Source organism: Rhododendron vialii, chromosome 7a, assembly GCF_030253575.1.
Source record: "Rhododendron vialii isolate Sample 1 chromosome 7a, ASM3025357v1".
NCBI lineage: Eukaryota > Viridiplantae > Streptophyta > Magnoliopsida > Ericales > Ericaceae > Rhododendron > Rhododendron vialii.
The window spans coordinates 19,683,605-19,816,975 of NC_080563.1; the positions used below are offsets into that span (position 1 = coordinate 19,683,605).

General features: G+C 39.0%; 6 protein-coding genes and 2 long non-coding RNA genes across 14 annotated transcripts; all 8 read left to right on the forward strand.

Moving 5' to 3' along the window:
• Positions 1–3,280: 3,280 nt before the first annotated feature.
• Positions 3,281–51,363, forward strand: LOC131332122 (ATP-dependent zinc metalloprotease FTSH 4, mitochondrial). 5 transcript variants are annotated; one of them, XM_058366196.1, is made up of 8 exons: positions 3,281–3,295; positions 44,553–44,630; positions 45,193–45,256; positions 47,526–47,789; positions 47,903–48,148; positions 48,259–48,383; positions 48,792–49,268; positions 50,116–51,363. In XM_058366196.1, exons 2-8 carry the CDS (start codon positions 44,604–44,606, stop codon positions 51,040–51,042), a joined length of 2,130 nt encoding a protein of 709 aa, XP_058222179.1. In that variant the 5' UTR covers positions 3,281–3,295; positions 44,553–44,603; the 3' UTR covers positions 51,043–51,363. The 5 variants fall into 5 exon arrangements, with proteins under 5 accessions (XP_058222179.1, XP_058222178.1, XP_058222181.1 ...); XM_058366195.1 differs by lacking the exon at positions 3,281–3,295 and having other exon boundaries at positions 44,403–44,630; XM_058366198.1 differs by lacking the exon at positions 3,281–3,295 and having other exon boundaries at positions 44,430–44,630; positions 47,526–47,762.
• Positions 10,884–11,761, forward strand: LOC131332124 (glutaredoxin-C6). Its single transcript, XM_058366200.1, has one exon. It carries the CDS (start codon positions 11,022–11,024, stop codon positions 11,400–11,402), a length of 381 nt encoding a protein of 126 aa, XP_058222183.1. The 5' UTR covers positions 10,884–11,021; the 3' UTR covers positions 11,403–11,761.
• Positions 51,364–57,624: 6,261 nt separating the features above from the next.
• Positions 57,625–63,215, forward strand: LOC131333867 (putative uncharacterized protein YDL057W). 2 transcript variants are annotated; one of them, XM_058368654.1, is made up of 7 exons: positions 57,625–57,802; positions 59,514–59,632; positions 60,810–60,892; positions 60,979–61,100; positions 62,003–62,181; positions 62,417–62,505; positions 62,683–63,215. In XM_058368654.1, exons 1-7 carry the CDS (start codon positions 57,775–57,777, stop codon positions 62,927–62,929), a joined length of 867 nt encoding a protein of 288 aa, XP_058224637.1. In that variant the 5' UTR covers positions 57,625–57,774; the 3' UTR covers positions 62,930–63,215. The 2 variants fall into 2 exon arrangements, with proteins under 2 accessions (XP_058224637.1, XP_058224638.1); XM_058368655.1 differs by having other exon boundaries at positions 62,003–62,167; positions 62,412–62,505.
• An 8,124-nt stretch (positions 63,216–71,339) lies between these two features.
• On the forward strand, positions 71,340–72,431 carry LOC131332767 (protein ASYMMETRIC LEAVES 2-like). Its single transcript, XM_058367063.1, has one exon. It carries the CDS (start codon positions 71,658–71,660, stop codon positions 72,429–72,431), a length of 774 nt encoding a protein of 257 aa, XP_058223046.1. The 5' UTR covers positions 71,340–71,657.
• Positions 72,432–73,448: 1,017 nt separating this feature from the next.
• Positions 73,449–75,809, forward strand: LOC131333586 (uncharacterized). Its single transcript, XR_009201842.1, has 2 exons — positions 73,449–73,569; positions 75,242–75,809. It is a non-coding gene; the product is annotated as an uncharacterized LOC131333586 (long non-coding RNA).
• Positions 75,810–81,045: 5,236 nt separating this feature from the next.
• LOC131333462 (zinc transporter 4, chloroplastic-like) lies at positions 81,046–86,411 on the forward strand. 2 transcript variants are annotated; one of them, XM_058367991.1, is made up of 4 exons: positions 81,046–81,477; positions 81,576–81,633; positions 83,069–83,808; positions 85,636–86,411. In XM_058367991.1, the coding sequence occupies exons 1-4, from the start codon at positions 81,463–81,465 to the stop codon at positions 86,089–86,091; spliced, it is 1,269 nt and encodes a 422-aa protein (XP_058223974.1). In that variant the 5' UTR covers positions 81,046–81,462; the 3' UTR covers positions 86,092–86,411. The 2 variants fall into 2 exon arrangements, with proteins under 2 accessions (XP_058223974.1, XP_058223975.1); XM_058367992.1 differs by having other exon boundaries at positions 83,083–83,808.
• Positions 86,412–110,168: 23,757 nt separating this feature from the next.
• LOC131333505 (uncharacterized) lies at positions 110,169–111,810 on the forward strand. Its single transcript, XR_009201826.1, has 3 exons — positions 110,169–110,547; positions 111,126–111,183; positions 111,444–111,810. It is a non-coding gene; the product is annotated as an uncharacterized LOC131333505 (long non-coding RNA).
• A 9,422-nt stretch (positions 111,811–121,232) lies between these two features.
• Positions 121,233–131,857, forward strand: LOC131334905 (glycine dehydrogenase (decarboxylating), mitochondrial). The gene is made up of 15 exons (XM_058370212.1): positions 121,233–123,926; positions 124,197–124,442; positions 124,527–124,604; positions 125,126–125,226; positions 125,304–125,499; positions 125,626–125,751; positions 127,327–127,512; positions 127,588–127,701; positions 128,821–128,973; positions 129,480–129,668; positions 129,952–130,029; positions 130,107–130,232; positions 130,317–130,415; positions 130,721–130,838; positions 131,539–131,857. The coding sequence occupies exons 1-15, from the start codon at positions 122,667–122,669 to the stop codon at positions 131,634–131,636; spliced, it is 3,168 nt and encodes a 1,055-aa protein (XP_058226195.1). The 5' UTR covers positions 121,233–122,666; the 3' UTR covers positions 131,637–131,857.
• Positions 131,858–133,371: the final 1,514 nt, after the last annotated feature.

Consider the following 133,371-nt stretch of genomic DNA (forward strand, 5'->3'; position numbering starts at 1 on the left):
TCAAATTCATCTAGACTTGAAAAGGAGAAAAGAAATTGCCAATACATGGAAAGGGCCACCTAAAATGACTATTCCGCCCTCAAGTTTTTGTGAAATTGCCCATACATGAAAAGGAGAAAACAAAATTTCCCATACATGAAACGGAGAAAAAGAAATTCCCCATACATGGAGTCGGTTTGTAGGTGAATCTGGATTTGGATCTAAGTTGCCCATTCTATGGATCTAAGTAGTCCCTTCTATGAACCTAAGTTGCACCTTGTATGAAATCATGAGTCGGTTTGTAATTAAATCTGGGTTTGGACCTAAATTGCCTCTTCTATGGACCTAAGAGATCCTATAGTCCACAAGAGCTTTCTTTTTTTCTGAAGCAAAAGGCGCCGTTTTACTTCATAAAAATCTAACGTCTCATTCCTTCTTCCGTTTTCTTCTTTCTCTGTTACGTCTCTTCTTCTGTTTTATTTCTTTACCAGTTTTCTTCTTACCTCAAACTTGAACATTATCAAACTTAAGGTCCTAGTTTGGATAAATAACTCAATTACCTCTTTTTTTTCTGTTAAAAAAAATAACTTAATTTTTTTTCTTTATTCAAACTTTTTCCGTATTTGTTAGTTTCGTGTCAAATGTTTGTGGATTGTCTCGACGAGGGATAAAAAAATGTAAAGAATCACGGTGGAACTCAATTTTTTAATTAAGATGAAAAAACTCAAAAGATTAGTTGTCCTTTTGATTTATAATCGTCCTTATTAAAAAAAATCATGTTTCGAACATAATTTTTTACTTGTTCGATTATTCTTGTCGAGATGAATATTTTTTTGGGACTTTTTTTTTTTTTTTTGGTGAACTCAAATATTATAAAGCAAATCAACTGCTTCTTGTCAATTTCAACCGGGACCTCAAATATTACATCTGTTGGTCCAAAAAAAAAACAGACAAAGAAGAAACAGAAGGAGGAAACATTGGTATAAAAATAAAAGTAAAAACAGAAGAAGAATCGTAACAAAGAAAGAAGAAAACGGAAGAAGGAAACGTTAGATTTTTATGCAGTAAAACGGCGCTTTTTGCTTCAGAAAAAGAAACGAAAAAGAAAGCTCTTGTGGACCATTGGATCTCTTTATTGGTGTGTTGTCAAGCTCAGAACAAAATCCTCACAAGATCGTCAAAGAGGGATCATCATAGAGGATCCGGATCCGTAGATTTTGCTTCAATGAAATTCTATTGCACTTTATATGAAGCGTATTGCCCCCAGTAAAATTTAAAGTTAAGGGTATTTTTATTTGAGTAAATTATTTGGATTAACCCAGAAAGAAAAATAGGTTTCTCTTTCTAGGATGGAAAAAAAATGGTCCATATTTTATGTACTCATTCAGAAAAAATTAATATTGCTCTTTTAATCACATAATATTACACCTTTAATTAAATTATATTGTTCTTTCAATCATATAATATTACTCCTTAAGTGTGTTATAATAGAGAGAGATATTTTTGTCTTCAACACTGTATCATAAAATTATTTTTTCCTTCACATAATTGGACAATTCTGAAAAAGTGTCCCATGTATTGAGACTTATTTGCCCACTTTCTACTGTACTGCAATCCCCCATTTGTTTTAAAAAGGTAAATTGCTTTTCCCACCCCCTGACACCACACCCCTCCCGGTCCCACACCCTTTTCCCGCTTTTACCCTCCCTCAGCCCTTTTAATTACCTTCCTCCGCCATTTTAATTGGCCCTGGGCTCTGCTGCGTACAGTAGCCCCTAAACGGCAACGTTTGGATTAAAAAAAATCCTCACCATCAATTTGCAGTCCTATAGAGCAGAAACGTAATTATGAGAGTCTTAGAGACAAAATTTGATTATGTCTCTTTAGAATAATATGATCAAAATAAAAAGATCTTCACACCCGTTCAAACGCATTAAAAATTGAAGTACTTAATTTTTTAACCATATTTTTAATATATAAACGGTCTAAAAAAATTAAGTGCTCAAATTTTCACTCCGTTTGAATCGGTGCAAAGATCTTATTATTCTGATTATATTGACAAAATCTTTGCACCGATTCAAACGGAGTGAAAATTTAAGTACTTAATTTTTTTAGATCGTTTATATATATTAACAAATATGGTTAAAAAATTAAGTGCTTCAATTTTGTAATGCGTTTGAACGGGTGTGAAGATTTTTTTATTCTGATCATATTATTTTAATTTGTTTCTTTATTTAATTACTCATATCTTTTTAAGGCCTTTCAACAAAATATCCTAAGAATTATTATTTAGTTCCAAGACTCTCTTAGGATGTCCATTGAAAGGCATTGGAGCCAAAAATTTATTACGACCATTTAAGATGAAATGATCAGAAAAATAACAACTTTGCACCGGTTCAAGCGGATTGAAAATTGGAACCCTTATTTTTGTAACTATATTTTTTAATCTATAAAGGAGAAAAAAATAGTCGGATAAATATGATCAATTGAAACACTTTTTTTTCTCTCTCAATTACTTTACAAAATCTAGAATTAGACTTGAACCTATTGTGTAAGAAAGAAAGAACAAATTTTTTAAATGTAAGAAATAATAGTTTGATTAGTAACATGGATTGAAAATTGAAACACTTATTTTTTACACCGTTTATATATTAAAAAATAGTTAAAAAATGAGTGTATTAAAAAATTTACTACGACCATTTAGGATGAAATGTTTGGAAAAATAATATTTTTGTACCGGTTCAAACGGATTGAAAATTGAAATATTTATTTTTTAAACTATATTTTTAAATATATATACATATATATATATATATATATATATATAAGAAAGAAAGGAAAAAAAACAGTCGGAAGGAAAGAACGGGAGGGGGTAATAGAGAAAAAAAAAGGGAAAAAAAAAAAGAAGAATAAAAATTGGAAAGAAGAAGTTTGGGGGGTAAAACGGGAAAGGAGTGGTGGGGTCGCGGGGGGTGGGTGGGTGGCGGTGCTGTGTCAGAGGGGGGGAAAAGCAGCTCTCTTAAAAAGCCCACCATCTCCGTGTCCGAGGGAGAAGCCCGAAATGCATCCACGTGTTAATCATCGAATGGTCACGACTAAAGAAAAGTGTAAAAAGTAGGGGTAGGACTCCAGCATCAAAGCTCCGATCATTACGTCCAGTTGTGAAATTGGGGCCCATAGGCATTTGGTACACGTCATCTCTCTCGCCCTTTAGGTCTTGTTCGGTTGTGGGTTTGAAAATTTTTGGGGTAATGAGTGAAGAGAGAAAATAAGGTAATAATTGGAGATAGAGATAATGAGTAGAGAGAGACAGAGAGAAATAAAATTAATAATTGGATATAGGGATAATGAGTGAAGAGATAAATGAAAGTAATGATTAAAAATATAGGTAATGGATGAATTTGGGTTTGAAAAAAGAAGTGCTAGGGACAAAAAAAATTGGCAAAGAAAATACCTTTAAAGTGTACATGAACGGCTCAAATTTACTGTGCGATGCATCTGAGCCGTTCATATACACTTTAAGAGTATTTTCTTTGTCCATTTTATTTGCACCTAATATTTCTCTTAAAAAAAAATTTTCAAACCCGCAAATGAATTAATGGAGTATCTCTCTCCCTTCTCTCTATAGTTCATTGGTTTGATTACGTCACATTTTTGGCCCCAATAGTCTACGGTCCCCACTGAAATATTTTCCACCGTCCACGTCAAAGTCATTGATGACGTCATTTTCTTTAAATGAATCACCACTCCACGTGATCCACCCATGCCACTTTTATCCCTCCGTGAAAACTTCCCATACGCGCGCTGTGTGACAGTCCGACCCTCCGTTTAGTTGAGGCTCCGTTTGTTTGATATATTCCCGTCGGCCCAATTTAATTGTCCTATTTCAGAGTTTGTATATTTTTTTAATTGATTATATTTTATAAATTATAATATTTTATGTGATTTTCGAGAATATTGTACTATAGAAGTAATCAATATCTATCAAACAAGATCTGTATTCGATATGAAATTCATTATGAATTCCAAAATATAACTAATTTTTTAACCGGTTAGAATAGAACGAGAGACAATTAAATTAAGACGGATGGAGCAAAATATTAGTATTATTTTTTTAGAAAATGAATTTTAAATTTTTATTTTTTGGTATTTGGTTAACACATGAAAAATATTTTTCAACATAATGATAGATTGTAAGTTCTGAAATATTTTAATCACGTAATCTCTCTCTCTCTCTCTCTCTCTCTCTCTCTCTCTCTCATATTGGATCTAATATGATTTGAGAGAAGAAAGGAATATAATACGCAGTTTTTAGAAAATGTTGGACAATCAAGAGTGCAATGCAAAAATGACTTACGGTCAAAATTAGAGGAAAATATTTGCACCTTGTTGGTATAAAATCTTTTACCTTGAAAAGATTTTTTTCCCCCTTCTTTTTCTAGCCAAACAACAAAAGATGAATAAAACATTTTACGTCCAAACAAATGGAGCTTGAATGCAAAATATTTTACAATTGGATGATAATTTTTCTTGTAAAAGATTTTACATAAAAATGTTTTTTCTAAATTATTTTCATGTGTTTGGTTAAAGTCCAATTTTAGTTTTTCCAAACCAATAACTCATCCAACTACTTGGCCTTAGTTTAAATCTTGGAAACAAGAGAAATTCTAGGAGAGGGATGAAAGAAATTTTGCTTGGCCTTGCTTTTAATTGAGAGAGAGAGAGAGAGAGCACGCACTCTCCTCTGCATGTGTTCACGTGGCAGTGGCACCGTTGGATTGAGACGAAATTCTTCCAACTAATCCGACTGAGGTGATCGTGGAATGGGCAACCGGATGGGTATGCATTGGAAAATAACTTAGCCTCCGTTCCGCAGCGCAAAAAAAAAAAACTATCATTTTTTAAGAAGGTAATTTCAAGCAAAAAAATTATGGACTTATTGAAATCTAAAAATATGCAATATGGATCTTCTTTGAAAGATCTCGTCGAGATCTTTTATACGATGCAAAAAAAAAATTTAAAAAATTAATTGTCATTTACATTATTTTTGAGTTTGAAGATGTGAAATAAGCTGTTTATTTTTTAAGAAGGTTTCTGAAATGGGGAGGTAAATCATTTAAAGAGGTAAAAGATTTTTCCAAGAAATCATTTTCAGGGCTTTTCAACAATCAAACATCGAAAATCATGTAAAATATTTTGGTAAGAATATTTTACGGGCAAACAAATAGAGCCATAATGCGTGTACGGGTGCGATGCAAAAACGCAAGTGTTCGCGCTTTGTTTGGTATCTTTAAGAAAGCTAAACTAAACTAAACTAAGTATCTTTAAGAAAGCTCCCAACCAATTACGATTTGGAAAAATATCATATGAGCACTTGACCTTTTACACAAGTCACACATAGACACCTGATCTGACCTTAACGAAATACTGTATCACATAAACACCAATGGTGCTATTGGTACAGACAAAAAATCTGTACCAATGAGTACATACCCATTTTTGGGCCCATTTTGGGTCTCAAAAAAATGATTATTGTCTAGAGCAAAGTTTGGATGTCTCGTAAATACTCTTATCGATACCGGATTAAGCTTATTTTTTGTAGGAATCATACGCAAAGTATTTTAAACAAAATGAGCGACTCCAATCATTTTTTTGAGACCCAAAATGGGCCCAAAAAGGGGTTTGTACCCACTGGTACAAACAAAAAATCTGTACCAGTAGTCTTTCTGCATAAACACCTTACGTATTAAAGAACTCATTAATTAAACCACTACCGTCAATCTCCGTCCAAAAACAAACAGAAAACATGTGTTCTCTCTTCAATTTTGCTACCCGCACAGACCTTTTTTTCACAGATTTTGCACATTTTTTTTGTGGGGCCCATTTTTGGGTCCCCCACATATTATCCGATCCATTGATTATGTCAAGAATATATTTTTGAGAACCTTTGCAAAAAATCAACTCCATCAGATAAATATAAGTGTATGATCCAATCGTACAACTTTTTATTCAGAATTTCGGATTAAAATTTTGCATGATAAGTTGTAATATTTGATCTAACACTTACATTTACCCCGTGGAGCTGATTTTTTTTAGGGTCATGCCAAAAAAAATAAAATTAATAAGCAGATCGGTTCACTTTTGGGTCTCCACAAAAAAAAATTGTAATACAAATCTTTTCTTCTGCGTTATTATTTTCCTTTTTTGTTTACCGCATATCGCTTAGTTGTTTTTTTTTTTAATTTATTTTTCGCCAGAGCAACTAACTATCCAGTGTAACCACACAAATTAGTATTACATAGATTTTTCCTGGGGCCCGCTTTTGGATCCCTAAAAATGACCTGATTATTTCATTAATTTTAAAATATTTTTTGCGTGACCTTGTAAAAAAAAATCAACTCAACAGGGTAAATGTAAGTGTTTGATCCAATCTTACAACTTTTTATTCAAAAATTTAATCCAAAATTATGAATGAAAAGTTGTACAGTTGGATCATACACATACATTTATTTTATGGAGTTGATTTTTTGTAAGATTGCTTGAAAAAATATTTTAGAATTAGTGAACAGATCGAATAATTTGTGTGGGACCCAAAAATTGACCCCACAAAAAATTTGTGTAAAATATGTGGAAAAAAAAAGTCAATGTGGGTAGCAAAATTGGAGAGAGAAACATGTTTTCCATCAGTTTTGGATGGAGGTTAACGGAAGGGGTTTAATTGATGAATTTTTTAATACGTCAGGTGTTTATGTGATGTTTTGTTAAGGTCAGGTGTCCATGTGTAATTTCAGTGAAAGGTTATGTGCTAATATGAAATTTTCCCTTAGGATTTTTGTGAATGCAAGTATTGAGAGCGCGAGCACAGAGCAAATATTGAGAGCCAAGATCATTTTTTGGTTTTATCTTGGATATTTTCAAAGCTATTTGGGTAGTTGTCATAATTTTTTGCTTTTTCAATTCTTCTTGACGAGACGACTCAATAATGCATAAAAGTTAGGGGCAAAACTAACAAATGAAAAAAAAATTGAATACGAACAAAATAAAAAAACGCTCAAAAATTTTAGTGAAACTTAGCCTAATGAACAGCATGTTGCCTTTCTATAAACTATTTCTGAAATACCCATTTATTGCCGTAACGGCCTGTTTGGATGGAGGATTTGATTTTGGGTGGATATAGAAGGGAGGTGGATTTGAAGGTGGATATAGAATAAGGGGTGATATGTAAGAAGGGAGGGCCCACTTCATAAGAAGGGTGGATTTGTAATCCAGTGTTTGGATGATTTTTGGAGAAGGGGGATTTAGAGGGTGGATATAATGGGATAAGATGTCAAATGACTTAATTGCCCCTAATTTTTTAATTTAATGAATAATATAGGTTAATTTAATTATAATTAAAATAAATACATATTTATCATGAATTATAGGATAAAATAGTTTTTTTTTTTTTTGTGTTATTAATGTTTTTTTTATCCGAATCTTATTAATGTTTAAACCTAATTTTTAAAGTGAATTTTCTTAATAAAAAATCTATACACTTGTTAACAATTCTTTTTTCCTGACCATAAAACTATATTTTTAAAATTACATTTTTTACTTCAACGTGCCTCCAGAGTCCAGCCCATACGTTTTCCTTTTTCCTAATAAAATACTCTACACCTCACGGTCCTCACCCAACCATATATTACTTCACTGGAGCCTAGGGCTGCAAACGAGCCGAGCCGAGTTTTAGAGTGTTCGAGCTCGGCTCGGCAAAAATTTAGTTGGCTCGAGCTCGTGACGAGCTGTAGGACTCGAGCTCGAGCTCGGCTCGATAGGTATTTACGGAGCTCGAGCTCGGCTCGTTCGGCTCGTTTATGAAACAAATATATATAAATATATATATATATATATATATATATATAAATATATTATATAATCGAGCTCGCGAGCCAATTCGAGCCGAGTTTCGACTAGCTCGAGCTCGGCTCATTTATGAAACGAGCCCAGGACTCAAGCTCGAGCTCGGCTCGTTTTTGTCTTGAACCGAGCCGAGCCGAGCCGTTATCGAGCCGAGCTCCGAGCCGCTCGCGAGCGGCTCGGATTGTTTGCAGCCCTACTGGAGCCCATACCAGTCCACGACCACCTTCAGCTTCTACCACCGCCTCCTGCGGCCCTGCCTCGCCCCTCCACCACCGCCTCCTTTTCTCCCCCAACCCCCTCCTCCAGCCTCCACTCGCCAAAACCCTAATCCGCCAGGTTCGCACCATCCTCGCCCACTCTCGATTTGATTACTCCGACACCGATGATCGGCGACCTCCTTCTTCTCCGATGCCGACGATCTGTGCGCGGTACCACTCCTCCTCCTCCTCCTTCTCCTCCTCCTCCTCCTCCTCCTCTCTCTCTCTCTCTCTCTCTCTCTCTTCGTAATACGTTTTTTATTCGCCCCTAATTCCTCCAATTGTTTGGATGGAAGGGAGGGCAAAACAGTCATTCATTGACCCCATATCATCCCGCATATCCAACGACAGGGGTAACCCTGTCGTTACAAATCCACCCCGTGGGTGGATTACAAATCCGAAATTGCCAAATCCGGGGCCAAATTCGGGTAGGTTTTTTGGCTCCCAAAGACCAGAGAAGAGGAGGGGAGGGAGATGTAGTCCGGCCGCGTAACAAATCCGGGGCCAAATCCGGCATCCAAACAGGCTATAAAGGGCATAGCATTTGGTGTATATCAAATACACAATGCATTGTGTGAGATTTATCTTGAGATTTCATACAAATGATCGAAGATGCTCAATTTGTTTATAACATCTTTTTAAGTATTCTTGTAAAAAAATTAGTTCAGTTGGATATTTGTAAAGACTTGATTAATTTTTCGCTCAATTTTTTGCTAGTGAAGAAACCAAGCCCTTTTTTACCATACCAAAAAAAAAAAAAAAAAAGGCAAGCCCTTATCGATGTTAAACCGAGCTCATTTTACAAGAATACTTCAAAAAATATTTTAAACAAATTAAACATCCATTTATACGAAATCTCAAGATAAATCCCACACAAAGCATTGTGGATTTGATTTACCCATGTCCGACTCCCATTTTATGTTTGTTCTATGAGCTCAAACTCATGCTCAGACACACAACGTGACTTATGCCCTCACTACTAAGGGTCATCATCAGGCCGGGCCAGCCCAGCCCGTCAACTCACTATTCAAGCTGGCCCACGGGCTGGGTCGATCGAGCTTATTCTTTTTGACGGGCCAGGCTACGTACTTTAAATTGAAGCCCAAGCCCGCCCACGGGCTAGCCCAATCGATGGGCTAGCGGGCCAAAACACGGGTGGGCTTGTGGACGCCCTGCCAGACAGGCTAATGTCATTGCAGTAGTTGGGCTTTCATCTCATTACAATTATGGGAAAATGACGGCCCATGACGTGTTTTGATAATTAATACCCGCCAAGGACAAGCTAAAAACATTTGTTAATGCTGAAAATGTCCTTGGTGGGTATTAATTATCAAAACACGTCATTGACCGTCATTTTCCCTACAATTACAGTAGTTGGGCTAGAATTTTGATCTCATAACGAGATTCTCATTACAGTAGTTTTTTTTTTTTTTTCCTGCAGAAATCATTATAAACTTTATAAAACATAAACAAAAAGAACCCAACTAATCTATTGCTATTCTCGAATCCAACTGCGTGAGAGTTGAACCCAACTGAATTGAATAAAATCTATGGACACTTCACTTTTTGAAGAGGCAGAAAGGTGGAGGAGGTTGTCGGACAGGGCGGCGGAGCCACGGAGGAGAGATCGGCGATATCGGAGAGATGGTCGCTCTTGTCTCGTCGAGCTCATCGGATTGTGGTTGTCTAGTTGAGATCAAAGAGATGAGAGATGATCGTTGTTCGTTGTTTGCATGTGAGAGAATGGGAGGAAGAGGAAAGGATTGTGGAGAGATTGGGAGGTGAGAGAGAGTAGATGGGTTTTGGATTTGATCTCAGCAGAAAAATAGTATTTATATCTAGGGTTGGAGAAAGGATTTGATCCTTTGTGGTTGCAACCCAAGTTCATCTGTGTGTTGGTTAGATATGAGTCTTTGATCTCTAATAAATAGTCGTCGTAAATTACAGTGGGTTTGTAGGCAGATCTAGAAACGTAAACCAAGGGAAAAACTTTTATGGGATTTTGGGCTATTGGGCAGGTACCACGAGCGGGCTCACGAGCCGGGCCTAGGACGGGTTGAGTAAAAATTCATTGGCCCAAGCCCACCCATTACAAATTACGGGCTGAGCTAGCCCGCCCATTTCACAGGCTCGGGCCGGATAAAAGCCTGCTCTCGTCTCGTCGAGCTCATCAGACTGTGGTTAAGATCAGACTGTGGTTGTCTAATTGAGATCGGAGAGAATAGATATGATCTTTGTTCGTTGTCTGCGTCTTAGAGAATGGGAGGAAGAGGAGAGGATTGGATTGTGGAGAGATTGGGAGGTGAGAGAGAGCAGATGGGTTTTGGATCTGATTTCAGCAGAAAAAGAGTATTTATATCTAGAGTTAGAGAAATGATTTGATCCTGTGTGGTTGTAGCCTAAGTTCATCTGTGTGTTGGTTAGATATGAGCCTTTGATCTCTAATAAATAGCTGTTGTAAATTACAATGGGCTTGTTGGCAGATCTAGAAACGTAAACCAAGGGAAAAAAATTTGTGGGATTTCGAACTAATGGAGGGTATCACGAGTGGGTTCACGGGCCGGGCCTATGGCTGGGCTTAATAAAAATTTATAGGTCCAAGCCCGCCCATTACAAACTACAGGCTGGACTAACCCATCCGTTTAATGGGCTAAGCCGGATTAAAACCCGATCGGCTGAGCGGGCTTTGGGCGGGTCACTGGCCTCCGGGCTAAATAACTCACTACTGCAGTCGTCACCACTTTCAAATAAACAACAAAAAATTAAACAATCACACAGCCTAAAAATCCCCCAGAAACGCCCCACACCCACTTGCATCACCTTCACCCCGTTGACGTAGAAACACCTCTCTCTCTCTCTCTCTCCCTCTCCAATTCAGCACCGGCGATGCAGGGGCTCCGAGACGGCGGCGTGCGGCTGGAGCTAACGCCAACTACCAATTCCCCGCTGGCCATCGACGTGTCGGAGACGGCGGAGACTCGGATCCGGCGGCTGATAGCGGAGAACCCCGTCGTGGTCTTCAGCCGATCCTCCTGCTGCATGTGCCACGTCATGAAGAGCCTCCTCTCCGCCATCGGCGTCCACCCCACCGCCATCGAATTGGACGAGGACGAGATCCCCGCCCTCCCGCCCTCTGCCGACGGATCCGCAGGCGGCGCTCCAGCGGTGTTCATCGGCGGGACTCGCGTCGGCGGCCTGGAGAGCCTGGTTGCGCTCCACCTCGGCGGTCACCTCGTGCCCAAGCTCGCGGAAGTCGGTGCCTTTTAATGGTACTGTAATTTAGTGTGGATTTTCAAGTGTATATGTGTACAACACGTATGTAATTGTGATTGCAAAATAACAAAGCAAAAAAACTAGGCAAAATAACATAAGAATATGGCATGTCTGCGTTGGACTGGTGGGCAGTCCAAGTGATTGCAACCATTTCAAAGTATTTTTAATGGTCTAGATAGATTTGTTAATAGTAGTAATATCTTGCCAATAAGATACTTTAAAACAAGTTTGAACTGTTTATATGGCCGAAATTCAACTTCGGAGGACGGCCTGATCCCCCCTCAATTCCTGTTGTATATTTGTATGTTGTTGGTTGGTATAGTAATAATTATGGATTGTGTGCATGTTATTAATTGTGAACGGCGTGGAGGACGAATTGAAATAGTTGAGGCGCTATTAACTTTTTTGGTCCTGATCAGTTCTGTCTTTAGATTTAATTAACCTCAACGAAATCGATCTTTTAAAATAAAATAGTATTTGAGATGTTCGTAAACTAAGCAAACACTTAAGTCATAATAAATAAATAAATAAATAAAAAGTATATGGAGGCCATATAGCTATGAATGGCCTTGATTTCTGGATACTGCATATAGCTGCGAGGTTACCAATACAATGAGAATCTGAGTGCATCAATGAATTGTCTAAAAATATGTGTTAAATTAAGGTAGAGTCCAATTGAATTTATAACAGGTCTACTAGACAAAAGTACGCAAAAGTACAAGTGAAAATCCGTCTTTGGGGAGTACGTGCCTTTTTTTTTTTTTTTTGAACTGTTGTACCTTTTGGTCTAGTATATATAGCATTTAAATGAACCACTTGTGTTTGGTTCTTAGTAGTAAATTTTTTTGGAGTAGCCTATGGTACAATTGGCTGCACCATAAATGTAATTGCCAATCCAAGCCCCTTGTACAATTGAAATTCGATCCTGATCGAGTATTTTAAGAGAGACGAGGGGGAACGAGACGGGTTGTGGAGCCGTGGCCGCACATTTTATATCGAAAGAAAAAGGTAAGAAAAGAGAGGATTGATCAATTAAGGAAATAACAGAGGCATTTTTTTTTTTTGCCGAGTCGAATGACTTGTGTGACAGCAAGTAAAGGGCTTGTTCCCCAGAAGATCGCAAGATCGAGTTTCACGAAAGTCAAATGTTCGAAACTTTGGGGCAACTAGAAATTTGCTCGATCGTTAAGGTCTCTGAATTTAGCCAGGGTGCACGAAAGTTGACCCCGACAACCAGTTAGAAAAAGAACAGAGGTATAGATCGGATTACCAATACTTGGTTCCGTGCGTCAACCAATCTACCGTAATGTGGAAATTCATTGTCGGAGATTCGGAACAGATGGGGTTCATAATCCGGTATTTGCTTGTCAAACCAAACAAATTGGGTCCATGCAACTCCGAGGGATAGTGCAGTTGGTGATCGGCCAGGACGGAGGGATTTATCATCTCGAGATCCCAAGTTCGACTCTCTTATACAGTTATATTGCAAAAAAACCCTTGGGACCACTCATGCGTAAAAACTTTTGGGCTTGCAAAGGCTGGTTGGAGTTGTAAAAATTTAGTCCTATGGTGCGCGCAAGCTGATCCGGGGACACTCTGCGTTATCGAAACAAAAACAAAAAACAAAAAATTGGGTCCATACGACTTACTAATCTAATCCAATCCCATGGGAGAGGTTTACCAAATACGGTACGGCTTCTTGTATACTCCACTACATGCCAATCCAAAGTCACCAAACCCACTTTTTACCGATCTTCCCCATTAGTGGAGAAGGATACAAGCCATTATGTGGCGAGTGATTATTTGGTGCTCTTGGAACTTGCTTCGGCGAAGTTACCAAGGGGATAGCCATGTCATGCTAGTGACCCGTCAAACCCATGGTCTTAAGGGTTGGACGGACCGGCGGTACATAGTGCTTGTTGTACCTCCGCTGGACCCGTCCCACCGGGCCGAGCTCATCCGGCACAGGTGAGAACTAGGGACCAGGGCGTGAGTTAGCCGTTCTCGGTTATATCTTTCTGTTCGACTACGTCCCGTTGGACCAATCGGTAACTCAAAAGAAGCCCAAACATAGCCAGGCTATATCGATCGGCAGAGCTGTCAACCATCGAGCCACCCCTGCCCCTGACTTGGAGAGGAAGTCAAGTAGAGTAGGGTAGGTGGGGCAGGTGGCTTGACAATGGGGAACCAACAAGTGGTTGGAAGATAGAGTGACGTCGTTCCTCCTATTGAACGAACGGAGTACAAAGCTCATGACTATAGGCCTGACTTAGTGAATCAAGTAGGCACCAATCACCGAGCACATGGTGTATACGCGTGGGTTGGACTCCAAGTTATCTTTGCCTATAAAATGAGTGCTCCACCTTCAGAATAAGGTAATGCATTCTCTCTCCAAAACCCTAAATACACTTCAAAAGCTTCCCTTCCCTCTTTTTGACTTGACCGTCGGAGTGCCTATCCCGGACTCCCCACGATCCGGGTTTGGCACTAATGCGGGTGCTCAGTGTGCAGGTCCTCACCACACTCAGGAATCACCAACCTAGCCACCATCCGAGAATACTCAACCGGAGAAAGCACTATACCACTGAACTTCTTCACCACATACCGATGATTAAAGAAAAGAGCTCGATGTGATGGGAAGCGGTTGACCCCACGGTCTAAAGAGAAAAGGATGAGCAAGATTGAACAAGTGTAGCGACCCCTTGATTAACTGGAGAACCAGCCGAAATGCAAGGTAAATTGGAACCCCTTCTCCCAATCATCTGATCCCAAGGAGAACAACAATAACCACCTCTGGAGCATTCATGCTACCTCAATAAAAAAAAAAATTCGACATAATACTTAGAAAGTCATTTTTCTACTTTAACCAATTAACCAATCAGTCTTTGAAATTCATATTGCACTAGACTTTCTACTTTAATTATATATTCTCTAAAAATATTCTTTCTCTAGTCTTTGTTTTCTATTTAAACAATTTTCCAAATGTCATTTCATATTTAAACGGCCATACCCTAACTCTCCCCCGTAGTTTCTAACAAAAGCAAAAGCGTCTACCGAGATCTTTAAAATTAATATGATTGTTCTTCGTTACATTATTGAACTACTAATCGTATTTTACCAATTTCATTGATGGAGTTCCCACATTTTACGAATTACTGTGTTGTAGGGGTTGATCCATCTATAAATAACAAAATATCTTATTTTCTTATCTCATATCCCGATGAGCCGAATCCAAGTTAACTTACCATTACCAATATTCGATTATGCTGAATTTTTGTAAGGTCTCCAAAAATAAAAAAATGTTGCTTGCACCATCGTTTGTCCAGATGTATTTGGATAGTTTAGATTTTATAAAAACTTTTTCAAGGAAAAGTTTAACTTTTATGAGGAAGAATTTGAACGAATTTTGGCCATTTATTACAGCAATGGACGGCTAGAGATTGGTTGTGTATTGTGTTTTACATAACCGTTGTGTGTGTAGCACTTTTGCCAAAAATATTAGTCTAGACAAATGAAAATTTTAGTCATCATAATTGAACTAGAATGATCCCCGGTCCATTACCACACTAACTGTGCATTGCCTTTATTGACGTCATACGTGTCTCCCATGTCCCATCCAATATTTTGATGAAAACTTTCTATATATGCCCCACATAGAATCTATGATGTAGCCAACCATTAAGAATCCACAAATGAATCTATCAAAAAGGCACTTAACAGAAGCAAATTCTGACCTTAATTACGAAGTGGGTAGTGACTTGCATACTTATTATTATATGGTTTCTTTTTATTAGAGAGAGAGAGAGAGAGAGAGAGAGAGAGAGAGAGGGATTGGGCAAAACATGTATGATGTGACCCAATTTAGGTTCCTTAATGGTATGTAATTTGGTTTACTCTTTGTCACATAGTCGAAAGTTCCCCCAAAAGCCATTTTAAGTAATTTGTCTTTATTCTTTTAATTTATTTTATTTTTAGAGGTGAGGTCATGCATGTTTCCTTACGGCTTCTTCACGAGGGTTTTACTTTAAATTATGATGACAAATGATATAATCCCATATATATTTTTTATGCAAAATATACTCAACTACTGATGAATAATAAAACTTCATTATTATTTTTAAATAATAGGCATTGTGGCGTGTCCTTTTTTAAGCCAATTGTCATAAAGCAGGTTGAAATCATCACGAGTTAACAATGGCAGATAAATAAAAATGAAGCTCACACCAATGTGCAGTGTGCAGTGACCGGATAACTTCAAAATCATGATATCATATCGTTCTGTGGTATCAAGATTTATAACATTTCCCTTCCCATATACCTTTCACTCTATTCATCTCCTCTCTTGGCAACCTCCTCCGCTCTCCCCATCCATGTTTGAAAACTAGAAATGTATAGCACAAGCTGCACAATGCGTCTTTTCAATGTATTTTAGCCTCTTATATGTTCTACTAACAAATAGCACGTTAGGGAATGGGTTCGGGGATTAGCATCACACCAAAGTGTCACTTTTTTGAACCCGGGGATCCTGCTAGGGAATAACATTGATGTTGGTCCCATCTGGGCTGTCCATACTCGGCAATAGACGATTCGGATTTTACCTCGGCTGGACAGCTGAGATCTGTTTAGCTGAGATAAAATCTGAGCTGTCCATTGTCGAATATGGATAGGCCAGATGGAGCCGACATCCATGTTGTCTCCTAACTGGGTCCCCCATTTCCGCTTTTTCAGGCAATAAGCAAATTCTCCGGCCCGATTCTATAAATCCCCGTTTGGCCAACTGTACGTATGTGAGAGTGCTCAGTGTTTTCGAACAAAAAGGGATGATAAAAAAAGAAGTAGTAGTAGTTTAGCTATGCCAGTTCAAAAATATAATAGTAATTTAGCTGGGTTTCATCTCCACTGAACAAATTTATCCACCCAGATTATAATTTGGATCTAATGATCTCAAATAAACCTTAAAGATTGCGATCCTCAGAAGCTGATAAGCACACAATATTATATATTATTGTGCTTAATATATCTCATTTTCCATATAATTATATTTATTGTTGAATATTTTAGATGATATTGCGCGTAAAATATGTTTCTCCTGATTTCAGGTAATTTAAGATAAAATGTTGTTGTTGACATCCAATTTGGCCCACCCACTCAAGCGCACAAAAATGACGCCAATATCGTCACCATGAAGTCCAAATAAAAATAAAAAATTTAACTGTATTCGGAGCCCAATCGAACACAAAACGGAGCACTGTAGAGCAGAGTCAGTAGAGATAATCTGAACGAACGAAAAATTGGACTAATGAGCGTGCCTTGAATTTGCTGTAGATAAATAATGCAATTGTCGGCATGCCAAAGTCCATGGGATAGTGACATTGAGATAACGACACTAGCAAAATTATTCAACGTGGTTGCCTATTAGCCGTCGCATAGCACTGGATTATTTTTTCAGCCCACTTTCAGTCACTGTGGGAGCACAGTAATTATACATTGATCACACAGTGTAAGATAAATATAACCATAGTGTGGAAGCGGATGATTTGGATTACCTTGTAAACTTTAACCGAACCGGACTTTGGTGTGAATGGATTACGAACTCTCGATCACGTACCAAATCAGCGACAAATTTCTGTGATGGAGTGATACTACAAGGATCGAGTATCACCCTCTATTCCACAGTACAAAAGCTCGGATTGCTTTTTAATGGTAGAGAGAGAACTATCGAAGAGAGATAGAGTTTTCCAGAACTCTATTTCATTTTTGTATATCTCATGTGTATATTATTGTGTCAGTCTCTATGAACATCTTGCAGGAATTAAATATAGAGAGAGAGAGAGAGAGAGAGAGAGAGAGAGAGCATCCTAGATGATTTAGAAATCTTCTAATCCTAAGAGATTAGAATGACTTCAACTTCTCCTATCTTATCTCCAAGATGAGGTAGGAATCTCTAATATATGGGTCACCGGGTCATGCCCACATGGGCGACCCGATTTGGCCCCGGATCGGCCCCAAATTCCAACATCTCCTACTCACCCATGCATGGGCATGACAAGTTGTATCAATCTCTCTTCCATCTACCTGACTAAGAAGCAAATTCATACATGCTAATGAACCGTGTGATCGCTAGAGCGCCTGCAAATGGGAGCTCTACACTAAAAACTCCTTAAGAGCCCACATAGAGACATCAACCCATAAGAGTGTCTAATGTGTATCCTGAATCCATTTAGTTACACCGGACCAAACATCTTTAATTCTTCCGAAAAGCATGTCTTACCCCCCAACATCATGCACTCTATATTCACACCCAATCTGCGTCCCAATAGAGTGAGCTGAGTTGTCGACAGTTGTGGGCACACGCCCCTGAAAATTCGGGGGTGCCCTTTTGGAAAAGCGTGGCGAAACGCTACAATTCAAAGTCACCACTTGGGTTTTGCAGTAAACCACCCAGGAACCGAACATGAAACGTTTGCTACGTTTTGATTAGAAAAGGTTTTATAGACTGGACCTTCGTGACCTTCGATATCTGAGGTTCGGGAGCCAGGTTACAAGAAGGGAAGGGTTTTATGGCACCCTCTCGCCCAATTCAGAGATCGGTCTCTACTCGGACATTTTATATAATATTTGCATTTTTCTCTCATTAATTATTTTTAGCCAATTAGGACAGGAGAACAGTTAAAGGGGATTAAAACCGTAATAAGTTGCCAGGATGTGACAAAATGGTATGTTTGCTTGATTGAAACAAATAATAAAGATTGAAAACAGACTTCTGTAAACATTTTAAATAGACTAGAACACACTGATCCAAGGGGATATTCCCAGGAAGACGGCCAGCATGCACTGACCAAGTCACTGTTTGCAGACCTGACCTGCGCACGCCACACATGAATTGGCGTACTCCAGTAAGCTTAAACTCACAGCTCTTACTTTCAATCCTCTAGGCTTTAGAAAGAACCAGTGCACACCCAGAACAAATCATGTAGTTTATATATAGTTACAGACACTTAAAATGACTTTAGAGCCATAAAATAAATAGAATACCCCATAAACAGTATGAGGGGAGTAAATAGAGGCCAAGGCCTAATTGCCATGCAATGGCCAGCCACTAGGCTAAATCTAACTGCCGTACGCCAGTATGTAGATACTATACGCCAGTTACACCCTTTTGTCCAATGCTTAGCTTTGCACTTTCTGGGCTCTAGAACATGACCAGAAGGATCCCAGAGGCATTCCAAAGTAACATAAATAATATTATAAAAGTAAAACTAGCAACTTTAACTATGGAAAGCAGTAAACTGGTTATTAGGCATGCTCACAATGATGAATAGACAAGAAATAAAGCATAAAACAAAGATCCTGACCCCAGTTCACAACTAGAGTACGCGAGTTCCGAAGGTTTCCGAACTGGAGTACGCGAGTTCTGAACTGGCATACGCAGGCTCGTCCCAAACAGACCCAAGATAGGTCCCAGTCCCCAAGCCAGTTCTGCATGTACTGCTAAGGACAAGCGTACGCGTGCTTATGACCGGCGCACGTTGGGTCTTGCCATTGACGGTTTTTAAAACCTTGCCAGCTTTAGGGTCAGGACTGATATTGATTACCAGCCTTGACCCTGCCAGCTCCCCCTCAGAGATCAGAACAGAAAGCAGTACAAAGATGTTATACCTTTGGTTTTTGAGTTTGAAAGAGTGATTGAGCTTTGAATGGATGGGTTGGTTGGATGATACTTGGAGGATGGTTGTGTATGGTAGATGAGAATGAGTGTTGTAGCTTGCTTATTAGTACCCTTGCAAGAGAAAGATAAACAAGGGATAGCCAAATGTGGGACTTGGTAACCCTTACAACCTTGTAACTTAGAGAACCAACCTTTTGCTAGGATGACCAAAGGGGGTATATATAGGGAGAGAGGGAGAGAGCGGGGTTAAGGCCAATCAAAGGGGCTAGTGCCTTAGCCCCAAAGGCTTCTTTCTCATCCATTGGATGAGAGGGAAAACGTGATGGGATGGGTGTAATTGATGTCCCCTGGCGAAGATTGGTTTTTCGATGGATTGAAAGATTCCCATGTGTTGTAGACCCCTGCCCATGTCTTTTGCATGCTGAAAAACACAAGTTTGACCAAAGGTTTGACTAGCGTACACAGGTAGTTGACCTGCGTGCTCCGGTTCAAACTGCAGCTTGACCGATGACTGACACGTGGCAAAGGATCGGCGTATGCCAGTGTGGGACTAGAGTGTGCCAGTAGGGGTTTTGCTGTGGCTTTTTGGTTCTGGTTTAGAGAGTTTGAAAGGGATCTGAAAGGGTTTTAGAATGCTCAAAGCTCAAACATACTAACATTTTCGGGGTCTTCTTAATCCGTTTCATCATCGGAGAATCAAATACCGTAAGTAAACTAATATGGAAAGTTCAAAATAGGGTGTCTACAGTAGCCCCACTTTGATGACACTTGGAGCACCATTGTCTTGGTACAAGTAACGTCAAAGGTTTCTATGCACCACATAAGGCTATCCAGAACAAAACATGCTAGTAAAGCAGACACATAAACTTAAGGAACCCGACTAATGGATTGAATTTGAATGGGAAGGCCGTTGCTAGAGATGAAAATAGAATTGGACGAGAAAATCGGCGCTTGTTGGTCGAATTGGAAAGAACAGGTTGTCGCTGCAGAGTTGGATGGGACAAGCCATCGTTTTTGGGGATCAAAACTATCCTCAGAACACACAATTTCTAACAATCACGGGTAGATCATGTCAGGTAGGTTAAATTCCATCCGTTGGGAATTAGAGCCAATTTCGTCATCAAAGACCATCCGAGACAGAGCAATAAGGCTGCTGGAAGATGCGCTTGAAGCTAGACTAAAGTAGAGGTATCCATTCGGAGCAGGCCGAGGCGGACATTCTTGGGGAACAATTAGTTGCGGACGGGTGGACCGTCGAACGATATTTTGATCGTCGTTGATGGATTGAGCTGGACAATATTCTAATCGCCGTTGAGGGAGTGAACGCAGACGATATTCTGATAACCGTTGTCGGATTGAACGCAGACGATATTCTGATCACCGTTGAGTTGGACTGAACCGGCGGATCATAATTTAGGATGAACGTGTCATTTATGGATTGGACAGGACCGGCTGTTGTTGAAGAGAACGGGCGGATCATCATTGAGATGGATGGGACTGACCGTCGTTGAATTGAATGGATGGGCGGACTGTCATTGAGTTGGACGGTAGGTAATCATTAAGGATGACACGAACCATCGTAGAAGTGGACGAAACAGGTCGTCATTGAGTTGAATGGACGGGTCATCATTGAGGATGACACGAAGACCATCGTTGAGCTAGGATAGTGAGTCATCATTGAGGATGATGCGGAGACCATCGTTGAATTGGACGGTGGGTCATCATTGAGGATGACGCGAAGACCATCGTTGAGTCGGATGGTGGATCATCATTGAGGATGATTCAGACCATCGTTGAGTCGGGACGGTGGATCATCATTGAGGATGATTCCGACCATCGTTGAGTCGGGACGGTGAATCATCATTGAGGATGATTCGGACCATCGTTGAATTGGACGGTGGATTATCATTGAGGATGATTCGGACCATCGTTGATCGAGACCGTGGATCATTATTGAGGATGATTCGTACCATCTTTGATCGGGACCATGGATCATCATTGAGGATGATTTGGACCATCGTTGAATCAGGATGGTGGATCATCATCGAGGATGATTCGGACCATCGTTGAGTTGGGACGGTAGATCATCATTGAGGATGATTCGGACCATCGTTAAGTCAGGACGGTGGATCATCATGGAGGATGATTCAAACAATCGTTGAGTGGACGGTGGATCATCATTGAGGATGATTCAGACCATCGTTGAATCGGATAGTGGATCATCATTGAGGATGATTCGGACCATCGTTGAATTGGATGATATTCTGATCTCCAAAGTTTACTCCCGGTGCCAGCAGAGTGGAACAGTGAGGTCGTGCGCTTGATGGTTGCCATGGAGAACGAGATAAGGAAAGCGGTGTGTGGCATTTCCCCACATTTGCATTATCCTAAAGAAGCAATTCCGGCTCCAGTTCCAATAGACCTGAGGTATGGACCCCAAAATCCTATTTACTTGTTGCTTCTGATATTGGATAGGATTGCTTTGGCACTTGATAGACCTTTCTTGCTTTCAACATTTGATATAGAATATGCAATGATATGCATACTAAATTGAATGCACAAATTGAAAATGTAATGGCAGACTAGGGCGGCTTCTAGAGGATGATGACCTAGAATGACCACAGCAACAAAAGTTACACAAATCAATACTGTCACCTTAGCCCCAGCTCAGAGATACAAGAGCACTAGATAACCAGCGGTTGAAGGTGTGCAGTTGAAAGAGAGGCCCATAGAAAGGGTGGCTCGCGCCAAAGAGTTTTCAGAGGTTCAGAAAGAGAGAGTCTGAGAGAGAGAGTCTGTCAGCGAAAGCATCCTCAGAAGAGGAGGATGGGAGAGAAGCCCCAGGTACTTCAAGGAGATCAAGAGTGACGACAAAGAAGAGAACGAGCCCAAGCTCTACCAATGAGGACTACCACTGAGCCTCTTTACTTTACTGTCCTTTGCTTTTGAGATTTGGGCCTACGTGGCCACGTAGATAGACGCTGAGTGGGCTGGCGTGCCCCATGTTAATATTAGACCTTAAATAGGAATAGCATTGGGACTGCGTGCCCTTTGATTTCTGGGCAGATATGCTTTTGCTTGGGCCGTTGAGCCTTGACAAGCATGATATTCCACCGTTGTTTCATGGATATTGTTAGTAGCAAATAAAAGTTGCATTTTCTGGTTTTATTGGTTCTCCTGGGGAAAACTGATAACAAAAAGCCTAAAACCAACCGCTAATATCTAACTTGCATTGACGAATGACCTTAGTTGACAAATAGATGCGCGTATATGTACAAACTTGCCTAGCTCAAATGAAAATGAACGAAGAGACCCAGAATAACGCGTAAGCTCTTTGACACATGGAAATGAAAATTTGGGCATTAATGAGCCAAAACTCAAATATCCCCTAGACAGGTGAAACAGATACTTGCGTAAGGTCAAATAGATGTACAATGACCTATACAAACTGATAAAACAAAGAATAGTATCCCGCAATGACAACGGATTGAAAAAAATTGGAAAAATGTCACAAAAACGGACAAAAGATGCCAAAGATGACTCAAATAAATCTCGGACTGAAACTAACACCCCTGCACTGTCATGTTAAGCCCATATGACGTGTACGGTATGACAAAATTTGGCAAAAACCCATTGAACGATATTCAAGGTGCTTTGGATTTGAAATGGAAAATGATAAGCTGGAGGCAGTAGCTGACTGTTATTATCTGCTGCTGGAAGCAATAGCGCGTGCAGGATTGGGACCAACGTGCATCACTTTCAACTAGCATGCATGAATCTCAAACTAGCTCTACAAGTCTACTACAACTGCTCACACCGGACTTCGCTGAACTTAGAATAAACTTTGAGCCGTTAGGCCTCGCAAGTATTTTGTTCTATTTTTCATGCTTCAAATGTTTTAAGGCTTTTATGCTCAGCTTGTGTAATAGAAGTAGCAGTTTGCATTAAACATGAAAGACGAAAGGTTTCCCCCTTCTAATTCCTCCAATGAAGCTTGACTTGTTCTCGACGTTTGATGTGGACCATGGATCAAGTTGATAGAATATGACCGAATCTCAAAGAGAGATTGCCTACGTATCCCTTTTCAAGGAATCAGGTCAAAGTGTAGTTCGGGTGAAGGTTCACTTGTGTGTTTTACCTTACCTTTTATGCTCTAACTTTTGCCTAGAACCACCTTCTTAGGTTTTCAGTCTAGTGAGCTTTTGACTGTTGCCTATTCATTTTTACCTAAACTTCCTTCATAGGTTTTCTGGTCTAGCAAGCTACTCTAACTTTTGCTTTGAACTGCCCACCCTTAGGGTTTTCAGCCCAAAGAGCTTCTCTCAGAAAAAAGTAGCTTTTGAATTGCTCCAGGTTGACCAAGGTATCGAATTTGTTGCCGTCGAGGGCGATAACGTTTGGCTACACCCCCAGATAGAGTGGTTTTGATAATGCAAGGTCCAGAGTGCTTCGGTTGGAAATGAGCCATTTATTTTTACACTTTCTAATTTGTGCCTGATGGAACGCTGTTGCTGCTATCTTGAATATGGTATAGAGCCCTGAGCTTTTTGAGCTTTTGCTTTACATGATTTTGGCATCCGGTAACAAAGGGAGTTCGATGCTTCTTTGTCTCAAGATTAACGCCAGGTGTATCTTTGTAAAGCCATGCCGAAACGTTGATGAATTTTCTGAGCATGTCAACGCCATGTGTGTCTTTGTGAAACCATGCCAAGATGCTGATGAATTCTTCGAGCATGTCTGACCGAGCACAATGCTCTTCTGGAGACTGCGTTGAACCAATTTGAATTCGAGGGTCTACTTCATCTTTCAAGTTTATTGAAATTACTTCTTCTTTTAGTAGGCTGAGCATGCCTTTCGTCTTCCCTTTCGGCGAGGGAACACATTTCCTTGGGGATGCTCTTATCAAAATCTATCCCTTTGTCGTCGAGGTCAACACGGTTTATTCAAAAGCCAGCGAAGTACTTAAAAGCAGGATAATGCATATCATAAAATCCCTCGAGATTGCCAAGTATAGCAGACTCAGATTTGAAACAAAAGCTACGATGTGGAGGGCCAAGAGGCTCAAATTCCGACTCAGAGCTAGACTTTAGACAAACTCAAAAGACTCCGCATCAGACTCAGATGTGTCGTAAATGCAGTTTACACGCAGTTTGAAAATGCAATTTTTAAAAGCTACCTTTAACTTGCACAATGAGAGGGGTAAGGTCCTCGAAAGTGTCGGGTCCAAGCATCAACACTTCAACCTCCTCAGCATCTTTGACCAAACCCACTTGGGAGAACAACAACTCCAAAGGCCCTTGAGTGAAGGACCTCTGCCAGTCAGTCTTCTCTCTTGATTGAATAAGCTTTCTCTTGAATTTTTCCTTTGAGGACTCATCACTGTCAGTCCAAGTGTCAGTAGATAAGGTCTCAATTGCACCACCTATGGCCGCCAAGTTAACCAGGTTCGGATGGGATGGATAGGATTGGTTTGGGTTGATTTGCTAGGATAATATAGAGAGTTTGGTTGAATATGGTGGAGGCAGGGTTGTTTTGAGTGGAGCTTGGGTTGACTTGAGTGGAACTTAAGGATATTTGACCAACTTGTGGGCTGGAGTTGTGTTGAGGCATGGAATCGAAAATGACATAAGGCTTTGATGGAGGGGGAGCTTCAACAGTGCCATTGTCGATGAGATCTTGAATGGCATGTCGAAGGCAGTAGCAAACATTGGTGAGATGGCCAGGCATTTGGTGGTAGGTATAGAAAAGGTTAGGATTGTGGGATGCCGGGAATGTTCGAGGTGAAGGAGTTAGAAGGATCGACTTGATGAAACCAGCTTCGAGAAGCTTCTCATGAACTGAGGACAAAGGTGCGGGGAAGTGGGAGAAGATCCTTGGTTGGGTTCTGCAATTGAGATGAGGATTAGCAAAACTTTTACTCACTCCACCGCTGTTTAGCATTGCGCTATCAATGGAACACACTCTTTTGGGATTGGGCCGGACCTCGTCAATGTGTGCGTCTTTCCTTTCAACACCGACTTCAGACAAGGAACTGGCATCCTTCTTTGGGTGAGTTCTGGCCACATGGAATTCAGCGAGGTCTTTGAACATATCTTTTGAGCACAGCTTGATTCCAATTGCAGGAGTGTGGCAGGCTTGAGGGGATTCTCGGTTTAGGGCGTGATTAGTATTTAGTCCCAGATCCAGCTTTGACATGGCGGAGGTAAAAAGGTCAACCAAGGGTCAACCAACCCTTGGACCATAATCATTTATTTGTCCATTTTCTGGCTCATTTCTTGTAGAACCTTTTTCAGCTCAGACAATTCTGTTTGCCCTGCCATTCGAAGTGATCAAATAAAGAGGTATGGCCTTGGAAGTAACAGTGAACCCGCTGGTGATGCCGCTGTATTTGATTGAGTGGCAATCCTTTGCTAAAGCCCCGGTAGACGCTCCCAAGTAGGTTTGGTTCTTCCCTTCAGCGAAATGACCTAGAGCTTTGGACAGCAAAGTAAAGGAGAACTCAGTGAGGTTCCTGTAGTAGTTAGAATGCAATACACATGTCGACATCGTCGGTGTCCTCGTAGACTCTAGAACTAGAAACAAGTCTGCCTCATGATATTCAGACACCGCTAGAATCCTCGGAATTCTTTTTGAGGGTGTATCCTTTGTTTGAATCGACTAACACTAAGAGATGTCAAAATAGTCTAAGCTTTTGACTATTCGGCTCTCGAGGTTTCAACCTTGGAGGTCGGAACCACTCGGCGTAGATGACGTGATACCAAAACCGAGGTGGCATAGGTGGCAACACTCCACTTAGCCAAAATAGTGTAAGTGTTTAGCACTTAACCTGTGTGGTGTAAGTATCACGGCATTCGCTCTATTGTTCCTAGTTTTCTGTTTGAAACCTCGATCGGATTTAGGCAAGGACTTAGAAAGTCTTGATTTCTCAAAGTCTCGTTGACTCAAGGAATTTGAAAATTAATAAGGTGCACCATCAAGATGCATGACTCTTCATCGGGCCAAGCAGCGTCCTAATAAGCATAAGACGGACTCGAAAAAGAGACAACCTAAAAGCCGCCCTATCATGCTCCTATGCAAAACGGTATGTATGTACAGTGCATGCGATAGGAAAAGCGATAACACATAGATAGTATATAAGGGTTAGATGCAAATAATCTTACCTTGCGGGTACATATCCTAATTTGGAGAGTTCTAGTGCTTTGTACATGTAGAAGCCGGTTTTGGTTTAAGGGGGGTTCTTCAGACTAGAGCCATGATATACCTCCCGCTGCAGTGCGTATTGCAGAGCAACGGTTGAACGGTAGTACGACTCATCGTCGTCCAAGGTTGTTGGGTGTTCGAGGACTCCAGGCTCCAGTAAACTGTGCCGGTTACCTAAAATACGTCAACGGGGTTTACCAACATCGATGCAAATGAAGAATGCCAAAGAATGATTGAATGAGAAAGAAATGCAATGTTTTGACAAATGCCTTTTTAAGCTTGGCTCACTTTTATTAATCGATACTTGGAGAAAACTACACAAGCCAACAATCGGAAAAGTTCCAGATTGGATTGGTCGATTACGAGAATCATGTTAAGACACCATTCCGTTCTTCAACAGTTCGAAGCGTACTGTTTTGATAGACTTTTGAAAGATTGTTCTAAGTATATTAATTTCCAAATAAAGACTAATGCAATAAGTCCCTAGCAAAGTCGCCACTGTGGGCACACGGCTCTGAAATTTCGGGTGTGCCCTTTTGGAAAAGCGCGGTGAAACGCTATAATTCAGAGTTGCCACTCGGGTTTTGCGGTAAACCACCAAAGGAACCAAATTTGAAACGTTTGCTACGTTTTGATTGGAAAAGGATTTGTAGACTGGACCGTTGTCACCTTCGATATCTGAAGTTCGGGAGTCAAGTTACAAGAGGGGAAGGGTTTTATGGCACCCCTCTCACCCAATCCAGAGATCGGTCTCTACTTGGACATTTTATAAAATGTTTGCATTTTTCTCTCATTAATCATTTTTAGCGAATTAAGGCGGGGGAACAGTTAAAGGGGATTAAAACCGTAACAAGTTGGCAGGATGTGACAAAATGGTATGTTTGCTTTATTGAAATAAGTAATAAAGATTGAAAATAGACTTCTGTGAGCATTTTAAATAGAGTGGAACACACTAATCTAAGGGGATATGCGCAGGAAGAAAGCCAGTATACACTGACCAAGTTACTGCATGCAGACCTGACCTGCGCACGCCACACATAAACTGGCGTACTCCAGTAAGCTTAAACTCACAGCTCTTACTTTCAACCCCCTAGGCTCTGAAAAGGACCAGTGCACACCCAAGACAAACCATGTAGTTTATATCACAGTTTATATATGGTTATAGACATTTAAAATGGCTTTATAGCCATAAAATAAATAGAATACCCCATAAACAGTGTGGGGGGAGTAAACAGAGGCCAAGGCCTAGTTGCCATGCAATGGCCAGCCACTGGGCTAGATCTAACTGCCATACGCCGATATGTAGATACTGTACGCCAGTTACACCCTTTTGTCCAATGCTTGGCTTTGCACTTTTTGGGCTCTGGAACATGACCAGAAGGATCCCAAAGGCATTCCAAAGCAACAAAAATAATATTAAGAAAGTAAAACTAGCAACTTTAACTATGGAAAGCAGTAAACTGGTTATTAGGCATGCTCACAGTGATGAATAGACAAGAAATAAAGCATAAAACAAAGATCCTGATCCCAGTTCACAACTGGAGTATGCAGGTTCCGAACTGGTGTACGCGGTTCGTCCCAGACAGACCCCAAACAAGTCCTAGTCCCCACTCTAGTTCTACACGTACTGCTAAGGATGGGCGTACGCGTGACCAGCGCATGCCGGCTCTTGCCATTGACGGTTTTTGAAATCTTGCCAGCTTTTTGGGTTTGAAAGAGTGATTGAGCTTTGAATGGATGGGTTGGTTGGATGATACTTGGAGGATGGTTATGTATGGTAGATGAGAATGAGTGTTGTTGCGTGCTTGTTAGTACCATTGCAGGAGAAAGATAAACAAGGGATAGCCAAATGTGGGACTTGGTAACGCTTACAACCTTGTAACTTGGAGAACCAACCCTTTGCTAGGATGACCAAATGGGGTATATATAGGGGGAAATGGAGAGAGAGGGGTTAAGGCCAGTCAAAGGGGCTGGTGCCTTAGTCCCAAAGGCTTCCGTCTCATTGGATGAGAGGGAAAAGGTGATGGGATGGGTGTAAGAGATGTCCTCTGGCGAAGACTGCTTTTTCAACGGATTGGAAGGTTTCCATGTGTTGTACACCCCTACCCTTGGCTTCTGTATGCTGAAAAACACATGTTTGACCAAAGGTTTGACTAGCGTACTGTAACAAGCTAACCCTTAGTAGCATAATAAACGTACGTCTAATCTTGCTCTTATGTTTGATACTATAGGTTATTACTTGATTGTGCTAGAAAATCTTAAAGGTGCGTCCAACCACTTGATTAATATAGTCGGGACCCCGCTGAGACTTTTGAAACATTCTCTGTATTTTTTAGAGATCGTTTAGTGAACCCACTTTGATTTTGAACCCGATTATTCCTTCCGAACCATGCCAATTTGGTTGGTGACTTGATAATGCACATTTAAACCTAGGATTGGCACGTGGCTATTATGACTCAGCCTATTGTAAGTATATAGCAACAAAACCCACCTCATTGGGAAAAAAAAAAGAATTAGAAAGGATAGAAGGCATTAGAGGAGAAAAAAGAGGTCACCGGTTGGAAGAAAGAGGAAACCATCGACTGCCGCTTCGATCGCCGACTGCCACCATCACTTCCGATCATCACTCTCACCTCCAAACCTCTTCTCTACAAGTATATCTCTCATATCTCTTTCAGTTTCTCGATTTAATTTTTGTATACAACAACATATCAGTTATCTGTCATTCTTGGGACAGCTTTTGGGGTCACCGTTGTTGGGCGATTTCTTACTGTTAAACTAAGAATTGGGTTTCAACTTCTTCTTGAGATTTAAAGTACATTGGTAGCTTGTTCTTCTACGGTTGAAATCGTTCAAAAACGTTGAGAATTCAATTCACAATGAATTTTCAAAATCTGCTCTCCATTTTGAAAATCTGCTGTTGAACCAATTCGTACAGCTTTGCTATCTGTCTGTATCTTCGTCATTATACTTCGAATTTGATTCAAGTTCCTTCATGAGATATAAACTAGACTCAAAGATTGATCTTTGAGAGTTGGAATCACTCAAAAATATTGAAGATTCAATTTATAACGAATATTCGAAAGCTGCTTTGCATTCTGATAGTCTGTTGTTTGACAGATTCGTATAGCCTTGGAATTCATTTAGTTTTTCATTCTTAAAGTTCGAATTTGATTTCAGTTCCTTCATGACATTCGAACTTCATTCTGTTGCGCAACTTTTGACACCAAAATCACTCGAAAATATTAAGAGCTCGATCTATGGTGATTTTTGGAAGTCGGGCTGTTTTGTGTTGTTCCTGTCTGAAAATCAGTCACTTGTTTGACTTCCCATGATGAATCTACTTAGAGATTCGGTCTCCAACTATTTTCTGGAAATTTTATTGTCAGTTATCTATCATTGTGCGCTAGTTTAATCCTTTTTGGATCTCGAATGAATTAGTTATGATTTTTATATCAAGAGGTATCGGTTTGGGACATTGATTAATCTTGGTACCAAATCTCATGCTATTGTAACAATTTCCTCATCAATTGATGAACTTATGGATGTTTGGTGGCTTGACCAATACCTGTTTTCACCATACATCAATTGACCGAATGTTCCTTGATCGAAAGAGCCTTGTTTTCAAAATCTTGACTTGTAAGTGGGCAGTCGGGTTCGATAGCTACAATTAGGTCATAGTTAGAGCTTATCAATACTAGTATGGCTTGTTAATGATTGTTCATATCTTGGTAAATTAATACGGGTTGAATTGGAGCCGTGAAGCTACCCGCTTGCTAGCCATCACTCGTCTATACTCTAGTAACCACTGTGAGTATATAAATGCCCTAATTACCTTATTCTCGTAAACTGTCATCTTCTGATAGTTTTAAAAGTATAATAAAAGCTTGAATTAATGTTGTTTAATATTGGCTAATCCATGGAAAAACGGTATCTTTTGACACTATTACTATCGAAATGGTATATGGATACGACGTCCGGTCCTCAACGGACGATAAAGAAATTGTGGGTATTAGGAGATATAAGGTGATGTTAGAACGTGCACCAGGTGTTCATTTGGGTACCATGTGCCCATGATTTGATATCATTTCACTGCCACCAGCTGGCATTCGAGGTCGCTCCCTGATAATTACTGGTTGATCCGCAAGTATCGTTTCGAATATTATGAAAATCTGATTTGTTGAACCTCTACCGTTCCTATCTTTTTATGGATAGACCTCTTACGGTCATTGTTACATGGTTGTCAATGCGCTAATTACCTTGTTTTTAATACATGAGTTTGAACCTTTGCGAATCTTATTAAGCTAAGTTTATTCTATGGAAATAATGTAATTTTGGTACTTTATATATTCATACGAGCTTATCGCTTATGAAATTTTAAATCCATTTTTACAGGCGACACGAAGTAAATAAGTGAAGGACTTTAGTTATTCTTTGAAGTTTTGCTTGGCCACTTGCGATGTTTCTAGGAGAAAGTTTTGTGGACTACCATACGCTTGGCTAAGAATTGTACATATTTCTTTACTTTCGAACTTTGTAAAAATTGTGGATTTAGGGCTTTGGAGCCTTTCTGCCTCTAGTTGTTATAAACATGTGTAATTTGGAATGCTCCGGTATGTTGTGCTACAATGGGACAAATAATTATATACTATAGTTTTGAAAATCATAATTTGGTTTATTAAGAGGCCGTAGGAGGATGTTAATCTTCTGGCCGGTCACGTGATATAACCCTCTCTGGGTTGGGTCGTGACACGTACACAGGTAGTTGACCAGTGTACTCAAGTTCAAACTGCAGCTTTGACCGATGACTGACACGTGGCAAAGGACCGGCGTATGCCGGTGTGGGACCAGCATGTGCCAGTAGGGGTTTTGCTGTGACTTTTTGGTTCTGGTTTAGAGAGTTTGAAAGGGATCTTAAAGGGTTTTGGAATGCTCAAAGCTCAAACATACTAACATTTCCGGTGTGTTCTTGATTCGTTTCATCATCGGGGAATCAAATACCGTAAGTAAACTAATTTGGAAAGTCCAAAATAGGGTGTCTACAACAGTGAATATATTACAAGGGTGTACTACTAAATGATCATCTTTTCGTCCTCATGTCACTTCATTTTAACCTTGCTCCTTTCACAGACATACTCCATGGGACCCTGACATTTTGTGGTCTTTGGTAGTCAAGCTATAGTAGCAACACAAAGTATCTACTATATGACATAGTCAAAAATGAAAAAGCACATTTAATATATATATAGACACCTTATCTAAATGACTGCTTAGACTTACATAGTGAGGAAACAAGGATCCATTCACTCACCTCTAAAATAAATGATCGCCAAGCACATTTAGTATGAATACATGGTACGGTGGAGTTACTTATCTAAAAAGCGACGTCATACTCCCAAACACCGTACAGACCTTAGTCTAATCGCTACCTAGCGCCCAACCTGAGTTCTAAGATAGCAAGCCCACATGTCGCTATACGAGTCCTCACATTTGGCTAACAAAGATAGGTTAATCTCAAGATATGGGGAACTATCCGAAATTGGTCTCTTGCTAATAGACCTTATCTTGGTTCCAACCAGGCGACATATGGTGGGTATATATGATTCTTCTTATCAGACTATATCACAAGTCCAACTTGTATATCTAACTACCCATCCGTCTCATCTTCGCTCGCTATCTCATACACCAAAGGTGATTGCTCGTGTCAGTGAGGCAATCTAACCTACGAACATCGATCTTTCAATTCTGTATGTGTTGTTTAATAAACAATTGTCCAAATTGCAACAATAATAAGTTGATATTAAGTGCAGAAATGGCAAAAATATCCCAAAAATCTGAAAGAAATGATTAATGAAATTAATAAATAAAACACATCTATCATCATCTACGCTGTTCTAAAGCCTAATCATGAGTCTCAAAAGTCCTCTTAGCAATGGGCTTAGACAAAGGGCATACAACTATACGACTCGTAGCTATGTGTTTTATAATCACTTCCTTTTGCGCAACAATATCTTTGACCCGACTAGGCATAGATTCACACTCTGGAAGCAAGGCATATAATCAGCAGTCCCTTAGAGATATGTTGATATCCTCTAGACTGCTTGTCAATGATCACGACTAAGATTGGACCAATAACTACTTATAAGTTACCAATGGTACTTAAATAGGGCACGTGGGCCATCAGTTCCAATTCTTTATGAGTTTTAGGTTCCATGTTAAGCCCTTAAGTCTTGCCTTTAACAATAGAAGTGTCGATGAGTTTGCAGCTTTGTCTCCGGAATCGTTCTAAAAACATTCTTAAAGAAAGAATCTTCCTAGAAAGATCCCTTAAGATCTCAACTCTGAGCACATAGCTTGCTTTGCCCATTTTTTTCATCTCATCAGTGAAGGATAACCACAACTTTGTGGTGACATCATCTCCTAGTTGTTCCAGCCAACAAAAAATGTCGTCAACATAGAATGACAATATCAAGACACTATCTTTGGACTGTCTCATATGCACGCAATGGGCTTCATTGATCATCGTAAACCCAAATGGCTCGATGAAATCTTAGGTACCACTGCCTGGATGATTGTTTTAGGCCATAGATTGACTGTTAGAGCTTGCAAACTCTACGCTCCTAGCTTATTGCCTTAACGTCCATCTAAAATAGTTCTGAGGCTAGAATAACTTCGCCACTAGACGAGTCTTATTGCTCAGTACAGGACCATCTGCTTCGCATTTGATCTTAAGAACCCATTTGTTCACAATGATCTTTCGCTGCCCAAGCGAAAGATCAACCAAGTCCCAGACAAGGTTTATCTTTATAAACTTCATTTCATCTTACATTGCAGTTATCCATTCCTTACTAATAGGCGATAAAGAAGTTTCTCCCACTGTTTTGGGCTCTCTTTCATCTTCAGGAGCAATCAAGACAAACTCCCCCTCAATCTCAAATGGATGACGAGGGATTATTCAATGTTTGCTTCTATGCCTAAAAGGATCTTGAGAATCCATATCCATTAAATCTAATCCATGATTAAGCAAGTCGTTCCCACTATCCCTAGGAGGTAGGAGAATTTCTTCCCCATTCTCAACTGGACAATTTGGTGCGTCTCTCGTTGGATTCTCTATCTCATATAGTTCTACATCTCTACTAACCTTTCATCTGCTAAGAAAATCTTCCTCGAGGAATCCACATCTTGTTATTCAATTTCATTCACACTTCCATCAGGTTACTTACCAATAAACACATAGCCCTTAGAGTGATCACTGTAATGCATAAAATGCATTACTCACCTCTAATGTTAATTTCCCACACTTAAGGAGAAGTATTATGTGTTTGAGCAACCAACCCCAATGGTCACAAAATTACCTTAATAAGGTTTTCTGCCGGTCCATATCTCATATGGGATGGAGGGTACTGATATGGAACGCACACGGTTATGGATGTAGGCCGCAGTTTAACAATGCATCTCCTCAATACAAAATTGGAAGATTACGATGCGTCATCATCAACTTAACCATATCTAGCAACATATGATTCCTTTTCTCCACCACACTATTTTGTTGCGAAGTATAAGAAATTGTTAATTGCCCTTACATCATTAAGCCACAAATGTCTGAATGGATAGGCCGTAAGGGAACAAATGCCCTTATGGTTTTCTGAATAATTTTCTAATTGCTTTTCTTATTGGACAATGGCCACAAATGGGTAGGTTGACTAACAAATCCCCTTCTTGCCCAATGTGGCCTAATCTCGAATGCCATTTAACATAATCAACATTAATAGAAGATGTAACAAAGTAAATAGAATCACTAGCATTATTATTAAAATTAAAATTAATAACATCTAGTATCATCAGACCATCTAAAACCATAACAAATTGTATCCAAATCAATTTGCACTAAGCTACTCTCAAACAGAAATAAAAACCTAGACCCCTCATGCTAGTGACTAATAACAAGTTTCGTCAAATTTCTAAAGCATAAAGTACTTAATGAAAAATCAAAGTGCGCCCATGTCATATGTCCAGCTTGCCAATGCCCAACACCAACACATTAAACTTGTTCCTCATGAAAAAATTCTTTGACCACCAACTAGAATTCGGCGATGCTCCACAAACCTATCTTGTTTCCTTACTAAGTGGTTGGTTGCTCCTGAGTCTACAACCCACGAATGAGGAGAATAAGCAACTAAACCTTGACATGTTCCAAAACAATCAAACACGAGGAACAAAATGTTGAGTGCCTTCTTACGCTTAGTGCACCCACGAGCAAAATGTCCCAACTTGTCACAGTAAAAGCACGCCTTTTTGGCCTTGTTTTTGTTACCACTCTTCTTTTTGCCTCTATTGCGCTTAAAAGAACCAGCGCCAATAGGGTTAAGGCCGATAGCAGCTCATTTCTTAAAGGCGCGTTTAGCCTTCCTTCGCTGGTATCCAGACCTGCGAGAGAAAGTCTCAAGTATGATGCATGAACCATTTGGCTCAGCAGCCTCTTGGCTCTTAGCCTTCATGGTCTCGAATTTATGTTCATCATCACATTTTAAGTTTGAGACCATCTTAGTCAAGAAGTCAATATCATATTTCTATTTGATAGCTTCCCACAACTTAAGAGTAGTCTCATAGTACTCAAACTCACATATTAAATCATTGTGCACGCTGTGTACCATAATAAGTCGCGCACACTGATCTTTCTTGTACCATTTTTCAAAGGCCTCAAGATCACAAAGATATTATGGTGTGTCACATCCTCAATTTTTAACATAATTACAAATGATTTTCATAAATAAGACCTCAGAATTATTTCGTACGATACCCAAAAGAGTCCAGTATTTCCTTTTCCATAATTGCATTTCAAAGTCCAATACTTCCCAAAATATTACATCATTGGCTCAACAGCCCAAATTAACTTAAGTATCAAGTGTCAAGAGAGTTAAAAGTTAATAAATATTCCTTAATCAAAAGAATCACAACTTAAGTTACAAATACATCTTTCAAAATAAATTTTCAAAGATGACTAGGTAACTCTGTCGAGTAGCTTTCAAAAAGGGGTATGGAGTAGCTTTCAAAAAGGGGTATGTCCACACTTCAAGCGTTCCAGTCATGCAAGCTACTGATCCGGATTAGCACCTGAAAATAATATAAGGTCTGAGCTACACTAGCCCAGTAGAAAAGTCTACGCAAACTCTATATGCAAGTGAGATGAAAGATGCCGATGAAACATAGACTTTCGGATAACAAAGGAGCATGGATAAGACACAAGCACTATATTAGAAATTCAAGACGTAAACGAACACTTCACTCTTGTCAATTAACCTATCTTTGTCCTTTGAATTCCTTTTTACTCATCTTTCGATCTTCACACATCCACCTCATATGGTTACATTCCAACCACTTAGTATCTCATAAGTTCCCTATGGATCCTTGATGGGCACACAAGAAATCCTTCACATCGTCATATCACGATATCAATCAAAAGACATTCCGGGCATTAGGACCCCGTATACCCAATTTACATTCCGGGTGACCATGACCCTGTACATCCAATTCTCATTTCGGGTTCTAGGGACCCCGTATATCCGATTCTCATTCCGAGTTCTTAAGACCCCGTATATCCGATCCGTGTTCCGGGTGCTCGGGACCCCGTATTTCCAAATCACACATTTGGTTCCCAGCTTCAAGTTCAACAGAAATCAACCCTTACATTACATGTTTCTCGTTTCATTGAATAGCTACCCTTTACGTCATCTTATCCTTCACCTGTTCTGAAACCGTCATTAATTTCCCTTTTGGCATTCTACTAACCTTTCACTTCAAGTTAAACCTATATCCCACGCATCAACTACTCACTGCGGTTTTCAGTTCATTTTAGGCGGTAACATATCACATTTTATCCGTAATCCATTAACGTCAATCCGTTGATCCTAGTTTCCGTGATAGTTAACCCAATAAGTTCATTCAAGTCCAACGGACACGATTTTATGTATGAAATAGGTATTATTCTCCAAACACTAGAAAGAATGCGCAAACGAACCCAATAGAGTCGAAGAAAGGCTCCAAAAAGTGGTTTGGAATAACGTATGAAAAGCTGCTGAAAGACACTGTAGCAACTCAACCACTTACCGGTAGGTGCTTGAATCCTACCGATAGAAGAGAAGAATTCGGCATTTGACTACCGGTAGGTAAAGAAGTCCTACCGGTAGAAACTGCAAACAGAAGAGCCAACATTTTGAACGAAACGACTTTGTACTTGGCCTACCGGTAGAAGAGAAGAATTCGACACTTGACTACCGGTAGGTAAAGAAGTCCTACCGGTAGAAACTGCAAACAGAAGAGCCAACATTTTGAACGAAACGACTTTGTACTTGGCCTACCGGTAGGCAAACAAGTTCTATCGGTAGGTGGATGAATACGTTGAGCAGCTTGATCTACCGGTACCGATATAACTTGTTTGCCTACCGGTAGGTCAAGCTGCTCAAGCTGCTCAATGTAAACAAGTTCTATCGGTAGGTGGATGAATACGTTGAGCAGCTTGACCTACCGGTAGGCAAACAAGTTCCTAACGGTAGGAAGTTGTTACGTTGAGCAGTACGTTTGAGCTGCTGCAGTACGTTTGAGCTGCTGCAGTACGTTTGAGCTGGTTGAGGGAAAAAGTTTTTACTTGTCCTACCGGTAGGCAAGAAGTTCCTACGGAAGGGAGAGTGTTTTCCAGACGATTTTTGACAGAATTTTCAGATTTCGATCCAATCTCAATAACCACAACACAAGCACAAAAATGATACAAGAACACTCAAATAACATATAAAGAGAGGTAGAATTCCCTACCTCGAGTATCCAAGCCGAAACCAAAGAGATTGAGCAAGCCCTAGCTTCCAAAATCCCAATCGAGCTAAATACACCGAACCGAGCTTTATTCAATGCAATACGAGCCCGAATACGCAAGTAGAAGATGGAGTTGAGGTTGATTGTTGTGGGTTTTGAGTTCGGAGGATAGTTTTTGGGTGAGAGGGTGAGAGAGATGAAGAGAGCCGAGAGAGAGTCGGGAGAGGGGGAAAGACCGAGAGATGGAGAGGGGAAATAAATCCCCTGCCACACACACACACATATATACACCAAATTACACCAACACCCACATCTCCCACATTCTTGTACATTCACCCACAACCACCATTTTCACATTAAACCATCACTTATCCCTTTATAAAACATTAAAATTTAATAAAGAAATTTACGGGTCTCTACATGGTGAGTCATTAAAGTTTTAGCTCAACCATCTCATGGTCGAGGGTCTCCAAGACCTCTAGCTCATTGAGGAGAAATTGGATCTCATAGCGCCAAACATCATAATTGTCACTTTTCAATTTCTCAACCTGGGTCAAATTGGCTACAACTTTCTTAGCTTCCATTTCAACTCTATCAAAGAAATGTGCATGGGATTATTAATAACAACACGACACATAATTATTTTGCAATAAGAATCCAAATTAGAAAATAATAATACCATATATGTCTCAAGATCGAAAACACGCAAAGCTTATAATCATCTCCTGCACCTCTAAGTATTTTATTATTACAATTTAATTTAATTTATGCGCAAAATTTCAGTTTTCGAAAAAAAAATATAAAAATATTTTCTCTACCGAACAACCTCCCAATAAATATGGCTCACAAGCATGAAACAAATTTATTATATTGCATAACACAATTTATGCATTAAAAAGTATTTTTCATGCTATTAAAATGAATAATTTTAAACATTGAACAATGCCAAAAATTATCCAAACATGCCATATACAACATGTAAAATCATCCAAAATATTAACCATGTTGTTTTCAATATTTTGTACATTTTCAGTTGCTCACATGCAATTATTGTCAAATTTCAGGATTTATTCTAATTCTCTAAGAATAAATAACAAGTAGAAAATGTCAAATACGATCAACATGTACTGGAAAAATACACAACCTACACCAATGAAGAGGTACTGAATCTAGGAGGTTGAATCCAACAATTCATAATTTTTTAGATTTTTATTCTAATTTTTCCAAATTATCAACAGATAGAAAATACATAATAAAAACAACACATACTGAAAAATTACACCAACCACTCCTATAAATTGGTTCTGATTCCAGGAGGTTAAATGTGAAAAATTTATAATTTTTCAAAATTTTATTCTAATTTTCCTAAATAAACAACGAACAAAAAATACAGAATAAAAAACCACACTCACTGGAATATTACACCTCTGACCCCAAACATAGGTAACAGTAGCTAAATATGCCACAAAAAATTTGGTGCCCAGCGGAGGAGGCACGCATCCCTACTCTCTCATAAACCGAGTCCAATTTTCTTTTTCTTGTATTTAAATTTCAGAAAAAATAATTTCATTTCAAAAAAATAAAATAAGTACACAGAAATGTAAGAAATTCAATTTTGAGTTCAACGGTACTTTTTTATTTTTTATATGGCGTCGGTACAATGAGGGGTGAATCTCACTCTCTCTCGGTTGAGAGTGAGAGTTTGCAGAATCTACACTTCATCTTCTCTAATTAGGATTAGAGTTCTCTAAAACATGCCCAAACTAGGGTTTGCCATAACTTTTGACCCGTAACTCAAATCAACCTTATAATATACCGTTGAAAAGCCAGAAACAAGAGCTATGCAATGATACAATTCCCACATGTTAAATCAAAACACAGAAAAAAACACTGTCCAGTTATGTTTCGAAAAAACCAACTAGGGTTTGATTTTTCTCACAAACGGTCAATCCAATAACCACGAAACTTTCCAGATATGATCTACATGTTATGGATTACGTTCTATAAAAATTTGAAGCAATTTTGAGAACTTTTGAAAAATCATGTTTTTTGGACCCATATCAGACATACACAAAAATCAGTCAATATGTACGCCAAAAACATGATACATATGGCTATTCAAGTACAAGAGAGCACGAAAACATCCAACTAAGGCTCTGATACCAATGTAAGATGAATATAACCATAGTGCGGAAGTGGGTGGTTCAGGTTACCTTGCGAACTTTAACCGAATCAGACCTTGGTGTTGATGGACTACGAACTCTCGATCACGTACCAAATCAGCGACAAATTCCTGCGATGGAGTGAAATACGAGGATCGAGTATCACCCTCTATTCCTAGAGAGAGAACTATCGAAGAGAGAGAAAGAGTTTCCTAGAACTCTATTTCATTTTTGTATATCTCATGTGTATATTATTGTGTAAGTCTCTATGAACATCTTGCAAGAATTATATATATATATATATATATATATATATATATATATAGAGAGAGAGAGAGAGAGAGAGAGAGAGAGAGAGAGAGAGAGCATCCTAGATGATTTAGAAGTCTTCTAATCCTAAGAGATTAGAATTACTTCAACTTCTCCTATCCTATCTCCAGGACGAGATAGGACTCTCTAATATATGGGTCACCGGGTCATGCCCACATGGGCGACCCGATTTGGCCCCGAACCGGCCCCAAATTCCAACACACAGCCTTTCAAATCAGTAAGATGGAATTCAACCCCATCCCACGTGTTGGCTCCCAGAGCATCCGATCGTACTTCGGCATTGATCTAAACCGTTGATCTATATCTCTCAATTCAATGTGCACACCACACTAGATTTCTATCACTCTCTCAACTTTGTATATATATGGGCATCCAGCCAAAAAAGGAAAAAGTTAGTTAGAGGCTGGGTAGCATCCAAAAGAAATCAATAGAATAAAAACCTTTCTATCTCTCTTTCTGTCTTTCCTTTTTCATTTCCCAGCCAATTTGTGTGACCCACTTCCCTCTAGAATAATTTCCTTTACCAACATATTTCTCTTTCAAGGCTTGGCCCTTGTAATTCGCTTGTAATGAATTTGTAGTTTTCAAATTCCTTATTTCAATTTTGTTTACATATTTCTAATCTGTTAAATAAATTCCATTAATAAGTAAAGATTGAGGTTTAGTTGTGGAAATTCGCAAACTATTTGGTTGTTTCTCACACCAAACTTAAATCTAAGGTTGATATTAGTGCAGTTCCCTGAAAGGTTGAGAACGGAACTCCTTTGGCTTACCTCTATTGTAAACATCTTTTTTTGTGCACACTAGTACCGATATTTCATAATCGCAATAATAATAATTAATTATGTTTTTAGTTGTTTCTAACCTTTTCTTGGCAAGTCCTTTGTTAATGGAGGGGTAGTTGTATAGGTACAGTCGCGGGGTGATTAGCACACCGTGGCCAGTCGAAATAATAACGAAAAGGCAATTTTAGGTTAGTAAAGAACTTTCATTAGACGAACCCGAGCATTGTCGCAGCCCATGAGTGACGGGGAACGGGGACCAAAACTTGTCCTCGCTGGACATGGGTGGACGACGATCACAAAGGTTTGCATCTTTCGAGGTAGCTTTTCTCTCTAAAGTCAAACGTTTTTAAGAACACATAAATTGAGCAGATAAGTCCAGGACTGGTTGCGAGTGCTATGAACCTTACGTCCGTACCTCCTTTTTAATTATTTAAAGAAAAACCAAACAATTTTCTAGGTTTAGTTAGAGCCTGTTCCAGAACACCTTCTTAAAAAATAAGTAGTTATTTCACATTTTCAAATGCAAGATAATGTAAACGAAAAATAAAGTTTTACTCCCTCCGTCCTTTTTTTTGTATCCAGTATTCTATTTTGGGCTGTCCCTTAATAAGTGTCCATTTTGTAAAGTTAGGGGGATAAAAGTTGGTGTATTGTCTATTTTGTCCCTAAAAGTAGATTTTATTTTGAAAAGTTAGTGGGTAAAAGTGTAATGATAATGGGTAAGTAGGAAAAGTGGAGGAAAAAGTTGATGTGAAAGGTGTAATGATGATGTCTTTTTAATAAGTTGGAGTTACGAAGCAGGACACTTAAAAAGGGACGAAGGGAGTAATTTTTTTTTGCACCGTATTAAAAATCTCATTGAGATCTCTTAAACAAGATCCATATTGCATATTGCATATTTCAATAAGCCCATTATTTTTGAGCTTGAAATTGCCTTCTTAAAAAATAAGTACTTATTCGGCTTTCTGGAACGAGGCCTTAATCTTTTTATCAAACGACAATGGGTGGCCACCTAAAAGCTAGTTTGAATAGTAGTAACCCAAGTTTTTGGTTCAGCACACATTACTGTCTCTGTGGATTCGACTTTCATCTTACCGGATATTGTGTTATGTCGGTTCCAGCCCTACACCTGGGGCAACCGATTATTTTAGGTCTAGGAATCCGTCAAAGCAGAAGCTTAGTCACATAATCCTTCAAAATACCCCCAGCTCCCATTCTCAATCTTTGCATGGCGCTTGCTCTCTCGATTCTCACTCTCGCAAATTTTAGTAGATTGAGATGTGATTGAAAAACACTTTTACACTCACATACCCGCACGCGACTTATGTGACTTAGGTGGGAAGTATGTGAAAAATAGTATGCCTAATGCAACCTCAAAAAATCAAACCCAATAACGTCCTCAATCTAACAGAAAGCAGATCAATATGGCACAGGCCCAGGGCAATAAATCACAGGCCCAAAATTGACATCGAGGCCTAACGTAACCCTTTCAAAATACATGGGCATTGGACTCAGTGCGCGGGGTACCGGGCCTAGTTACATAATTTATTTTGGGTAAATTTGATGGCGCCCCATTTTTGGCAATTGTACTTGCGGCTAAAATGGGGGCGGATATAACGTATTAAAACATGTGTTTGATGTTGACTTTTTCTAATATATGTAGCATATTTATTACTTTTTGCATTACAAATTTCAATATGCTACTTTATCTGTTCAATAAATGTTCGGATCGCAACTCTAAGTATCTAAAAAGATGTAATTTTTTCGTTGAAAAATTCAATTTTTTTCCACAAATCAAGCGTACCCACTTCGAAAGCAAGCTAAGCATGATGCAGCAGAATTTGCATAAGAAGGCGCATGCATTTGGTTGAATTAAGTTGGTAAACTAGTATGTTCGAAGAGAAATGCTCACGTGCAAAGAAAATGGGCAAATAATTGACCTTTAAAGTGTACATGAACGGTTCAGATGCACTGCACAGTGAATCTGAGCCGTTCATGTATACTTTAAGGGTTAATTCTTTGTCTATTTTCTTTGTCTCTAGCACTCCTCATGTTCGAAATGAATTTCCTCAAATAAGAAGGATCTTCTTTTAGAAATGTCGGGAGATGCGGATATCGGGAACATAAGAAAATATGTATTCATGGTTAGAAATTTACAAGTATTCAGTAATATATTCCGAGGAATGTATATATAAAGTTCTAAACCATGAATTTTTGGGACAAAGGTTCAAGGAATGATGTATGATTAGTGAATCACAGAAATCAAATTAGATTTTCATTTTACCCTTTAGGTTCGTTTCAGTCGCTTCAAGCTTCATCACATGCATATGGGATATGGCCCTATACCGTCTAATTCTTGGCGTCCCATAAGTCTTGCTCCCTCGATGGATGCACTTGGGTGCTTTCCTTAGATAATAATCGAAGGATCACTTCTTGTTGGGGCCATTTATGTGTAAGTACAGAAAATTCAAAATAATTTTCACCGGATAAGGCCCAAATCATTAAACAAAACCTTAAAGTAAGTCAAAATTTTATACTAAAAGTACTCCGCCACCACTATTGATGACTGTTGAGAACGTTCTCATACATTCTGAGCTTTGAGAACATTCTCAGCACACGCCTAGACTTAATGGTAATATCGACAGCTCTAGATATTTCAAAGCTGAGAACGTTTTCAGAGCATTCTTAGCTCTGAGAAAATTTTCAGCACACACCTATATCTCAACACAAGTCTATTCTCAGTTTTGAATATTTCAGAGCTGAAAACATTCTTAGTTCTGAGAACATTCTCAGTACACGCCTAAACTTAGTGGTAATTCATTCTCAGTTCTAAGACCATTCTCATCTTAGCATTGAGAACATTCTCAGTATTGAGGACATTCTCATCTCAATACTCAGAACATTCTCAGCACACGCCTAGATTTAGAGGTAATTCATTATCAGACGTTCTCAGTGCGGAGGGAGAACATTTTCAGATGTCCTCCGCACTGAGAACATTCTCAACACAACCCTAAACTTAATGGTAATTCGTTTCTTTGACATTCTCAGCACATGTTTAGGCTTAGTGGTAATTAAAAAGAATGTTACACCTTAATGATGATTAAGGTGCAATTTTTTTGTACCTGGTGGTACTAAAATGCCATAACTTTGTTGTCCAAAATTATTAGTGGAAACATGGCCTCAGTTCTGGGGTTTCAAAACATTATTTGGTCGGATAAAAAATAAAAACATTGTTTGGTCTGAAAGACAAAAAAAACCCACATTGCAAGTTTGCGACACGAGAAAACAACAAAAAATTTGTTCACACAGACAAAACATGCACAAATTGATCACAAATTTTGTTGTGAAGCCCACCATAGGTTCCACATTAACAATTCGAGCCATTAATTAAATGTAAAATATTTTTTCGAGGGTCTCCATGAAAAAAAGGCTCAACTCGAAACCTATAAGTGCTCAATCCAATTCATCAAACTTTTCATTATCTTGAAATCTGGATGAAAAGTTAGATAATTGGATCGAATACTTATAGGCATTGAATGAAGTCGAATTTTTGCGAAGATCCTGAAAAAATATTTTACATTTAATGAACGGTTCGGATCATCTATGTGAGACCCGTGATGGATTTCATAACAAAATCTATACACAATTTGTGACTGTGTGGATAGCAGTGCTCAGAAAACAAGGGGTAATAATGGTATTTCAGCTTTAACATCTTTGACATTAGATTCCATAAACAGATAAACCTGAGGTGCGCATTTACACACGGTGCGCATCTTAATATTAACCCCCGCTTCACGAAAATTCCCAATTCACAACCCTTTATGGGGAGTGCAATTTTGTTCACCCTCCTTAAAAAAGGGTGAACATTACCCTCTTTCTTATTGGTTGAAATGGTGTGGACCCCACCACAAAGTGATGTCATGCTTATTATGCAATACACTTTTTGGTAAGCATGACATCACTTTGTGATGGGGACCACACCATTTTAACCAATAAGGAGAAGGGTAATGTTCACCCTCTTAAGTGGAGGGTGAACAAAACTCAACTCCTTTATGGGGGGACGAACTGACGAATACCTATTCCTGAAACAAAACCCATCTCTCTCCATTTTTTATGACTACTATTACACCAACATAGTAGTTATATATACTTCTTTACATATCCATTTATAGATAGTTCCAGAGAGAGTCAGGGGGGGCAGAGTGAGAAAGATCGGACTTTTGCCAGCCCTTGGGAGGAATAGATGGCTTTGAGGCGCCTTTTCACGCAGGTCAGTTTAATCTTCATTTGCAAATCGCAAATCATAGATTATATAGAGACTGTATTATTGATTTTTGTAGATTCTGTATGATTGTCCCTAGAAAACCCTAATCTTATCGTTCTCTAGGGTTTTCAGACAATAACCCACGAGTTGATTGAGATGTCTTCGGCTATTTGCGCACGTTTCCCCCCCCCTATTCTTTTAAAGCTGGAGTTTTTACCATAAATCTGGAATTTTTTTGAGGGCGGAAATATTGCACTTGTGGTGTAGATGATTGGATATGGTGGCGTGTTTCTAGTGCGAATCTGAGGGTTTTTGTTAAAAAGATTGCTTTTTTATGGAACTAATCAGCTTTCGTAGCTCTCTCACGGTTGTTTTTGCTCTATTTTCAGATTTTGGAGTTATGAGGTCTAGGGTTGTTGAGTTTGACTGCAGGAAATTTATTTCTCAGTTGTTTGGATGCTTTTATCTAATGCTTCCACTGAAGGGCACAAGTCTCTAGTTCAGAAGTTTTATTTTTGTTCACTTCTTCCGTTATTTTTTGTTAATCTCTATGTTGACGTTGGCACAGGTTGCAAAGCAGCCATTTAACAGTCTGCTTGCAAGATCTTATCTCATTTCCCAGAGGTTTGGAGGTGTGTATGATTTGTTGGCTTCCTCGATTCTTGTTTCACTGTTCATTTCTCTATTTATGATGGCACATAAATGGATGTATTCAGTTCACTAAGCCAGATATATTTGATGTTGTTGACTAATGATGTGTAATTGATTTCTCTAAGTATTGAGATTGAAACTAGAATTATGGTGTTTAATGCATATCGCAGGTTCTTGTCCTTTCTTACCATTTAGACTACATAGATTGACAAGCTTGTTGCTATTCATTAGTTTCAACCATTTAGCCTTCTTTTGCTACTATGATCTTCAAATTGTCACTATTCACTACTGAGAGAGGTAATGGTAACCATTCAAGCTGGATACTGTGAATGCTGAAAATAGTTATAAACTTATAATCAAACTATCATCAGAGAAGCAGACATGGGAGACGGCATGGATACGGACTCAACACAGAACAGAACGGTGTAGGATGTAGCGAGAAACATAAGCAACAAGGATGCTATAAAAGATATTATTTACTCTCAATGGTTTTGGACAATAATATAACTACACAAATTAGAAAAGTTATTACTTAATCAACAGGAAAACAACCCTTTGATGCTTAATTTTAAAGATCATTCAATGCAGACTAGAGGCTAAAGCAACCATTGAGTGAGTAATGCAACGAAGAAGCACAACACACAAACTCACTGGCCTCACCATCCTATTACTTAGTTTAGAACGCAATGCAAATATACGAGTAGCATTGTTGTAATAAGTCCTTAGAACTCGGGAGTCAGGACATGCACTTCTGAACCGTGTCCCTATGCATCCAATAGATGATATTAATTAGAAACCATATTATATGCAAATCCTATGTGTCGCACCTGCTGCACACTGTGAACTGGAAATAGCCTGCAAACAAGAATTTCCGCTTGTCTTGGAATACTCCTTGTCTAGAGCAGTGTCTTGTCATTTTTACTCCCCCTCCTTTCTGTTAATATGACCTTAGAATGGTAACTATGTTTTTGTTCAGACTTTATGCTTAAAATGGCTTATAAACTCCATACTAAGGTTGATCTGTTGCTTGGTCATCTTTAAGGTCAGGGCTAAACATTTATTTCGGGTCAAATTTCTGTTCTATTCACGGGTCTTCAGTTTGCATGGTCTCTGTGTGTGGCGGGGGGGAACATAGACCTGAGATTGTCATTAAAAAAATTGAAAAACGCGTGTTCTTTTATGTGTTGATGTTTCTTCCAAGGTACTATCTTCCTATTAAACTGGAGTTCTGATCATCATTTAAACACTTTCTCTGCATCCTAGTTCTTGGTATCCAATACTCTTGATATTGGAATTTGGACGTTATTTATTATATATATATATTTTTTGTATGTTGGAGGTTCAAGAATAAGCACTGGTCTCTACTCCTAGTATAATGAAAAAAGTAGGGCAAGGACCAATTATGTCATTCTTTTCACTTTTCTTAGCCAATGGACTTTTAAAAGCTTTCTGTCTGCATGTGGTTGCTTTGTCTTTGAAAATATATGGCTGTGTTGATACGTTATCTAGTAATTATAGAAGTACAAGTTTTCCTGTCGTACGGGTTCTTATCGCTTGTCTTTTTATATCTAGTATTTGCCTATCTTGTTAATAACAAAGAGGTTCTCTCTCTTGGTACGAGATTTCGATTCTACTATGTTTTTGTGTCTAATGGACTACATCTCCAGTTTTTTATCTCAAGTTTCAACCCTTGCTTTAATGTCAAAAACATAATTAGGGATTAGGGGAGTCTTCATTGAAAAACGAACTATTCAACATCCTCCCTTATGTGCAGCCCTATCTTGCAGGCGAAATTTAAGGACTAAAAATCCATACATGCTGGTAAGTAGAATGCATATAGAAAGCAAATGCATAGACTAGGACCAAATACCTGTCAAAATCATAGGTATGATACCATGTTAGATAACCGATTGTCTCGAAGCTTATCAAATGCCATCGGTTGGTTTTGCGACTGAACATGAAATTGACCCAGTTATATTATATATAGCGGTCTATCCAGATGCCAGCACATGCACGTGTCTTTTCATTTCATGTATAGCGACTCATACAGATTCCATCATATGGCATTGTCTCTTCTATTCATTTTACAACTGTCTCAAAATCTTCCAATTAACAGCCCTATTGCAACAAATATAATTCTAAACTCTATTGGCAAATGTAGGATTTTAATTGATGATTCTAAACTCAGTGTACTTAACCCACTTCTTTATCCTGATGAGGACACCAATTGATCGTTTGAGCTTTCTGCAGGGAGTAGACTTTCAGGTGCTCAAGAAAGGTTTCAGTCTAGCTACGTTGGCAGTTTAGCTCGGAGAGTACGTGATGCAAATGGATCAAGTGACATTGCATACCTTAAAGAGCTTGGTCACCGAAATGATCCTGAGGCTGTGATCAGGCTATTCGAAAGTCAACCTTCATTGCACTCAAACCCATCAGCACTTGCTGAATATGTTAAAGCATTGGTCAGAGTTGACAGGCTGGATGAAAGTGAGTTAGTCAGGACGTTGCAGAGAGGTGGATATAGCTAGGCAACCGCTTTGTACCAATAATATTTTATCTTTTCACCACTTTTTTGCTTCCTTTTGTTTTCCCTCCTCAATTTTTACCAATTAAGCAAGAGAATGCAGGCATTGCAGGCGCTGCTAACTCGCAAGCTGGGGAAGAAAGCATAGGGGGTCTTTCAGCTTTTAGGAACATGGGAAAATCTACAAAAGATGGTGTTCTTGGAACCGCTAGTGCACCTTTGCATATGGTAACTACAGAAGGAGGGCATTTCAAGGAACAATTGTGGCGGACATTCCGAACCCTGGGTATGGCCTTTCTATTGATTTCTGGTGTAGGAGCACTCATTGAGGACAGAGGAATTAGTAAAGGTACAACTATGTTCTAATGTTGCAGGTGCTTTAGCAATCTGGTTCCAATACATGTATTCTTATGTGATAAGTTTCCTCTCTTCTTTTCTTTTCTGTTGCTGATTATACAGGACTTGGTCTGAATGAGGAGGTGCAACCCAGCATGGAGTCTAACACAAAATTTAGTGACGTCAAAGGTGTCGATGAGGCAAAAGCTGAGCTAGAAGAAATTGTTCACTATCTTCGAGACCCCAAGGTAATAGAGTAGGGGCTTGTGGTGTGCATACCTCTTTTTTGCTTGGCCGTCCCGGTTGTCAGCTAGTTACCTGTGTCCCTTCTAAGAAATTATCTGTACTAGTTTTTACTTTTGACCCCTCTCCCCCTCTCCCTTTGTTCTTTTTTTTTTTTTTTACTTCCCCGTCTAAGATGGTGAAGTAGAACGTTGCACAACATGCCTGTCCATATGGTAGCTTCCACTCCTTTTTTCCTCGCGAATTTGCTAAATTATTTCTTTGTGCAGTACCCTTTTTGGGAGAATGCCAAACCGTCTGTAAATGGTACTATAACATCTTCGAAGCATATTTTCTCATGCTAATATGTATGAAGTTTTCCTTAACTATATGAAAAAGTTGAAATCCCTTGTGTTAACCTTTGCATTTTGCAGCGCTTCACCCGTCTTGGTGGCAAACTTCCAAAAGGTGTTTTGCTTGTTGGTCCACCTGGCACTGGCAAGACAATGTTAGCAAGGGCTATAGCAGGAGAAGCTGGAGTGCCTTTTTTCTCGTGCAGTGGCAGTGAGTTTGAGGAAATGTTTGTGGGTGTTGGAGCCCGAAGGGTGAGAGATCTCTTTGCTGCTGCAAAGAAGCGGTCACCGTGTATTATATTTCTTGATGAGATAGATGCTATAGGGGGGAGCCGTAACCCAAAGGACCAGCAGTATATGAAGATGACCTTGAATCAGTTGCTCGTTGAGCTTGATGGCTTCAAACAAAATGATGGCATCATTGTGATTGCTGCAACTAATTTCCCTGAGTCGTTGGATAAAGCGCTGGTGAGACCTGGACGGTTTGATCGTAACATTGTTGTCCCGAATCCTGATGTTGAAGGGCGGAGACAGATTTTAGAATCCCATATGTCAAAGGTATTGTTCCTCGTTCAGAAGATATTGTTTTGTTCGCTTAGAACTTAGAAGACTAGTCCAAAGTATGGGAAGGGACGATTGTCATTGACCAAAATATAAAAAAAAACATTGTTGATCTTCTATGTAGTCTTGTTCTTGTGTCAATCTGGGCCAGATATCGTCTTTCTACATTTGGCTTGGGTTCTTTGTTTTATTATTTGGCAATTGGTGGTTGTATTTTAACTCTGATATGGTCTTGTTCTTGTGCCGCCTTTGGGTAAACAACTTTCTGTCACACTCAGTTTAAAATATACTGGATCTAGAGAAAGGCGAGAAAGAGGAGTATGTTCAGGGCTCATATATGGAAAGAAAGAAGTGATGTAGGTTTAGATGTCTTGTACAATCTGAACCAACCTGGATGATCACGGTGATCCATGGGCTGTCACTTTGATACGATCCTGGCTCATCACTGGCCACTTGGGGTAGCTTTGTGGCTGAGAGTGTTGATGGGCCTGAAGGGATTGAAGTGGATCTCCAAAGTTTGGTGTGAATATACATGTGTCGCTGTCTTCCTTGATTGTAGTTCATCTGATTATATAACCTCACATCTACGTATTCGCATCACAATTTTACTAAGACTAATAAAATCCATCAGACCTTTCTGATGAAAATGCATGCATGTGTGTTACATGTTATTAAGTATGCCTTATTGCCATTGTTAGTTAAAAGATTAAGTACTCATTTCTTTAGCTGCTGTGGAATCTGTTTTGATTTGAGCAACAGTTAACATTTACACCACTAATGTATTAATTTCTAATGCAAGCTTTAGCTCTAGTTTATGAACCGATATTCAAATAATTTTTGACAGGTTTTGAAGGGCGATGATGTTGACATGATGATCATTGCCAGGGGAACTCCTGGATTCTCGGGTGCTGACCTCGCAAACTTGGTCAACATTGCAGCTCTCAAGGCTGCAATGGACGGTGCTAAAGCTGTGAGCATGGCCGATCTAGAATACGCAAAGGACAAGATCATGATGGGAAGCGAGCGCAAATCGGCTGTCATATCGGATGAGTCACGTAAGCTGACGGCCTTCCATGAAGGTGGCCATGCCCTAGTTGCTATCCATACCGATGGGGCCCTTCCGGTGCACAAGGCAACCATTGTGCCTCGTGGCATGGCTCTGGGCATGGTTGCCCAATTACCCGACAAGGATGAAACGAGTATTTCCCGTAAGCAAATGCTGGCTCGTCTTGATGTTTGCATGGGGGGTAGAGTTGCAGAAGAGCTCATCTTTGGAGAAAATGAGGTTACTTCCGGTGCATCTTCTGATCTTCAGCAAGCAACTAGTCTAGCTAGAGCTATGGTCACAAAATACGGCATGAGCAAGCAAGTTGGGGTTGTGACACACAATTACGACGATAATGGAAAGAGCATGAGCACAGAGACTAGGCTTCTTATAGAGAAGGAAGTGAGAGAACTCTTGGAAAGGGCTTATAATAACGCGAAAAACATTCTCATTACTCATAGCAAGGAGCACCATGCTCTTGCTAATGCTTTGCTCGAGCAGGAGACATTGACAGGAAGTCAAATCAAGGCTTTGCTTGCTCAGGTGAACTCTGAGCAACCACAGCAGCAGCATCAAGCTGTTGTACCACAGAATACTTCGCAATCCAACCCTGTGCCACCTTCAACGCCCAATGCAGCAGCTTCTGCTGCGGCTGCGGCGGCAGCAGCCGCGGCGGCTGCAACTGCAGCAGCCAAGGCACAAGGAGTTGCTCCGGTGGGGTCTTAGCCAGACGATGAATATCGATGTGCATATACTTATTTTACATGCAGAAGCCATTGTCTGTTTTTTAGAAGCACTGTAGGTTGACGCTCCCAGTGCTGTTACTATTTATGTAGCTTGGAAGTCAAGTGCAAGTGTAGCAGTCATGTATAAGTCCAGAGGATTATATTTAACGGTCCGTTTTTATTTTTGTTCTGCAATAGAGTTGACTTAATTTTTATTTTTAATTTACTGACATTTTGTATTTTTGTTCTGCGGTTTTGCTTACTCTTTTGCTCCTGTCGGATGAGTTGTAAATTTTCTAATAAAGAGGTTCGAGTCTCCTTATCTTTTGTAGTAATTACTTTGAACTGTTGTTTTCCTTGGGGTCTGATGGAAAAGGAAGTCACAACAAATTACATGGAAATAGTTTCGTTATCAGAGAGTTGCGTTTATTTGCTGTGAAGTGTGAACTTGTGCTCTTGTGGCTGTTCTGTTCTGTTTCTACCATGTCCTGAGGAGTTAAGGTTGGTGTGGGTGCAATATGGGTAATAAGTAAGGTTCCTGATTCTTTGGTGTGCTGTTTTCCATTGTTGGATGGATTACGAGTAAGGGGTGATAAACGAGCCGAGCAAGGGTTGATCATGCTTCGTTTGAAAATTTAATGAGCTTCAAAAATATGCTTGAGCTTAGCTTATTTATGAGACGAGTCAATCTAAAATGAGCTTTAATTAAGCCAAACACGAGCCGATCTAAAATGAGTTTTGATGAAGCCAAACATGAGCCGATCTTGAGTACCTTGAATTTTTATTTTTTACTTTAAAAGCTGAGTGAGTTGAGTAGTAGCTTGTTCAAGCTTGGTTTGAAAATCTTAATGATCTTCAAAAAAAAAAAAAAAAATTGTTCAATCTTGGTTATTTATGTAACAAACTAATTTGTAACAAATTTTTAATGAACGAATGCGAGCTTAAACTCAAGTAACTTGATTTGTATTATTTCACGATAGCAGGGGCAGGTCTCGTTGAATGTGCCACCTTTTTTTTTGTTGTTTTACAATGGTTATTCCAACTTTGCCGAGTGTTTGGTCTCTCTAAATCCCATAAATAATGTAAGCAATTGACAAGAATTAGTGTACTTCACAAATTTTTTTTGGAAATTGATTTTGACAATTCAGTTTTAGCCACTGACACTCCATATTGTGTCTTAATCATGTGAAATTACAAAACAAAAAGTGAATTGTCACTGGCTAAAAATGAAGTGTCAAAATCACATTCCAAAAAGTACTCGTAAGATTAAGCAGTAGCTAGCATGGGTGGATTGCAAAATTTGAGAGAGAGGGAGTTTTTGATGTATCCTTCCGGATAGAGATCCTAGTCCACGATTAATGCATCTAGCAATTTCAGATAATAAAAAAATACTGGTAAGCACGTACGTGCTCAATACCGATCTCTTTATGTGTCTTGTGAAATTATTGATAGTAGATGATACTAACACTATACTGTATTTTTCATAACAATTTCTGCATACCTACCGGTCTCCTCCGTATCTTATCAAAATTAGTACAGTATATGCTATTAACACCATATTCTGCATAACAACATTAATTGGGTGCAATTAATATGCTGTTGTGGTACAGTTTTACTGATAATTAAATGAGATGTTGCTTTCCAAATTGCAACGATTAACGTAGTGCCACACCACATGTTCTCATTTTGTTGTGTAAAATATTGTGTTAATAGACTTTCGTAGTTTTTATTTTTTATTTCAATGCAAATACTGCGTTCCACTTTTGTTGAGAAATTATCACTATTTTTTTTTTTAATGAATAAGGTAAATTCCACCCTCTGGCTATGATGCTCCCGAGTGGTTTGGGAGTATCATGCTCCCAAGTTATTTTTTTCTTTATTCTATGGTAAGTGTTGTCAGTAATACAGTAAGTGTTGTCAACAAGTATAATAAGTGTTTCTTAAGGAAGTATAGCCTTGTAACATAGTAAGTGTTGCTTTAAGGAATGGTATATAAAACTTGTTTTTTTGGTAAGTAATACTACGTTTTTTTGGTCAAAAATTCTTAAAACCATCTCGTTTTTAGCAAATCCACCCTACCTTTTGTGAGTGGTTTTGATCTGAAGGCTATAATTCACCTACTTTTCAATCTAAGGGTCTAGATTTAATGGGAGCATCACACTCCCATATAATTTGAGAGCATTGTAGAAGTTTTGCCCCATTAGGATCAGCGGACTCCTTCCTAGGCCTGTCAATGGGCCGGATCCGATCCGGATCCGATAAGACCCAAATCCGATCCGGATCCGATAAGACTCAAATCCGATAGTGGTAATCCGGATCCGAATCCGAAAACTTCGGATCCAATCCTAAAATCCGAATCCGATCCGAAAACTTTTTTTACTTCAGAAATTTTAGCAAAAAAAAAAATTATTTTTTTTTCAAAAAATATATTTTCCGAAAAAAATCTAAAAAAAATTAAAATAAAAAGTAAAAATACAAATACAACTTCTTAAACATTTTTTTTTCAAAATTAAAAATTTACTGTTTTTTTAAAAAAAATTTTAAAAATTTTAAAAAATAAAGTTCGGATTCAGATTGATAACGGATTTAATCCGATCCGATCCGAATCCGTATTTGAATTACCGGATTCGAATTATCGGATTGACATTATCGGATCCGGATCCGGATCCGGATCCGGTCCATTGACATGCCTACTCCTTCCTATTTGTCACTCTTTTTGTTTCTCATAAACCTAACAAACATTTTAAGTGTTCTTATTTTCTCCATTGTTAGTCACCCCCAACACTTTATGAGCTTTAGATTTTGTTTCTAGTAATGCAGAGGATGTTCCTGGTCAGCTTGCGCACGTTTCGGACACTATAATTTGGTAATTTTAACTTCCTTAATTATGAGACTTGGTTGCTTTTCGAGTTATTTACGATCTCCATGAAATTGAATTTTATGGGATTAATATTTTCTTAGACATATAATATATCGAATTAAATGTTGTGGGGACGCTGTGGGGTCATCCACTAGCATGTGGCGTGCCGACTAAAACTGTTTTTTTTTTTTTTTTTGGAACACGTTAGAAATGCATTTGAATACGATGATTACAACTTACCGTGTTCAACTAACACAATTGTTACAAAAACCTATTAGACAGATTACATATTCAAATCGAATGAAGGATTTCAGTCCAACGATAAATTGATTAGACAGTCATGTGTCAGAGCCGTGGATGCTACGTGCCGACTAAAATGTGTTGTATTTGTTGAGTGAACGGATTTTCTAATTTAGGAGGGTTATTGAGTGCTTTTGGAACCATGCTTCACACACCAATGTGCAGTCTATGGTTTGTTAGCGTTTGACCTAGTTTAGAGTTTGTTTATGATTTACTTGTTAAGTTAACAAGTATACATGTAGAATTAATTGAATACATTTTGAAGGTTGTTGATTTTTTTAAGCGAGCTTGATAATTTTATACTATATGAAAAAAAAAAAAATCTCAAGCACATTTTTTGTATTTGGCTGATATTTAATTGGTAAACAAATCAAATTTAACCATGTTTCCGAGACTCCTTAAATTATCAAAGCAATCTAAAATACTCCCCTTACTTATTATGAATATACTCATTTACAACCTTATCCACCATTTTGTAGAGAAGTTTTAGGTTTGATGCTTTCTCAGGTTGTATTTGGAATGTCTTAAACACATCTTCTTTTAAAAAGTTGCCTACACCAAATATTTATTAGACTGATTGCTTTGTTTGGAACTTGGAAAAGGAGAATAGAAGAGAAAATAATTAAGAACAAATATGCGAAAAAAAATGAAGGATAACTTCTTTTGTGCTCAACGCTCTCTTTTTCATTTCTCCAAGTCTTTCGAGAAAAAAATTGGATTCATCTTAAGTAGAGGGCTGGAAATAATAAAAATATAAGAATCGTACAAAAAAGAGGTTTATTATTTATTTATGTAGAACCGTTGAAAAAAGAGTTCACTACAAAGAAAAAGATACTAATCAAAAGAGCTAAAGAAGGATAATTTAGAGAATCTTCAGCCCTACCTTGACCCACTTTTTTACTTAAATTTGGGTCAAAACTCCATTTGGGTATGCATTCTCCGGTGCCAAACCTTTATTTTTTATCCAAATTTATTGTTTTTGATGCTTTTCTCCAAATTTTTTTTGTCAAAATGTCACATTTGTAAATAATAAAGTTAAAAGAGGTGTTAGAGAAAAAAGGGTTTGAATTTGAGTTAATCTTTCTCATTTGGGTAAGAAAATAGGGTAAAAATAAGAAAATGGTAGGCAAAACTATTATGCTTTAAAATGAATTTTGTGATTTTACTCAAATCTTGAGTTTGGGTAGAAAAAGGGTATGTATTTGAGATGCTCTTAGAGTATCCACAATGCTATAATCAAAATTAAAAAGGTTTTTAAAATTAACAATGTTGGTGCAAAATATGACTCACAATCCTATAATCAAACTTAACAACCTTTTTAGAAATAATCAAATTTTTGGCTTTGGATAACCAAAATTAACAACCTCTTAACAATAACCAAATTTAATAGACCATATATATGCTCAATCAAATATGAGAACTGCTATATGTACCGATTGATTTGTAGGGAAATCGTACCGACCGGCGGCGCTGGGCTGTCTCCAGCCACCGAACGGCCGATCCGAGCCGTCCAAATTTTTTTTTAAAAAATAGGGTGTTTAGATCAAGCACCCTACACACATCGGATGCCGTTGATTCCCATGTGGTCCCCTTGGTTTTTTTTTAAAAATTTTTTGGACGGCTCGGATCGGCCGCCCGGTGGCCAGAGACGGCCCAGCGCCGCCGATCGGTACGATTTCCCTACAAATCAATCGGTATACATATCATTTCTCATCAAATATACCAATCATTATACAAAAATGTTCTATCTCTCTTCCCTTTTCCTCTCTCTTTCTTTTCAAACAATATTTTCGAAAAAAAAATATTTTACTAGAAAAGTGTTTTTTTTAGAAAAAAAATTTTAAATAGTTTTTTTCCAAAAAAAAGTTTCAAAAACTATTTTTTATTTCTAGTAAATAGTTTTTATTAGTTTCAAAACTATTTTCTATTGTTCACAGTTTTTTAGTTTTTTTGTAGTTTGAAAATATGATGCGATAAGTTTTGGTTATCTAATTTTGATTATGTCATTGTAGACATCTACATTGCTAACCTTAACAATCTCTTAAATAAATAATCAAAAGCTGATATGACAACTTTTGATTACCAATTTTTAATTATAGCATTGTGGATACCCTTAGTTCCTATTTTGACCTAATAAGTTAAATGGCAACTTGAACCTACGACCCCCCCTCTCTCTCTCTCTCTCAAGCCCATCTCGGTGTCGGAGGGGACGCGGCCCTCCCTCCTCCCCCGGGCTCTGTTTTCCCCTTTCTTTTCATTTTTTCTTTACAAATGGTGGTGAGAGGCGTGGCAGTGTCTATCGTCGGCAGATCTAGCGTGGTGGCAATTGATGACGGCAGTGACATCTTATCGTTATTGGGACCTGCGAGTCGGAGGGTTCATGGCGGTTCCTTGGGTGCCTCGCTGCAGCGTTTGACTCTGGCATTCGATCAAATTCTTACATTCCCTGCTGCTGCTCTTTCCCCTCTTCCGTTGGTTCCTTCGTTGTCTCCTCCCTTCTTTCCTCCCTGTCGTTGGTCGGCTGCTGGTCTACCTGTTGGGGTTTCTGGTTTCGCACAACTCCGCTGGTGTTTCTCTTGAGATCACTCGATTTTTGGCCTAATGGCAACTGGGGCGGCGGCGGCTTTCGGGTGTCTCTCCAGGTGGCTGTCTTGCGTGGTGGCTGGCGGTGGACCGGTGGTGATGTCCTCTATCGTGCTGGATGGCTCAGTATGAATCTGTTTGTAGTGATTAATTTGGGCTATAATTGTTGGGCTTGTACCATTATTTGGGCTTTGAAGCCCTTAGGTGTATGGTCTTTCATGTATTTATTTAGGCTTTTAAGCCCACAGGTGTGGGTTTCATCTCAATGGGTGTTTCCGTGTTTGGTTTCTTGCCAAACTTGAGAATTGGGTCTCGGATGGACATAGAATTATTCGTAGCTTTGTAGATCATTTGGGTTTCGGGTTAGGGGTTTGATGTCACATTCTTTGTTCCTATTAATCTTTGTAACAATTTCAAAGATTAATGAAATTTTTTTGCCTTTCAAAAAAAGAAGTTAAATGGCTTATTGTTTTTCTTTATTTAATTTTTTTCGTATTTGTTAGTTTTTTGTCAATTTTTCATAAATTATTGTTTCGTCATAACGAGAGGAATCTAAAATATAAAAAATAACTATCAAAACCTAATTGTTTTAGTAAAAAGAAAAGCCAATAAACCAATTTTTTTCCGTCTTTATTGTAAAAAAGTTGAGTTACGATCGTAATTTTTTTACTTTTTAGATTTCTCTCGACGGATTAATAATCCACGTAAAACTGACGCAAAATTAACAAATGCAAAAAAAATTATATAATGACAAAAATAACCCTGGTTTATTTATTTGGCCAAACAACCCAATGACTTTTTCATCTTCACTTGTATTTTTTCCCAAAAAATTCCTGGTGTGTGTAAAAAAAAATAAAAAATTGAAGAATGTAGAAGAGGAAAAACCTTCAAAAGAAGGCGCAGAAGAAGTATAGAAACCCAGGCCGGAAAGGTAGTGAATTTAGCAGAAAATTGGGATTGCTGAAACATCTGGAGCGAAACCCGCGTCGAATGGCTCGGTCTGAAAACCAATACCCAGGTGACCAACACCAACCAATTTATTGCTCAAGACATTTTCATGCTCTTCTATTTGTGCTTTCTTGTTTTTCTGTTATGTATTTCATTTTTTTTTTTGGTTGGGTTGCGATAAGTTCGATTTACATGCTTCGATACACAAACAAACTTGATCCAAGCAATCATTTTTTCCACTACCCATCAGAGTATTGTCCGAATTTGGATGATCAGATGGCCTTTGTTGAGTAATTCGCTGTTTGGAGTCATTACTCATCATAGGGTTAATTGGTGGCTAATGGCTAGTGCCAAATGTCTTTTTTTTTTGGGATACCTGTCCAGGGCAGCTTATGCAGACCTCAACTAATCTTAGGTCCAATCCTACAGTCCACTTGGAGGGAGCGCAAGCAAAGCTCTGATTGCACCTGGGAGGTTTCGAACCTAAGATCTTAGGAGCAAGCAAATCCCTAAGTCTTAGGCCTTGACCACAAGGCCAACCCCTTGTAGTTAGTGCCAAACGTTTATCATAACGCTTCAAGCTTATGATATAGGTCATTCCTCTATCTTTTTGCGGATCAAAAAAAAAAAAGCTTATGATATAGGCATTAACAGATGCTTCAAGCTTCAAGAAGATTGATTTTGTTCTAGATGGCACTTGAGGTGGGTTTGATCTCATTTCGCGGGCTGTTAGTATAAACTGACGAGGGCCTGTTGATGAGTGAATTCGTGTGTTTCAGGGTTTGTGATGATATCCCCTTGAAAGATATTTATTAATGCCCAAGGATAGAGGAAGTACATGTGATATCAGGGGTAATCTCAATTTGGGTACACAAAGACGTTTGAGTGCAATAGTTTTAAGGCACAAGATATCTAGTGTATAGCGCGATGAACAAGAGGAAGAGGGAGAAATGTTGATGGCAAGGCACTAAAAAAACATGACAGTCTGCAACATGACTGAGGACAAAGCTCTAGATAGAGCTGCATGGTCACATGAACAGGGATGGAGCTAGGATTCTAGTTTAGTGGGGGAATAAGTCACTCCTCTTTGACTCTTCTCTAACTCCTCTCTTTTCTACCCTCGAATTTATGGCTCCTCTCTCTTTTTCCTTTATTCCTTGTTTCTCTTTCCTCTTATGTGTGTTCTTATGGAGAAAATCTTTGAAATAGAAAAATAAAAATAAAAGATGTACATAGTAACACATTTCTGGAGAAGAACTACCTAAAGAAGCAAATAAATCGTAAGGGGCAATTGGGAAAATTATATCTAAATATAGAAATATAACTTTTATGAAGAAAAAATAATGGGCCATATTGACAGATATACTGGAGATTGTATGTGAAGATATTATTTTTGAAGTTCCAGTACAAGACAATTCTAAAAACATTTGAGAATCATATGTAGGATATATTTCCAACACTTGAGTGGGGTCAATTGACCTCGTTTGCCCATGGCTAGCTCTGCCCATGTGCATAAGGTTTGTGTAGGATAGAATGGTCAAAGGCAGTGCTCGTTGAAGGGTGTCATATAATGTCATTTAGTTTATGAGCGAGAAGGTATAGTTTTTGCTTGATTCTGCTCTCTGACATGATCTGTTTGGAATCACTTGCTATCTGTCTTGGGTATGTGCATATTGTGTAGATTATATGTTGTTTTTTCAAGGATCTTTGCAAGTGTTTCCACCAGTAATCTATTTTTTTACATAACTGTTTACATCCTTTTTTCTTTGGGTTGCTAACAGTGGTTCAACAGCAGAGGGTTACAATACAGAACCATCATGGTGAAAAGCTTGTGGGGATAATGCATGAAACAGGCTCTACAGAGATCGTAATCGTGTGCCATGGATTTCGATCCTCAAAGGTTGGAAACAGTTATCTGGGGTGTGTCTTGATTTTCCAGATAGCAATGTTGGAGATGTTTAATTTTGTTTGTTATTTTGTTTACTTCATATATGCAAAAATGAGTGGGAACCACTTCATTTGGTTTCCTTGATTTTGTAGGATACATGTATATTGTGAGACAGAACAATCTTTTTTTTGAATTAAATGATGTTGCATGAACTGAACTAATATGAAAGTTGTCTGGTAAAAGAAAAAATGACAAAACAAAGATACAGAGAACATGAATTCAGCTGTCTATACTTATTTTTCTTCAAAAGTTATGGAGACATGTACTGGCATATACGTAGAGCCTAGAGGTCTTCATATATCGGCAGCGTGTATATTTGTGGGTGTTTTAATGTTAGCATGTATGCGTGTAAGAATGTTTCTATGTATCTGTATGTATATTCTTACAGCATTCTTGCTCATGTGGCCCTTTATTGTTCAATTGACTTTACTGGAGCCAACTTGCTGGCACAGCTCTCGAACCCTCTACTTTCGAATATCTGCATAAGTTGCATTTTCTTGCTTTACACATAATCAAAAAAAATTGGAAATCAACATACAATTATCAAGAAGAAAAATAACAATTACGATCTATATACAAGTCTTTCCAAATCAGACTCCAGTCCTTGAATACTCTTAGCGACCTAATGCAATTCTTTCTCTACATTGGGAAGGTAAAATAAGGTATTAACTGACTGTAGTATGCTCAATTATGATTGTTTTGGACACCTTTTATGTAGCCGAATTGTATACCCTTTTTTTCTTGGGAGTTGACATGAATTAAATTTCTCATCTCATTCCCAAAAGATTAGCCATTTAGCCTTAAGGTGAAAAGCCAAAGGTGTACAAGTTGTAAAAGTATTAAAGCATTGAAAAAGCTTAAGATTCTCATGCTGCTTCCCGAGCGAGCTCAGTTCAATTGGCGTGAGTTCCTTTAAGATGAATGGAAGTATCTAGGCTTTTGGATCTTAACACAGCGTATATCACTTGGTATTAATCTGATATTTGACAAATATCTGTACAAGTTCGTGATATCTTACTGTTTTTAGTTGGCATTTCCCATATATGAATCTGCTGACTCAGTGCCATAACATCTTTTCAGAAATTAGGGTCGAATTGATTTTGTGGACCTTTTCATCTCATATTTTCAGGACCGCATTCCTATGACAAATCTTGCTGTTGCTCTAGAAAAAGAAGGTATCAGTGCCTTCCGCTTTGACTTTGCTGGCAATGGGTAAGTTGTTGGAAGCAAAGTCCGGAAAAAGAAATTTGTTACTAATTCAACTAGAATTTATGTTTTTTGTTTTTTCTTACCATCAGAGAAAGTGAAGGTGTGTTTCGGTATGGAAGCTACCACAGAGAAACTGATGATTTACGTGCTGTAGTCCAATACATTTTGGGGGAGAAACGTTCAATAGCTGCAATCGTTGGCCATAGTAAAGGTATGCTGCTGCTTTACATAGTTTGTAATTTGTATGTGTTTGCGACTATAATACTGTACCGGCTGATTATCATTATGGTTCTGACATTGGTAATTTATAGTAGCGGTAATATCTCTAATACTGTTGAAAATGCCGACAGACAAAGTGGCTAACCCTGCTTTCCATCATGTTATCGTGATTCTAAGATTGAATGTACTTAATGAGTTAAAAAAAATACTTTTTTTTATATATAACTTGGGGTGTCCAGCCCAACTTACGCGAACCTCAACTAAACTAGGGATCCAATCCCCACCGTCCACTCGCAAGGAGTCTGATTAAAGCTGGGGCAAAGCCCGGTATGGATTGGCTCCATAAGAGTTGATAGCACCTTGGAGTTTCCGACCTTGAGAGCTAGGAGGGAGCAAACTCTTAAGACTCAAGCCTTGACCACTAGGCCAATCCTATTTTACAGAATTATGTTTCTATTGTTGTGGAAATGGGACCTCATGAAAAGATTCTGAGAATGGTTAGTACTAAGGTCTGTCCAAATTCTAAGTGAAGAACTTACATGGAATAATCGCTTAACTTTATTGATGCTCTGCTTTTGGTTATAAGGACTAAAGATTTTTCATGTAAAAACTTCAATCTTGCCTGTGACAGTTTTTTTGCTTTTGTTTTTCCCGAGAAGTCAATCTTCCCGATAACATCACGAATATGTACCTCTTATGAGGACACATGCAGTTAATCCTGTGACAGGGAATTCTGCAGGAAGCATCCATTCATAAAACCTTTGGTGCTTTATGTATTTCTCAGTCGCATTAAATTCTGGATAATTACATGATTGCTTCAAGCAAATAAAGAATTGTCCTTTTTAATCATTTGTGGATGACAAAATCTTGCTGAAACGAATCAATTTTTTGCAGGAGGAAATGTGGTGCTCTTGTATGCTTCGATGTATAATGATGTTTGCAACGTTGTTAATATTTCTGGCCGCTTTGATTTGAAGAGAGGCATAGAAGGTCGGTTGGGTAAAGACTTTCTAGAACGAATCAAGCAACATGGATTCATTGATGTTAAGAATAGAAGGGGTGAGCTTTCAAATGTAATAAGTCATCAATCTATATGTTTTGTCCTTAACTTCGTGATTATTCTGCTATTGTACGGCTGCTGGTCTACACTCTTTTACCCTGTGTTACTGATAAATTTATGTTGGAAATATTGGTTGTTCTGTTGTACTTCCTTATTTCTAGTTGAGGCCTCATTTAAATAATTACCAACTTTGAAGAATTAGATTCTCAAATAAGTTTATTTCTCATTTGGCCTGTTTGCTAGGGAAGGTGGAGTATTGTGTGACTGAAGAAAGTTTGATGGATCGCCTAACAACTGATACGCATGCAGCATGTCTATCAATACCACATTCTTGCAGGTTAGTATTGTAATTTCTAATAACCTTATCTTTTATTATCCTTTTCCTCTCTCTCTCAGTAGCTTTTGATGCAAGGACTTCAAAGAGATTACACTTTTGATTGCCTGTTTTGGCTTGTCAAAGAATATTTGTTTAAAATTTTTATATATTTTTTGATGCTTCAGTTATTACTTACAGGGTTTTGACTGTTCACGGTTCTATGGATGAAATGGTACCAGTCGAAGATGCCAAGGAATTCTTCAAGTACATATCTAACACCAAATTACACATCATAGAAGGAGCAGATCATGAATACACTAAACATCAAGATGAGTTAGCTTCAATAGTGCTCAACTTCCTAGCAGTTGATCCGCATGAGGACAAAGACATGCCTTTGCAGTTTGCATCGTGCACGAGAGAGAAAAAATTTCATTCTCGATTCTGATTCTCACCAGAGTTGGCTGAAATGAAGAGCCCACCACCTGAATGAAGGAAATGGGTACTAAAATTGGATATCGAACCTGTACTGTCATTATGATCGGTCTTGTTTCTTCATGTTGGACTCTCAGGGGAGCGAACTTTGTACCAGGAATCATTCAATCTGCATAAATCGATTCTTTTGGCACTTCTCTAAATAGAGAAACTGCTTTTTGGAGTATAATTGCTTGTAGGGAGTGAGGCCATGAACACTATGTACACAAAATTGAAAAAATAGAACCCCCTTTTTACTACGAGTTCCCACTAGAATAAGCAATAACTTCTGAGTTCAAATCGGGCAATTTATTGGTAACCGGCAAAAGCTGATGACGATGCAATGATAAAACATTCTCGGATTGCGACGAATCTTAGCAGGTCACTTAGAAATGATGAAATGAGTACATCTATTGGAGCTGATCTTAGTTTGGCGGTTTCGAAATATATGCTGGTTGTTTGGTCAAGATTAGGGTTATCGAGATCTATTTTTTGACCGTTTGTAACGCCCCCAATTTTGGGTACGTTAAAGAAGGCATTTTCATTGAAATCTAAATAGAATCTGGCTCAATATTACAACATAACTCTCCCAAAGAGTACTTTATTAAACAAAAGGAGGGTAGACTAGGGTTCCTATCTACAGCTCCTCCTGCTCCTCCGTCTTTGCCAGCTCCTCAGCTCCAAAAGCCTCCACGGTGATCTGCTTACCCTGATCATCTACAAAATCTGACACATTATACCGGCGTCGCCACCCATATAATATGTCAGGGTCACCAAAAAGGCAATACCGTGAGCTACGAAAGCTCAGCAGAGTAATCCCATACTCTCTAACCCATAACTTATAAACAAAGCTATAATACAACATTAATTTCCACATGATAAGTATATACACAGTTAATCAATGACACATCCACATTTATTAATCATCTATTGTTGGTGTCCAAGATTTCTGGGTTTCTCCTACGCGACTCATCGTAGACTGTGTCAACAATTTCATTTACAAAACAACCTTTCAAAAACCATTTGCATTGGCTCCGTACCGCGGATAACCAAGCTACACACCCAACCTTTTTAAAATCATTTGCATTGGCTCCGTACCGCGGATAACCAAGCTACACACCCAACCTTGGTTCCGCCGCGCCGGGTTCCCAAGTATCCTCACAATGGTTCCGCCGCGCCGGGTTCCCATTGGCACACAAAAATATTTGCATTGGCTTCGTACCGCGGATAACCAAGCTACACACCCAACCTTGATTCCGCCGCGCCGGGTTCCCAAGTATCCTCACAATGGTTCCGCCGCGCCGGGTTCCCATTGGCACACAAAACACACACCACACAATGGGCTACCATGTCCGCCCACATTGCGGTTTCCAAAACATTTCATCTTTTCAAAACACGCATTTTCGTTAACCACACCCTAAGTGTCATGTTTCTAACTTTCTCGATTTCCGTGTCACGTTTTCATGCATAGACTCCGCGGTAGGACTTTTCACAAAAATAAGCATAACTCATTCATTGAAACTATACTAGCAAGATCATTCAACTCAATATTACTAAGCATGCTCGAAAAGATCAAAATATGAATACTTCAATTCAAGCGTTGAAATCTTATCTTTCGAAAATCGTTCTATCTTACTTTTTGAGAAATTCAATACAACATATGTTTATTCGGAGTTAATAGTCGAGTATTCCAACATGCCATTAGCGAAAATAAGTTCGTTAACCATCATGCATTCCAATGTTATAAACAATAGATAACATTATCTACTCTAGAGAAAACGATTAAGAAAGTTATATTTTGAACTTACGGACATTTTACTTTCCAACATACGATTTTGTACGTAGAGTTAGTAAACTAGGGATTCTACTTATACTTAGGGAAGTGAGTAGAGAAAATCTACCTTGATCCGAAACTAGTCGGGGCCGAATAAGCTAGTTGGAAGTTTTCTACGGGTGGTGAAACTCGCAAATCTGGACCAAACTTTGGATGGCAGTAACTCGGTCAATATTTGCCCGAATATGATCGTTCTTGGGTCGAGATTGAAGCTCTCGAAGTGCTCTACGACTTTCGTGAAGAAGGTTGATCCTAGAAACTACTTTAGGTAGGAGAAAAATGATGATAAAGGAGGAGACAGTATGCTGTCTGAAAATGAAAATCCGAGATTTTTACTAAACTTCGGATGCCAATCACTCCGCTTGGTTCACCATTTTGAGAGTAACTTTTACTCTCGGCACAGTTTTCAATAAATTTCTCTCTCTATCTCTCTCCACTCATTCCCACTCAACTCTCAAAAATAACTTTCTAAAACCTCAACCAAACAAAGTGAATATCTTTGTCATTTCTTCACCAATTGGGATGGTTCTTGGGTCTAACTTGAAGGTTTCGAAGTGCTCTACAACTTTCCCGAAGGGAGTTGGTTCTAAAAACTAACTTAAGAGGGAGAAAACTGAGGATTTTCAAAGGGCAGTAGGCTGCCTGGAAAAACAGAAATGGTTTCTAGAGAGAAGTGAGAGTAAGTGAAGGTGTGAGTTGAAACTTGAAGTGAGCTTGCTATTAATAGGCAAAAGTCTTGGTTCCCTCTCCCTCCTTATGGCCGGCCATATCTCTCTCTCTCTCTCCCATGGATTTGTTCCATTGAGTGGTCATTTCAAGCCTTCAATCAAATTCTAGCCTTCCTTCACTAGTCATTTCCATTCTAGGCCAAATCTAGGTTATCATGAAGGGTTTTAAGGCTTGTCAAATCCTAGAATGAGGTTGCTTGCAAGAAAGAACATAATCATGGGCTAGCTTTGTACTTTGGAAGACTAGAATGGGTTGGCATGGTCAAAAATAGGCTTAAGGCTATAAAGGTTGCTTGTGTAAGTAATCAAAACACAAGCACACACTCCACCTCACTCTCTCTCTCTCTCTCTCCTAGGTATATATATATATATATATATATATATATATATATATATATATATAAAGTACATGTATATATTCATCTAGGAAAGTAAAACCTATGATAGTTAGGCTTAGGACATAGGTGTGCATGCATGCATGGCTAGTCTTGCTTCTTTTGGAAGCAAAATGATGGAATTCTTTGTATGACTTGTCTTGTCATGCATTTTGGCAAGTCAACGGTCTAATAACCAAGAGACAAAAATTCCCCTAACAATTATGGACCAAGGGGTAAAGGAATATTGGTTATAATTTGATATGACTAGTCATGGGAATCTATTGTCCAAGGGATAATATTTTCCCTAACATTTATGGACCAAAGGTAAAGTTTTCCCTTGCCTTTATTATCCAATAGGTAGGGTAAGTAATGATGCTAGGTAAAGTGAAATGACTAAACATAGGAATAAAATGATTACTCCTATAGTCTAATGGTTCAATAGGGTTTGGAGGGTTTCATAAGGTTCAAAGACGGTCAAAAAGGTTCATCTAGGGTTAGGGAATTGTAACTAGGTGAATCGGTGGTCCGGTTCCTCCAACTAATCGGTTGGAAACTAACTCTACTTGCCAAGTAAGATTTCTAGCCAAGAAATATGATTTAAAGATTTTATTTAACTCGTTAGGAAAATATACAAGTGGTTTTATAAGCATACTTGTCTTTAGAAAAATGACTACATTGCTCGGCGTGAAAGATATAATTTTATAAGTCTCAAATCTAATTATGACGGATTATTAAAATTAAAAAGAAATTTTTAGTAGTAATCCAAGTAATTAAAATAAAATTTAAATATTTAACGAAATTTTTATTTACCAAAAATCAGGGTCGTTACACCGTTAGCCAAAGAGGGGACTGTTCTGGTCCAGAGATAGCATGCCTCGTTGTTAGGCTACGCACATTTAGATGTTTTAGGATACTTATCATATCGAATGAATCGTTCGACTTCCTGGGAGAAAACCTTGGTTCAAATAAGGACAAAACTTTCAAAAGCCACTAAAGCTTAGGAGAACAAGGCTAGGCCAAGGTGGGCCAGGTAAGATTGCATCAACTTATAATCTAATAGGAGTATTAAATTTGTATAACACTATCAGGACCAATCGTGTTTGGTTAACATATAATTAATCAAACACTGTAGGATCTACAACATTAAACTTATTAAATTGCATCTTAGAATGGAGATGCAACATAAACATCTTTCTCGAAGTATTGAAAGTGACCAACAACCGTAATGGAGAAAATTGCGACACTTCAAAAGTTTGTTACTTTTGTGAGTAAAAAGGAATATGAATATGAAGGTCACCGACACCGACACCAACACTAATGTGATTAATCTTGTTAATCAACGAAATTAGTGAATCCTTTGAATATTTGCATGAAAACTAGAATTTTAATAATATATGATAGTTAGTGAAATACACTAAATGAAAGATTGGAAAGTGGAAATAGCAGTATTAGGAAATAAGGAGCATAACAGTGATTTTTATTTTTTGATGTAATATAGTTTCCATTTCTTTGATCTTAGTAACTTCAGTTGGTCAAAGTTCAGTCTAGCAAACTTAATCACAATACATTACACCAGCTTTTGTTTCATATATCATATAAAAACTATTGAATTCTTTAGTAAAAATTTGAAATTTCAAACACCCTTCAAAATATCAGAACTGTTAAAATATGTAATTAGGGCCTTAACATTGCAATAAATTTGTAGTTACCATCCCATTATTCTAGAATGGAATAAAAAGTTATCTATAATTGATCTCACACGGAAAAAACTTCCAAACTATTTTTGTGCATCTTGAAAACATTAAAAAAAAATAGGGAGAATAATGCAAACCTTGACTCGATTAATTCTTTCGAATCAATGCAATCGCCTACTGCTTTTCATAGTATATTCCAACGAGTGGCTTGATATCTTCTAATTCATCGATGAAAATTTGCTTAGGATCATGATTCACAACTATCGTCGACGAAGAAGAAGCTTTCATATCCACCTTAACCCCAATGTTATCATAGAAATACTATTCTTATGAAAAGTAGTTTTTATGGGCAAGGGTTGAAAAGTGTTGAGTTTAGACACATTAAAAATATTTTTCTTTTATTGGTCCAACAACCCTTGTACAATAGTTTGCGCACACTCACAAAGAGCACATTTTTTTTTATAACTATATATCCACCTCCTAAATAAACGGCTATGATTATTTTCATGTAATGGTCTACATTCTCCTTTTAGAATCCTCCAAGAAAATATCTTTCATTCTTCACATCTTAACAATATTCCAAAACTCTCTACACAAGTCTAGCATATAGTCGAGTTTTCTACAATCTTGTAGAACATTCCAGAATTCTTTAGAATTTAACTGTCTAACTTCCTTCTAGAACCTTCCAAAAGATATATAACATTTTTCAACATTTTAAAACCGTCCTAAAATAGTTTAGACTTTAGACTAGCGGAAGCCGACACGTCGAAATGTATCATAATATCAACTTAAATAAATTGCCCGTATTACCCGACTGCTCTCAGGATTATTGTAAAATCTCCACTAAGCGTTAGTTACTATTTCAAAATATTTTTCTATTTGATATAAGGCAACATTATTTTATATAGAGATATAAGAGAATATTATTTTACATAGAGATACATTGGCTAAAAAGTGAGGCCATAGAAAAATATAAAATTATTAGGAAAATATTCTATGTATCTTTTAAAAAAGAAATAATCCGATGGCTATAAGTGTAACATGAAGTGATCGAACAGTTGTAGAGATTGCTCTCATTTAAATGTCTTAACATTTTCAACTGTAACCGCTCTGTTTTATAATATAAATTATTCTGCATTCTTCTAGAGAGGTTTTCACTATTCTATAATACTTTATAACCTTCTGAAGTACTTCTTTAGGATTCTCTATTCTTTTTTTTTTTTTTGAAAGGCAAATTTTTTTATTAATCCTTGAAATTGTTACAAAGATTAAAAGAATAAGAAATGATGACATAAATCCTAAGCTAAGCTAAGGACAATATTATGGATGATTCTAGATCTATGGAGAATTAGATGTTTACTCTCAATAAGAACATCCACAGTGGTATAATTAAAACAAAAAGGTTTATAAGATTAGCAACATTTGCTCAAAAAGAGCTCACATTGGAATAATCAAACTTATAAATATCTTAGCAACTCATCAAATTTTGGCCATTGGATAATCAAAATTACCAACTTTTTGCCAATAATCAAATTTAATTGTCTTCACATTTTCTCAATCAAGTATACCATCATTACACAAAAACCTTCTTTCTTCCATTTTCAACATGTTTATAACAAAAATACTTTTAAAAACAGTTTTTTTTCTTCTCAAAAACAGTTTTTTTATGCATTTTTTTATTAAAATTTTTTTTCCCAACTTTTTTTTAAACAATTTTATTTCAAAACAGTTTTTTTTATTAAAACATTTTGTCAAAAACTGTTCTTTTGAAAGAAAAAACTTTTTCTATTCAAAAACTGTTTTTTTTAATCAAAGTTTTCAAAAAAACTAGTCTCTCTTTTTCCAATAACCTATTTTTATTAGTTTGAAAACTATTTTAAAAAAATTATTTTCTATGTCACAACGTCACAAAAGATGATGTGCCAACTTTTGATTATCCACTTTTGATTATTCCACTGTGGATGCTTTAAGGCCATCCACAGTGGTATAATCAAAAGCCAATTGTTTTTAAAGTTAACAATGTTGGTACAAAAGATGACTCACAATGGTATAATCAAACTTAGCAACATCCTTAAAAATAATCAAATTTTGGGCTTTGAATAACCAAAACTAACAACCTTTTTCAATAATCAAAATTTGTGGACTACACACAACTTAAGTTAATTAGTTCCAAATTTTGTATACATGCGTGTTTCAATTGGTATTTTTTTCTTCTCTTCTTCGCCTACTCTATATTTTCGTTACTTAACCCACAAACTATTTCTCTTTCTTTTCCTCAAAAAGTAAAGCTCATATCTCTCGATCATCTACAATTTAACCTATCATCGCCGGATTAAGATATTTCACTCTTTTTTTCCGTTTCAATTTTTTTCCCCAAAAAAAATTCATAGTAGGAGGGAAGAAAGTCACCGATTTTTTTTCCAAAATTAAGAGATGGAATCAATATATTTTTGCCAAAAAAACATAAATTGAGGAAAGTGAATGGCAGGAAACAGAGGGGGAGAGAGTGTGAAATTGTAGTAGACCCTTATTTTGGTTATGGACTAGAAGTGACCATTGTGAAGCTCAACATTATTAAACTTAACAACCTCTTTAGTGAATAATCAAAAGCTGATGTGTCAACTTTTAGTTATCCTTTTTTGATCATACTACTATGGATGGCCTAAGAGGTACATATTAGTACTAAAAATTATCATAGATATTTTAGATCGAGCTATGAAACCATAAAAACATAGACACGTGTAATAGTAGATGCATATAATATTGTACCCCATAGCTATTTCAAAAGATAAAATATTAAACCTAATATTAATAATTTTTTTTTATACTCCTAGATGCATACAATTTTAAGAGAAAGGTTATGCAACTTTTGGGAAAAAAAAATCATGAATGGACGGATGTTAGATTTTCTTTTAAAATGTTGGGTGGACGAACATATATGATTTTAACGTTTTTAGAACAAAAAATACCTACGATTCTAAAGAAATTTTAAAACTTGAATAGGAAAGTCGTCTGGTCTCATCTGCTACTCGGTCCATCATTGGAGAGGCATATCACGTTTTTTATCACAATTTCCTTTTTTCATAGACCTAGCAGACTTGTCTCTTCATTTCCCTTAACAAACATTATACATATCTCCCTTTGGAGGAAAAAAATCAATACTTATCTCATCAGACTTTCCAAACCTTCTTAAATTGTCATCTATTCTGATGCCTGTATTCCTAAAAAATCATAGGTGGTCAAAAGACAACATCAACCTTTAACACATGACATAGTACAATTGACGGTTATAACTTTCAAGACTCCTCGTCCCAACACATTCACAATCCAACTAATGACAATTATCCCACGCCTTGATAAATGACTCCTTTTTTTTCCCTTCAAAAATGGAAAGAAACTTCCACTAAAAGAAAGGTAAATTATTGGGTACTCCGGGGAGTACCATTTGGCATTGCTATCTAGAACTATCCACAAATAAAAGATCATCATTACACACTATGGGTCACTTTTTATCTATCAACTATCCAACAAAAGAAAAAAAAATCCAGTGCCAGGTGGGTATCACATGGTGCCCGATCGGCGCATCCGAGCCGTCTATTGCGTTTTTGGACGGCTCTGAATAAGAGAGAGAGAGAGAGAGAGAGAGAGAGAGAGAGAGAAAGTGTTGGGGTGAAAGGAGAGAGAGTGTTTCAATCCGAAAAATTTCGAGCGGATACCACGTGGGATATGCCCACCAGGCACCGAAAAATTTCTCCAACAAAAGCGAATGATAATTTGTTACTACGTAAATAGTTGAGGATACCGTGTAAGCAACACCGCGTGATACTCGAGAATCGCCAAATAATTACTCAAGCAATAACGAAACTTCCCAGTCCCCACACACAAATCATTTAGACCTATACCAAACCCACGTCCCACGTTTCTCTCACCACATACCAAGTGCAATTCATTCTGTGTCTCCACTCCTCTATATATAAATGCAAGCTCCCTGTTGAGAGAAAACATAGGAAAATTACTCGGCACTTAAAAGGGTAAGATTCTCGATCTCTCACTGCCAAAATCCCTAAAAATGAGCAACACAAATACAAGCACACCCATAAATACAAACCCCACCATTCCCAATACCAATACCAATACAACTAGGTTTATTAGTCCAGGGAGCAGTAGTTCTTCTGCATCACAAGCTTGTGCCGCATGCAAATACCAACGGAGAAGATGTGCACCGGACTGCCCTATGGCCCCACACTTCCCACCCACCCAACCGAAAAATTTCGGCAACGTCCAGAAGTTGTTTGGGGTTTGTAACTTCTTGAAGTTGCTCCGGATGGTGCAGCCTTCGCAGCAACATGCCGCAGCGAAATCGATGGTTGTTCAGGCCAACGTACGGGCCATTGAACCGGTGGGCGGGTGCTACCAGATCATTCGTGAACTCGAACGTCAGATCGAGCAGTGCAAAGCCGAGTTTGAACTAGTGCTTGGGCAGTTGGCCATATACCGTGCCCGGGCTGAAAGGGCACGTAAAATGGGAAACCCTAGTTTGGCGGGTGGAGATAGCGGGTTTGTTGATGTTGATGCTTTGTGTGTTTATAATCCTATGCATGTTCAAGCAGTTGATTATGATGGGAGATTTCAAGGCCAAGATCCCTTGTATATGGATCTTGGATGTTATGATAACGTTGGGGTTAAGATAGATATGGAAGCTTCTTCCTCGATGGCAATGGTGGTTAATGATCCTAAGCAAGTTTACGTCGATATGAAGCCACTCGTCGGAATATACAATGAAAAGCAGCACGCGATTGCAGTCGATTCGAAAGAATTAATCGAGTCAAGGTTTGCATTTTAAATTCTTTTTTTATGATGCACAAAAATGGGTTAATCAATTATAGAAAACTTTTTATTTAGCTACAAATTTATTGCAATCGTTGAGGCCCTATTTACACATTTTTTCAGTTACAAGGGGGTTTGAAATTTGGAATTTTTACTAAAAGACTCTAATAGTGCTGTTTTTACATGATAAGAACATAAGCTGGTGTAGACTGAACTTTACCCATTGAAGTTACTAAGATTAAAGAAATGGAAATAATATTACATCACCTTGATTAATATGATTTATCACACGACCTTCTCCTATATTCATATTCCTTTTTACTCACAAGAGTGACAAAATTAATTTTGAAGTGTTTTAATTTTCTCCACTACTATTGTTGGTTGGTTGTTTTCAATACTTCGAGATAAATGTTTATGTTGCATCGATCTCTTTCTAAGACACAATTTAACCAAACATGGTCAGTCCTGGTATTGTTATACAATTTAATTTTAGATTGCAGGAGAAACCATCAATTAATCCTCACTTTTGTATTATAGTAGTAGAAATAGTTTTGGGTAAACATCTTAGCTGATGTTAATGCATCATGCAGCATCAGTCGATGGAAATCAGAGTTGTGCACTTTTTGTGTTTGTATTAAAGAACTAATCAAACATAAAATTATCTGATTCTCTCCGGGACATGGCGGCTGATTCGCCCCACATTCGGATCACCAGATTCCACTTGGCTTCCTTCAACATATAGGCCTCCTCCATATAAAGGACTTTGATCTGATTTCTTATGTGTCTAGCTATAAACTGCAAAAAAAATTTAAAAAATAAAAATAAAAGAAGAAGAAGAAGAAGAAGAAGATGATGATGATGATTCCAACTTTGGGGTCCATTTGATTAGAGTCATAGTGATACAAAATGAGAGAGAGAGAGAGAGAGAGAGAGAGAGAGAGAGAGAGAAGGGCATTTTTTTGGTGTTTGATTAGCATGGAAATGATAGAAAGTAATTTTTCTTGTATGACTCATTTAAGCATTGTTAAATAGGTAGCTTTCATTTTCTTGTTAAAACTACAAGAAAATTTTATTATGAGTTAAATTGCAGGGACAAAATACTGATGGAAGAGGATGTGACACTGTCCAGCAAAAGCAAGGAGATGATCTAAAAGGTGCCTGCTAATTCCCTCTTCTCTCTCACCAATTCCAAGATTCATTTAGCTCAAGGACATAAAGATTCAGTGAGTGAGAAGATATTCTAGCTAGTGTACGTGCTCTTTAGTTTTTGCCTAGCTTGTTTTTCAAATCTTTTTTTTTTTTTTTAAATTATTAGCATTCTTTTATTCTTTTTGTTTTGTGTTGTAGAGTTTGAAATTGTTTATACAATTGTCTCTTTAATTAGTTGTATTTATACAGGTTGTTCCATTTTACCACGTTCAAATAAAGGGGTATATATATATTTTTGCCGCTCTAATTTCTGTTGCTTGACAATTTATTGAGCCTGAGTTTGAGCATGCGGAACCAGAAGATAGAAGAAGAGTACTACCGTTGTAGCGTGGGGTGGGGTGGGGTGGATCTCACATGCGCTACTGGACTCACTATGTCATTGCTGAATCGTGTAGTTGAGATGAACGAGTACTATATATTCTACCACTTGTAGACATATACACAAATCAATACATTATTTTTGCGGGATTGACTTAATTGTATCATAAATATATAATTGCCGACTGAAATGATGTGTATATATATATATATATATATACATATATATATATATATGTATATGTATATATATGTATGTATGTATGTATATAGACACACACACTCACTATATTCAAAGAAATGAATTTAGCTTTTTGTACTAGTTACTTTTTCCATTATTGTGTATATTTATGCCTTTGTTTAGATGATGTTTTGAAAATTTTTGGGTTTGATTTTTGGATAATGAGTGGAGAGAAAAAAATAGAGTAATGATTAGAGATAGAGGTAATGAGTAGAGAGAAATAGAAAGAGAAATAGAAAGAGAAATGAGAATAATGATTGGAGAGAAGAGAGAGAGAAATGAGATTAATAATTGAAAGTAGGGATAATGAGTATTTTTTGAGTTGGAATTTTTTTTTCAAATAGGTATCCAAACTAGGCATTAATTTGCTTTTCTATGTTAAACTCTTCACATAGACTTTGGATATACTGTGAAAAAGGAAGAGAAAAGAAAAGATTGAAATTTCTTACCATGGTGAGATTTGGGGGATACAAAAAACAAATCAATGAAAATCCATCTTTTGTTTTCGTATCTTTTTTTTCTTGTCAATATTCCTCCCTTCTTTTAGTTATTTGGCTCAGTTTGGATGGCTAGAATTTCTTAGAAGAATTGATGTGATGACATACTTCCATGATTCCGATGTTTGGAAATGACAGGATAAGAATGTGATTCTTACGATACATCCAACTAGAAATCACATTCCCAAATTGTGTGAAAATCTAATATGTAATTTTAGAAATTTATCAAAGTCAGCATTTTCTTTCTTTTATTGATTGCGTCAGGAATCTTAGATTACCATGGGGTACTGGAAGGATCCTTTGGTCTGTCACATGTGTTTTGGGACTTTGAGTCAGCTACATAGTTGTGGTCTTTACTGGTGTGGGTCTCTTTTTGGTGTCTTGTATCTTTTTTCAGTCTCTTCAATGGTTTAAGAGTCCTCCCTGTTTCTATGGGTTTTTTTTTTTCAGTTCATTGTGATGTCCTAGTCTAGGTGTTGTGCTACTGGATACTTGTTTTGCTGCAACAAAATTCACTATGCCAAGCTATTTTGTTAACTTGTAGTGCTGAATTCTAAACAGATGGCCTGGAAAACTCATATGCGGGGACGATGCCTCAATGATGCTGATATTCTGGACTCCCACACTTTTTGGTGTTGCTCCTGGTATACTAACTTGAAGAATTGCTCCTGCTTTCATGCTATCAAAGTCCCTACGCTGCTGGATTCGGAGATCTAAACGAAGTTGCTTGGATGTTTTTGCTTTGATTGTTGATGCTGCTCGAAGTGATATTGGCTCAAACTGCTATGGTCCTTAATTTTCTGTTGTATTCCCAATAGGTGGAGCTGCTTGGAGTTTCTTGGTGTTTATTTTTTCGTTCTGCTTTGGTGAAAATTTTCAGATTGTAATACTGGAATTGGAGGGTCTTTTCCTTGTGTTGTATTGGGCTGGAGGTTGGCTCCTTGCTATCCTCTCCTGCTTTCTTTTGGGGTTTTGAGCGGCATATGATTGCCATTTCCATAGGTATGGTTTGTGATGCCTAGCTAGTCTTAGTTTGTGATGCCTAGCTAGTCTCTTTCCCTTTTTAATCTTTGTATATGTATCTCATCTACATTGATTAATTAAATTTGCTTTTGCCTATCAAAAAAAATCTAAAATAATTGGTTCCTGCTAAAGAATTCAAACACCATAATGAAATTACTTAAGTATTAGTATATTTGTAGGAATTTATTTCCTAGAAATTATATTCCTATTCCTACTCAAGAAAATTTCTAGGAGTTTGATTCCTAGTAATCATGTTCCCATTTCTAAGATTCCGATTATCCAAACATAGCCTACGGTAAGGGTTACTATAATTTACCTTCCTTTTTTGTGTTTTTTCCAGTCGCATGACCCTTTCTTACCAATAGTTACCATTGAAAGGGGATGTAAGTGTATTCTTGCTGGTCCGTCGATGTATATGCACTAATTATTCAATTTACCCCTGCTTTTTAATATAGCGCAAAGTCTACGTTGACCCCCTTGGTTATCGCTATGTACAGATACCTCCCTCATAATTCAAAACTGACCATATAATCTACCTGTAGTTTTGAAAATGTGTGAATAGATCCCTTGTCGTCATGTTTTCCATCCATATTAACGAATGTGTATCTCACATGTCTCTAGAATGTAATCTGAGTCGTACATAATGTATTAAATAAAGAATAGAGTATCTCTGTAAAAAATTATATAGATCAGGAATCAATAAGCCAGTGATCTAATTTTTAGTAAATTCAAATTTGAAATTTTAATTTCATAACAAAATCGATTCAACCATGAGCTTTTCATTTTTTGATTGACTTAAATTTTGGCATAGATGTAGTACTTATCAAAATTTACAATATCAACAGTTTGGATTCAATTTTTGGTATAGAAAATGGTGTGGTTAGATTTAAAAAAGAAGAAGAATTAAGGGACATGATGAGGGTATATCGGTCTTTTAATGTTGTGACTGTTAATATGGATGAAAAACATGACGGCAAGAGGTCTATCCGCACATTTTCAAAACCACAGGTAAGCGTACATGTGGTCAGTATTGAATCATAAGGGGGGTATCCGCACATGACGATAACTACAGAGGGTCAAAGTGGACTTTGCCCTTTACGGGCTGTTTGGATGGGGGATTAGCCCCCGGATATACCACGCGGTCGGATTGCAAATCCCACCCTTCCTCTTCTCCGGTCTTTGGCTGGCAAAAAAGGAAGCCGAATTAGAGGCGACTTTGGATTACATATCCACCTGCGGGTGGATTAAGAACCACAGGGGTACCCCCTGTCGTTGGTTATGCGGGGTTGGTAGATTACTGAACTACCCCTACAATTTCTCTTCCATTAACGCCAATCACAACTCTGAAGGAGCTCCAATGATTTCTACCAGAATATACAACACAGACCCAATTGATTTCTACTAGAAAACGCAATGGAAGTTACCTGATTTTCACCGAGAAATGGCCAGAATGTGCAAACCTCGCTGGAATCTAGACTCGCCGGAATTTGTGAGTGAGATCGGTATGGGATTTGGAGGGTAATCAAGACGGGAGTGAATCGGTGTGGTTAGAGAGAGAGAGAGACGGCGATATACTGTGTGAGAGAAGAGAGTTTTGTTTTTTCTTGTCTTTTCCTTCTTTTTAATCCAGAAGAGAGACTGTCTATGTAATCAAGAACAGTTTATTATCCAGTGTAGTGCCACTTGCTAGAGAAAATGGGGCACAAAGAATTAGAGCAAACCATCCAATGATTCAAGGGTGCACAAATTAAAAAAAAAAAATTCACTTTTCACTTGCTTTTTTTTTTTTTGTTTTATTTGAAAATAATATTTTTTCCTAATAAATAATAAGTTTAAATATTTGTAACATAAAATGAATTTATTTTATCCCACAACTAATGATAAATATCTATTTATTCTAGTTGTAATAAAATTAATCCAATTCATCCATTAAAATAATAACTTGGGGGCAATTAAGTCATTTAACAATTTATCTCCTCGTATCCACCTTCCATATCTTCCTCCTTAAAAAATAATTCAAACACTGGATTAACAATTCACCCTTCTTAAGAGGTGGGTCCATCCTTCTTATATATCACTCTTTATTCTATATCTACGATCAAATCCACCATATTTTTATATCCACTCAAAATCAAATCATCTATCCAAACGGACCATTAATATAGCTAGCTACTCCCCAGAGTTCAATTTGCACAAATCAAAGAAACACAAAAAAAATACGGAGTATATCCCCACAATGTCGACATTCCCCAGGGGTTGACACAGCGTATGTTTGGTAGGGTGTCGTCACTTCAATCATGTGGAAAGCTTACTGTTTTAAGGTAAGGTAATTGATTGATTCTAAAAGACAATCACTTTTTTTGTTCATAATTTAATTCATCTCATTTTTCTTTTCACATGTTTTTTAATATTTTTTTTCTCTATCTCTCTTCACTCATTATCACTCATTACATCAAGAATAACTTTCAAAAATACAAACAAACAAGGTGAATAGATGTACACGTTCCTCTTTTTGATAATTTGAATTTTTTACCTTGTTAATCTTAACTTTGTATTATTTGTCCTTTCATTTGCAAATAAAGCGGGGATTCCACAACCTCAACTTGTGTCAGTCTCATATGCTTAAAAGCCTTCTAATACATCATCTCTGTATAGCTTCCACCAAGATCTTTTTTACCTCGTAGTTTCTCACACATAGGATAACGATCAATGCGTCGTTGTGTGGGAGTTGCACCCCAGCTAGATCCTCGTTCATAAAATTGATCGCGCGGTATGACCCACTGTCCATCCTTGCCCTCTTCTTGTCGAGCTGCATGACATGCTTCTTGTGTTCAGCCTGTCTCCTCAAGAGCCTTACTTTGTTCCGAATATACGGGATCACCAACTCATGTATCATCTGAATTATCCCTTTAGGCCTTGATCTTAATCCAAGTCCATGGCCACCCTTTGGCCTCTTGGCGCATTTTAGATGAAGTCCTTGAGGTGATCCTCCACCACCTTCTCCTCAAGGAACCTCTTATAAGCCTTGCAATTTTTGATCATGTGGTCCCAATCTTTGTGATCATCGCAATGCTCATTGGTCTGATCCCTCCCGGCTTTGGGGTCTCCATCTTGGTCGGCTATCTGAACCACATACAATTCTTTATTCGGAAAAAAATCCTGTAGATTGGATCCTTAAATTAAGGCTGCATTCACAACAAAGAAGGACGTTGGGTTTGGAGGTGGTTTGTTCTCCCTTTTGTTCTGCCCATACTCCTTCTTTTCCTTGTTTGACTTCTGCTCGAACTGAGCAACCTTATTCGCGGGGCTTTTTGACTGCTCAACCAGCAGCTTGCCCTCTTCTCGGAGCATCTCATCTTCAACTCTGGCATGCTGCTCAATCCGCTCCAACAAACTTCAACAGTGTATCGATTGGATACATGTTCAAGTTTTTGCGCAGTTTCCCTCGCATGAGCAAACTAGTTTTAAAAGTTGCGAGCGCATACTCCTCACTACAATTCTTAATTTCATTAAAGGCCTCCCGTTACTTCTTCGCGTAGTCCCTGATTGGCTCATCGGCCCCTACGTCATGGAAGATAGCAACTCAAACGTCTTAGAAGCTGTTCGGCTAGCTAGTCAGAACCCGACTTGTAAATTCCTTAGAAACATGTTTCCAACTTTATGAATCAAGATTTTCTCATACAGTTTCATATGACATAAAATGAGATTTACATCGGTCCTTTTGCATGATTCGAGCCCTTTATTTTGTTAGTATTAATGTACTTATCATCCATGCAAAAAAAAAAAAACTTGGGACAATGTATCCATCCGATTGAGTATATTTATCTCCTGAAAAACTGATGGTAAAATTGTGAACATTGATAAACCTTCATCCAAGTAAGAAATCCCATTTTATTTTTTGCTTGAAAAATGAGCACACTGAGACCCGTAAAATTAACGAATCCGATCGTCCATAAAACTCTACAAAGTCTTCATGTTGAAACACATAAAGAATCACATCAGGAATCAAGATCTAAACCCGGATAATTTTTTTTTACTAACAAGGAATTAATTGATCAAGATGCATTGAAATTGTTTGTGTAGTTGGCTTTAAAAGTCAAACAGTAAATTTTTTTTATTCAAAAAAATTCGCATTTATTAGTTTTGCGTCAAATTTTTATGACTTATTGATTCGTTTTGACGAGGGAAATCGAAAAAGTGAAAAAGTATAAAATTTTGATTGAAATTCATAATTTTTTTTGAAAAAAGTTGTTTTTCAATCCTAAGACTCCATTCTGGAACAAAAAATAAGTCCTTATTTTTTAAGAAGGCAATTTCAAGTTCAAAAATTATAAGTTTATTAAAATCTAAAAATATGCAATATGGATCTTGTTTGGAAGATCTCGATGAGATCTTTTATACGATGCAAAAAAAATTGAAAAATTATTTTTCATTTACTTTATTTTTGAGTTTGAAAATGTGAAATAAACTGCTTATTTTTTAAGAAGGTTTCCGGAACGGGGCCTTAGGTAAAGCCCCGTTCCGGAACTGAATATAAGTACTTATTTTTTAAGAAAGAAATTTCAAGCTCAAAAATAATGGCCTTGTTCATTTAACATAGTTACTTTGTTTTAATTTTGTTTTCCAATCATTATCTTATATTTTTTTTCAATCATTACCCTATTTCTCCAACTATTAATTCCATTTCTCTCTATCTCTCTCCAATCATTACCCTATTTGTCTCTCCACCCACTACCAAAACTAAAATACCCAAAGTTACTAAATGAATAAGGCGTATTTATGCAAATAATTTTCCTACCAATATGGATCTTGTTTGATAGATTTTATCGAGATCTTTTATACGGTGCAAAAAAATTCAAAAATTATTTTTCATTTACATTATTTTTTAGTTTGAAAATATGAAATAAATATTTATTTTTTAAGAAAGTGTTTTGTAACCGAGCCTAAGAGCATCTCCAGTCTTCACCCATATTTTTTGCTCAAATTTGAGTCAAATTTTGGGTAAAAACTCATTTTGGGTAAACACATCTCCAACCATCAAACCCAAATTTTACACATCTCCCTCTTTCTCTCTCTCTCTAACTAGCCGTTGGAGAAATAGGTCAAGACAAAAATTGTCTCAGATTTGGGCAAAAAAATGGGTAAAACCCAAAATGAGAAAAAATTTGGGTCAAAAATTGAAGAGAAAATTTTGTAATTTTTACCCCATTTTTAATTTTTAATCTTAAAATGGGTTAAAACTAGAGATGCTCTAATAAGTCACCTAATTTTTGTTTCCACGAAGAATCATGGTTTTGTACAGCCTTACTTGATGGTCGGTCCAGTCCAGAATTCCACATGGTACGGGAATAGAATTTTAAAATGAAGTCATACTCAATCCTTGTATGAACAGAACGAGAGAGAGAGAAGCGAATTAAAAAATATATATGTCGTCACTATCACTCATACCCCTTGCAAAAAGTCGCGGGTTTTTCATCTATCCTCCCACCGATACGCTCCAGTTATCAAATATGTCGACATTTTCTTCCCTCCCATCTTCTCTCTCTGTCTCTCTCTCTCTCCTGGCGTTGGCGTGTCTCCTGCAGACACCTACGACTGCATGTACACATACATATGTAACATCGATCCGCTCATGTCACCAACGCTTCTACAATATTGACGCAATCTCTGTAGAATTCACTCAATTCCCATCGCAGATCAACCAATCACCCTACTATATCGAGATTACGTGTTGTCTCTCAGATTAACCAAACCCCTTCATGTCATCCATTGAGGTTCAATTTCCCATACCCATCTCCCTCCCTCTCTCTCTCTCTCTCTCTCTGTATATATATATAGTCGTTGTTGAGGAGTTTTTGTTTTTATTTTTCAGGATATCTGGGCGCTGCTGTGCTCTTGGGGAATTGGAAAAAAGACTCGGTTTTTCTCAGGTAAGACTCAAAGTCAAAAAAAATTTAGGAATTGGGTGAAAATTTGAGGAATTGAAAACAATTTCGGTGCTTGAAACGTTCGATTGGCTTTTTCGAAATGGGTTAAAAGAACTCCGAGGGTTCGAATTGGGGAAAAATTTAGCTCTCTGTGTCAGCAAAATTTCTGGTGTGGAGTTGAACATAGTGAGATTACAAGAGCTTTCATTTTTGTGATCTTGATGTAGTATTCTATTAATTTCAAAAAACATTTAAGCTCTGTTTGGAACTTACGGAAAGGAAAGGAAAAGAAAAGAAAATTAAATTTTTTTTCCTTTCATTGTTTGGTTGGAAGAGAAAGTGAGAAGAAAATACTGTAAAAGTTTTAAGTTTAGTGAATAGTAAATTCTCTCCTATTTTCCTCTCTTTTTCTTTTCCTTTCTTTTCTATAGGTTACATATAGTTTCCAAACAGAGTGTTAGTGTTTTTTTGGAATGACTTCTTTGTTTGGGGTGATTTTCTTTTCTTGGTTGAGCATAGGGCTCATTTTGCATTTGAATGCTATTGGTGGGTCGGAAAAAAAAATTGGAGTTTCAGTGTTTGGAAATTATATTTCTCTGTTGCATGGAAAGAGTAGTGGAATAAAAGGGCAATTGAGGAATTGTTCATAGGACCTTCCATTTACTTTCACCACGTTTTCTGATCACACATGCAGAGTATAATTGCAGAATTTTCATGGGTTTTAAAACATGGGACTTTTTGGGTCCTGAGGAAGACTCCTTTTTTTGGTCCTTTTTGGTTCTTGTTGCCCCAGATTAAGCACATAAACACCAGGACTCGAGGAATTTGCTGTGGATTTAACCTAATTAGAGCAATTCCACCAAAGTCTCTCTCTTTTCTTTTTCTTTTTTGGTATTTCTATATTATCAAAAAGCCTTTGACAAAAAATAGCAATGTTGTTGAGCCGGTTTCATGCCATTTTGACGCAATCTGAAACCCGGAGCATTAGATTACACCCATCTCTTTTTCAATGCCAATAAGTTGGCTTGGATGATGTGGTCATGGTGGGAGATTGGACTAAGCCAAAGTTGGTGCCAAGTGCCAATGATGGCTTCGCCATTTTTTGGCATAGCATAAGAAATTGCGGAGCCATCCATTATAACGGAAGTCTCTGCAAAGTTTCCACGTTGTGGCCTTACAGCCTAAATGACTCAGTTGGACTTGCTCTTAGTAGATCAAAAGAGCTCTGATTTTGTGATCTTAATTCATAATTCGGCTGAAGAAGTTTTAAATGTTGGGCGAGCCTGACAAATGGTAAGTGTTTACAAAGGGAGGGATCTAACCAGATGATTTGGAAACAAGAATTGGCATTTGGTGTTACCGAAGAAAATGAGTAATTGCGAAAAAAAATTCATCGGTCCTAACATTTGGAATTTTCTTTTTGTGGGGTCCTCAAAAGACTCCTTTTTGCAGAATCTTTCCCTATCCATGTCCACCACTAGTTGTCATGGCAGTGCTCATGGCAGTGCCGGTAGCGCTGAGTTAGAAGCATGCCGTGATGAGTCCACCGCATTCCTCCTCAAAATGGTGGCAATTGCCGCCATCCTCACCGCCGGGGTTGCAGGCGTAGCCATTCCCTTATTAGGCAAGAATCGCCGCTTCCTGCGCACAGACTCCAACACCTTCTTCGCTGCCAAGGCCTTTGCTGCCGGCGTCATCCTTGCCACAGGCTTCGTCCACATGCTCCCGGATGCCACATCAGCATTAACAGACCCGTGTTTACCAGAATACCCCTGGTCAAAGTTCCCATTTTCAGGGTTTTTCACAATGATGTCCGCTTTGGCTACTTTGCTTGTGGATTTTGTGGGGACTCAGTACTATGAGAGGAAGCAGGAGAAGCAGCAGAGGGCTGGTCAACTCGCCCGGGTTGACTCGGTTGACTCGGTATCATCGGTTGAGTCAGGGGTTGTGGAGGTGAAGGATAGTAATGGGGGCATGGTGTTTGGGGAAGAGGAAGGCGGTGGAATGCACATTGTTGGGATACATGCGCATGCTGCTCACCATAGCCATAATCATTCCCATGGGAAGGACGCATGTGAGGGGCACATGACTCAGCACTCTCACGGATCACATGTGCATTCGCACGGGTTCGGCGATGGGGAAGAGGAGGGCGGTGTACGGCATGTTGTCGTTTCGCAGGTAATGTGAAATTTGATGTCTCATTAATCAAACTATATTTTTGGAGAAGCGTCCATTTAAGTTGTTATGCTTTTCATTGACTGTAATTTTTGTTGTTCATACAGCACCTCTTTGATTTATGAACGTCAAGGTTTATTTTATCAGATTTTGATAGCACTAGCATCGTGTGTTCACATCTTCTGTTTTTCATACGAGTAATATGCTTGTCCTACATACCATTTTTTTGGTAATCGATATGGGCTTTCTTATAGAGGGTGGAACCGTGGAGGTGGTACTAGCTACGTGAGTAAGACACGTTGTCCGGTTGTCGTAGCTCATTAGTCTAATCGTTTTGTTTAATGTGTTAATGACGGCCATTATTATGCCTTCCCTAAGCAACTCTTTGTCAAAGTTAAACGTCTCATTAGCAATTGACTAAAAGGGACACAAGTACGATTAGCGGAAGCAAAACCCCATTTTATTACATAACGACAAAAACCAGATGTCTTTACATAAGGATCGCTGGTGCTTTGTTGTGACTAACACCTTCAGGGACAGGCTAGGGTCGTGACAAAGTTATGTCTTAGTGACGAATGGAGAATCCGTAACTTGTAGTCAAGATGAGTTGCTGGTTTTACTCGTTGCAAAATCATCCTTTTGGCATAGGTTACTTCCATAGGCATGTGGTCGTAGGTGGCATCCAGAGTTTTGCCTTCTGCTACAAGTTAGGGTTCAAACTTCACCGAGTTAGTCGCACGGAAATGGCCTTAGGTTGTATGCATCTTTTGTTGATTGACTTCAGAAAAAAAGACTTCCGATCAAAAAGAGTGACTAAAACATATGCTGGGCATGAACTTTTACTTCTTTTGATTCGGACAATTTGTTATTCACTTTTGCAGTTTGTGTCGGAGAAAAGTAAGTAGTTAAGTATTTTGTAGACCGTTCCAGTATTGCTTGACTTCGTGAGTCAAGCAGTCAATATTTCTGGGGTGTTGTGGATTTTCCGAATTTGTTTGCGTCAAGGTTGTCTGACCTTGATATTGACAGGACAAACAATTGGCTGCCTCCTGATTCTTTCGAGTTTTCTTGTGTTCTCTTCTTCAGTTCATTCTTTTTAGGGGAACCAATTGTACCATTGAGAGGGGGAAGGGAATATAAAGTCCCAAGAAATCGCAAGTAACTTCAAGCATTGCCATTTATTGCCTTGTATCCCATTATTTGAAGTGAAATTGGTAATAGGAATTGATGTGCTTTTGTCGGCATTAAATTGGGTCTTCTGATTAACCAGGACTTGTACGGATATGTCAACCCAACCATTTAGTAGTGTTATGTAGCTTATTTTAAGCTAAAGCTGATGGTATATAACCATCCCCTCCCCAGTTTCTTTATAATCATTTTGTTTTCCCTTATTTACGAACTCCCATATCAAACAAATCCATTTCATTCCCATAACTCACAGCAAATGATTTAGCCCCAGTTCAGACTTAAATCTGTGATGGATAAGTTCCCCTCGCGACAAGAAAATAGTGGGTGTTAAGATGCTCAGTTGGCCTGGCCTCGGCATATATCAACCTATCTTGGTCTGAAGCAAAAATAGTCAATTTATCTTTCTTCTTCTGTCTTGTTTGTGGCCTCCAATATTGGAGGCTCAAAGCTATGCTTATTGTATTCAAAACTTCTTTTTGTAGTGAGTTCCGTTATGGACTATGGTTATAGTCTTATTGCCTGTTCTGTTTCAGCTATCATTTCTCCTTTCCTCGTACGCAACAGCAATACAACTTTTTGGTCTGTTGCTAAAAGACCCGGCTTCTATACGTTGTATTGATCCTTTTACTTTTTCTTTTTCAGGTCCTTGAACTGGGGATTGTGTCACATTCTATTATCATCGGGCTTTCACTCGGAGTTTCGCAAAGCCCATGTACGATACGACCCCTAATTGCCGCACTATCCTTCCACCAGTTCTTCGAAGGATTTGCACTCGGAGGATGCATCTCGCAGGCCCAATTCGGGACCTTCCACGCCACAATAATGGCTTGCTTTTTTGCTTTCACAACCCCAACGGGAATCGCGATTGGAACCAGCATTTGTTCCTTTTACAACCCCGATAGCCCGTTAGCGCTAATCATTGAAGGCACGTTGGATTCTATATCTGCTGGAATTTTAGTGTACATGGCTTTAGTGGACTTAATTGCGGCTGATTTCTTGAGTAAGAGGATGAGATGCAATTTTAGGCTCCAAGTAGCTTCTTATTTTGCACTCTTTCTAGGGGCTGGATTGATGTCTTCACTTGCAATCTGGGCTTGATTCTTCTATTAATTCATGTTCTTTTTTTCTTTTTTTATGGGAGGAACAAATGAATGAAAATGTCATTATTTTTACTCGTCTGTTTTCCCTGACTTTAAGGTCCTTGGGTACCTTCCTCTCATAAATTTTCTTACCCAGAGTAGCTGAAAGGGACAACGGAAATATAGCCCATATATTCGATTAGTTAAGGTATCTGTAACCTGGTTTGAACATCTGGTTAGGAGGAAAGGGAATAAGGAAACTGCTTCAAGCTATGAATTAAATTTTGCTTGTATTTTGCGACCATGAAAAGGTTAAAAGTTACGCTAATTTTCTACAAATCTATTGCCCCTTCTTTATTTTGCAAGTTACTGTCCATTTTGAGAGAGCTATTTTGAGGGTGAATTTCAGACTAACGACAATAAACAAGAACGCAGCTTGAATATGTTTAGTTTACAGACACGAAGTGAGTACAAACACGAAGTAGGTTAGGAACAAAGAGAGAGAATACAAGAACGCAGCTTGAATATGTTTAGTTTACAGACACGAAGTGAGTACAAACACGAAGTAGGTTAGGATCAAAAAGAGAGAGAATACAAGAGAAGATATTATAGAACACATAGATACTTGTATTAGTTGACTTGCCCGTTTACAACAGAGAAGGGACCTCCTTTTATAGGCATCAAAGGGTCCATTGCTTACATCATAGAACAGTATGTACGAACAACCATAATTGGTTTACATTATTACAAGTTACTATTACTAGTCCACATACGTATTCTATCTATTATCTGCAACACTTAATACTCCTGACAAACTACTTTTACATTTATGGACAATTCAACAGTAGACACAAATTATATTAAACAGTATATACACTAATAGTATACCCCAATTATTCACCCTCTCTGGAAAAGAGGATAACACTTCCATACTTTATACTACACCACACAAAAGAGACAGCTGGTATGAGCACATGGTTGTTATTCTGGATCATCTAAACTACTTTCTTCATCTCTGCCAGTCAAGTGATACTGGGTCAAAAGATAGCAAATATTTTGGCGCTATTCTTCCGAATAAGTATCATTGAATTTTCAGTTTGTAGTTTCATAATGGAGGAGAGATGAGGGAACTTCTGCAGGTGTCAATCCATTGAGTGAATATATTGTTTGAGTCATAACCAGATAATTTCCATTGTGAGTCTGAATGTCCTGAGACTGCTGATATGCAGAGAGGAATATAGTGTGATACTCTTTTTTCCATGTGATAGACCCATCAGGATTAGGAAGACATCTGTTATTGCGAGTTGTCCAAAAAGCAAATTGGAGATCTTCGTCTGCACTGGTGGGGATTTGTCTAATCTTCTGTTGCCAGTAAGGTATATTTCCAAAGAGCAGGAGAAATTTCAAAAAGAAATCTTCTGGAGGTTGAACTTGATTGAACGCCGCATGAACCAGATAAACCAATACTGCTGATTTATTAAAATAGACACTTATAGTATACACATTGACTAAATACCATAAGAGGAGATAGGCTTCTTTTTTGAAATAAAAGACATTATGGTAAGACACTTCAAACTGGGTAAGAAAGGGATAGACAGGATGGAAGGGTAGACCTTTTATGGGACTTTCATCAAGACCATACTTGAAATACAGAGATGTTGAAGGTTTTGACACATTTGAACAGACCTAGAAAGAAGGGTTAACTCTAAAATATGACACTGAAGGTGGACAGGAAAATTGACTGAATGGAAACAGGAAATCATGGGAAAACAACCTGGAACAAAGGATTGTGGTTTTGTTTTTGAAAACTGGTTGATTTCTTTTTTGAGCCTTGACAGAAAATCAGGGAGGACATTTGTTTTTCTTTTTATGTGAACAACATCAAAACTCCAATTGGAAAACCAATTTGCCCATCTGAGTAACTGTGCCTTTGGAAGGTGCTTCTGTTTGAACTTGAGCATGCTGGGAAAACTCATCATATCAGTCTCAATTAGGAAATGATGACCGATTAGATGAAATTCAAACTTTTCAATGCTCCTTTTAATTGCCAGAATTTCTTTGTAGGTAGAGTGGTAATGAAGTTCTGCTGGAGAGAAAGCGCCACTCTTGTATCCACAAATTCTGTGCTTTTGTTCTGAATTTTCTTCCAAAAGAACTGCTCCCCAATATAGATCAGAGGCATCTGTCTGAAGGACTCTCTTTCCATCTGAAGGTATGGTTAATAGAGGAAGAGTTTTGGCTATGGTTTTGAGGTCTTTTACAGCTTTGGTACAAAGGGCTGACCAAGGAGGAGGGGTTTTCTTTAGTAGAGCTGAGAGAGGAGTTCGGTATTGGGCAAGGTTGAAATAAAATTAGCCATATAGTTAACAATTCCAAGGAACTGTTGAACTTGTTTGACTGTGAGATTTTCTTTTGGAAAATGGTCAAGTTAGGAGGCTATATGAGGCTGGAGGGTATATTGACCTTTAGAGATATGCATCCCTAAAAAATCAATTTCTGGTTGGGCAAGAAGCATCTTTTTCTCTGAAAGCATGATATCATGGGTTTGGACTAGAGAATGGAAAAGTTGTAGTAAGACAACATGAGACTCAATATCTGGAGAAAAAAGTAGGATATCATCAATGTAGACAAGGGCTGAGGATAGAATAGGAGCAAATACCCGAATCATGGCCTTTTGAAATAAAGATGGAGCTGTTTTCAATCCAAAAGGCATGACTAACCACTGGAAGTGGTGGTCTGGAATGCAAAAACCAGTTTTGGGACGATCATCTGGATGGATGCCCAGCTGTCAAAAACCTGCTTTCAAGTCAAACTTGGAGAAAATTTGAGCTTTAGGCAAGTTTGCAAAAAGAACACTTTTTCGAGGAAGAGGGAACTTGTTATCCTGCAGAAAATGATTAAGAGGCTGGTAATTGATAACCAAGCGAAGTTTTCCTCTTATTTGCTCTGTCCTTTTATTGACATAAAATGCTTCACATGCCCACTGAGAGGTTGTGGGTTCAATCAAACTTTCTGATTGGAGTTGCTGGAGCTCTTGAAGAGCAAGCTGGTAGTGGTCTGGGTTCATTCCATGATGGGTAGCTTTGGTGGGGTTGATGTCTTCATTTTTCTTAAAGGGAAGAGAAATGAAGAAATCTGAATTTTTTCAAAGTGGGTTGGAGCATTTGATGAGGAACTGAGAATGGGATTCAGCACAGGAAGTTTGGATTATGACTTCTTTAATTGAAGAGAAATTTTCTATAGAAAAGAGATTTGGCTGAGTGGTCCAGGGTAACAGGTAGTTTTTGTATTTTAAACCTTTTTTGAGCCAAGAGACTTTGCTGAGATTTTGAAGAATATCAAAGCCTAACAATAAATCTTTTCCTGGGAGATCAGAACCATAGACTTGGTGTTTTATGGTGTATCCTGAGAAAAGTTGGATGGTAATAGGCTTACTGATCAAAGAGATGACAAAAGTTTCTCCATTGGCTGCTGTAAAGGGTCTGAAACAGGACTGCCAGTAGGACCTGGGAAGGATTGCTGGGTTAAGAATGGAGGCTGCTGCATCAGTATCAAAGAAAGCAATGACTGGTATGAGTTTCTCATATTTTCCAAGCAAGATTTTGACCTTGGCTAAAGGTTGAGCCAGCATGATGTTGGAGAACCCAATTGTTTGGACTTCATAGGGGAATGAGTCAAGATCATCAGAAGAGTCACCTGATTCTGATGAATCGTCTGAATCATCAAAGGTAAATGTTAGGACTGCTTCATCGGTTGCTTCATTGTCGATAGAAAACAGAGATTCAACATCAGCATCTTCAAGATCGTCATCAATGAGAGCCAAAGAGCTCACCATTTTGTCCTTTGCTGCTTTATTTGGACACTGTTTTGCATAGTGCCCCTTCTTTCCGCATATGTAGCAGCGATCAAACTTTCGCTGCCCTCTAAACTTTTTCTTCTTGAAAAATTTCCATTTTTTCCGACGTAAGACCCTGCCAGATTTTGAAAACTTTGAAAACTTGCCAGGAGATTGAAACTTTCATTTCTGAAAGTGTTTGGACTTCCGATATGAAGGGCGGCAAGTGCACTTCTTGTCTTTGCACTTTATGGATAAGTCTGGCCGGTCACATGCTTTACCAAGAAGTTTTCCCTATTCTTCAAGAATTCTGAGGAATTTCTAGTGATTGTACAATTTTTTCAAGGCAATCAAAGAGTGCTGGTAAATACCACCAAGAGATGTTGCATTCAACGTCAATCCTTTTGTTTGAAGTAACATTGTTGTCTCATTTCTCAATGGTTCAGGAAGGGAATTGAGAAAGGTTTGCTTGAGATTGACATCATCCATGCTGTTGAGAAGATAAAATCTCTGAGACATACGGTCATAATGAATCTCGAGATCTTTCCTTTTGAATGAACAGCACTTCATGCTTAGATATTCCTCTCGAACAAACTCTTTTGTGTTGTTGTGGTCACCAAGAAACTCAGTATGCAGGACTGAGATGAATTGATCAAGGGTTGGCAATTGTTTAAGTTGTAGCTGTCGGTACTCACCCAGAGCTAAGTACCATTGACGGAGACGGCCAAGGAATTTCGTTGTACACTTAGTAATGACGATACTTAGTGTAGCATTGGGAGAGAGCATAACAGCAGTGCACCAAGCATGAATCTCATAAAGTTTGTCCAACCATTTTGATGGGGGAATGTTATCAAAGGAGAAACCTTGGGTATGGATATTGGAATATGAGAACGAATCAAAGGTTGGGATTTCTGGAGGTAGAAATATATCAAACTCAGGACCTTCTTCATTAATAGGATCATCAACATGTTCCTCTGGAGTATTTTCTGGATTCATCATGAAAACATGAGGAATGGGCATCGAGTCAATGGATTCAGTATCCGATTCAAACTCAATGGTTGGTTCAGGAGATGGGGCTTCTGGTATAGTGGCTAAGGTATGTAAGAGAGTGAAGATTGGATTTTTGGAAGGGTTAGAAGTTGGCTGAACCATTAACTGGGGTGACTTTGAATTTGGGTCAGATGGTTTAAGAGGAATGGAAGTAGTTGGAGTAGAGGTCGATGTAGATGGCGAAGACGGAATTGTTGGATGCTGGATAGGTCTTATCTGGGGGCTTTGGGAAAGGAAGTTTTGGTGGAGATGCTCTGTTTGGTGGATGAAGAAAAGCTGATGAGCTCCCAAAGATATTGGACTCACCGAATCCTGAAGTAGGATTTATAGGTAAGGGTTGAGACATTTGAAGATACCCAGAAAAACATTCTTGAGAGGAAGAAGGAAACATGTCTAATGGGCTTTTTTGTTGAGAATACTGCTGAGCTTGAAGTGAGTGAAGCTGGTTTTTTAGATGCTTCATTTCAGCATCCTTTTGAGAAAAAATTGCTGAAAATGCTTGGTTGGCATATGCCATCTGGAGAAGTTCCTGGTGAACATTTTGAATTTTCTGCTGCAAATCTCTGATAAGAAGTTCCAAAGTTGATAACTTCTTATGAACAACATTCTCCAAATTTTGCTGGGAATTAGCAATTCTCTGAAGAATTTTGTTTTGAGCTAGAGAATTTGCTGACTGCCAATTTATTGTTGTTTCTGCTGCTGAAACTGCTTTGGTACTACCATCAGGGAGAATGGTAGTAGAGTCTGAAATTTTATGCCGATGGGTCGTCCTTTCTTAGGAATTATAAAATTTCAAAGAAGGAAAATCTGCTTCAGTCTAGGAAGAAGATGAGGTGAACATAAAACATCCACTCGGTTGAGCAGAAGAACCATCATCAAAGGGAGGTTGAGGAGGAGGTGGAGATTTATAAGGAATGTGAGGTAATGAAGGACATAGGGAACATGGACATGGATCTTCAAAGTCCTCGTCATCTTCTAGGAGACTGTCTTCTAGACACTCATCACAGTCACAGGCATCAAAATAACAATGACCTGTTTCTGGATTTTTGAAATAGAAGACTGGAAGGCCACTGGGATCAAAATATTTAATTGGAGGGCCAGGCCTAGAACCATCTACAAACATGTCAATTCTTGAGAGAAAAATGACAAGATGGGTGGAAGATGAGGCAGAGGTTTCTTTTGGAAAAGAAATCTCCACTGTACCATCAGGTTTTGAAATGAAAGTTGGATTTGAGGATTGGACAAGTATGGGCTTATTTTGATTTTTCTCATAAGCTGTAACCCAAGATTCTGGGAGAAGCTTGAGAAGCTCAGAACGAGAAATCTGTTGTGGAACATGGACACAGGAAGCTTGGTGAGGTGCATTGACAATTAGGAAAAGGGCTTCATCTGTGGAGGACGGTAAGGACATGTCAAAGGCATAGTTTTGAAGACGATAGGCCATTTGGTAGTGAAGGGTTGTTGCATATGTGGTGGAGATTTGGGAGGATCCACCAATTTGAACTTGGACCTTCAAGGCGGATAGCAGATGAGGATCTGCTAATGGCATGTTGAAATTGGGATAGAAGGTAAAGATCACAGTTCCAGCATTTAAAGTGGTTTGGACTGTAGCAATACATGCGTGCTGGTACTGGATAAATCTTGTGTCTACCAGAGCAAGTCTGGAAGTCACAGGTAAACCTTTCCTGTCATGAAAAGTAACAGGAAGTTGGATTGCACCAAAGTGAAGAAGGGTAAATCCTTGTTGTTGCCAAAGGCAAGGCAAATCAACCGGGATTTCTAAAGATAAAAATTGTTCAGCTTCTGTAGCTGCTATGAAGCATTGGTCAAATTTAGAGGCTTGAACATATTCTTTTACGGAGGTTGGTGGTTTTGTGGAGAAAAGTTGGGTGATGGTCTTTTTACAGAAGTTTGTGGTCTGACAAAAGCATTATAAGGATTTAGGAAAGGGAGATAAGTAAGAGGAACCTTATTATCATCATGAAGGTATTCAAACTCATACAAGTACTCAATGTTAGAAGAAGAGGTGGATGAATTTCTACTGGTGGAGGAGCATGAAGGAACTAAAAATGACGTAGAAGATGAGTGGGTGGAAAAAAGATGATTCATTTTTCTTAAAGTTCTGGGTTCTTCTTTCCCTCGTACTTCAAATCCTTTTTTTTTTTTTCAACTTAAAATCTTCAACCAATTTTGATTAATAAAATTCTGTATATCAGGGTAGATAAACCGAGACACACCGCTCAATAGCCAAAAGTCTCAAGGTACTTTAACTCACTGATACAAAATTCTTTTAACCAAAATAGTTGATGAAGTTTTTGATGTAGAGGATCCTTAGAAGGCAACCACAGAGCATACACTTCAAGTTTTTCTTTTAAAAAAGATTTGAAGTAGTTTTGGAAAAGAAGTTCCCAGAAGAGGGTTTAAGCTAGAATGGAAGACATGGCTCTGATACCAAGTTTACAGATACGAAGTGGGTACAAATACGAAGTAGGTTAGGATCAAAGAGAGAAAGAGAGAATACAAGAGAAGATATTATAGAACACACGGATACTTGTATTAGCTGACTTGCCCATTTACAACAGAGAAGGGACCTCCTTTTATAGGCATCAGAGGGTCCCTTGCTTACATCATAGAACAGTATGTATGAACAACCATAATTGGTTTACATTATTACAAGTTACTATTACTAGTCCACATACGTACGGTCAGGAGAATCGAACTTGACGTTGAAGATGTCTTACAAATAACTACTACTACTTTCAAAATGTGGAGATAAAAGACATGATATATGGTATTTTAATTCATAACCTTACTTCATAATTAACACCATTTCAATTCATGACTTGTACCACCGGGATTCATAATTTGCATATGGTACACCTTTTCGTATTATATGGTAGCCGTATTTATTAACCCTTTTTAATATTAAGAGAATAGAATTCAATACTAAATTTTTTGTGCTATAGACGACGTTTAGACTACATAATCTTTTCGGCTTCCATTTTTTTGTTTCAAAACCTTAATTGTTTTTTATTGAAGTTTTACTTATTGTCTTTTTAGCTTCTTATTTTGTTTTCAAAAACCTTTACTCCTCTATCGAATTTTTTCTTTACGAGACGAATTTTAAAAAAAAGAAAGTGAAAACGTATAGCTAAAAATTTTATATTGTTATTTTTTGAAACCCTTTACTAAAAATTTTATATCGTTATTTTTTTATTTATTAAACATAATTTCTATTTTTTCCAAAAACTAAAAAGATCACTAAGAGCAAATAAATTAGTATCTTTTAATAACTTAATTTAATCTAAATTACACCTCCATAAAGTTATTCGTAATATGCGTATTCCTAACATTTACTATTCCGTGGAGTACTTGGAAAAATGCTAACCACTGCTGCGAGAGTGTATAAACATCCATGAATTTTGAATTTTGAACTCTATTACGTGCATTTTATTCAGAGCCTATGGGCAGCAAAGTCCTTGTAAGTATTAGTAACTAACTAAATAGAAACCAGGGACCAAGGGCTTGCTTTGCTCTACGGTTGTGTCACATCTCGAGTTCAAAAATCTCGAGTTCAAAAATATGATCCACACCATTCGTTTGAGATTTTGATGCGAAACAAAAGTTGGGTGAAGAATCAAATCAATCGGACATATCATAAACTCAATAAGATAATCACGTTTTTATTTGTTACATGACGGACAAAAACACTTTAAAAAGTGCACAACAAAGTAGAGATGATTCGATTAGTAATGTATAGACGTCCAAACAACAACTTTATTTTCTAATGAATTGTTGTTGATCACCTCTAGCTCTCTCTAGCTCTACAACACAAATAGTTTGGATCATGTTTCGAACTCGAAAAGAGGCACAGAAGAAAAGCATATAGGCTGTACCTCTGGTCACAGGAGGCCCCCTGGGTCCCATTAAATTTATATACATGCATGTAATAAAGGTATGAATACAGCGATACAATAGTACAAGGCAAAAATACATGTAAGGTTCAGACCAACTCTCATACACTTTCCAGATTCTCACTAAACCTGTAATCCGTGTACGTGCATGTGGAGTTTTCCAATTGTTGAAATATGTAATGTTTTTTTTGTTATGTTTTAAGTTTAATGGCCGAAAACTCAAGGATGGAATCAGGGAGGTCTAATGGCGGCAGCTGCCAAGACAAGAATTTTAGAAAATGTAATTATTATATGTGACAATTTTTTTTTATCCTCAACTTATATAGTCTCGCCACTGCTAAATTTTTTTCCTTATTTTTTTATTATATATATTAGTTATAAATCTTCATCTTTTTTTTAAAGAAAGGAGATCCAAAAAAGAATTCTAAAATTAAATTCAATGGGCCAAAGTGAAATAATATAAATGATGATGTGTAATTATTTAAGAAAAAAAATTCCACACTCTAACCCTAAAACAACTTAATCTTAAAAATTTAAGAGAATTTAATTATTATGCCATTACCGATGCCCAAAATTAAAATTAGTCTTTTTTCGTACTCCATGTTTAAATGACAAACATCATTTAGTTTAGTTTTTGTTATGTTATTTTAAATTTTTAGAAGCCGATGACTATTAATATTGTAATACACATTTTTTTTTAGTATACATTTCACCATTGTTAGGGTAAAATACCGATTCCGCCCTTGCGAAAACCCTTCAACACAGAGGAAAGAGGATCCTGCCTCAACCATGACCACCGCCACTCCATTACATAGCCAGCCACCTCACAACCCACGATCCAACCACAGTTAACTGAACAAAAAAAAAATGCAACAGACTCTCGCTATCTTCTCCACCAACTACTCCAAATCTGAAAAGACCAAAAAAAACCCTCCCTCCCTCCCTCCCCCCCCCCCCCCCCCCCCCCACCCAAAACCTGTAACGACCCGGATTTTTGCTCTAATTTTTTTTTATAAAAAAATTATTTTTTATCAAATAGTTTATAGTAATCGACTAATTATTTAAAAAGTATTATTAATAATAAAACTAATTCTTTTTCTTAATAGATTTATACAAATATAATTATCTTAATTATCTTAGTTTTATTGTTTTTCAATTTTCATGCACATTCCTTCCATCTCTCCCTCTCCTACTCAATCTCTACTTCTTCCCTAGCCACAAATTCGTCTGTATTCCCGTCCATCTCCTAACCCAAGAGGTAGAGTTCTATTTAAATTCAATTTCGTCACCCTTTTCAAAATTCGTCCATAAATACCCCATCACTCCGACCCTAGGTCATACCACAATATTCTCCCCGCCCCACCAGTCCAGAAAATAGAGAAAAATCGGAGAGAACAAAGCTCCAATCCATGGAGTTCAAGAGAGAGAAAGAAAGAGAGAGAAAAGCGGGTTTTGTACCAAGACCCACTCGAAACCCAATCCGATCATTTCAATCTGTTCCTACAACTCCTAGCATCACCAAACGTTGGCCAATTTGATCCCAAGGTTCCCTGATCATCGAAACCGAAGTTGTCTTCCCCAAAATTCCAAGTTTCGTTTTAAAATCAATTCGGCCCGAACCAAGGTATTATAATCCCTTCCAAACACTCCTCTAAGTATATTAAGTGTTTTTAAGCCTAACCCTATGCCCTAAATGGACCCATGCATCAAAACCGTAACGAAAAACCAAAAAAACCGAACCTGTCCCGAACCTTGCAGCCGCAAGAACCAGAGCCAATGTTGCGGTGAAGGCCCCAGCCGCAAGGTTGACTGGTCCAACCTTGCGGTATGTACTGTTTCGGTTCGAAAGTTTTTTGCGACCTCCCGAACACCGTTTTCGACCCCCGAATTATTTTTCCTAAACTTTTCACACTCCAAAGATCATAACTTGTTAAGATCATATTTTTTTTATTTAATTATCTATTTATTAAATTATTTGTTCGTTATCCATCAAAGTTTACAAACGAAAAATATTTGCGACCTTCCAAATAATATTTTTAACACCCAAACTATTTTTCCTTGATTCCTCACACCTCAAAGATGTTATCTTGTTAATTGCATATTTTTTTATTTAATTTACTATTTATTATTATTTTTACAGTGTTTTCCGATTAAAAATTCTTTACGACCTTATAACCTTATTATAAATGCCCGAATAATTTTATTTAGACTCTCTATATTCTGAAGATGAAATTTTGTTAACAGTAGCATATTTTAAATTTATAAACTATTTATTATCTATTTACTTCACTTTCGGCCACTTTATTTAAACGTCTTTATTTAAATTAATCCCGTGACCTTCCGAACCCAACTTTTGACACTCAACTGGTTGCATAGTACCTGTAGGACTCTTATTAAGGTCATGATAAATTTTTTAATATTTTTATCTAATTAATATATTTAATTAGTTTTGAATTAATCTATTACCTTAGAATTACTTAATAAGAGCCCAGAAACTTTTCCTTTCAATTTCTTTTAAATATCTTACTTTATTATTGACAGTGTGACCATACAAGATTAAGGGCAACGGCCCGTCCATAATAAGTTGCGTGATTACTTTGTTTAGTAATTGTTTTAATTATTATTGATTTGTTGTATATTGCATCACTGCTTAATTGAATGCTAGATTGGACCCTAGAGACATGGGATGGTATGCGAATAGAGTTCACTTAGACGATGCTAGGTAATGGATGAATTGAAAAGTTTTGTTTTCTTTAGAATGCCTGCAGGCTGGATTTTGAGACGTGATGAGTTGTATGTGATGGTTTGAAACTGGCAAAGTAAGCCCAGTGTTGATTGATGAATGATGATTGGCAAAGTAAGCCCAATGATGAATGATGTATTGATACTGGCGAAGTAAGCCCAGTGATGATTGTGAAGTGGTATATAAGATAAGCGAACCCTAGTTATGATTCGGGCATGATAAGCTTCCTTTTGTTGTAATGAGAGGGATACACGCTAGGTACATAACTGAAGTGCAATCCGCGACAACAAAAGAAAGTGAGCTCATGGGACAGGGTATAGCTAGCGGTTGGGGAGGAAAGATCTCGCGGAGAGATCTTAGATTTCATAGTAGGTTATGGATAGTAATGAATTGGCTTATGTGGAGAATATTTGTTTGGCTTCTTCGATTCAATATTATCTTGTTACCTGCTAATTGTAAAGTAAGAGGGGTGGTTGAGTTGGATTATTCTACTGGGTGATTTATCACTCACGGATACGTCTGTATCCTGGCAAATCGTTTGCTTCGGCGATCAATTTGCCAGCGGGCGCAGGATTCAATGGAAAGGATTCAAAGATGTTGCAGTTCAACACGGAAAGAATACCAAGAACGAAGATCGAGTATGTTTCGGATTTGTATCAAGCCTAGAGTCAGCTCTGAGATTAATGTATTTTGAATCAGTAAATTTATATTGTGACTGTAATAGCTAAACTTTATTTTCAAAAATTGTATTTATTTAGCAAATTTTCTTAAAATTTTATTTCTTTTTGCTTCCGAAAAGTCGGGGCGTTACAAAACCCCTTCTCCTCTTCTCGATCCCCCTTCTGTTGGGGTGCTTAGTTAGATTTTGAAGTAAATTGGGCGAGAGTGTGGGATTTATAAAGAAAGAATGGGTGAGAGATGTTATAAGGAGAAGTTGTGAAAGCCTTTTATTAGATTTTCATTATACCAAAGTGAGTACAACAAGGCTCTATTTATAGAGCACTTCCACCGATATCCAATTCTCTAGAATTGTCTAGCTAGAGAAAAGCACATATGCTTTAATTACAAGGATCTCCTAACTTCTAGATTTTTCTAGTTTTACCCATACAAAAATCTTTCTAGGGTAATTATACATTCTACACACTTCTTTAGACTTTTAGCTTAGATATTTTATTACATGTTCTACATTATTCTAGAATAAGATTACAAATTACTTTTTTTAACACCTTCTGCCTACTCCTCGGCGTCGCTGGAATCGTCTTCTCTCTCTTCGCCATCCTTCGCCCTAAGCCCCTCCCTGCATGTCTACCGCTGCGGCATCATCCACGACACTTTCCAGGGATTTTATTCTTCACCTAATTAACACCGGATGCCTCGGCGAAGGCAGTGGCGCGCGTAGACCGGCCTGAGGTCCTAGGGTTCGTTTGGATTCAGACCGGGTTCGATTCCGGTGACCTACGTGGCGTCATTGAGGAGTACTTGGCTCCCCTCGGATCCCGATGGTTTGCTTAGGTATTGTGACTTTTTTTTAAATGTGAATTGACTAAGTTAGTTGTTAAAGTAGTAGTATTATTTAGCCTATTTCGCCTATTTGTTTGACGGAACTATATACGAGTGAATAGTATAAAATTAATAGTGATGAAATTAATAATACTATTATGTTCCCATGGTGCTATTGGATATCCTACATTTTGCGGGATTATGTATCTATTGCAGGTTTACTTGCACAATTAAAGAAACGGGCCCCTTTAGGTGCTATTGGTTCTCTGTTGGCCGGTATGGTTTTCAGAAGGATTCCTTGGCCTTGCAACATGCAGAATGATATTTCACCTAAATTGGTGAATGATGATTGGTACGTTCTGTCATATTTAGCGGACCAAATGAGACATTATGTAATATTCCACGGCTACAACCACTCCTATCCAGCTTCAATACTCCAGTGAATTAAACAATTAAATTCTTTAATTTCGTTGTGCGGAACATTGCTATGAAGTTCGTTAGGAAATGATGATACTGTGGGGCTTCGATCAAGATAATTCGCTCCTTTAGATCTGGGATTCGAGATTCACCCCTGATCTTCTCCTGGCCCTGCAAAACGAGGCACAACTACAGACCACACCAAAGGCTCTCCGAAATAGCCCTCCGGTGCAAGAGTCAGTATACTTACAGAGAGAAGAGGAGAGACCAAAAGCTGAGATTCTAGGGTTGTAAATATCGTACCTCCTATGAAGAAGGCATAGTGGGGTATTTATAGAGAACTCCTAGCTTGGCCTCCAAGATTGCATCTACACTCCACATGCGTCAGCTGACGTCACCCTTGCGTCACATTAGGGTTTTGTAACCATTTACTGGATGAGCTGGCATCTTCACGTGCTCCCATCGTTATCTCGATAACCGTTCGGATGAGGTCAAGGTCATCATCATGGCCACAGTTGCTTTTTCCTGTATGGGTGGGCTGGAACTTCGGCCCCCACGTCAGTTTAGGACCAGACGTGATGCCCAACCGTCAAAGGGTCGGTGGGCCGAGCCGATTGACTCGATTGGTTTATGACGACAGCCTTAAAGCAAGATCCTTGGCCAGCCGAACTGGATTGAGTCAATGGCTAGGGTTGGGCTGAAATGTCAAGGGTTTGCTTGGTGTCTTGTATGGTATGGCGTGAACTGTTTGGCCCAGCCTGCTACAATAGCCCCTCAATTCTTGTCGATGCTCCTGCACGGTAAGGATTGATTTCGAATTGGGCTGAGACCACGCCCCTAGCCGAGGATTCTCCTTGGGGAGCTACAACGGACAAATCTGAACTCTAATTGTAAAATGACAGATGTTGAACGTTGAGCAAATGTGTCAGTTGAAAGGATGCCTTGGCAGATGAAGAGACGGATCTGGCATGCGAGAAGCTGACTGTGGCCACGTGTGATTCTCCTGTTGGCCAACGGTTCGACGGTGGAATAATTGGGCGGGAAATTCGAAACGTTCCCACCGCTTATAAATATGCGGATGATAGGGGGAAAACATTTCCTCTACTCTTTCTCTCTCTAGATTTGGAGTCTCTCTCTCTACAACTCCCCTCCGGATTTTGATCTTCTTCCAGATCTCTAGCTTCAGGCTTGATTCAAGCAGCAAAAACTCCAAGTAAGTGATTGATTACCACTATTTTTCACTTTTCTCTGCTTTTCATACGCTTTCCTTGGGTTTTTAGGGTGATTTTGGAATTTTCTGTTCTAAGTGAATAGTGGGAAAACTGGGGGTGAATAGTAAAGTTCATCCCCAGATTCAATCTGTTCTTCCGAGCCTCTAGTTGGGTGCCAAAATTTTGCCGAGCGTCGTCTTCCGGTGGGGGTGATAAACCAAACCTAAGCCCCATTTTTAGGATAGCAATGACTCGTGAGCCGATAGGACGAACCAAACCTCTTCGTACTTTTCTTTGCCGACGCAAATTTTAGCTGCTTATTTTACCCTTTGTCTTTCTTTTAGGTCTTGCTCACGAGGTAATCGACGTCTCTTCAAATTTGGATCGCTCAGAGACCGAATCCGAGCATCAATTGATTAGGACACTTCTTCGAGGACGTAGAAACTGAAATTGAGCCGCCGAATCCGTTTCCACCAGGATGTCTACAACTTCTCCAGCGTTCGAGGATTCTAATGCCGAGAGGGATTACGAGTATGCCGAGGACGACTTCTTGATCGAGCCTGAGATTGACTTTTCCCCTGAAACCAAATCAGAAGTCGAGTCTCGCATGGGACACGAGGCCGAATCGAGGTTTGCGTCGGGGGCCGAGGCTTCGACATCGGGCCCTAGTGATGCGGACCTCTTCGATAAAGGTCTTTTTGTGCCCCCACGCCTATTACTTCAGCGGGGATCCTGGGGAGTATGAAGCTTTTTGTCGTAAATACATATTCCCGATGATGTCTTCATCCACCGAGTAAGAAGCAACGAAATAAGAGAAAAAAAAGGGAGGACTGCCCAGAGCACATCACTGTGCCTTTGATGACCGTCTGTGAGGCCGAGCTTCGGTTCCCCCTCCACCCATTCCTTAGGGAGATTTTTTGGAAATTCAGCTTGGCTCCCCATCAACTTGCGATCAACAGTTACCGAATAATCATGTCGGTAATTGCTTTGATCGAAAGCCAAAATCTTGATACCCCGACCGACCTTTTTTACACATACACAATGTCTCGGCATGGCAAGTCCGGTCGTCAATACCTAACGACGCGCCCCAAAAAGGAGCCTTTAATTCATGGACTGTCTGACACATATAAATGAGCTGATTTCTACCTCGAAGTCCACGAAAACTTTGAGTTCAGCGGTACCCACCGTCGGCACCTTGTACCGAAAATCAAAGACACGAGAGGTTACGAAACCGAACCTCCTTGTAATACCCCTAATCTTTAATTATACTTTAAGTTAATTATGTGATGTGTTTTGGGCTTAATTTGCTAGCCAATGAAATTGGAGCATAAGTTTGCATATGGCACACACACACTCAATAATTTTTCCCACGCCTAGCAAGACAAATTAGGGGGTTCTACATTCTTCTTTTATTTCCATCACAAAATGGAGAGAGAGAGAGAGAAAGAGAGAGAGAGAGAGAGAGAGAGAGAGGGGGGGGGAGAACGAGAGAAACGACTGGAAGAAGAGAAGAAGGAGAAAAAGAAGGGAAAATTAGGGGAACCTAGGGTTTGATCTTGCTTGACTTTGATTGAAGCTCTAACTTGGTAAATCATGTTCTTCACACTTGAATTTATATTTCTTGACTTGAATATCATACTTTACTTGCTGAATTCATGCTCTAGATGTTTGGTTTAAGTTGAATTGGAGTTTTGGGTTAAACTCTTAAAAAACTCAAGAACCTAACTTGAAATTCCTTGGATTGGATGTTTAAACTTGTTTTGGTGCATGAATTTGATGTTTTTGGAGTAACTCTTCTATATCTATGAGTTGAGCATGATTAGTGAGGTTTTGATGTGAGTTAGAAGTAGGGCTGCAAACGATCCGAGCCGCTCGCGAGCCGCTCGGAGCTCGGCTCGATAACGGCTCGGCTCGGCTCGGTTCAAGACAAAAACGAGCCGAGCTCGAGCTCGAGTCCTGGGCTCGTTTCATAAATGAGCCGAGCTCGAGCTAGTCGAAACTCGGCTCGAATTGGCTCGCGAGCTCGATTATATAATATATTTATATATATTTATATATATATATATTTACATATTTATATTTATTTATATATATTTGTTTCATAAACGAGCCGAACGAGCCGAGCTCGAGCTCCGTAAATACCTATCGAGCCGAGCTCGAGCTCGAGTCCTGCAGCTCGTCACGAGCTCGAGCCGAGCTCGAGCCAACTAAATTTTTGCCGAGCCGAGCTCGAACACTCTAAAACTCGGCTCGGCTTGGCTCGTTTGCAGCGCTAGTTAGAAGTAGTTTGGAAGGGTTTAAGGGCAGAAAATCGCAGGAAGAACAAGAGGTGATTTTCTGGAAATCTGTTGAATTGAGAAACCTAGAATCTGTCCTGATTTTGGGGAATTTTTTCAAGGCAGTTCCTAAACTCCAAAAATTATGAAATTTTTATTGAGAGTTCCTCTATGAGTCTTTTGTCTATGGTAAAAATTTCGGGATCATATTCAAAGTATTAAATTCTGTAGAAATTCGTAACCTAGCAGCGCGCAGTTTCGGACTGTGCTGACTGGACAGACACGTGTTGGGGAGACGTCTATAATTTTGAGCTCGAGCAACGAAATAGCGAACCATTTTCTGATTTTGAAACTAGATTCATAGACCTAAAAAATGCATGAAAATTGTGTCTTAGTTATTCCCGTGCAAAGTCAGATTTTAGGTTAAAGGTTATGGAATTGCAGATTCTGTGACTAATTTTTAAGGCTAGCTATCTAATTTCATATTCTTACCATAGGACCTTATGTTCATTAAAAATAGGCTTGTTTGACATCCTCTAATCATGTTTTGTTGCCTAATTGTCTTAGGAGGTTCGGGTGACACGTGGATACGAGGTGAGTGATTATTACCCAAAACACATGGTTTGTTATAAGCTTTTCACTTCAATGATGTTTTATACTTTGATATGAACTCCATGGAATATAAATGAAAGGTGGACATGTTTTATATCTATTAATGGCATCCTCCCACGTCCCAGCTTGCTAGGGGGCACGTGCTAAAAGGCTAGCAAGACAAGGCTATTATATCGGATAACAAGAGACGTCTTAACTTATCTACTACCGGGGACGCCTGGTAGATATGAAATGAATAGAGGATGTGCATTACTATGCTATGTTGCTATGAGAAATGATTCATTTTTAAATGGTTTTATCATTGTCCATGGAAAGCATGTAAATTGCGTATTAATCATTCATACGAGCTTTGGGTTATGAATTTTTCCACCTTTCAGGCAACGGGGAATAGAGTGGTGACATGCAGTCTTCTTTTGGTCGCGCTAAGTAGATGTGGACTTGTAGATAGGGAGTTGTTCTTGGTGAATATTTTTGCATGTAAATATGCACAGCTCTGGGTGGTTTGCAATGTAGAGATCCTTGTAAAGACTTTTAGTTTTGGCATATGTGAATCAAATGGGGTTTTGCTTCCGCTATTCGTACTTGTGTCCCTTTTAGTCATTTGCTAATGAGATGTTTAACTTTGATATGGCCTTAGTGATCGAATCACTGGCGCTTTGTTGTGACTAGAGCCTTTAAGGGCGGGCTAGGGTCGTGACACTCCTGGGTTACTTTTGATATGTTGTATTTATTTACATTTGTTGCTGAATTTTTTTCTCTTTTTTGGAGAGCTCGGCCCAATTTTGAAGGTTCTAAACACAAATTCTCGAGCCAAGGCCTGCGAGATGCTTCTCGCTTAAGTTTGCCTACACGCTCCAACCCTTCTGGACTACGTACCCTCATACAAGGGTGTGCTTAAAAGGAAGGAGAAGAACAATGAGGGCGCACCGAGCAAGAAGAAGCAAGGAGCCCCGTCGACCTCAAAAGGTATCCAAAAGAAGAAGAGAGTAGCTTCAAACGCCGAGGGAGCTCGTAAAAAGAAACAGCCGAGGGTTAAGCTTCCGAAGTATGGTTGGACTGCCGAGGAGTGGTTCACACCGCTAGGGCTGAATGACGTATCTGGACCGGCGATCCCAGGTTTAGACGTGCCGCTTCGAGTCGTTGAACCGAACACCGAAGAAATGTCTCGAAGAAATGTTCCAAGGCCCGTCATCCCCACCAAGACGACCAATCCGGGTGAGAACAGGGGCCCTTCCGACCAGTAGCAGCGGGAGAAGAGGCAGAAAACCTTGGAAGATGTTCCCCCACCGAGCGTTTCTCATCTAACCCTTCCGAAAATATCCGAGCCTCACCCGTGAAAGAAGTTACCCTCGATCCTCTAGTCAATACGTTCGAGCTTCAGGCCGATGCTTATGTTCGAAGAGGGTTCAGCCCCTCCTATACCTTCCCTGACGGTAAGGTCGTGCTTCTCCAGGATTCCGTTAAGGAAGAGCCGAGCCTTGCAGTCACTCTGCTGAGGGGGTTGGCCCTTCTGAGGGACGTTGATCAAGTTCCCACCGAACTGATTCCAGGGCTCAGCGAAATGTGTTCTCACCTCGTGCAGGTATATCCTTTGACTTGGATATTAGAACCTGACTTGCTCTTTTGTCAGGCTGGGCAAGCTGCGTTGAAGGTCTATGATAAGGCAACAAAGGTTATAGCAGAGCATGAGCGGTAGAGGTCAGACCGAGACTCCTTTCACACAAAATGGAGGATCTCAGAGCAGCAGGTTAAGGATTCGGAGGCCAAAGTTGAGAGGCTGAAGAACGAGCTGGCCGACGCTAGAGCTGCTGCCAAGACCGCTCAGTCCAACGCGAAAAAGGTAAAGGAAGAGGAAAAGGAAAAGACAAGGATTGCCGACGCCAAGGGGTATGAGGCTGTGATCAAACGGGCAGCCTAGAGTACACCCAAATTGCTCACAGAATGGTGAATGACAAGTTGAAGGTGAGGTTGCCAGATTTCTTCAAGCTAGGTTATGCTGCTAGTGCCAACGCGATGGTCGGGGTGATGGCGATTCAGCCCGAGTCTGGTTTTCTTAAGCAACTTCCCGAACCTGCCGTTCCTGATCGCGAGCTTCCATACATTGAGGAGGAGTGCCAGCCATTACCTCCCGAGGATGATGATGAAGAAATGCTAGATGGATTTGTCGCCAAACAACAAGGAAGGGTTGATGAGCGCACATCCGAGGACGGCGATCGCGAACGACCTGCCAAGGCTCAGGAGAAAGTTGCTGAAGACGAATGGGTACAGATTGACTGAAGTGGAAGATCAACCGCAGGAGCCGAAGCTGGGTCGATCGGTTGTCGTAGATGAAGACCTTTACACTGCTCTAGAATTTGTTTTAAGTCTTTTTTCTTTTCAAGTACTTAAAACTTTATTTTGGACTGGACGGCTCCGGACATTGGGGTTTGTCGTGCCAGATGTAATAGTTTGTCTAGGAACTATGCCGAACAATTAGCAATCTGCTTTTGATGTAATAGTTTGAAAGGGGACGGTATCGAACGATCCACCACGTCGTGCCTCCTTGATAGGATTTTCCTAAGTACATGTTCTGTTTTCCACGCCTCAGAAAATTTTCCAATTGTGTTGCTTGTCTGGATGGTTAAATATTTCTTCATACCTTAGAGATATTTTTCATTGTTTTGATGAGGGTTCTCAGACCCTGTTTTGCTTTCATGCATTTTTTGAAGCCATTTACTCATGATAGCCCCTATTTTGGTGTAAGGCTCGGCTCAAATGTCAGTCTTATACCAAAGTAAGAAAAATGCTAAGTAAATGTTAATGATGGCCAAATGTTCAAGTCAAATATGAACGTAGCTGAACTAAAAGTTAGCAGCTGGATTAACTATCTAATGTGGCCGAACGTCAATCCGTCTGAGGCCCGGCATGTGTTTAAAGTTTTTGTGGATTTGTGATCCGAACGTGCTTATGATGGCCATCTGGAGGGCCGAAGCAATGGCTCAAAGGCCGAGCTGGGTGACCGAAGTCGAACGGTTAAATGAAACAAGAGTATGAGTGATAAAATTGTTGTATTTGGAAAAAGTGGTCATTCTCATTAACTTGAAATTCATTCAAGATAAGTACAAAAGTTTATAAATAAAGGACGGATAATGGCCGAAACAAGCTCAAGCCGAGCTATTCTTCTAATTGACTTCTTGTAAAAAGTAGGGTGGGATAGACAAATCCGAGGCTCCGTTCTAGAGATAGGCCTTTCTCAAGTTCAAGGCATTCTAAGAATTCTCTATCTCCTTGCCATCTTTATCCTCCAATTTTGAAGGAGCTGTTGCCGATTTCTTTGATTACCCTATAGGGTCCTTCCCAATTAGGTTTGAATTTAGTCTTTTGACTGGCTCGGACAACCTTCCTCCAAATCCAATCATCCGTTTTGAACTACTTGAGCTGAACATTTTGATCATAGCCCCGAGCAACTTCTTGTTGATAGCTGGCTAGCTGACGCTGAGCATCGTCCCTTTTTTCCTCGACTAGAACGAGCTCTGTGGCCACTGCATCATCATTTGTTTGTGGATCAAAAGTTTCAGTTCGTAGGGTTGGGAACCTGGATTCAAGTGGAATTATAGCCTCCATGCCAAAGGCCATTGCAAAAGGAGTCTGGCCCGTGGAGCATCTTGAGGTGGAGCGGTAGGCCCAAAGAACTCGAGGTAGTTCCTCGGCCCATCTTCCTCGTTTGGAGTCTAGCTGACGTTTGATACCAGCACACACGGTCTTGTTCATGGCCTCGGCCAGGCCGTTGCCTTGTGAATAGGATGGGTTAGAATTGAAGAACGAATACCAAATTCAGCACAAAGCCTTGTGAGCTCTTTGCCGACAAACTGGGAACCGTTATCAGAGGCGATTGCGTATGGAACGACGAACCGTGTTACGATGTTTCTCCAAACGAAATGCCGAACTTCAGCCTCGATTGTTGTAATGAGAGGCTCGACCTCTACCCACTTTGAAAAGTAATCAGTTGCCGTTATCAAAAACTTGAAGCCATTGGGGGCAGTGGGGAGTTTACCAACTATGTCCAAGCCTCAATGAGCGAAAGGCCAAGGACTAGTAATAGGTTTGAGGGCCTGAGCAGGTTGCTTTGGAACAGGAGAAAAAAATTGGCAATGCTTGCATTTCTTAACCACTTCTTCACAATCCTTCTTTATACCTGCTTTGTTCGCTTCGATATAAGGAATAACACCCCAAGCGTAGGGCTTAATACGTCAGTTGAAGCATAATAATCTGGAAGACCAGGATCGTAACCACGGGAATAATTAGTATGACTTTGCTGGATTTGTAGAAGTAAGCACGGTTTTTGGGTTTTAGGCAGCCAACTTTGTTTTACGTTTGCGGTGGAAAGTAAAAAGGCTAAATTAAAAGCAAATAAACTAGGATAAAAAGCAGGTTAGGTCTCGAAATAATGAACACTCATGACTCAAGTCCAATTACATTTCTCACCCAAATACGTGGTTTAAGATACTCAACTAAGGTTCTTAACCCGGAAGATAGAATGGTTCGATTATCAAGCTAGCTCTAAAATTTATTTAGCAAACGCCTCGAGCGACAGAGCTCCAAGCATCATGTGTGGTAAGTAGGCAATGCTCTTACCTACACCTAATCAAGGAGGTTAACACCTTAGCAATTTGACAAATAAACCTGAACCCCACATCAATTTTCAAACCAAAGGTTTAAACTTTATGATGAAAAATGCAATTTTACTCAAGCCATGGGGTGCTATTCACCCCATGACCTAACCCTAGAAAACTACGCACACATATCTATGAAGATAAGAGCAAGCAAAAATCTACTTAGCATAATTGAAATAACAACACTAGAAGAAAACTAGATTAAACGATTGATCAGAGTAGCGGCTACAACTTTAATGAAGACTACAATAGCAAAAACTAATTAACTAAGGCAGAAAATTAAATTTAAAGAGCTGGAAAAAGAAGAACAATGAAGAACAATTCAAAAAGCAAATAAATCTAGGCTAAATCTAAATTATGCAATCCAAAAGTTTTTTTTACAAGTGACATCACAGGCTTTTATACTTCAAGGTACGCGCACGGAATATTCTAAAGAGATGCTCTGAAAATCCCCTCTGAGAGCCCTCGGTACCGATTGGGAAGGCCTTAAGTTGCCATGCTAGAGGCCTCGGTACAAATGGGAAAGATTTTATTCTACCGATGCCGAGCATGTTAGGGGTTGATGTGAAGACTGATTGGTACCAATTGAATATATCATCTCCATCGATGCTGAAGTGGTTACGCTGACTTTTGATGGCTGCTTTGGTACTGATTAAATGAATTGCTTCCTATCGATGCCGAGTCGCTTGTCTTCAGAACTTGGTCTTGCTCTCTGCCTTGGCCATTTGTCTTTTCGAACCGACAGGTCACCTTTGGGTCTATGAATTTCTTGATATGCTTTACGCTTAAAACTCTTTTATTTAGTGATTTTCTACAAAACAGAACTAGCAAATTCTACGCACAAAAGTAGTTAATGACAACTAATTAAATGATAAAATTAACTAAACTAGATAACTAGCGCACCCTACATTGCATTATCGGGTGCTTATCAATACCCTTCCAAAAGTAGCCCTGGCTTAAGGCTCATTAACAAAGGGAATGACCACCTGAATAACAGCCGCAGCTTCTAGAATGAAGCTCGGCCAAAATTGTTGGAACCTCAGAAGGATGGATAACTCGAAGGTACTGCCCGGTGAAGCTTTTTCTATAAAGTTGGTCATTTTCAAAAATCCAATATAGGCTGCTTTGCTGCAAACTCGGTGGGCTTCTTTTTTGTCCGAGGGGAGTGTGCCGCTTTTGAGAAGAGCGACGATCTCGTCCATCCAACTAGGGTCGAGAGTGATACAGAGGACCTCTTTTGGGGCTTCAAAGCTTGGCTCGAAAATTTCACTGAGGCTGATGTTTCTGTATTCTGAGGCTTTGTTAGCCGAGGCTAGGCTTGCAAGAGCGTCGGCGTGAGCATTGTTCTCTCGGTTGATCTGCTCTATGTGGAATCCCTTGAACTATCGGATTAATTCCAAAGCTGTAGCTTGGTACTTGAGCATCCTGGGATCCCGAGCCTCATAATCGCCCGTCATTTGGTTAACAATCAGTTGAGAATCACAAAAGACGTGCAAGTCTTCAACCTGTAAACGTTCAACTACTCGAAGTCCCACGAGCAGCGCTTCATACTCGACTTCATTGTTCGTGGCTGGGAAGCTGATTGTGATAGCACTTTCATAAAGAATACCACAAGGGGTTACTGTAAAATCCTAACTTTTAAAATTCTAATCACGTGACCCAAATAGGAACTCGACACTCTAAGTTAATTCTAATAGTAAGTTAGGCTATGCGAAGTGTATCGTTATCTAAATGAATGTGTGAATTCAGATTTAATTTTGTAAATGCTATGGGACAATTGAGTTACATCTAATACACTGTACGAGTTATTTTAAGTTAGAATTTTTCCTTGAAAATCGAACACCGTTACAATGATCCTCATATTTTTATTTGTTTATGTTGAAATTATAAGAATTTTTGGAGACCGGAATTTGTACGCGAACGAACCAGAATAGCGACGATCGGGCGCGAAGCGCCACGTGGTGCTTTGTGGTGACATGTGGCATGCATGGGTGAAATGGGTGTTGATTCTACTTTTGAATCCACCGAAGTATATATATTCATGTATAAGGATATTATATTTGTTAATTATGTTTAGTAATTAGGATATCAACCTCACTCCTGTTTTCTTCCACCCTTTACACACATACAGAGAGAGTGAGACAGAGAGCAAAGGAAGAAAAAAGAGAAGAAGAAGAACGAACTCCTGTAGTCGACTACTACCCCGTCGAACATGCCACTCATCGAAAGACTCCATTGCCGAACTCCCTTTTTCTCTCTCTTCTGGTAAACACAGTTTCTCACTCTCTAATTTACATTAAAACGTGTATTTTATGTATAGTACAGGACACACAAACCACGCAAACCATCACTCCTCCACCGTACTCCTCACTTTCTCTTGGGTTCTCTTCACCATCTGCTCAAAATAGAAAACCCCTCTTTTCGGCAAAATCCGAAATCACGACTCGACATGATTAACACTAAATTTCCAATAACTAAGTCTCTAACTGAAGTATTAGAAATCTAGGTGCCTGTATTGATTACCCAATCGTTGCTAGCCGTCGAAGCCAGAAACAAAAATACTGATTGAGTTAACTGAAGGGAATTTGGGGTTTTCCTTAGAAATCCTATTGAAACCCCTGCTCTATTAAAGAAAACACAATTCAACCCTAGCCTTCCAGTTATGACGGAACGATCCCGAGCTTGGAACATCGAAAAATAGCCTGAACTTGGGAATTTTGTCGTAAAATGGATTACATGGAAGATGGCTGAAACTAAGTTATAAAATGATACTATTCTAGTTTTAGCTAAGTTGGTAGTAAAGGTGATTTTGTGAGTAATTGTCACAATAATTATGTGTTTAGGTGCAAGTATTATGGAGTGAAGTGATCGCGTGTTAAAGCTAAACGCTACTTCTTTTTGGTGAGTTGCGCATACCTTAGTTACATGTATTATCTCAAATTTTGGAATGAGATGCCATTGCTTGATTTTGCTCGAAAATATAGAATTTGAACTTCCTACTTGGTTTAACTGATGTCAATGCATGCGATGGCTGGTTTATAAATCTTTTGAGTTTCAGTTAAATTAGACCATGGCGATATGTTTTGGAAACTTGAATTTTACTGGTTGCTAGTACATGCTCGTGATAATATGATTCATTCGAACGGTGTCCCGAGCGCTAGGGGACGGGTAAAGATACTAGTGGCGTGAAGTAATAAGGTAAGAGATGCAGCCAGGCATCACCGGGTAATGATATCTTACCACTCTTTAATGGGGTCGCTCCTCGACCGACTGGCAATAAATCCCGTTGAATGCTATTATCGTTCAAAAGTGCAAAAGTTGAAAAAGAAATGAAATGAAAAAGGTCCATCTCTTGGACCGAAGAAATGAGCTTTCGGACAAAAATGCTTGTACTGGATGGTCAACGAAATATTTGAATTGTTGCTTTGAACTATTTTGTAATGTGGGGTATTTCCATGGTCAAACTTGTAACTTTGGTATACATTTCTCACCCGAGCTTTGGCTTATGAATACCTTTTCCAATTTTTCAGGTTAAGGCAGATAGCAAGTTATGGGCTGAATGAGGTGCTAGAATAACCATGGAGAATCATGTGTAGTCTAAAGGTTTGTAATTTTTATACTTGTACACTTAGAAGCTCTGGGATTATGTTATTTATTCTACGCTTCCGCATACTTTGCTTGTATGGTTTAAATTGACAATGATAAGTAAAAAATCCCTAAACTAGAATATGTGTAGGCCTTCGGCAGCTTAACACCCGCTTGGTCGGTCACGACTTCCAAGATAGGTTTTGGGTCGTGTCAGTTACAAGGATGACCCCTGCTCCTACGTTGTTGCTGTTTGATGCTCCATCAACATGAAGCTTCCAAATGTCACCACTGAAGAGGTTCCAAGTCTTCTGAGCCTCGTGCTACTCCTGTAGTTTGGCCGAACCAAAGCTTCTTCGTCTGGACTTCCAGGGGTGAATTCGGCCATAAAGTCTGCTAATACTTAAGCCTTGATTGCGGTCCGGGGTTCAAAATGGATATCAAAGTTTGCCAATTCGACCACCCATTGAGAGACTCGGCTTGAGAGGTCCACCTTCCTAAGAAGATTCCTTAGTGGGAACTTTGTGAGGACAGTAATGGGATGCTCCTGGAAATAAGGGAGGAGTTTTCGAGCCACTATGACCAGTGCAAGAAGAAGTTTTTCCAGAGGTAGATATCTTGTTTGAGCTGGGAGCATCGTTCGGCTAGCGAAGTAAATGGGTTGGTCTTCTAGACCTTTGTGTCGGACAAGTGCCGAACTGACAGCATGTGGAGAGACGGCCAAATAAAGGTATAGCACTTCAAAAGGCTTCGGTTTGACAAGGAGTGGAGCTGAGCCTGGATATGCCTTCAGCTCGGTGAGGGCCGCATCACATTCTTCTGTCCATTTAAAGCTCCGTCGGCTCTTTTTTTTCAAAGTTTGAAAGAAAACATGACATTTGTCCGATGAGCGACTAATGAACCTGTTGAGAGCTACGGCCATTCCTGTTAACTTCTCTATTTCCCGAGGGGTCGATGGTGCTTTTAACTGTTAAAAGACTGATATTTGGTTTGGATCTACTTCTATGTCCCTTCGTGTGACCAAATAGCTAAGGAACTTTCCTGAGCCGACACCAAAGGCACATTTTTCAGCATTGAGTCATAACTTGAACTTCTTCAGTATTGCAAAGACTTCGGCAAGATGGGCTAGGTGGTTTTCGGCCTTGAGACTCTTGATGACCATGTCGTCGACATAAGCCTCCATGATTTCACCTATAAGCAGGCCGAACAAAATATAGACCATCCTTTGAAATGTCGCCCCAGCGTTCTTGAGACCGAATGGCATAACAAGGTAGCAAAAAAGACCCTTGGAGGTAATGAAAGCTGTCTTTTCCATGTCGTTTGAGTCCATGGCTATTTGGTGATAGCCTCGGTAGACATCCATGAAACTGAGCCGAGCATGACCCGCTGTTGCATCTACCAACTGATCGATCTTTAGGAGGGGGAGGCAGTCTTTTGGACAAGCATCATTCAAATTGGTGTAGTCCATGCAGACCCTCCATTTCCCGTTCTTCTTCTTGACCACCACTGGGTTTGCAAGCCAAGTGGGGTATTGTATTTCTTTGATGGCTCCTGCCTCGAGGAGTCTGTCTACTTCTTCATTCACCGCCTCGGCGTGAATTGCTGTCGAACGTCTAGGCTTTTAAATTACTAGTTTAGTTGATTTCGACACATGGAGGGAGTGTCAAATGAATTTAGGGTCTATGCCAGGCATCTCATACGGGATCCAAGCGAAAACTTCAATGTTGTCTATCAGGACATGGACCAGCTCATTGCGCTCAGCATCTGTCAGACTAGAGTCGAGCATAAAGAAGCGTGATCCGTCTTCGTTGATTGGGACTTTCACAAGATCCTCAATTGACTTTTGCTCTGCTGGGGCACCAATTTCCTCAAGGACTGGTTTATCCGGAACCTCCACCCAGTGTTCCCTCATTGAGCTTGGTGCTTTTCCAATGGCTAAAAACATAACATTATTTTGCCTGCAATTGATCGCCGAATAGGTCTTCTTGTCGACCATTGGCTCCAATGTACCGTACCATCTGGTGGTATGTCGAAGCGACGGCCTTTATAAAGTGGAGCCAATTTCGTCCGAGGATTGCATTGTATGGGCTCAGAGCGTCAACTACAATGAACTCCATGTTAGAAGAGACCGAGCCTGTAACAACGGGGAGGATAATCTTGTCGAGCGGCCACACAGGCGTTCTACTGAATCCAATTAAGGGAACCTCAGGGGTACAAAGGAGGACTCCGGGATTTTGAGCTCCTTGAAAAGGGACAAGTACATCACTTCTGTCGAGCTTCCTTGGTCTATGAGGACCCTTTTGACCGAGTGGGTCGAAATCTGTACCATGACCACCAAAGCGTCGTTATGAGGCGTTTGAACGCGTTAGAGATCTTGGTCGATAAGCGTGATTGACCAAGGACGCTCGATTGTCTTCAGCCGTTTGGAAGCATTGCTAACGGAAAAAATTTGGGTTGATTTTTGAGCTTTGTCAAGTTCTGTCCGAAGCTGCTATATTGCTTCCTTTGTCACTGGTCCATGAATAACGTTGATGACTCCAATTGAACGAGGGATTTGATTTTGACCTTCGGCATTCTGCTGTCGCCTTGGGGTTTTGGTCCAATCTATGTGGTCGTCCAGGAGTCCTTGAGTTGCCAAATTCTCCAAGAGTGCCTTGTAAGGAGCGCATGCCGTCGTGTAGTGGCCGAGCTCATTGTGATACGAACACCTTTTCCTACTATTATCATCCCCAACTTTGGTGTTAAGTTTTGGGGGGTTCGGCTAAACAAAGAACGGCTCTCGCTCCAAGGTACGGAGGAGGAAATAGATTGGCTCTTTGAAAACCGTCTTCTCGGCTACGTAATCGTAAGCCTTTGGAGCCTTCTTGTTTGCCATTTTTATCGTGTTGACTTGCTTCTTCAACTGAGCTGCAACCACAAGTTTTGGGGCCGCAATTTGAGGTGTTGGGACATGAAGGCTCGGGGGAACGGCAGGAGTTTGTCCACTCTGGAGTTCTCGCTCGGCGAGGAATTCCTCGTAGGAACAGAACGGTTCAACCGTTCTCATGAGTTTTTTCATTCCATGGGGAGCTCGGATTGCTAGCTCATCCAGGATTTTACTACCAGTCTCTAATCCATTCTTAGAGTTTCTTGCCGCCCAGTATTGGTCGATGCTAAGTTTCTCATTGAACAACTGCCAATAACGCTCGGCATACTTCCGAAGCGTCTCGTCGGGCCTCTTCTTCATTTGAGTTTAGGCATTTTCTTCCTTTGCCTGCTTGTTACTAGTGATGAACCGATAGTTAAAGGTCCTTTCAAACTCCTTAAAACTATGGATTGATCCTGATTCCAACTGATTGAACCAGAGCAGGCTAAGGTGCCCAAGGCTTGAGGGAAATGCCTTGCACATAATGGCATTGTCATCATTACGCAGGAGATAGTGCTGCGGTAACTGATGAGGTGGATGTAAACCTCGATCGTGCTAGGATCAAACTTCTGGAACTTCAGTAAGTGAACTCCTGCCTTCGGCAAAGTTGCTTAAATCTTGGGCGAGAATGGAGACTCGGTTAATTTTCTCAATTGATACTCATGGGTCGGCTTGGGGGGAAGTCCATCTCGATCATTTCGGGACCTTTTTGAGGTTCGGTAATCCTTTTCTTTGTCGGTCATTTCCTTTTTCCGACGTCGATGCATCCTTTCCCTTGGTTCAAATGGAGCCTTCAGCCGATCCTCTTCAGGTAAATTCTTCGTACGATAGACCCTGAGGTGGCTCGGCTCGTCGTGCCGAACAACCACGCTCACGCTTTTTTCTCGAGGAAACTTCCGAGCGTTTCTTGAATCCACCGTGCGTCCAGCATTGGTGTGTTCATGAGGGATATTCTCCGATTGGGAGGGGTATCCTTCGGGATCTTTGCCGTTCCTACGAGACGTTCGGCCTTTAGGCCGTCTTAAGTCGTAAGGAACTAACACCTGCAGGTTGTCAAGCAGCTCCACTGTGTCATAACTTTGTGAGCTTTGAGAGTATTCATTTCCAGCCGTTGAGCTAGAGTAAACAGTGTGTGGGCTGCCTTCATGCCGTCCTCTTCCGCCTCCTGCATCCGCACTAACGCCAAGGGCGCATGTGAATCAGAGAACACTGCTGCCTAAAGCAAGCAATGTCTTCGAATCGATTGTCCGTTAGCGGCAGATCCAAACGGTCATGGACGGAGATGCAGCGTGAATCCTCATTTCTTGTTAAGGGAAGGGAGGGGAGGGGAGGGGGGGGGGGGGGGGGGGGGAGGCAGGTTTCTCCATCGGCGCCTTCCCTGAGAGTCTGAGTGGGAGGCCGCTGGACGGTTGTTCGCCTTGATTCGGGCAATTTCCATCTTTAGGACAGCAACGTTAACATTGGTTTGCTCTTGGTGCTACTCAAGCATTTGGACGTAAGCTAGAGCATCTTCGCTCAAGCCCACTGGACGTTTTACGGTGGTGCTGAGACCGGGTGGAGAGAATCCAAGAGGCTGAGAGAGAGAGGTGGTGTTGATGCCGGTTTCAGAAAAGAATTTTAAGGGAGGGATTTAAGGGTTGAAAAGGGGGAGGTGGTCCGCCCATTTCGCTAGGTGGGGATGTGGTGGTGAAGAATTTTTAGAGAACGAATGAGAAGAAAAACAATGGAGGAGCCGCCGTGGATCAGAAAGAAAGGATTAATGCAGGGTTCACTAAATTGTGGGGCTTCAATCAAGACAATTTTCTCCTTTGGATTTGGAATTCGAGATTCACCCCTGATCTTCTCCTGGCCCTGCAAAACGAGGCACAACTACAGACCACACCGGAGGCTCTCCGGAATGGCCCTCTGATGCAAGAGTCAGTATACTTGCAGAAAGAAGGAAGAGACCAATAGCTGAAATTCTAGAGTTGTATATATCGTACCTCCTATGAAGAAGGCACAGTGAGGTATTTATAGAGAACTCCTAGCTTGGCCTCCAAGATTGCACCTACGCTCCACATGCGTCGGCTGACGTCACCCTTGCGTCACATTAGGGTTTTGTAACTGTTTACTAGATGAGCTGGCATCTTCACGTGCTCCCATCGTTATCTCGATAACCGTTCGGATGACGTCACGGTCGTCATCATGGCCACGGTTGCTTTTTCCTGTATGGGTGGGCAGGAACTTCGGCCCCCACGTCAGTTTAGGACCGGACATGAAGCCCGACCATCAGAGGGTCGGTGGGCCGAGCCAATTGACTCGATTTGTTTATTACGGCAGCCTTAACGCAAGATCCTCAGCCAGTCGAACCAGATTGAGTCAACGGCTAGGGCTGGGCTGAAACGTCAAGGGTTTGCTTGGTGTCTTGTTTGGTACGGCGTGAACCGTTTGGCCAGCCTGCTACAGATACCATTTGTGAATGTCTATATACGGTTCTATGGTTGTCACAGAGTACTCACAATCAAATTAACTATATAGGCTAGGAGTCACGGGGCCGTTTTTCGCTTAAAAATTTGCTCATGATGGCGCCAAGTTTGCCAGCAACTTGGTCTCAGCGAAAAACGGCCTCGTGACACTAGGCTACAAGATCGATGAGTATGCATGTCTTCCAATAGTCCAACACTACCACTTGATGATAGGTACTAGGTAGTAGTACTATCAGTTTCGGGGAATGGCTCGATAAGTTTGGAAGTGTGTATAGGTTGTGTAGAGAGGCACAACAACAACCCCCCCGCTCCCCCCCCCCCCAGTCGAGGCACTGTCACCATTTTTGTCAACCCAATTGATTTTATTATTATTATTATTTTTTGGCTACACAACTGTTGCATTCTAGACTTACCCAAAAAAACAAAAAACTGTTGCTTTCTAGTACTACATTCTCACTTTTACCCAAACGACACTCGTTTTAATGTAAAAGCTTGTTGTATGTAAGACAACGATAGAGTTAAAAATGTAGAGAGGATACTGCGAGCCGCCGAGCCCAGCTACTGTACATTGGATTTTGGTACTGAAAATGGGTTCCGATATTTAATTTACACCTAATCAATGATTATGTTTAACTATACATTCTGTTTTAATTGGCAAAGGCCCCTTCGTAGAACAGTTTATAACTATTGTATCCATGAATTAGCAAAGGCTTTTTGATGAAGCCTGGCTGGAGAAGAAGAACTCGTAGGCTACGTTTGGATCATGGATTTGTGAGGAAAATGAGAAGATAAAGGAAAAATGACGCAAAATCTTCTCTCTCTCTTGTAACTAACTTTTTCTCCTTTTTATTTAACGAATTTCCCATTAATTTTTCCCCTCCACAAATCCATGCCTCTTTTCTAGACTAAACTCTAAAACTTCCCTTAAATTCAGACATCTCTATTTTATGAGTTCAATTTCTTTACACCTCATTATTGGAACTCGCATTTCAGCCTTAAGATTTGAAAAAATAAAGTACGCGCGAGTCGTTTATTTTGTTCTAATTAACAGCAATTAGTACTAATTGGGACATAATCAAAGACCACAGTACCTTGGTCACATAACAAAGCCAGCACTATGGTTCATAACCAACGCTTCATAATTAAAATGGAGTATTTCAAAGTATCACAAATCGTTCACAATTAATCAAACGCCAATTTGTCTAACTGCTTTCACGACATTTCAACTAATAACACCACCAGATTGCAACATAATAAGTTTATTAAGGTTATTTAATGTCATTCATTATTGAATATAAGATGTATCGAGGGTAATTATCCATCTAATATTCTAGAGTATCATAACATTTTTGTTAGATAAGTGAGAGATAAAGATATATGTCGCGATTTCTCATTTGTCGGGAGGGCAATGTCTCATATTCTAGAGTATCATAATATTTTTGTTAGATAAGTGAGAGACAAAGGTATATGTTGCGAATTCTCATTTGTCGAGAGGGCAATGTCGCATTTGAGATTAACTTGTAAAGCCAAGGTTTTCTTAATTAACCACATGTTTTAGCTCTTGTAAAAATAATTTAGCTTATGATCAAGACTTTGTCTCGTGAATTTTAGTAACTTGAGATATTTTCAGAAGATGTTTTTTAAGTTTGCTCTCTCACTCAAGTGCAGTATGTAGTTTTGGTCAACACACGCAAGAGAGAGAGAGCGCGCGCTGAACAGCTGCTTGGCTAGGGAATGAAAAAGGAGTATGAAAACTAGAAAAGAGATGGGATGATAGCAAAAGGGTGGGGAGTATTAACAGGGCTGTCATAGTCTCTGTCTCTTTGGTATGAGGAAGCAATTAATGCAATTTTGGGAATATTAAGGACAGAACTGAGAAGAAGCTCCCATGCAAATCTATACCCTTCACTTCTAATCTTTCAGAATCCCCTCAAGATTCCCTCTTAAATGCTCCTCAAACCACTTGAGTTCCGGACATGGTAGTTGTGTGTCCCAACTTGGATAGTTCTATAGTGCGGCTGATTCGACTGTTTATTTCAGCAACGAAGGATGGATGTACTGCAGCTGTTCACTACAAGAAATCTCAATCCATCCCAACTCCCACTTCAATAAACATATTTTTGAACTCAACACACTTTGTGGTGAACTCCAGAGTGGTGAAAAGGGAGACTACGACATCCACTTACCATGTCCAGAGAATCAAATATTTTTTCTTGCAATCCATTTTTTAAACTCCGCACACCCCTAAATTATCTGAAATTAATTATAATTTTGTAATCACGTAATCAAATTAAAATTTTCTTTGTACGAGATTGGCAGTCTAATTTTCATAATCAGGAAATAAGATTCAATCTTGTGGCTGTCGACATTCGACCTACAAAAATAATTTTCTTAATAGACATTAATATAAAATTGATAATAATAGCATGAGCTAGGCCCACAGTCCATTACAATATTGTACCACTGCAGTGCAGACAAACACCATCCTTTTCCACTGTGGTTCATGGGTACACATACAACATCACTAGTACCAACTTGATTTGCTCCATCCATTCCTAATCCTTCTTTTTTTTTTTGATCTTCAATATTCCTAATCCTTCTTGAGCACATCAAAATGAAAGACTAGATAAATATAAAGAACAAAACTAGAATTTGGGTTCGGGGCCCACAAGTCAACGACACTGTTCAAATATCAACCATTAATTGCAATAATGGACGATTCATGTACATCTGTCAGGACATTTTTTTTTTATCAACGGCAAATTTTATTACATTGTAAACGCTTGAAAACAAAGATTACATCACAAAAGCAGGAGCGAACCAAAATCACCAAAATCTAAGACACGAGCGATTGTACACTTAAGCCAATAGTCCCTATGAAGCGTACTGCCGAGGCAGACTAGCACGAGGTGCTGGCACAGGGTTCATCAATGACTTGGTAGTAGAGAACCCAACAGGAACCAGCTCAAACCAATAGGAATGAAGCATCGATGCAATCTTCAAGACCCACAAATCTGATTTCGCAAAGCACATCACCGACTGGCTCTTGGCGCGAGAAATCTTCAACTAAGTCAGCTAGTCCTCGCAGCCACGAGACGCCACTCCAGGACGAGAAACATTTATATATACCGGGGATACCAAGGGTGTTGGTATCTCCTCCAGTTCGTTTCCAATTTTTTAGCCATTTTCCGATCACATTTAGGTAATCAGCTTCATTCATTTTGTAGAATTCGGCGAGAATTTTAATCATATCAAAAATCGTATCCATCAGACTTTAGTAGATATATGATCAGCACATGTGAAAATTGCAAAAAAGCAAAAACAAAATTGGGTTCCAATTCAGTATGTTTTTTGACCCAGTTTTGGTTTTGTTTTTGTTTTTAATTTTTACGTGTGCCAATCATGTATCTACTAAAGTCTGATGAATATGATTTTTGGTATGATTAAGGTTCTTGCTAAACTTTACAAAATAAACGGAGCTGATTATCCAAATGTGATTGGAAACGGACCGGAGGGGATACTCACACCCTTGGTATCCTGGACTGGGGGAGCTGCTGTCATGCTGTCCCAACCGAGGGGGCTCCGCTTCGGTCTTGTTCCGATGATCGAAAACATTCACTTCGTAGAGCTTGTCGAGTTGAGTTAGTATGCAAAAAATCAATTTGATCGGATATCATTAAGTGTCTGATCGGAACACATATAACTTGCCAATAATGGGTTTTAGTAGATTTGATCCAGTGTTTCGGATCCATTCTGTTCAAGACAAAAAGGTTTCGATTAGGCACTTAATGACATCCGATCGAGCTAATTATTTACATACTTGTTCAACTCAACGAGCTCTATGAAGTGAACGTTTCCGATCATTGAAGAGAGACCGGAGCACGGCCCCCTTGGCCGATACAGTAGGCTGCTGTCCCTTTGAGAGACAGCAGCTCTCCCAACTCCTGGTATCCGGTATGCATAAAAGTTTCTCCTCCAAGACAAACCCTGCCGACACAACGAGCTCTGGTCGGAGGAAGGAAAATGCCGGCAAAGCCAAACCCGCGAGATTCTCAGAGCATTTTGCTTGGAACATAGGAGTACCGAATATAGATTCAGCAACGGTTGTCTATGACTGAATCTGTGGCCCATGGCAATTACTTCCCAACAGGGTAAAAGACTTTTGTCGGAAAACCAACATAGAATTTCAATCACCAATTACATCGTGCAAAATTCCACCGTCAATTTTGCCCATACCAGCCGGTAATCTAAGGTGCTCACGGACCGAATCCAGAAATCTGCATGTATCTTTAATCTGTGTATATTAGTTGTATAATTTGCAGAGAGTGATAGTTCAATGAGAAATCACATTCTCTTGTGCAAAGCACTATCAATTCAGATATAAGTGAGTCTCTTTCCTTCAAACTCAAACCCTAGATTTCATCGTGCATGCTTGTGTACTGAATAAATTGATAACATGTGTGTGGGTGGGTGTATGTATGCGGTATAATGCATGTGTCATATGCGTGTGTAGATAACGATGATATGTTTGAAATTTTGTGAGGTGAGAGATAGCGATAAGCCAAATGTGAAAGAGAATCTGCCAACAATGTATCCTCACGAGGAAAATTTACCAATATTCCAAACCCTCGGATTTAGTCCGATTAGTTCGTTGTGAAACGCAATTTGATCCATTGAAATTCAATCCAATCTCGATTCAATGCCTTCCATACATTCCATTTCCATTTCCATTCAATTTGTGAGTATTTTCTGTGAACGACAAACAACGGAATTCTGTACATAGGAGTATATTTTCTTATGTGTACTACTCGCTGTAAAACAATTGGCTCGCAGGTCCCGTCTAGATTTCCACGTAAGCTCATCCTGTCTTTTTCTTCGTTCATACGTGCGCAAGTCTATCTTTAACCCAGATGTTACCCACACAACTCTCAACCACAACTCTAGGAACACTGATCCTCTATACCGAGAATTCTCTGTACCCAGGAATCTTGGACCGTCAAATCGCATACAAAAAACAAAAGAATTCCCACGCAATTCAACGGTTCAAGATTCCTCAGAGGATCTCCAATTCCGAGATTCGCACATAAATTCACGTGCATCCAACGGCTCCGAACGCAGTTGTGTCTGGAGTTGTGGTCAAGAGTTGTGTATGTGGACTTAGGGATCTTTAACCTACGCACCCCTCTCCCCTCCACCACCAGACCTTGAAATCGATAGATTATCGTAGTTTTTATCTTCATTCATTTATACACACACAATGTATGCATATATATATAAAGACTGTGTGTTATCACTAACCCACCACCCCCACCCATTTCCTGGTTCTTGTTGTAGAAAAAAGCAATCAAACCGTTGGTGGGCAGTTTATTTGGAGGTGGGGTGGGGTTGTTTTAAGTTCAACTTCGTTGTTGAATTCCAACTTTTGAACAATGGAACGTGCTCGGCGGCTCGCTAACCGGGCCATTCTCAGGCGCCTGCTTTCAGACTCCAAGCAGTCCCGTCCGAATGAAGCCCTTACTGGCTCTTCTTCGCCCGCTTTGTATTCACCTTCGAGGTATGTTTCCTCATTGTCTCCATCTGTCATCAATGGGAACATTATTAGTAAAGCAGATGTAATGTTAGGGAGGACCATGTTGCATAATGTTGGTTTTGGTATCGGGTCTCAAGTTCGATCGGTTTCAGTGGAAGCTCTGAAACCAAGTGACACTTTCCCCCGCCGCCATAACTCTGCCACCCCCGAGGACCAAACAAAAATGGCTGAAGTTTGTGGCTTTCCCAGCCTTGATTCGTTGATAGATGCCACGGTGCCTAAGTCGATTCGAATTGAGAAAATGGATTTCTCTAAGTTTGATGAAGGGTTAACTGAGAACCAAATGTTAGAGCACATGAAAAAGTTGGCTTCTAAAAATAAGGTCTTTAAGTCTTTCATTGGGATGGGTTACTATAACACCTCTGTTCCACCTGTTATTTTGAGGAACATTATGGAGAATCCGGGTTGGTATACCCAGTACACTCCGTACCAGGCTGAGATTTCGCAGGGTCGTCTGGAGTCCCTGCTTAATTATCAGACCGTGATTACAGATCTCACTGGTCTCCCCATGTCGAATGCTTCCTTACTAGATGAGGGAACTGCTGCAGCTGAGGCGATGGCTATGTGTAATAATATTCAGAAGGGAAAGAAGAAAACTTTCATTATTGCCAGTAACTGTCACCCACAAACTATTGATGTTTGTAAGACTAGAGCAGATGGTTTTGATCTTAAGATAGTTGTTGCTGATCTCAAAGACTTTGATTACAAATCGGGGGATGTTTGCGGTGTACTGGTTCAGTATCCGGGTACTGAGGGTGAACTTTTGGACTATGGGGAGTTCATAAAGAATGCACATGCAAAAGGGGTTAAGGTTGTGATGGCAAGTGATCTGTTGGCATTGACAATGTTCAAGCCTCCTGGTGAATTTGGAGCCGATATTGTTGTTGGCTCTGCTCAGAGGTTCGGGGTTCCAATGGGGTATGGAGGTCCTCATGCAGCTTTCCTGGCCACTTCCCAAGAGTACAAGAGGATGATGCCAGGGAGAATTATTGGTGTGAGCGTTGATTCTTCAGGAAAACCTGCTTTGCGTATGGCAATGCAGACAAGGGAGCAACATATTCGTAGGGACAAGGCTACCAGCAATATCTGTACAGCTCAGGTTGGGATTCTTGTCCATCTTATCCATTTCTGTTTCTCTTTGTAGACTTTGGAACTCCAATCCAGTAGATTTGAACTTGATTGAACATTACAAGTTATCTAATTGCAGCATGTCTGTAGAAGAGAAAAAAGAAAAAGAAAATTGTATCTTATCGTTGCAGATTTCTACCTGGAATGTCAGCTATCCCCTGGGAGCTGCTTATTATATTTGATGATTTTATTTAGTTGTTTCTTTGATTCTGATTGAATGGGCATTGTTTTGTTATTGTAGGCGTTGCTTGCAAACATGGCTGCTATGTATGCTGTGTACCATGGTCCAGAAGGCCTTAAAATCATCGCCCAGAGGGTGCATGGTCTTGCTGCGACATTTGCTGCCGGACTGAAGAAACTCGGGACAGTGGATGTTCAGGGGCACCCCTTCTTTGACACTGTGAAGGTCAAATGTCCTGATTCTAAGGCAATTGCAGATGCTGCTTACAAGAGTGAGATGAATCTTCGGATTGTGGACCAAAATACTGTAAGTCAAATTTGAAGTATTCACTTTGATATGTAAATTGACGACTCTCTGATACGAGTTAATTGGAATGTCATTGTCTTTCAGATCACTGTTGCTTTCGATGAAACAGCCACCTTGGACGATGTGGATAAGCTTTTCAAAGTTTTTGCATGTGGCAAGCCAGTAAGTATTGCTTTTCGTTTCGCATGATGTACTAGCAGTTGTAACAAACCTTGACTTGTGAGTTGTGTCCCAATCAATTGGGGTTAACTTCATGAATCCTTTTTTGCCAGTTTGTTCTGTCAAACGACTCTACGTGTAGGATAAAAAAAAAAAAAACGACTCTATGTGACATCGGTAGCAAAATATTGCTCCCTCCGTCCCCTTATAGTTAGTCCTGGATTCCATTTTGGAACTTCATAAGTATTAGTTCTCTTTGAAATGTCAAAATTAAATAATAATAGTTCTCTGTGGAAAGTCAAAATTGAAGTGTTTAGATTTTCAAAACTTACCTTCATAAATTATTAAAAGTTGTGTTACAAATTGGAATTTAGGGGCAATGTTGGAAATCAAATCCAACTCTTTATAGGGGACATGTATCTTTTATGAGTCATTGATTCATTAAAATGCACAGTGGACTAACAAAAAGGAACGGAGGGAGTATTTTCACTGCATCCCTAGTAAACGTCTGTGTCAATTATCAGGTTACTTTTACTGCTGCATCTCTTGCACCCGAGGTTCAGAGTACGATCCCTGCTGGCCTTGTAAGGCAGAGCCCATACCTGACACACCAAATCTTCAACTCGTATGTACCTTCGGCTGAACCTATTCTGCTGTTCTTTTCCAGTTTAAAACCAATCTGACTTTCTTTTGTATGTTTAGATACCACACGGAGCATGAGCTGCTTAGATACATTCATCGCTTACAATCAAAAGATCTTTCCTTATGCCATAGCATGATTCCCCTGGGTTCTTGTACAATGAAGTTGAATGCAACAACAGAGATGATGCCTGTGACATGGCCTAGCTTTAGTGACATGCACCCTTTTGCCCCTACCGAGCAGGCTGAAGGTTATCAGGTACTATAATCACTTAATTCTTTTTAATTTTTTTCACTGCAAACCTCCGACTGTATTTTCTCATGTATAACCAAGCACAACACCCTTAAGATATATAACGGTGATCTGTAACATCCTATTTATCAGGAAATGTTCAAAGATTTGGGAGAATTATTGTGTACCATTACTGGATTTGATTCTTTTTCTTTGCAACCCAATGCTGGTGCTGCTGGGGAGTATGCTGGTCTCATGGTCATCCGTGCATATCATCTGGTATGGTAACGTCAACTGCATTGATAGACTGTTTTCTGGAAGCATTGGATTGGTAATGGATATAGTTGTAAATTGTAACAGAATGCTTGTTTTGCTGCTTCTTGAGGTTCACCTTTAGCGGAGCTCCAAAAGAGCACCTTAAAATTGATGTTTTGAAGGCAGAGTTTTTCGATACCAGTTGTTGTGACACTTACGTCAAATTTTTCATTTCACCTGAACTTTCCCAGGTTGCTTTATGAGCCTTCATAAACAAATAAGATGTGCGGGTCATGAACACTTTTTAAAGTAAACAAAGGCCGAAATAATAACTTCCTAGCCGTTAAGGTAGTCATTTAGCTGATTAACTGACTTCTGTCCAATTGAATAGTGATAGCGGGTCTCAAGATATTTGATGATTCAACCCGGATAGTGTATTTACAAATGACATTTACCTCTCATGGGTATTATGCTTTGCACATCTAGAGGAGCCTTGAAGCGTCACTGGCTCAAAACCAATTGGCAAGTGGAGAAGCCACCTGTTGGGGCATTTCCAAAATATTTAATGAATATTAAATGTAATTATTGATGAACGGGTTTAATCCAAGGGATGTGTCTATTCAAGTTAAATGAATAGACGTGAACATTAGATTTAACCACAAAAGGTGTGTCTATTCAGGCTAAATGAATAGACGTGATCAAACCAGAAGGTATGACTATTAGGGTTAAATGAATAGACATGGCTATTGAGATTAATCAAAGAGATGCGATCTTTGGCTAAGAGTTGTGATCCATGCCTATATAAAGGCAAGGGGTTCTACCAATTCAGAGTTAGATAATCAGAATAATTCTGATTGTTCTTCCTCTCCAGAATTATCTCCTACATTTATTCTTGGCGGGCTCGCAAAATCCAAAGGTATTTGAGTCTCTCTTCATTAGTGCATGACGCAGTTAGACAATAGTCTTAAGACTGGACTTCATTTTATCTTGGAGACGGCTTCGCTATAACCTGGTGCACACCAAATTCTCTCGAATTGGTGGGGGTGAATATCATCTTAAGGACAGCAACAATGTAACGCGACTTGAAGCAGCTCTTCAGTCCACTCCGTGTTTATCCTCTTTCATCGGCTTCTACGAATTCGCACCAACACCGCCCATGTTCATATTCTAGTTTTGGTCCTTTTGGAGGTACTAATTAATCAATGTGGGACAAGCTCTAATACTCTCGAGCATGTGCGACCCCTAGCTCGCACGTGGAGAGATAAACAAACCATCCACAGCATAGGAATCACACAAAAAAAAAGGTGCACTTAAGGCACAAAACTATAAGGCAATAAATGGAAAAAGTCTTGTCCAAAAGCCTCTGAAAACCTAGCTCTGATACCATTTTAAAGCATCAAACACAAAACCAATTGTCAATAAGTGGAGAGGCTCCCCATTCTCTTATACTACTTTTATATCTAATAACTAATCAATGTGGGACACGGTCTCATAGGGAGATACAACCATAAGTCGCTGCATTTTCTAGAATCCCTCTGATGATGTAAAAACCTTGTCTTTTAAATGACGATGCTAATCACTAGTTAACTGACTCTGTAGGCAAGAGGTGACCATCACCGGAATGTTTGCATTATTCCTGTCTCTGCACATGGCACTAATCCTGCGAGTGCGGCTATGTGCGGAATGAAAATTGTTGCTGTTGGGACTGACGCCAAGGGAAACATCAACATTCCAGAGTTAAAGAAGGCTGCTGAAGCAAATAAGGATAACCTGTCTGCCCTTATGGTATTGTAATTCACAATGGGGTCTGGTTGTTTAGGTTATTGTTTTCAGCTTATCTGTTCTAGTTTGAACTTTCAGGTTACATATCCTTCAACACATGGGGTTTACGAAGAAGGCATTGATGAAATATGTAAGATCATACATGATAACGGTGGTCAAGTTTACATGGATGGGGCCAACATGAATGCACAGGTTTGTTTATGCTCTCTATTTTCTGACCGGCTGTTTCTTCTCATATTTTTACTACAGTTACTGTTGGCAACAACCTAAGCAAATAAATTCATGTCAACTAAAATGCATGCACAAGCGATTGTTTGTGATCAGTTTTTTAATCTTCTTTCTTGTCTTCACGTTTTGAATTTTATCTCTTGTTCTGTACCCTTCAAACATGTAAAACACGGAGAAACAGATAAAAAGAAAGGGTTTTTTTCGAGAAGAGTACAACTCAACACCAAAATACTAGTAGTTCTGACATCAGCACCTAATTTCTATCTGTCTAAAGATTTGTTGCTAACTCGTTAGCAGTGGAAAAATAAGGCTAGACAAGATGAGCTGATGGGATTAATAGAGTGACATTATGATGTAACTTACAGACTCAAACAGAAAGAAAGAAAGGGTAAGGGGGGAAGGGTTGCATGGCTGTAGCCTCCAACCAACTTAGGGTCTCTCACATCGTTTTTGCCCCCTGCATCCCCTCAAATGTGAGACTCAAGTTCCACTTATAGACACATCAAAACCCCAAAGTGTAAAATTACCAACACAACCCAAGCACTAGCATAGAACTACAAATAAGCCACTCTCCATTTTTATTGCAAACCATATCACATTACGTTATTATTTGAAACTTTTTATCTCTCCTTTTGGCACTTGATTATGTGGGCGCTCAATATATCCATCCCTCGGTTCTTTTTTCTGTTTTAGTGCTTCTGGTGAAGATGCAATTTTTGCACTCACATAATTTTCGGATCAAATAAGACTCTTAGTGCCTCTAGGATTTCCCCATTGATCAATGAAAACTGCAGCATTTTCAAGAGTCAAAATTAATGTTTAGATCCCCGCTATGATTCTGTGAATCTGAACATCTTTTTTGCTGTTGTAAAACATGCTCAACATCCGGGCTTGGAAAAATATTCGTTTGGCACTGGTGACTTCTTATTCTTTCCAGTTTTCTATTTCGTAGTACATGGTTGTTTTTCTTCTACTATTGGGGACGTTTTCATTTCAATTGTTACTTACTTTTCCAACGACATGATAGTTTTTCTTCTTGTTGTGTAGCAGTCGCATGTTTTAACTTGTTTTCTGTCCTTACAGGTTGGTTTGACTAGCCCTGGATGGATTGGTGCTGATGTTTGCCATCTCAATCTCCACAAAACTTTCTGTATTCCACATGGTGGTGGTGGTCCTGGCATGGGTCCGATTGGTGTGAAGAAACACTTGGCACCTTTCCTGCCATCACATCCTGTGGTATGGGTTATAAATCAGTGATCACCATTATTTTCTATAGAAAATCAATCTTGCCTATCCTGCTGAAGGAATGCCGTTATTGTTTCATGTCATTGTTGGTAACCTCACCCTGAATGCTTCTGGGAGAAATTTTTTCCTTTTATTCCATGCCTTTTTTCTGTTTTGCATGTTCCCAAGAACCGTCATCTGCTTCAAAGTTTGTCGTACAATTGCATATATAAATAAACTGTTGGAAGGTGGAATTATGGAAGTCAATCAATCGTATATTTCCTCCATTGGTAGTTTCTCTTGTGGCGATAATAAACAAGAAAAATATGGCTAAGTAACTTAGAGGTAGTTTGGCTCATTGGCATGAATGGCTTATTCCATGAATTTTGAACATTTGAATGGGTTTTGCAGATGTAGCAGCACTGTTTCTGTTGCACTTTGAATATCCTTTCTAAATCATGGTCATCAAATTATACAAGTCCCTCTTCTATTAGTAATTCTCTTCTTCATAATTGAAGGTACCAACAGGAGGTATACCATGCCCTGACAAGACTCAGCCACTAGGTACCATTTCTGCTGCGCCTTGGGGCTCCGCACTTATTCTCCCAATATCATACACCTACATTGCCATGATGGGGTCAAAGGGGCTCACTGAAGCATCAAAGATAGCAATCTTGAATGCAAACTACATGGCCAAGCGGTTGGAGGTCCTGCTTCTCCCTTGATTGTTTTTGCAATTTAATCTTTAAAGACCATGAGCCATGAAAATATGTGCGCGATGAACTGGTAATAACCCTTCGTTTTGAAATACGGAAAAAGGAAAGTTTTGATCTTTACAATTCAAGTTGTCACATTAGGTGACATGCTGGTATAAAATCTCCTTGAACAAATCCTATGAACTCTGCTTGAGATATTACTCCGTTGAGAGAAAGTCGGTGTATTGTTTTTTTAACTGACTACAAACATTAACTTCTTTTCTTATGGATACAGAATGACTACCCCATTCTTTTCCGAGGAGTCAATGGAACAGTCGCCCATGAATTCATTGTTGATTTAAGGGGTTTCAAGGTAACTTTTACATGCATAGATCACCCTTTTTTCTTATTCTTTATCCTTGGATTCATTTAAAGCTATTGCCCATGTAGAATACTGCTGGAATAGAGCCAGAAGATGTTGCTAAACGTCTTATGGACTACGGATTTCATGGACCAACAATGTCATGGCCTGTTCCAGGCACACTCATGATTGAACCTACTGAGAGCGAGAGCAAGGTACAAACCGGTCAAGGAGTAAATTTCTGCTCAATCCTTTTCCAATTCCTTGAGATCTGAAAAATGCTTTATTTCCTAGTACAGGCGGAGCTAGACAGGTTTTGTGATGCTCTGATTTCAATTAGAGAAGAAATTGCACTTATTGAGAAAGGAAAAGCTGATATTAACAACAACGTGCTCAAGGTATTGATTCTAATCATGGTTGTTTGGTCTTTTCTTTTTTGTTTTCATGTTCTCCGTTAGATAACTAGAGTCAACGAGATTTCATAATTCCTTTATTGTACAAAATGTCTTACGTCTTATGTAATGGTCTCTCACAAAATTTTGAACTATGTTTCCGACTTTCCTGAACTACATTTCACAATTGCAGTCTCATTCAAATTTTCCAATCATACATTGTTTTTGTTTTTTTTTTTTTAATGTTTGCAACTATGATTTGGATTAATGGAAAACAATCAGTGGAACTAACTTTTTTAGTCTAATTTCAGGGAGCTCCACATCCGCCATCACTGCTCATGGCAGATGCATGGACAAAACCATACACTCGGGAATATGCTGCCTTCCCTGCTTCTTGGCTCCGGTCATCGAAGTTCTGGCCGACTACAGGTGTGAATCCATTATCTGGTCACCCCTTTTCCTCCCAACCTAACCCCACCACCACATAGTTCTGATCTATATTTTTTGTCTCTCCACCTCTTACTTTATCCCTGTTCCCTGCATACACACATGCACTGATCCTTCTACGTTATGAAGAAGCAATTTGACAAACTCCTGTGAGTATGCTTGTAATAAAACCACACTGTGTGAGTCCAGTAGCTCAAATAAATAGCTTTTTCAAAACTTGAATTGAAACATATACCTAAATGAGAACAAATTCTCATTTTATATGGTCAACAATATCCTACTTTTTCCTTTGAAATCAAACCATTTGCTGATACATTACCAAGGGCTCTTTGGTTCCATGGGATTAGTAATACCATGATAGATAGGTTTGTGTATCCCATGGGATCAATCGAAACAAGTTTGGTTTGGGTGGAATAAAGAATGGTTAATCTTTTGAAGACTATGATTTCCACTGGACGTAAGAGCGAAGATGATACTGGAAGAGATTGTTTATCTCCTACCAGGGAAGAGACTTATCCCCATCAAAATGTGCTATTAACAGTCTAGAGGGGAAATTAGTCTCGAAAACAAACGCTGGACTAAGACTAGGGGGTCCCATTTTCTTACTGCGATGTCTTTTCGTGATTTTATTTGTCTGGAATGCTGCCTACTTTTTCTGATACTGTGATTGTAAAAAAACCAGGGCGTGTTGATAATGTGTATGGCGACCGCAACCTCGTCTGCACCCTTCTCCCAGCCTCACAGGTGGTCGAAGAACAAGCAGCAGCTGCTACTGCTTAAGGTTCAGTACTGCGCTGCAGAACTCAAGGTTCCTTCTCAAACGCAGAAGGCTCTTTGCTCTATTCCAACCTCGTGTGTATATAAAAGCAAAACAATTTCCATATCCATACGTTTATTTATGGCATCTGATATTTTGTACTATTACTACGTTGATAATCAGCTGCTCCAGTAACAGTTGTTGTTAATTGCAGCTCAAATGTTGTAATCGTCAGTGTTTCTTTCGTTTGCTGTCTTCGAATTTTTTATTTATGGCAGTCATAGCTTGTCCAAAAGAAGGATTGGATGTCGTGATCGAAAGTGATGCCCGAAGATATATTTAAAACAACTACACACACATCTATCGTTCTCTTAGTTGTCAATAATGAAAGGCGACCCGTGGAGATTATACTCATAAAATAACAATGTCAGTTGGTTGTTTGATAATGATTACATTTGTTTTCATCTAGTCATATCATGACATAATCTTGTAGACAATATATGTTATATAGTTTTTTTGTTGTTATTAGATAGATTCAATAGCATCTACCGTTTTTACATCGAAAGTAAAGAAGTTAAATTAGTAGAAGAGGCTAGTGGCCAAATCGACCTACGATCAAAACGGCAAACCCGAGAACCCCACAAAGTGAAATCAGAGTTCCACGTAATAGGATTACCACCATCAATCTGTGCTGGATTGGATCTCACTGTGCGGGTTTTGATTTCTTCGGCAAAGGAGGCGACGCAATGATCATGCCGGGTTTTCCAACGTCACTTCCATGGAAGGAATGATATTTTTAACACCGGAACATCTTTTCCAATGACTTTTGTTTTTTGTTTGTAGTTTTATTCAGATCTTTTGATCTTGTTTTCTTTTTTGTGTTTTTGTTGCAGTTTATTTTTTATATATTGAAGTTCTTGTTATTCTAAACGAGAGTAATACGATTATCAAAGAGAAAGCAATCACAGTCACACTACAGGGACTGATATTTTTAAAATTCTAGGCACAAAAACTGAAGACCCGTACAACTAGTGAAACCAACACTAAGGTGCACGGGGCGAGAGACTTGCTGATCTGTGGTCAACATGCGTGTTGTCCCTCAGAAACTACGATCCTTGCATTTCTCGAAATTATCTTGAAGCACTCTGTTTCAATACTCCAAGCAACAGAACCACTCCGTCGATTCGCAAGTGTACTTGCTCTCTTTTTTTAATATATTGCAGGCAACTCATTTCTCTTGCTCATCCCATTTATCATTTATGCGTTTTTTTCAAAAAAAAATTTAAAACTACTGCCACACAAATTAAAATTGGCTTGACGCCACTCTCGACGCATCCTCTTCTCTTCTTTTATAGATAGTATAGATAGAAAAACAATGTGGATGGATGTCCATAGAACATACCCCCCTACACAAAATGGATCAAAGCTGAATACAATTTTGCTTGAAAATATTTTGGCATTTACTTTTTTTATGATGGCATTTCAAAACTTATTTTTTAGTGTAAAAATTATACATAATAAGGCATACTAAAAGACAAATATTGGAATGTCATCGTAAAAAATTGGAGTGTCAAAATTATTTTCCTTTTGCTTTTTTTAATAAAATTAGGCCAATAAAAAGTACTCAGCTCACTAGCTTGACTTCTTTTCTTTGATAGATGATGCATCAACATTTAGAGCAAAAGTAATGCTATGGACACATATATTCTCAAATCATTCCTTGCATATAGGGCCCACATATGGGAACATTATTATTCA

Bases quoted from the DNA above. Each gene is read 5' to 3' on its own strand.
- LOC131332124 (XM_058366200.1), top strand. From the start codon at position 11,022: ATGCAGGGGCTCCGAGACGGCGGCGTGCGGCTGGAGCTAACGCCAACT.
- LOC131332122 (XM_058366196.1), top strand. From the start codon at position 44,604: ATGGCTTTGAGGCGCCTTTTCACGCAG. The intron at 45,257-47,525 runs GTGTGTATGATT...AGCTTTCTGCAG, and splicing joins CATTTCCCAGAGGTTTGGAG to GGAGTAGACTTTCAGGTGCT. The intron at 49,269-50,115 runs GTATTGTTCCTC...AATTTTTGACAG, and splicing joins TAGAATCCCATATGTCAAAG to GTTTTGAAGGGCGATGATGT.
- LOC131333867 (XM_058368654.1), top strand. From the start codon at position 57,775: ATGGCTCGGTCTGAAAACCAATACCCAG. The intron at 57,803-59,513 runs GTGACCAACACC...GGTTGCTAACAG, and splicing joins GTCTGAAAACCAATACCCAG to TGGTTCAACAGCAGAGGGTT. The intron at 62,506-62,682 runs GTTAGTATTGTA...TATTACTTACAG, and splicing joins TCAATACCACATTCTTGCAG to GGTTTTGACTGTTCACGGTT.
- LOC131332767 (XM_058367063.1), top strand. From the start codon at position 71,658: ATGAGCAACACAAATACAAGCACACCCATAAATACAAACCCCACCATT.
- LOC131333462 (XM_058367991.1), top strand. The intron at 81,634-83,068 runs GTAAGACTCAAA...GGTCCTCAAAAG, and splicing joins AAAGACTCGGTTTTTCTCAG to ACTCCTTTTTGCAGAATCTT. The intron at 83,809-85,635 runs GTAATGTGAAAT...TTTCTTTTTCAG, and splicing joins GGCATGTTGTCGTTTCGCAG to GTCCTTGAACTGGGGATTGT.
- LOC131334905 (XM_058370212.1), top strand. From the start codon at position 122,667: ATGGAACGTGCTCGGCGGCTCGCTAACCGGGCCATTCTCAGGCGCCTG. The intron at 123,927-124,196 runs GTTGGGATTCTT...TTGTTATTGTAG, and splicing joins GCAATATCTGTACAGCTCAG to GCGTTGCTTGCAAACATGGC. The intron at 127,513-127,587 runs GTATTGTAATTC...TTGAACTTTCAG, and splicing joins ATAACCTGTCTGCCCTTATG to GTTACATATCCTTCAACACA.